The sequence below is a fragment of the Anomaloglossus baeobatrachus genome, chromosome 8 (genome assembly GCF_048569485.1).
Source record: "Anomaloglossus baeobatrachus isolate aAnoBae1 chromosome 8, aAnoBae1.hap1, whole genome shotgun sequence".
Taxonomy (NCBI): domain Eukaryota; kingdom Metazoa; phylum Chordata; class Amphibia; order Anura; family Aromobatidae; genus Anomaloglossus; species Anomaloglossus baeobatrachus.
Window position 1 is genome coordinate 56,102,838 of NC_134360.1, and position 134,168 is coordinate 56,237,005.

Sequence of the window (134,168 nt, forward strand, 5' to 3'; positions counted from 1 at the left end):
TTAGTGACCACAGGGGGCTGTTGTCTCACATGTAGTGGGGTCATTCTTGTTAATAACCACAGGGGGCTGTTGTCTCACATGTAGTGGGGTCATTCCTATTAGTGACCACAGGGGGCCGCTATCTCACATGTAGTGGGGTCATTCTTGTTAATGACCACAGGGGGCTGTTGTCTCACATGTAGTGGGGTCATTCCTATTAGTGACCACAGGGGGCCGCTATCTCACATGTAGTGGGGTCATTCTTGTTAATGACCACAGGGGGCTGTTGTCTCACATGTAGTGGGGTCATTCCTATTAGTGACCACAGGGGGCCGCTGTCTCACATGTAGTGGGGTCTTTCCTAATAGTGACCACAGGGGGCCGCTATCTCACATTTAGTGGGGTCATTCCTATTAGTGACCACAGGGGTGCGTTATCTCACATGTAGTGGGGTCATTCCTATTAGTGACCACAGGGGGCCGCTGTCTCACATGTAGTGGGGTCATTCCTATTAGTGACCACAGGGGGCCGCTGTCTCACATGTAGTGAGGTCATTCTTATTATTGGCCACAGGGGGCCGCTGTCTCACATGTAGTGGGGTCATTCCTATTAGTGACCACAGGGGGCCGCTGTCTCACATGTAGTGGGCTCATTCCTATTAGTGACCACAGGGGGCCGCTGTCTCACATGTAGTGGGGTCATTCCTAATAGTGACCACAGGGGGCCGCTATCTCACATTTAGTGGGGTCATTCCTATTAGTGACCACAGGGGGGCGTTATCTCACATGTAATGGGGTCATTCCTATTAGTGACCACAGGGGGCCGCTGTCTCACATGTAGTGGGGCCATTCTTATTAGTGACCACAGGGGGCCGCTGTCTCACATGTAGTGGGGTCATTCTTATTAGTGACCATAGGGGGCCGCTGTCTCACATGTAGTGGGGTCATTCTTAATAGTGACCACAGGGGGCCGCTGTCTCACATGTAGTGGGGTCATTCCTATTAGTGACCACAGGGGGCCGCTGTCTCACATGTAGCGAGGTCATTCTTAATAGTGACCACAGGGGGCCGCTGTCTCACATGTAGTGGGGTCATTCTTATTAGTGACCACAGGGGGCCGCTATCTCACATATAGTGGGGTCATTCCTATTAGTGACCACAGGGGGCCGCTATCTCACATATAGTGGGGTCATTCCTATTAGTGACCACAGGGGGCCGCTGTCTCACATGTAGTGGGGTCATTCTTATTAGTGACCACAGGGTGCCGCTGTCTCACATGTAGTGGGGTCATTCTTATTAGTGACCACAGGGGGCCGCTGTCTCACATGTAGTGGGGTCATTCCTATTAGTGACCACAGGGGGCCGCTGTCTCAAATGTAGTGGGGTCATTCTTATTAGTGACCACAGGGGGCCGCTGTCTCACATGTAGTGGGGTCATTCTTATTAGTGACCACAGGGGGCCGCTGTCTCACATGTAGTGGGGTCATTCTTATTAGTGACCATAGGGGGCCGCTGTCTCACATGTAGTGGGGTCATTCTTATTAGTGACCCCAGGGGGCCGCTGTCTCACATATAGTGGGGTCATTCCTATTAGTGACCACAGGGGGCCGCTGTCTCACATGTAGTGGGGTCATTCTTATTAGTGACCACAGGGGGCCGCTGTCTCACATGTAGTGGGGTCATTCTTATTAGTGACCACAGGGGGCCGCTGTCTCACATGTAGTGGGGTCATTCCTACTAGGGACCACAGGGGGCCGCTGTCTCACATGTAGTGGGGTCATTCCTATTAGTGACCACAGGGGGCCGCTATCTCACATGTAGTGGGGTCATTCTTATTAGTGACCACAGGGGGCCGCTGTCTCACATGTAGTGAGGTCATTCTTATTAGTGACCACAGGGGGCCGCTGTCTCACATGTAGTGGGGTCATTCCTATTAGTGACCACAGGGGGCCGCTATCTCACATGTAGTGGGGTCATTCCTATTAGTGACCACAGGGGGCCGCTGTCTCACATGTAGTGAGGTCATTCTTATTATTGGCCACAGGGGGCCGCTGTCTCACATGTAGTGGGGTCATTCCTATTAGTGACAACAGGGGGCCGCTGTCTCACATGTAGTGGGGTCATTCTTATTAGTGACCACAGGGGGCCGCTATCTTACATGTAGTGGGGTCATTCTTATTAGTGACCACAGGGGGCCGCTGTCTCACATGTAGTGGGGTCATTCTTATTAGTGACCATAGGGGGCCGCTATCTCACATGTAGTGGGGTCATTCTTATTAGTGACCATAGGGGGCCGCTGTCTCACATGTAGTGAGGTCATTCTTATTATTGGCCACAGGGGGCCGCTGTCTCACATATAGTGGGGTCATTCCTATTAGTGACCACAGGGGGCCGCTGTCTCCCATGTAGTGAGGTCATTCCTATTAGTGACCACAAGGGGCTGCTGTCTCACATGTAGTGAGGTCATTCTTGTTAATAACCACAGGGGGCTGTTGTCTCACATGTAGTGGGGTCATTCCTATTAGTGACCACAGGGGGCCGCTGTCTCACATATAGTGGGGTCATTCCTATTAGTGACCACAGGGGGCCGCTGTCTCCCATGTAGTGAGGTCATTCCTATTAGTGACCACAGGGGGCTGTTGTCTCACATGTAGTGGGGTCATTCTTGTTAATAACCACAGGGGGCTGTTGTCTCACATGTAGTGGGGTCATTCCTATTAGTGACCACAGGGGGCCGCTATCTCACATGTAGTGAGGTCATTCTTGTTAATGACCACAGGGGGCTGTTGTCTCACATGTAGTGGGGTCATTCCTATTAGTGACCACAGGGGGCCGCTATCTCACATGTAGTGGGGTCATTCTTGTTAATGACCACAGGGGGCTGTTGTCTCACATGTAGTGGGGTCATTCCTATTAGTGACCACAGGGGGCCGCTATCTCACATGTAGTGGGGTCATTCTTGTTAATGACCACAGGGGGCTGTTGTCTCACATGTAGTGGGGTCATTCCTATTAGTGACCACAGGGGGCCGCTGTCTCACATGTAGTGGGGTCTTTCCTAATAGTGACCACAGGGGGCCGCTATCTCACATTTAGTGGGGTCATTCCTATTAGTGACCACAGGGGTGCGTTATCTCACATGTAGTGGGGTCATTCCTATTAGTGACCACAGGGGGCCGCTGTCTCACATGTAGTGGGGTCATTCCTATTAGTGACCACAGGGGGCCGCTGTCTCACATGTAGTGGGCTCATTCCTATTAGTGACCACAGGGGGCCGCTGTCTCACATGTAGTGAGGTCATTCTTATTATTGGCCACAGGGGGCCGCTGTCTCACATGTAGTGGGGTCATTCCTATTAGTGACCACAGGGGGTCGCTGTCTCACATGTAGTGGGGTCATTCCTATTAGTGACCACAGGGGGCCGCTGTCTCACATGTAGTGGGCTCATTCCTATTAGTGACCACAGGGGGCCGCTGTCTCACATGTAGTGGGGTCATTCCTAATAGTGACCACAGGGGGCCGCTATCTCACATTTAGTGGGGTCATTCCTATTAGTGACCACAGGGGGGCGTTATCTCACATGTAATGGGGTCATTCCTATTAGTGACCACAGGGGGCCGCTGTCTCACATGTAGTGGGGCCATTCTTATTAGTGACCACAGGGGGCCGCTGTCTCACATGTAGTGGGGTCATTCTTATTAGTGACCATAGGGGGCCGCTGTCTCACATGTAGTGGGGTCATTCTTAATAGTGACCACAGGGGGCCGCTGTCTCACATGTAGTGGGGTCATTCCTATTAGTGACCACAGGGGGCCGCTGTCTCACATGTAGCGAGGTCATTCTTAATAGTGACCACAGGGGGCCGCTGTCTCACATGTAGTGGGGTCATTCTTATTAGTGACCACAGGGGGCCGCTATCTCACATATAGTGGGGTCATTCCTATTAGTGACCACAGGGGGCCGCTATCTCACATATAGTGGGGTCATTCCTATTAGTGACCACAGGGGGCCGCTGTCTCACATGTAGTGGGGTCATTCTTATTAGTGACCACAGGGTGCCGCTGTCTCACATGTAGTGGGGTCATTCTTATTAGTGACCACAGGGGGCCGCTGTCTCACATGTAGTGGGGTCATTCCTATTAGTGACCACAGGGGGCCGCTGTCTCAAATGTAGTGGGGTCATTCTTATTAGTGACCACAGGGGGCCGCTGTCTCACATGTAGTGGGGTCATTCTTATTAGTGACCACAGGGGGCCGCTGTCTCACATGTAGTGGGGTCATTCCTTCTAGGGACCACAGGGGGCCGCTGTCTCACATGTAGTGGGGTCATTCCTATTAGTGACCACAGGGGGCCGCTATCTCACATGTAGTGGGGTCATTCTTATTAGTGACCACAGGGGGCCGCTGTCTCACATGTAGTGGGGTCATTCTTATTAGTGACCATAGGGGGCCGCTATCTCACATGTAGTGGGGTCATTCTTATTAGTGACCATAGGGGGCCGCTGTCTCACATGTAGTGAGGTCATTCTTATTATTGGCCACAGGGGGCCGCTGTCTCACATATAGTGGGGTCATTCCTATTAGTGACCACAGGGGGCTGCTGTCTCACATGTAGTGAGGTCATTCTTGTTAATAACCACAGGGGGCTGTTGTCTCACATGTAGTGGGGTCATTCCTATTAGTGACCACAGGGGGCCGCTGTCTCACATGTAGTGGGGTCATTCTTGTTAATAACCACAGGGGGCTGTTGTCTCACATGTAGTGGGGTCATTCCTATTAGTGACCACAGGGGGCCGCTATCTCACATGTAGTGGGGTCATTCTTGTTAATGACCACAGGGGGCTGTTGTCTCACATGTAGTGGGGTCATTCCTATTAGTGACCACAGGGGGCCGCTATCTCACATGTAGTGGGGTCATTCTTGTTAATGACCACAGGGGGCTGTTGTCTCACATGTAGTGGGGTCATTCCTATTAGTGACCACAGGGGGCCGCTATCTCACATGTAGTGGGGTCATTCTTGTTAATGACCACAGGGGGCTGTTGTCTCACATGTAGTGGGGTCATTCCTATTAGTGACCACAGGGGGCCGCTGTCTCACATGTAGTGGGGTCTTTCCTAATAGTGACCACAGGGGGCCGCTATCTCACATTTAGTGGGGTCATTCCTATTAGTGACCACAGGGGTGCGTTATCTCACATGTAGTGGGGTCATTCCTATTAGTGACCACAGGGGGCCGCTGTCTCACATGTAGTGGGGTCATTCCTATTAGTGACCACAGGGGGCCGCTGTCTCACATGTAGTGAGGTCATTCTTATTATTGGCCACAGGGGGCCGCTGTCTCACATGTAGTGGGGTCATTCCTATTAGTGACCACAGGGGGCCGCTGTCTCACATGTAGTGGGCTCATTCCTATTAGTGACCACAGGGGGCCGCTGTCTCACATGTAGTGGGGTCATTCCTAATAGTGACCACAGGGGGCCGCTATCTCACATTTAGTGGGGTCATTCCTATTAGTGACCACAGGGGGGCGTTATCTCACATGTAATGGGGTCATTCCTATTAGTGACCACAGGGGGCCGCTGTCTCACATGTAGTGGGGCCATTCTTATTAGTGACCACAGGGGGCCGCTGTCTCACATGTAGTGGGGTCATTCTTATTAGTGACCATAGGGGGCCGCTGTCTCACATGTAGTGGGGTCATTCTTAATAGTGACCACAGGGGGCCGCTGTCTCACATGTAGTGGGGTCATTCCTATTAGTGACCACAGGGGGCCGCTGTCTCACATGTAGCGAGGTCATTCTTAATAGTGACCACAGGGGGCCGCTGTCTCACATGTAGTGGGGTCATTCTTATTAGTGACCACAGGGGGCCGCTATCTCACATATAGTGGGGTCATTCCTATTAGTGACCACAGGGGGCCGCTGTCTCACATGTAGTGGGGTCATTCTTATTAGTGACCACAGGGTGCCGCTGTCTCACATGTAGTGGGGTCATTCCTATTAGTGACCACAGGGGGCCGCTGTCTCAAATGTAGTGGGGTCATTCTTATTAGTGACCACAGGGGGCCGCTGTCTCACATGTAGTGGGGTCATTCTTATTAGTGACCACAGGGGGCCGCTGTCTCACATGTAGTGGGGTCATTCCTTCTAGGGACCACAGGGGGCCGCTGTCTCACATGTAGTGGGGTCATTCCTATTAGTGACCACAGGGGGCCGCTATTTCACATGTAGTGGGGTCATTCTTATTAGTGACCACAGGGGGCCGCTGTCTCACATGTAGTGAGGTCATTCTTATTAGTGACCACAGGGGGCCGCTGTCTCGCATGTAGTGGGGTCATTCCTATTAGTGACCACAGGGGGCCGCTATCTCACATGTAGTGGGGTCATTCCTATTAGTGACCACAGGGGGCCGCTGTCTCACATGTAGTGAGGTCATTCTTATTATTGGCCACAGGGGGCCGCTGTCTCACATGTAGTGGGGTCATTCCTATTAGTGACCACAGGGGGCCGCTGTCTCACATGTAGTGGGGTCATTCTTATTATTGGCCACAGGGGGCCGCTGTCTCACATGTAGTGGGGTCATTCCTATTAGTGACCACAGGGGGCCGCTGTCTCACATGTAGTGAGGTCATTCTTATTATTGGCCACAGGGGGCCGCTGTCTCACATGTAGTGGGGTCATTCTTATTAGTGACCACAGGGTGCCGCTGTCTCACATGTAGTGGGGTCATTCTTATTATTGGCCACAGGGGGCCGCTGTCTCACATGTAGTGGGGTCATTCCTATTAGTGACCACAGGGGGCCGCTGTCTCACATGTAGTGAGGTCATTCTTATTAGTGACCACAGGGGGCCGCTGTCTCACATGTAGTGGGGTCATTCTTATTAGTGACCACAGGGTGCCGCTGTCTCACATGTAGTGGGGTCATTCTTATTAGTGACCACAGGGGGCCGCTGTCTCACATGTAGTGGGGTCATTCCTATTAGTGACCACAGGGGGCCGCTGTCTCAAATGTAGTGGGGTCATTCTTATTAGTGACCACAGGGGGCCGCTGTCTCACATGTAGTGGGGTCATTCTTATTAGTGACCACAGGGGGCCGCTGTCTCACATGTAGTGGGGTCATTCCTTCTAGGGACCACAGGGGGCCGCTGTCTCACATGTAGTGGGGTCATTCCTATTAGTGACCACAGGGGGCCGCTATCTCACATGTAGTGGGGTCATTCTTATTAGTGACCACAGGGGGCCGCTGTCTCACATGTAGTGGGGTCATTCTTATTAGTGACCATAGGGGGCCGCTATCTCACATGTAGTGGGGTCATTCTTATTAGTGACCATAGGGGGCCGCTGTCTCACATGTAGTGAGGTCATTCTTATTATTGGCCACAGGGGGCCGCTGTCTCACATATAGTGGGGTCATTCCTATTAGTGACCACAGGGGGCTGCTGTCTCACATGTAGTGAGGTCATTCTTGTTAATAACCACAGGGGGCTGTTGTCTCACATGTAGTGGGGTCATTCCTATTAGTGACCACAGGGGGCCGCTGTCTCACATGTAGTGGGGTCATTCTTGTTAATAACCACAGGGGGCTGTTGTCTCACATGTAGTGGGGTCATTCCTATTAGTGACCACAGGGGGCCGCTATCTCACATGTAGTGGGGTCATTCTTGTTAATGACCACAGGGGGCTGTTGTCTCACATGTAGTGGGGTCATTCCTATTAGTGACCACAGGGGGCCGCTATCTCACATGTAGTGGGGTCATTCTTGTTAATGACCACAGGGGGCTGTTGTCTCACATGTAGTGGGGTCATTCCTATTAGTGACCACAGGGGGCCGCTATCTCACATGTAGTGGGGTCATTCTTGTTAATGACCACAGGGGGCTGTTGTCTCACATGTAGTGGGGTCATTCCTATTAGTGACCACAGGGGGCCGCTGTCTCACATGTAGTGGGGTCTTTCCTAATAGTGACCACAGGGGGCCGCTATCTCACATTTAGTGGGGTCATTCCTATTAGTGACCACAGGGGTGCGTTATCTCACATGTAGTGGGGTCATTCCTATTAGTGACCACAGGGGGCCGCTGTCTCACATGTAGTGGGGTCATTCCTATTAGTGACCACAGGGGGCCGCTGTCTCACATGTAGTGAGGTCATTCTTATTATTGGCCACAGGGGGCCGCTGTCTCACATGTAGTGGGGTCATTCCTATTAGTGACCACAGGGGGCCGCTGTCTCACATGTAGTGGGCTCATTCCTATTAGTGACCACAGGGGGCCGCTGTCTCACATGTAGTGGGGTCATTCCTAATAGTGACCACAGGGGGCCGCTATCTCACATTTAGTGGGGTCATTCCTATTAGTGACCACAGGGGGGCGTTATCTCACATGTAATGGGGTCATTCCTATTAGTGACCACAGGGGGCCGCTGTCTCACATGTAGTGGGGCCATTCTTATTAGTGACCACAGGGGGCCGCTGTCTCACATGTAGTGGGGTCATTCTTATTAGTGACCATAGGGGGCCGCTGTCTCACATGTAGTGGGGTCATTCTTAATAGTGACCACAGGGGGCCGCTGTCTCACATGTAGTGGGGTCATTCCTATTAGTGACCACAGGGGGCCGCTGTCTCACATGTAGCGAGGTCATTCTTAATAGTGACCACAGGGGGCCGCTGTCTCACATGTAGTGGGGTCATTCTTATTAGTGACCACAGGGGGCCGCTATCTCACATATAGTGGGGTCATTCCTATTAGTGACCACAGGGGGCCGCTGTCTCACATGTAGTGGGGTCATTCTTATTAGTGACCACAGGGTGCCGCTGTCTCACATGTAGTGGGGTCATTCCTATTAGTGACCACAGGGGGCCGCTGTCTCAAATGTAGTGGGGTCATTCTTATTAGTGACCACAGGGGGCCGCTGTCTCACATGTAGTGGGGTCATTCTTATTAGTGACCACAGGGGGCCGCTGTCTCACATGTAGTGGGGTCATTCCTTCTAGGGACCACAGGGGGCCGCTGTCTCACATGTAGTGGGGTCATTCCTATTAGTGACCACAGGGGGCCGCTATTTCACATGTAGTGGGGTCATTCTTATTAGTGACCACAGGGGGCCGCTGTCTCACATGTAGTGAGGTCATTCTTATTAGTGACCACAGGGGGCCGCTGTCTCGCATGTAGTGGGGTCATTCCTATTAGTGACCACAGGGGGCCGCTATCTCACATGTAGTGGGGTCATTCCTATTAGTGACCACAGGGGGCCGCTGTCTCACATGTAGTGAGGTCATTCTTATTATTGGCCACAGGGGGCCGCTGTCTCACATGTAGTGGGGTCATTCCTATTAGTGACCACAGGGGGCCGCTGTCTCACATGTAGTGGGGTCATTCTTATTATTGGCCACAGGGGGCCGCTGTCTCACATGTAGTGGGGTCATTCCTATTAGTGACCACAGGGGGCCGCTGTCTCACATGTAGTGAGGTCATTCTTATTATTGGCCACAGGGGGCCGCTGTCTCACATGTAGTGGGGTCATTCTTATTAGTGGTCACAGGGGGCCGCTGTCTCACATGTAGTGAGGTCATTCTTATTATTGGCCACAGGGGGCCGCTGTCTCACATGTAGTGGGGTCATTCCTATTAGTGACCACAGGGGGCCGCTGTCTCACATGTAGTGAGGTCATTCTTATTATTGGCCACAGGGGGCCGCTGTCTCACATGTAGTGGGGTCATTCTTATTAGTGGTCACAGGGGGCCGCTGTCTCACATGTAGTGAGGTCATTCTTATTATTGGCCACAGGGGGCCGCTGTCTCACATGTAGTGGGGTCATTCCTATTAGTGACCACAGGGGGCCGCTGTCTCACATGTAGTGAGGTCATTCTTATTATTGGCCACAGGGGGCCGCTGTCTCACATGTAGTGGGGTCATTCTTATTAGTGGTCACAGGGGGCCGCTGTCTCACATGTAGCGGGGTCATTCCTATTAGTGACCACAGGGGGCCGCTGTCTCACATGTAGTGAGGTCATTCTTATTATTGGCCACAGGGGGCCGCTGTCTCACATGTAGTGGGGTCATTCTTATTAGTGACCACAGGGGGCCGCTGTCTCACATGTAGCGGGGTCATTCCTATTAGTTACCACAGGGGGCCGCTGTCTCACATGTAGTGGGGTCATTCCTATTAGTGACCACAGGGGGCCGCTATCTCACATGTAGTGGGGTCATTCCTATTAGTGACCACAGGGGGCCGCTGTCTCACATGTAGCGGGGTCATTCCTATTAGTGACCACAGGGGGTCGCTGTCTCACATGTAGTGGGGTCATTCCTATTAGTTACCACAGGGGGCCGCTGTCTCACATGTAGCGGGGTCATTCTTATTAGTGACCACAGGGGGCCGCTGTCTCACATGTAGTGGGGTCATTCTTATTAGTGACCACAGGGGGCCGCTGTCTCACATGTAGTGGGGTCACCTATTAGTTACCACAGGGGGCCGCTGTCTCACATGTAGTGGGGTCATTCCTATTAGTGACCACAGGGGGCGGCTGTCTCCCTGGTAGTGAGCTGATTATTAGGAGCCGCTGTCTCCCGGGTAGCGATGTAATTTCTATTAGAGGCCACTAGGAGCCGCTGTCTTGCTGTTATAACTACGCTGTTGAGTTGCATTCCCTGTGCCGGCCGCTAGGAGCCGCTGTATCTCAGTATGCTAATGAGGAGAGGCTCCAGATTTGGGGGCGTGTCCGGTCGTCCACCGTCTGTGTGACTTGGTATCTCCCTGGTTACGCGGCGTCCTGTTGCCTGGAGACGACGGGAGCAGGTACCGTGATTTTTGCGCCGGTTCTATAAATACTTTATATGACGCTGTACCGGACCCGCAGCTGTGACAGCACAGCCGAGGAGACTAAAAGTCCCAGCGCACCAGTGTAGTCCTCCTGGGATTGCTGGGAAATGTAGTTCCCCAGCACACAGCGGGGCGGTATCTGTGGAGAGCTGGGCCCTGTGCGGTGTCTGTGGCCCCGGCTGTCCTGTGTTATGATCCTATATAGCAGAAGTCCCCCACCTCTCCCTGCTTTACACTGCAGCTCTGCTCCATTAGGGCTCAGCTGTGATCAGTGACTCCACCTCGTTGTCTATTGGAGACTGTGGTGGTCTGATCCCCATCCCCTGCTGTTACCACTGAGGCTCAGCAGCTGCTCTGTGCCTTCCCCATGCTTTACACTGCAGCTCTGCTCTAGGAGGAGGGGCTTGTGCAGATAATCTCTGCATTTTGTTATTATCCAGATTTCCTACTCCCCATTCATCCTCTTGTCAGACAAGACCAATCCTCTGTGAGTGGAAACCACAAGAAATCTCTCTGGTGTCTGCATCCTCCAGGGGGCGCTGCACAAATAAGGGTCTGAGCGTGGGAAAGAAGGGTATTTTGCAGGGAGAAGCAATATTCTGCAGGGAGGGGCGATGTGCTGAAGAGAGGAGTGATGTTCTGCGGGGAGGAGTGATGTTCTGCAGGGAAGGAGAATGTTCTGTTGGAGGAGCGATAATCTGCAGGGAGGGGTGAAGAGGCGATGTTCTGCTGGAGAAGCAATGTTCTACAGGGAGGTGCAATGTTCTGCATGGAAGGGTGATGTTCTGCAAGGAAGAGCATTGTTCTGCAGGGAGGGAGCATGTTCTGTAGGGAGGGGCGATGTTCTGATGAAGGAGCAATGTTCTGCAGGGAGGGGTGGCGAGGCAGTGTTCTGCTGGCGTAGCGATGTTCTGCAGGGAGGGGCAAGGTTCTGCAGGGAGGGGCGATATTCTGCATGGAGGAGCGATAATGTTCTGCTGGAAGAGTGATGTTCTGCAGGGAGGGGTGGAGAGGCGATGTTCTGCTGGAGGAGCAATGTTCTACAGGGAGGTGCGATGTTCTGCACGGAGGGGCGATGTTCTGCAGTGACGGATGATTTTCAGCAGGGAGGAGCGATGTTCTGCAGGGAAGGGTGATGTTCTGCAGGGAGGGGTAATACTCTGCAGGGAGAGGTGATATTCTTCTGGACTAGCGATGTTCTTCAGGGAAGAGTGATGTTCTGCTGGAGGAGTGATGTTCTCCTGGAAGAGCGATGTTCTGCTGGAGGAACGATGTTCTTCAAGGAGGGATGATCAGCCGGAGAAGCGATGCTCTGCAGAGAGGGGTGGAGAGGTGATGTTCTGCTTTAGGAGCAATGTTCTGCAGTGAGGCGTGACGTTCTGCAGGGAGGAGCGATGTTCTCCAGGGAGGGGCGGCGTTCTGTAGAGTGGGGCGACGTTCTGCAGGGAAGGATGATGTTCAACCTGGGAGAGCAATGTTCTGCAGGAAGGGGTAATGCTCTGCAGCGAGGGGTGATGTTCTGGAGCTCTGTCTGTGCTATAGCGTTTTCCCTCGTTTTTTGGATGTTTTTGTCTTCTCTGTAGAGCGGAGATGGAGCAGATGAAGGCAGATAACTCTCATCCTCCGAGGAGTCACGTCCATGCTGGGAAATCACCGCGTCCTCGGTCTCTTGTGCCGGAATCGCCCATTGGGAACAGCGCAGTCCCCCCACGGAAATACCCGGTGATCAGACAGAGGGGCTTCTACTCCGATATCCTGACCTACAGCGCCGCCCCGCTGGTGAAAGTGAGTGCATCAGGCGTCACACGACAGGCAGCTGCGTCCTTCACTGAGGGGACATCACAGGCTGCGGCCAACATGTCATATGTCCTCCCCCCAGGGGGCTCCGTCCCCACCGTCCTCATCTGTTGCTGCACCTTCAGCCGCCATTTCCCTTATTGCAGGATGTTAATGCCGGGCCGACTGTGCAGCCGGATCTCCTCAGACAAGCGGACGAGGAGCGCAATACCCCAAAAGGTGAGCAGAGCAATCACAATCACAGGCAGTGAAACCACCGCAGTAGGATCCACCAATCACAATAGTTGATGTCACAGCTCACCTCCTCCTTCTCCTGTACAGTCATGACCGAAAGTGTTGGCACTTTTGAAATTGTACCAGAAAATGAAGTATTTCTCCCAGAAAATGATCTTAATTACACCTGTTTTGTTATACACATGGTTATTTCCTTTGTGCATATTAGAACAACACAAAAAATTAAGGAAAAAAAGGCACATTGGACATAATTTCACACAGAACCCTAAAAATGGGCCGAACAATATCGTGGGTAAAAAAATTTGGATTCAAGCATTTGATGCTGGTTCAAACTCCCCTGTGCCAAGTAACAGCCGTGGGCAATATGAAAATCACACCTGAAACCAGATACAAAGAGGAGAAGTTGAATCAATCTTTGCAATGTGTGTCTGTGTGCCCACTAAGCATGGAGAACAGAAAGAGGAGAAGAGAACTGTCCCAGGACTTGAGAGCTAAAATTGTTGAAAAATATCAACAATCTCAAGGTCAAAAGTCCATCTTTAAAGATCTTGATGTTCCTTTGTCCACGGTGCATAACATATTGAAGAAGCTTACAATCCATGGCACTGTATCTGATCTCCCTGGACTTGGATGGCAGAGAAAAGTTAATTAAAGGTTGCAATGCAGGATATTTTGGATGGTGGATAAGAAGCCCCAATCCAGTTCCAAAGCAATTCAAGCCATCCTTCAGGCTCAGGGGGCTATCCATTGATATGTGAATGAAATGAAACGCTATGACAGAGACCCCAGGAGTACCTCACTGCTGACACAGAGACATAAAAAAGCTAGACTGTAGTTTGCCAAAATGTACGTGAGTAACCAAAATCCTTCTGGAAAACAGTCTTGTGGACAGATGAGACCAAGACAGAGCTTCTTGGTAAAGCACATCATTCTACTGTTTACTGAAAACGGAATGAGGCCTACAAAGAAAGGATCACAGTACCTACAGTCAAATATGGTGGAGGTTCAAATATATTTTGGGGTTGTTTTGCTGCCTCTGGTACTGGAGGCCTTGACTGTGTGCAAGGAATCATGAAATCTGAAAAGTACTAAAGGATTTTGGGTGGCAATGTAGTGCTCAGTGTCAGAAAGCTGGGGTGGCGTCTTAGTTCATGGGTTTTCAGCAGGACAATGACTCAAAACAGACTTCAAGAAGCCCCCAGCAATGGATGGAAACAAAGCGCTGGAGAGTTCTAGTGGCAGCAATGAGTCCGGATCTAAATCCCATTAACCCCTGTGGAGAGATCTTAAAATTGCTGTTAGGACGGAGAAGAGAAGAGAAGACGCCTTCAAATATGAGACCTGGAGCAGTTTATAAAGAAGAGTCCAAAATTTCAGCTAAGAGTTGTAAGAAGCTTGTGGACAGTTAGGCTATGTGCGCACGTCGCGTAAAAACATGCAGTTACGCTGCGCTTTGTAGCGCAGCGTAACTGCATGCGTCCTGCGTCCCCTGCACAGTCTATGGAGATTATGCAGGGGCCGTGCGCACGTGGCGTTTAAGAGCGCAGCGCTTCGGCTACTGCCGAAGCGCTGCGCAAAAAGAAGTGACATGTCACTTCTTTCCTGCGCTTTGCCGGCAGCTCCTGCTCTGTCTATGGCAGGAGCTGCAGGCAGAGCGCATGGAATCGGCGCTCACTACGGACATTTCTGCAGCGATCTAAAGCGCACATGTGCTCTTCAGATCGCTGCAGAAATTTCTGCAGGGCTTGTACGCAACGTGCGCACATAGCCTTAGGAAGCGATTGATTGTAGATATTTATTCCAAAGGCTGTGCAACCAAATATTGAGTTGAAGGGGACAATTTTGTCTTTACCATTTTGGGGTTTTGTGTAAAATTATGTCCAATTTGCCTTTTTATCTCTGTTTTTATGTTGTACAAATACACACAAAGGAAATAACCATGTGTATAAAAAAAAACCATGTAATTACAATAATTTCCTGGGAGAAATACTTCATTATCTGGATCAGTTTCAAAGGTGCCAACACTTTCAGCCATGACTGTATATACAGTAGGTAACACAGGATCCAGCATCCACAATAGGTGATGTCACAGCTCACCCCCTCCACCTCCTGTACAATGACACATATCACCTTACTGAGTCTTCTCACAGTGATTGCCGTCTTTTCTCCATGTCACTACTATACAAAAAATGTAATGGAAGCATCATTAGCAGCTGAAGAGCTGAACTACGTATAACGGCTTCCCACTGGACCCGAGGTTTATGTCACCATATTACAGTCTGTCTTACGTATTATTACAGAATCGCCCGCTCAGTACATGGGGTGTAGCACCGTCTCGTGGGCTCAGGGTCAGTACATGGGGTGCAGCACCGTCTCGTGGGCTCAGGCTCAGTACATGGGGTGCAGCACCGTCTTGTGGGCTCAGGCTCAGTATATGGGGTGCAGCACCATCTCGTGGGCTCAGGCTCAGTACATGGGGTGCAGCACCATCTCGTGGGCTCAGGCTCAGTACATGGGGTGCAGCACCTTCTCATGGGCTCAGGCTCAGTACATGGGGTGTAGCACTGTCTTGTGGGCTCAGGCTCAGTACATGGGGTGCAGCACCTTCTCATGGGCTCAGGCTCAGTACATGGGGTGCAGCACCGTCTCGTGGGCTCAGGCTCAGTACATGGGGTGCAGCACCGTCTTGTGGGCTCTGGGATCAGTACATGGGGTGCAGCACCGTCTTGTGGGCTCTAGGCTCAGTACATGGGGTGCAGCACCGTCTCTTGGGCTCAGGCTCAGTATATGAGGTGCAGCACCGTCTTGTGGGCTCTGGGCTCAGTACATGGGGTGCAGCACCGTCTCGTGGGCTCAGGGCTCAGTAATTGGGGTGCAGCACCGTCTCGTGGGCTCAGGCTCAGTATATGAGGTGCAGCACCGCCTTGTGTGCTCAGGTTCAGTACATGGGGTGCAGCACCGTCTTGTGGGTTCTGGGCTCAGTGTATGGGGTGCAGCACCATCTCGTGGGCTGAGGCTCAGTACATGGGGTGTAGCACCATCTCGTGGGCTCAGGCTCAGTACATGGGGTGCAGCACCATCTCGTGGGCTCAGGCTCAGTACATGGGGTGTAGCACCATCTCGTGGGCTCAGGCTCAGTACATGGGGTGCAGCACCTTCTCATGGGCTCAGGCTCAGTACATGGGGTGCAGCACCGTCTCGTGGGCTCAGGCTCAGTACATGGGGTGCAGCACCGTCTTGTGGGCTCTGGGATCAGTACATGGGGTGCAGCACCGTCTTGTGGGCTCTAGGCTCAGTACATGGGGTGCAGCACCGTCTCTTGGGCTCAGGCTCAGTATATGAGGTGCAGCACCGTCTTGTGGGCTCTGGGCTCAGTACATGGGGTGCAGCACCGTCTCGTGGGCTCAGGGCTCAGTAAATGGGGTGCAGCACCGTCTTGTGGGCTCAGGCTTAGTACATGGGGTGCAGCACCGCCTTGTGGGCTCTAGGCTCAGTACATGGGGTGCAGCACGGTCTCTTGGGCTCAGGCTCAGTATATGAGGTGCAGCACCGTCTCGTGGGCTCAGGGTCAGTACATGGGGTGCAGCACCGTCTTGTGGGCTCAGGCTCAGTACATGGGGTGCAGCACCGTCTCGTGGGCTCTGGGTCAGTACATGGCGTGCAGCACCGTCTTGTGGGCTCAGGCTCAGTATATGGGGTGCAGCACCATCTCGTGGGCTCAGGCTCAGTACATGGGGTGCAGCACCATCTCGTGGGCTCAGGCTCAGTACATGGGGTGCAGCACCTTCTCATGGGCTCAGGGTCAGTACATGGGGTGCAGCACCTTCTCATGGGCTCAGGCTCAGTACATGGGGTGCAGCACCGTCTCGTGGGCTCAGGCTCAGTACATGGGGTGCAGCACCGTCTTGTGGGTTCTGGGCTCAGTAAATGGGGTGCAGCACCGTCTTGTGGGCTCTAGGCTCAGTTCATGGGGTGCAGCACCGTCTCGTGGGCTCAGGCTCAGTATATGAGGTGCAGCACCGCCTTGTGTGCTCAGGTTCAGTACATGGGGTGCAGCACCGTCTCTTGGGCTCAGGCTCAGTATATGAGGTGCAGCACCGTCTTGTGGGCTCTAGGCTCAGTACATGGGGTGCAGCACCGCCTTGTGTGCTCAGGCTCAGTACATGGGGTGCAGCACCGTCTCTTGGGCTCAGGCTCAGTATATGAGGTGCAGCACCGTCTTGTGGGCTCTGGGCTCAGTACAAGGGGTGCAGCACCGTCTCGTGGGCTCAGGGTCAGTACATGGGGTGCAGCACCGTCTTGTGGGCTCTAGGCTCAGTACATGGGGTGCAGCACCGTCTTGTGGGCTCAGGCTCAGTGTATGGGGTGCAGCACCATCTCGTGGGCTCAGGCTCAGTACATGGGGTGTAGCACCATCTCGTGGGCTCAGGCTCAGTACATGGGGTGCAGCACCATCTCGTGGGCTCAGGCTCAGTACATGGGGTGTAGCACCATCTCGTGGGCTCAGGCTCAGTACATGGGGTGCAGCACCTTCTCATGGGCTCAGGCTCAGTACATGGGGTGCAGCACCGTCTCGTGGGCTCAGGCTCAGTACATGGGGTGCAGCACCTTCTCATGGGCTCAGGCTCAGTACATGGGGTGCAGCACCATCTCGTGGGCTCAGGCTCAGTACATGGGGTGCAGCACCATCTCGTGGGCTCAGGCTCAGTACATGGGGTGTAGCACTGTCTCGTGGGCTCAGGCTCAGTACATGGGGTGCAGCACCTTCTCATGGGCTCAGGCTCAGTACATGGGGTGCAGCACCGTCTCGTGGGCTCAGGCTCAGTATATGAGGTGCAGCACCGTCTCGTGGGCTCAGGCTCAATACATGGGGTGTAGCACTGTCTCGTGGGCTCAGGCTCAGTACATGGGGTGTAGCACCGTCTCTTGGGCTCAGGCTCAATACATGGGGTGTAGCACTGTCTCGTGGGCTCCAGGCTCAGTACATGGGGTGTAGCACTGTCTCATGGGCTCAGGCTCAATACATGGGGTGTAGCACTGTCTCGTGGGCTCAGGCTCAGTACATGGGGTGCAGCACCGTCTCATGGGCTCAGGCTCAGTATATGAGGTGCAGCACCTTCTCATGGGCTCAGGCTTAGTACATGGGGTGCAGCACCGTCGCGTGGGCTCAGGCTCAGTACATGGGGTGCAGCACCGTCTCGTGGGCTCAGGCTCAGTACATGGGGTGCAGCACCGTCTCGTGGGCTCAGGCTCAGTACATGGGGTGCAGCACCGTCTCGTGGGCTCAGGCTCAGTACATGGGGTGCAGCACCGTCTCGTGGGCTCAGGCTCAGTACATGGGGTGCAGCACCGTCTCGTGGGCTCAGGCTCAGTACATGGGGTGCAGCACCGTCTCGTGGGCTCAGGCTCAGTACATGGGGTGCAGCACCGTCTCTTGGGCTCAGGCTCAGTATATGAGGTGCAGCACCTTCTCATGGGCTCAGGCTCAGTACATGAGGTGCAGCACCGTCTCGTGGGCTCTGGGCACCGCTCTCCGCAGCCCTTGTCTCCATATAGTAATATTGTCTCTCCTCTTCTGTAGTGAGCAGCTTCGTGGCCCCGTCTGATTTCCGGCCCATCCTGGACAAGCAGGTCTGTGGCCCCACAACAGAGGTGCTAGCAAAATCCGACTTCTCCAAGAGAGGCTATGAGCCGAAAGTACAGCTGCCCTTCACCGTGCCACCCGGGCAGTGCCCACGGAAGATTGAGCTGGAGAGGTAATGACATTGCACACGGTGGACTAGACCCTCATCCAGACCTCACACAGCTGGGGGTTTGTTACAGTCGTATCCAGCACAGATTATACTCTGAACAGCAGCAATACCTCTCACCTGTGCTGATACTTTGTTGCAATGTATCAGTGCAGGTAACGGGTCAGTCTTGAGTGCAGGTTGATGAATCACTGGATGCATTTGTAACGAACCCTCAGCTGTGAGAAGTTTAGCAAGGTGGTGGTTTATCCACAATGTATTATAATCCCCAATATTCTCCGTCCTCAGGAGACGACGGGAGTATCTCAACCTGAATATATCTCAGCTCCTCACAAATGAAGGTGTAGACTCCAATCTGCTGGTGCCCCGGAGCGATGGCCTCCCGCACAGCCAAAATCACAGCGGGCAGCTCCTCCCTACATATCTACCTCTGGAGGTAACTCACAAGGCGATAATGCTGGCCACTATGGCCGTGAGGGGCAAACAAACCGACCAGACAGGTGCCCAGGGCCGTGCCCCGTACGGAGAAGTACAAAGCCCTGAGAAGGATCATACTCACAATTCATGATGCTGTGCTCACGACGGCTACTTACTGTACAGGAGGCGAAATGTGCAGCGCAGACTACAGATTACATGCTGTGATATTCTGTCTACAGGTGTTTGATAATGAAGAGTTTGATATTCGGATCCCGAGTGATTGGCTCAGTCTAGGGTATGATGAGGGGTCGAATGTGCAAAAACCTGTGCCAGGACAAGCGCTTCTCCCTGTGGATGATGTCCTGGGCCACGGCAAGTACTAATCCTGAGTTACATCCTGTATTATACTCCAGAGCTGCACTCACTATTCTGCTGGTGCAGTCACTGTGTACATACATTACATTACTTCTCCTGTACTTATCCGGAGTTACATCTTGTATTATACTCCAGAGCTGCACTCCCTATTCTGCTGGTGCAGTCACTGTGTACATACATTACATTACTTCTCCTGTACTTATCCGGAGTTACATCCTGTATTATACTCCAGAGCTGCACTCCCTATTCTGCTGGTGCAGTCACTGTGTACATACATTACATTACTTCTCCTGTACTTATCCGGAGTTACATCCTGTATTTTACTCCAGAGCTGCACTCACTATTCTGCCGGTGCATTCACTGTGTACATACATTACATTACTTCTCCTGTACTTATCCGGAGTTACATCCTGTATTATACTCCAGAGCTGCACTCACTATTCTGCTGGTGCAGTCACTGTGTGCATACATTACATTACTTATCCTGCACTGATCCTGAGTTTTATCCTGTATTATACTCCAGAGCTGCACTCACTATTCTGCTGGTGCAGTCACTGTGTACATAGATTAGATTACTTATCCTGTACAGATCCTGAGTTATATACTGTATTATACTCCAGAGCTGCACTCACTATTCTGCTGGTGCAGTCACTGTGTGCATACACTACATTACTTATAGTGTACTGATCTGGAGTTACATCTTGTATTATACTCCAGAGCTGCACTCACTATTCTGCTGGTGCAGTCACTGTGTACATACACTACATTACTTATAGTGTACTGATCTGGAGTTACATCTTGTATAAGGCTATGTGTCCACGCTGCGGAAAATGCACGGATTTTGCCGCGGATTTCTCGCGGAAAAGCCACAGATTTCCCGAAAATCTGCAGCAGCGGCACTTCCCAGCCATTTCTATGCCTTTTTGGAAATGCTGTGCCCATGCTGCGGATTTTTCCGCGGCGGATTTGGTGCGGATTTTGATCCGGAAAAATCTGCAACATGTCAATTATTGTTGCGGATTTTGATCCTGATTTTGGCTTCAGAATTGGGAAAAAAAAAAATCTGCACCAAAATCCGCGGCAATTCCGCGGTAAATCCGCGGCAAATCCGCACCTTTGAAAAGGTGCGGATTTTGCGGGAAAGCCGCGGATTTTCATGCAGAAAAATCCGCAGCAACATTCTACCGTGGACACATAGCCTTATACTCCAGAGCTGCACTCACTATTCTGCTGGTGCAGTCACTGTGTACAAACATTACTTATCCTGTATTATACTCCAGAGCTGCACTCACTACTCTGCACCTTCAGAGCTGAAATCTCTTGTTCAGCTTCTGCACAGTTTGCTCTTGTGATCTTCATTCTCGGACGTGTTGTCTTTGCCCCGGGCTCTGTATGATCCTGATGATGCATAACTTACTAAGTGCCCCCTGTCTATGTATGATCTCCGCTGTTGGGTGTGATTGTCCATGGCGTTGATGATGGGCAGATTACTTCCTCCAGTGCCAGATTATCAGGATTTCTGACCCATCAGGGGCTGCACTGACAGATATTACTGTGATAGTGACCATTTTTCGGCATTTATTTTCTTTCTCCACAGAAGATCCGCAGACTCCACAGTTGGAGTATAAATGGTGTAACGTCGGCGTCTTGGATTACGACGAACAGAAGAAGCTCTACTTAGTCCATAAGTCCACGGGCTCCCGGCTCCTGGCCACAGCAGACAGCAGGGGGCCACAGACAGGTGCTGGGGGAATTATCTTGGAAATGCTGAAAAATTAAAGGACTTGTCCAGGAATTTACTGGGTGTTGAACCCTCACTGTTCTGATATTGAGGACCTAAGTCCTGGACAACCCCTCATTCACATTGTGTAGGGCAGATTTTGATCATTTCTTCTTTATTCCTGTTTTTAGTAGGGGCGCCCCTGGTGGCCGCTTTCCAGTACTGGGTTCCCCGGATCAGACTGCTGTTTTGCGCAGAGAATCCGCATGTGTTTACACAGAGGATTGTAGCAGCCGACCAGCTACGAAGGAAGACGGAAGCCTTACTCTTGTACAACCTGTATGTGGACTGTATGCCGGCGGCCGGGAATCGTACGGTCACTGCGGAGAGTCTGACCAGTATGAAGCAGCGACTGCTGAGCACAGCGCGCCTGAAGAAGGACGATAAGTACGAAGGTCACCATATACTGGGGGAGAGAGTGCGGTCCTATACTCGTTGTTGTCATATAGTGTAGGGTTAGGTAGCCCCATATACCATGTGACCATATAGTATAGGTTTAAGTAGCCCTATTTACTATGTGACCATATAGTTTAGGGTTAGGTAGCCCCATATACCATGTGACCATAAAGTGTGAGACTAGATAGCCCCATATACCATAATTATTTGACCATGTCGTGTAGGTAGCCCCATATACCATGTGACCATGTAGTATAGGGTTAAATAGCCCTATATACTATGTGACCATATAGTGTAGGGTTAGGTAGCTCCATATTCCATGTGACCATAAAGTGGGAGACTAGATAGCCCCATATATTATTTGACCATGTTGTGTAGGGTTAGGTAGGCTCATATACCATGGGATCATATAGTATAGGGTTAGGTAGCTCCATATATCATGTGACCGTATAGTGTACGGTTAGGCAGTTCAATATTCCATGTAACCATATAGTATAGAGTTAGATAACCCCATATACCATGTGATCATATAGTGTAGGGTTAGGTAGCCCCATATACCATGTGATCATATAGTGTAGGGTTAGGTAGCCCCATATACCATGTGATCATATATGTAGGGTTAGGTAGCCCCATATACCATGTGATCATATAGTGTAGGGTTAGGTAGCCCCATATACCATGTGATCATATAGTGTAGGGTTAGGTAGCCCCATATACCATGTGATCATATAGTGTAGGGTTAGGTAGACCCATATACAGAATATCAGAAAAGTTAGTACACCTCATATTTATGTTTTCATGGGACCATTGAAGATCTGACCCTTTGATACAATGTACAGTGTCAGTGTGCAGCTTGTGTAACAGTGTAAATTTAGTGTCCTCTAAATAACTCAGCACATAGCCCTTAATGTCTAAACCAACTAAATGCTACTGTCTAAATGCTGGCAACAAAAGTAAGTACACCCCTAAATGAAAATGGCTGAATTGTGCCCAATTATCCATTGTCCCTCCTCAGTGTCGTGTGACTCATTAGTGTTACAAGGTCTCAGGTGTGAATGGGGATCAGTGTGTTACATTTGGTGTTATCTCGCACACACTCTCTCATACTGGTCACTGGAAGTTCAACATGGCTCCTCATGGCAAAGAATTCGCTGAGGATCTAAAAAACAAAATTGTTGCTCTACATAAAGATGGCGGAGGCTATAAGAAGATTGTCACCACCCTGACACTGAGCTGCAAACTAGTGGCCAAGACCATACAGCGGTTTTACAAGACAGGTTCCACGCAGAACAGGCCTCGCCATGGTCGACCAAAGAAGTTGAGTGCATGTGCTCGGCGTCATATCCAGTGGTCGTCTTTTCAAAACTAGACGTATGAGTGCTGCCAGCATTGCTGCAGAGGTTACAGAGGTGGGGGGGTCCGCCTGTCAGTGCTCAGACCATACGCTGCACACTGCATCATGCTGGTCTACATGGCTGTTGTTCCACAAGGAAGCCTCTTCTAAAGATGATGCACAAGAAACCCTGCAAACAGTTTGTTGAAGACAAGCAGACTAAGGACATGGTTTACTGGTGCCATGTCCTGTGGTCTGATGAAACTTATTTGATTCAGATGGTGTCACGCGTGTGTGGTGACAACCAGGTGAGGAGTACAAAAACAAGTGTATCCTGCCCACAGTCAGGCATGGTGGTGGGAGTGTCATGGTTTGAGACAACATGAGTGATGCCGGCAGTGAGGACCTACAGTTCATTGAGGGAACCATGAATGCCAACATGTACAGTGAAATACTGAAGCAGTGCATGATCCCTCCCTTCTGAAACTGGACCGCAGGGCAGAATTCCAACATGTTTAAAGACCCCAAAAGCCTCCAAGACGACCACTACCTTGTTAAAGTATCTGTGGGTAAAGGTGCTGCACTGGCCAAGTGTCTCCAGACCTAAACCCTATTGACCATCTGTGGGGCCTCCTCAAATGGAAGGAGGAGCGCGAGGTCTCTAACATCCACCAGATCCATTATGTTGTCATGGAGGATGGAAGAGGATCCAGCGACTCCTGTGAAGCTCTAGTGAACTCCATACCCAAGAGGGTTAGGGCAGTGCTTGAAAATTATAGTGGCCACACAAAATATTCACAAAATATTGACACAATTTGGCTATTTTCACTTAGGGGTGTACTCACTTTTCTTTCCAGCGGTTTAGACATTAAAGGCTGTGTGTTCAGTTTTTTAGAGAGCACCACATTTACACTGTTATACGAGCTGCACACTGACACTGTACACTGTATCACAGGGTCAGATCTTCAGTATTGCCCCATGAAAAGATAGAATAAAATATTTATAAACATGGGAGGGGTGTACTCACTTTTGTGATATACTGCAACATGTGGCTCAGAACCGCGGTAAGAGTCCTGTTATCCGACACCAGTTAGTCCGACTAGTCCTGAGTCCATACAGTTATGAGAGTGACTGCTGACCCATTGCACCATATTGCGGTCATGATCAGTGTGGCGGTACATGTTGTGTTATTTCCCCAGCGTTCATCTTCAGTTGGAACAGCTGGAAATGGAGATCGGCCTGGACTACGAACGCACCATGAACAAGCTCGTTTTCGACCACCTCGTCTCTTCCAAACCTCACAAGTTTTCTTACGTCACTCTCCCAGACAAGGCTGAGGACAAGACCCCGAGCCAAGGTAGAGGATCACAGGGCTCTGCCGGCCCAGAACCTCACGTGTGCGACTTTCTTGTGCACTTTTGCCCATATTTATCATTTATTTTTTTGGTCTTGTGATATTCTTTCCACCTTTTACACCACATCGTTCATAATGATACACTCGAAGTTTATAGATTACGCACAAAATTGACACATTGTTACAAAGTCTCAGCTCCGTTCAGAGACCTGCGCTATCGCTGTGTTTAGCCCACGGAGGATGGTTGTAAACTAATACATTGTAACAACCCTTCAGCTGTGAAATGCACCAGGTCTGTACAGGTTTTTCAGCTTTTGGCACCAGTCACATCCATTTCTCTTCTTCATCTCAGGACTAATTGATATTCCCAAATATCCATTCATCAAAAACCGGGCGGCGTTCACATTCACCACCCTCCTGACCAGGTCCGAGGTCATCACCTCCCTCTGTAAAGTGCGAACCGAATGCAACAAGGCGTCTTCCATGTCTCTGTTTCATTCCACCCTGACCAAGTGCGTGCGTCTGGAGGAGTTCGAGCAGACGCAGTCTCAGGCCTTCTCCCAGGTAAAGTCTTCTCTATATATTCTTCATCATCACACACACAGCACCGATCCAGCTCGACATCATGTCCTACCCTCTAGTCACAGCCAGAGCTGCCGTCACAATACTAATAGCTGTGACTTGTGCACTAAACCACAATGCACTGCAGTGCAATCGAGATGCGTGCAGACACTGAACCTGCAGCAGGATCTAGATGCTATTAGCTCTTGCTCTACCTCAATGCAGGGTTTGCTGTCAGTGAATGGTGTATTCATTGTTTATACCCAAAGCTGAGAATCCGACTTTTAGGTACAGGTTTTGCTACAGCGTATCTGATCCGTTCATCCCAAAAAAAACCACAGCAATGTGGGCAAGATGTAGTGAGTGCAGGACTCCAGCTGCTGAATCCTTAACAATGAAATTGTCACACCAGGTACAGGGAACTACCCAGCGAAAGGGAAGGGAGACTCTGTGTCTAGGGAAGGGGGCGATGGTGACCCCTGACCAAGCCTACCACTGGTTCCCTCACTACCCTAGATAGGTTCTGTACCTATGCACCAGGCAGGCTACCTTGCCCTAGGCTGACCCTGATCTGAGACCTAAGTAGGGAACGGATGGGATGAGCTCTTCGTCAACTCCACTAGGAGCTAAACCCACTAGGACACACAGGGATAACAAACAAAGGAAAAAATACAAAAAGAAATAAAGTTACTCCGGATGATTGCAAGCCGACTGCTTGCACTCAGGATCTGTAGGGCGTTAGCCCTATCACAAGCACAGACCAGAATGAACAGGAGTGCTGATGGAAACTCCTGAAAGGGTGAGGAACTCCGCAGGGTCCTAAAAGGAAAGGGATGAACTCCAAGCAGAGGAGATACATAAGATACCAAACACACAAAGCAGGAATAATAGATAGGGAGCAGTTTGTGTAGCCAAACGCTGTGACCTTCTATAGCCAGACACCACAGGACTGTCTGTCACCCGTGACACACCTGTGACAGAAATGTTCCATTATTTCACAAAAGGAGATCTTAAAAACAGTAACAAAAAGTCATAATCAAACTTTATATAAGGAGAACTGAACCATCCCTTTAAGATGTTTCATCTAGAATTTTTCACTAAATATGTATAAATAGGTGGAGTCGAGAGGCCCCCAAGAGTCATCATCAATAGACTGTGCTTTTGAATGTCCTTTTTTCTCTTTGTCTAGGTCCAGTTGTTCCTGAAGGACAGCTGGGTTAGCACCCTGAAGAACGCCGTGCGCAGCAGCCTGAGAGAAGTGGGGAAAGGCTGGTACGACCTGAGCGAGTGTAACTGGGAGGTGTACGGCATGTCCAAGCTGCGGCAACTCATGGAGCTCATCAAGTTTAACCTGCAGGACTCTCTGCGCTTCCTGGTACAAGACTCCATCGTCAGCTTCACCCAGTTCATACTAGATGCCTGTTATAGCGTCTTATCATGTCTTGAGGAGATGGACTGGGGGGGAGACCTCATTAACAGCCCATACAAGTAAGACTCCATGTACCACAGCTACGTGTCTACTTATAGTGTGCATTACTTATCCTGCATTATACTCCGGAGCTGCACTCACTATTCTGCTGGTGCAGTCACTGTGTCCATACATTACATTACTGATCATGTCTTATACTCCAGAGCTGCACTCACTATTCTGCTGTTGCAGTCACTGTGTACATAGATTACATTACTGATCCTTTACTAGTCTTGAGTTACATCCTGTATTATACTCCAGAGCTGCACTCACTATTCTGCTGGTGCAGACACTGTGTACATAGATTACATTAATGATCCTGTACTGGTCCTGAGTTACATCCTGTATTATACTCCGGAGCTGCACTCACTATTCTGCTGGTGCAGTCACTGTGTACATACATTACATTACTTATCCTGTACGTATCCTGAGTTACACCCTGTATTATACTCCAGAGCTGCTCTCACTATTCTGCTGGTGGAGTCACTGTGTATATACATTACCATTATATTACTGATCCTGAGTTACTTTCTGTATTATACTCCAGAGCTGCACTCACTAATCTGCTGGTGCAGTCACTGTGTATATACATTACATTACTTATCCTGTACTTATCCTGAGTTACCTATCCTCCAGAGCTGCACTCACTATTCTGCTGATGGTTTGATCTCTTTATATTTGGCAACTTCTGCCAGATGTTATGTATTTTTGTTACATTTTTTTTTCCTTCCATTGAAGACCTCGGAAGAATCCGATATTTCTCCTGGACCTGGTGCTGGACGGCTCTGGGGCACACTTCAGCACTCCGCTGGAGAACTTTGAGACTTCGCTCATGACTTTGTTTGATAAAGGGATCCTGGCAACTCACAGCGTCCCCCAACTAGAGAAAGTGAGTGCAATGCGAAGGAAGGGTGTGAGGCCAGATGTATTAAAGGCAGAATAATTAGGTTGTCATTGCCCTTCCCCTGTACCTGACAACCTGACCGTATATCCTATGTGACAGGTTGTCAGATCCGCCCCCTGTTGATGACATCACTGATATGATGACATGTGATCAGACATGAGACCACATTGCCACCAGCTCCTCATCTATTACTACTGACAACCAGTCTATATATCTTATGTTAGGGTTGTCAGCCCCGTCCTCATTTAATGACATTCCTGACATCCTCTTTGCTGTCTACACTACTACAAATGAGTCTCAAATTGTTGCTCCTTACATTTGCCCCCCTTAAGTTTGTGTTGGAGGACCTCTTTGTCAGCGGCACTCCGCTGCTGGAGTCTGTCGGCCTGCACGAGCCCGCGGTGGAGGAGCTGCGCAGCAACATCCGCACGGCCATATGTAAAGCGCTGATACCACTGAGAGCCTACACAAAGCAATACGAGAAATACCTGGAGCTCAACAACACAGAGGTGGAGACGTACATGAGGTGAGGGCAGAGGCGGGCCGCTCAGAGATGGGGGTCACTTACTTTATGGCTGATGCGGAGTTATGTCCGTACTATTCTTCTTCATGTCTGATTAGCGAATACAGAACCACATTATGGGTTTTTCCACAGAACCCTCCAAGCAAAGAACCCGACAGCGGCAGAAGTGAGACAGGCGGCCGAGGAGCATCTTCTGGAGAAAGAGCGGCTGGACCATGCTCTGCCCAACTCCATCATCATCGGCCCCTTCCAGATCAGTATAGAGGGGGTGAAGCAGAATATGTCTCGGAAGAGAAAGGCTCTTTGTAACGCCCTGCTGGAGCTACTGGCTAAGAACGTGCACAAGGAGGTGGAGGAGGTAAAGGCCATTTATATGCTGAGCTGTGTTGCAGTTAGCTCTCAGGCTCATATCTGGTTATATACCTTTGCTGGCTCCTTCCTTGCTTTGTTTTATTGCATTAAGGGTGCAGAACTCTTTTTTTTTTCCTGCTTCTGTTTTTCCTTTTCCCAGATTTCGGAGCAGTTCCGAGCCATCAGTCGCAAACTATACGAGAAGCCAAACAGCGTGGAGGAGCTGACCGAGCTCCGAGAGTGGATGAAGGGGGTACCCGAGGAGATGAAGACCCTAGAGGTAAAAGATTTACAAATATCATCCGATCCTGTCCTGTACCCCGCAGAGTTTATCATTAAAGGGGCTGGAGATATATTGACGATTTGCCACCATCATACAGCTGCAGAAACAGAAGGGCGGCTGATGGACTCTCCTTACAGTAGACAGTCGGACTCCTCTTAGAGAAGGCAGAGCTGGTTTATTAACATCTCTGCATTCCTGATCGCTGTATACATCTTGCTGAATCTGAGCAGTGTATGTATGTGTATGTCAGGAAAATGTCTTAGGAATCACATGATCACGGAATGCTGGGAATCTGGAGAAGCTGTGGGGGAAATTTCCTGCAAAAATACATTTTACTGTAGAAATAACCTTATTTAGGGGAAGCGCCATTGGAAAACTAAAAAAAGCCTCCACCAGTCTAATCTGCCTGTCACGCTCACAGCCAAGGATGAGGCAGCGAGCAAGAATAGTGGACCCTCTAGACCACAGGGGAACCTAGGGTCTGCCCTTTTAGGGGGAGGGGCTTGATTACGCACCCACTGCAAGGCGAATACCAGGTGCTACTCCCAAGGCAGGGACCATGGCTGTGGCAGCTGACCCTCAGGAAGGGACAGACACAAGAGTAGACAGGGTTGGGTCTCAAGTGTAGACTAGGACCACGAGGGTAGCAGAGGCAGATGGCACGGTCAGGGCAGACAGACAAAGTCTCTAGCGATGAGGCTGGGACCTCCGGAGTGTCCAATGCAGAGGGTACGGCCGGGAAGGACAGGCACAGTCTCTGGTGTGGCAGGGGCCACCTGAATGGCTGAGGGACAGATGGGCATGGATACTGGCAGCAACCGGACAGGACAGACACGTGGACCTGACAACTAGCTAGCTGGAGTACTGGACACTGACTAACTAAACTAGGGCGTTCATCAGGCAACTCCGCTAGTGGGAGCTTGCCCTAAATTACCTCTCAGCAATAGGCTGGGAGGCACTTCCTGGGCGTAGCATGCTGGCCCTGTAAGAGAGGGGCAGTGGCGTGCGCGCACTCCTTAGGAGTGTTCCCGGAGATGCTGTGATGCGTGCACAGTCTCTGGGAGGCAGGGGAGGAGAAACCACGTGAAGGAGAGGCAGGGACATCGGGCAGTCTGCAGGGACCCAGCCGTGGCAGTGAGTCAGAGCGTGTCCCTGCAGGAAGGCAAGGCGTGCAGGGACACAGTGTTACACTCCAGCTCCACCCAATACAAAATAGTGTATACAGTATATAGAAAAATAATTGTAACAGAAAGGAGAACGCGATCTAAAACCTGACACGTTGCCATCCAGGATATTTTTAATCAATATTTACAAAAAAATGAAAACCCAAATATAAAAGAAGACTTAAAAATGCAAGGAAAAAAAACTAATTGGTTAATTACGTGTATACAAAGAGCGGACAGCAACCTGAGAAATCCAATTATTCAGGTGTAATGTGCATTTCTTTGTCGCTCCATTGGGAGACCCAGACAATTGGGTGTATAGCTTATGCCTCCGGAGGCCACACAAAGTATTACACTAAAAGTGTAAAGCCCCTCCCCTTCTGCCTATACACCCCCCGTGCATCACGGGCTCCTCAGTTTTTATGCTTTGTGCGAAGGAGGCTGACATCCACGCATAGCTCCACAGCTTAGTCAGCAGCAGCTGCTGACTAGGTCGGATGGAAGAAAAGAGGGCCATAACAGGGCCCCCAGCATGCTCCCTTCTCACCCCACTTTGTCGGCGGTGTTGTTAAGGTTGAGGTACCCATTGCGGGTACACAGGCAGGAGCCACATGCTGTTTTCCTTCCCCATCCCTTATGGGCTCTGGGTGAAGTGGGATCCGAATCGGTCTCCAGGCACGGGGACCGTGCTCCCTCCGCAGCCCCTGGGGAATCTGCTGGATAGGAGCCGGGTATCGTCAGGGACAAGGCCCTGCTACTGTGAGGTACTCTGTGTCCCCGTGGGGACCGCGCATGGAGCGCTTGTGCCATACACATTGCAGCACTGCTGGGTGTGTTAGTGCGCCGGGGACTACCGCGCGGCCGCGCTTATTGCCGGCCACGCTTATAACTTTAGTCCCCGGCTTCTGCGGCCTAGTATCGCATATGCCCGCCCACAGGCCTGCCAGTCAGGGGAAGGGCGGGACGCTGCACAGATCGTCAGCGCTGAGGGCTGGAGCATACATTAGTATCCTCCTCCCCCCTCACTCAGTACACTGGGGCACTAGATTCCCGCACTTTCTTGGGCACGCCCACGGTCCCCTTCTCCCCACAGAACGCCGGCAGCCATTCCTGTCAGCGATTCAGACGCTGGAGAGGAGAGACAACACAGGGAGACCCAGGCAGGGAATCTGGTGATCACACAACCGCTCTGAGCGGTCGGTAAGCAGCACCTGTGGTGCTGGCCCCACTGAGTGCCGAAGTGTATATATATATATATATATAGGCTTATAGGCTATACATTTGCACTGTACGGTCGCTCTGTTGATTTTTGGCTATATACCCTCCTGGATTGTTCTCAGAGGAGACAACAGCATGTCGTCCGCAAAAAGCAAGGGTGCCAAAGCACAGGCGTACTTTGCAACCTGTACCTCATGTGCAGCTATACTACCGGCAGGTTCCACTGACCCTCATTGTGTGCAATGCTCGGCCCCTGTGGCACTTACTCAGCCGGAGCCTCTGCTACTGGTGGCCCAGGTGGAACCACCTGCTACCACTGTCCAGGTGACAGGGACGGAGTTTGCAGCTTTTGCTGACAAACTGTCTGAGAGTATGGATAAATGGTCTGCTAAAATACTAGAAGCCTTACAGTCCAGACCGGTGATTCAGGCCCCGGGCACTGTTCAATCTTTGACCCCAGGTCCCCCTCAATTGGAACAGCAAAGTGCCCCTGGGGTGACCCATAGGTCCCAGGGTGAGGTCTCTGACACGGACCGCAGTCCCAGGCCCCCTAAGCAGGCTCGCTGGGAAATTCCCTCCACCTCATCACACTGTTCAGGGTCTCAGCAGGAGGACTCTCTGGAGGATGAAGCGGAGGTAACAGATCAGGATTCTGATCCTGAAGCCGCTCTCAACCTAGATACACCTGAAGGTGACGCCGTAGTGAATGACCTTATAGCGACCATCAATCAGGTGTTGGATATTTCTCCCCCAGCTCCTACAATTGAGGAGTCAGCTTCTCAGGAGAAATTCCGTTTCAGGTTTCCCAAGCGTACATTGAGTACGTTTCTGGATCACTCTGACTTCAGAGAGGCAGTCCAGAAAAACCGAGATTGTCCAGACAAGCGTTTTTCCAAGCGCCTTAAGGATACACGTTATCCTTTCCCCCCTGATGTTGTCAAGGGCTGGACTCAGTGTCCTAAGGTGGATCCTCCAATCTCCAGACTGGCGGCTAGATCCATAGTTGCAGTGGAAGATGGGGCTTCGCTCAAAGATGCCACTGACAGACAGATGGAACTATGGTTGAAATCCATCTATGAAGCTATCGGCGCGTCTTTTGCTCCAGCATTCGCAGCCGTATGGGCACTCCAAGCTATCTCAGCTTGTCAGGCGCAGATTAATACAGTCACACGTACATCTGCCCCGCAAGTGGTGTCCTTAACCTCTCAGGCGTCGGCGTTTGCGTCCTACGCCATTAATGCTATCCTGGACTCTGCGAGCCGTACGGCGGTAGCATCCGCCAATTCGGTGGTAGTCCGCAGGGCCATGTGGCTACGTGAATGGAAGGCAGACTCTGCTTCCAAAAAGTTCCTAACCGGTTTGCCATTGTCTGGCGACCGCTTGTTTGGTGAGCGATTGGATGAAATCATTAAACAATCCAAGGGAAAGGACTTATCCTTACCCCAGTCCAAACCAAACAGACCTCAGCCACGGAAGGTACAATCGAGGTTTCGGTCCTTTCGGACCGCGGGCAGGTCTCAATTCTCCTCGTCCAAAAGGCCTCAGAAAGATCAGAGGAACTCCGATTCATGGCGGTCTAAGTCATGTCCTAAAAAGACCGCCGGAGGAACCGCTCCCAAAGCGGCCTCCTCATGACTTTCGGCCTCCTCAAACCGCATCCTCGATCGGTGGCAGGCTCTCCCGCTTTTGCGACGCCTGGCTGCCACAGGTAAAAGACCGATGGGTGAGAGACATTCTATCTCAAGGTTACAGGATAGAGTTCAGCTCTCGTCCTCCGACTCGTTTCTTCAGAACATCTCCGCCCCCCGAGAGAGCCGATGCTCTTCTGCAGGCGGCGTGCACTCTGAAGGCGGAAGGAGTGGTGATCCCTGTTCCTCTTCAGCAACGGGGTCACGGTTTTTACTCCAACTTGTTCGTGGTGCCAAAAAAGGACGGATCCTTCCGTCCTGTTCTGGACCTAAAACTGCTCAACAAACACGTAAAAACCAGGCGGTTCCGGATGGAATCGCTCCGCTCCGTCATCGCCTCAATGTCCCAAGGAGATTTCCTAGCATCAATCGACATCAAAGATGCTTATCTCCACGTACCGATTGCACCAGAGCATCAGCGCTTCCTGCGTTTCGCCATAGGGGACGAACACCTTCAGTTCGTGGCACTGCCTTTCGGCCTGGCGACAGCCCCACGGGTCTTCACCAAGGTTATGGCAACAGTGGTGGCAATCCTACACTCTCAGGGACACTCGGTGATCCCTTACTTAGACGATCTGCTTGTCAAGGCACCCTCTCAAGGGGCATGCCAACACAGCCTGAACATTGCTCTGGAGACTCTCCAGAGTTTCGGGTGGATCATCAATTTTCCAAAGTCAAATCTGACACCGGCCCAATCACTGACATATCTTGGCATGGAGTTTCATACTCTCTCAGCGATAGTGAAGCTTCCGCTGGACAAACAGCGTTCACTACAGACAGGGGTGCAATCTCTCCTTCAAGGCCAGTCACACCCCCTGAGGCGCCTCATGCACTTCCTAGGGAAGATGGTAGCAGCAATGGAGGCAGTTCCTTTTGCGCAGTTTCATCTGCGCCCACTTCAATGGGACATTGTCCGCAAATGGGACAGGAAGTCGACGTCCCTCGACAGGAACGTCTCCCTTTCGTGGGCAGCCAAGGCTTCCCTTCAGTGGTGGCTTCTCCCCACTTCTCTGTCGAAGGGGAAATCCTTCCTGCCCCCACCCTGGGCGGTGGTCACGACGGACACGAGCCTGTCAGGGTGGGGAGCGGTCTTTCTCCACCACAGGGCTCAGGGTACTTGGACTCAGACAGAGTCCTCCCTTCAGATCAATGTTCTGGAGATAAGGGCAGTGTATCTTGCCCTAAAGGCGTTCCAGCCGTGGCTGGAAGGCAAACAGATCCGAATTCAGTCGGACAACTCCACAGCGGTGGCATACATCAACCACCAAGGCGGGACACGCAGTCGGCAAGCCTTCCAGGAAGTCCGGCGGATTCTGCTGTGGGTGGAAGCCACAGCCTCCACCATATCCGCAGTTCACATCCCGGGCGTAGAAAACTGGGAAGCAGACTTTCTCAGTCGCCAGGGCATGGACGCAGGGGAATGGTCCCTTCACCCGGACGTGTTTCAGGAGATCTGTTGCCGCTGGGGCATGCCGGACGTCGACCTAATGGCGTCCCGGCACAACAACAAGGTCCCGACATTCATGGCACGGTCTCAAGATCACAGAGCTCTGGCGGCAGACGCCTTAGTTCAGGATTGGTCGCAGTTTCAACTCCCTTAAGTGTTTCCTCCTCTGGCACTGTTGCCCAGAGTGTTACGCAAGATCAGGGCCGACTGCCGCCGCGCCATCCTCGTCGCTCCAGACTGGCCGAGGAGGTCGTGGTACCCGGATCTGTGGCATCTCACGGTCGGCCAACCGTGGGCACTACCAGACCGACCAGACTTGCTGTCTCAAGGGCCGTTTTTCCATCTGAATTCTGCGGCCCTCAACCTGACTGTGTGGCCATTGAGTCCTGGATCCTAGCGTCTTCAGGGTTATCCCAAGAGGTCATTGCCACTATGAGACAGGCTAGGAAACCAACGTCCGCCAAGATCTACCACAGGACGTGGAAGATATTCCTGTCGTGGTGCTCTGCTCAGGGTTTTTCTCCCTGGCGATTTGCCTTGCCCACTTTTCTGTCCTTCCTTCAATCCGGATTGGAAAAGGGTTTGTCGCTCGGCTCCCTTAAGGGACAAGTCTCAGCGCTCTCTGTGTTTTTCCAGAAGTGCCTAGCCAGACTTCCACAGGTACGCACGTTCCTGCAGGGGGTTTGTCACATCGTCCCTCCTTACAAGCGTCCGTTAGAACCCTGGGATCTGAACAGGGTGCTGATGGCTCTTCAGAAACCACCGTTCGAGCCAATGAGGGATATTTCTCTCTCACGCCTTTCGCAGAAAGTGGTCTTCCTAGTAGCAGTCACTTCACTTCGGAGAGTGTCTGAGCTAGCAGCGTTGTCGTGCAAAGCCCCTTTCCTGGTGTTTCACCAGGACAAGGTGGTTCTGCATCCGGTTCCGGAATTTCTCCCTAAGGTGGTATCCCCCTTTCATCTCAATCAGGATATCTCCTTACCCTCTTTTTGTCCTCATCCAGTTCACCAATGTGAAAAGGATTTGCACTTGTTAGATCTGGTGAGAGCACTCAGATTCTACATTTCTCGTACGGCGCCCCTGCGCCGCTCGGATGCACTCTTTGTCCTTGTCGCTGGCCAGCGTAAAGGGTCACAAGCTTCCAAATCAACCCTGGCTCGGTGGATCAAGGAACCAATTCTCGAAGCTTATCGTTCCTCGGGGCTTCCGGTTCCCTCAGGGCTGAAGGCCCATTCTACCAGGGCCGTGGGGGCGTCCTGGGCCTTGCGGCACCAGGCTACGGCTCAGCAGGTGTGTCAGGCGGCTACCTGGTCGAGCCTGCACACTTTCACGAAACACTATCAGGTGCATACCTATGCTTCGGCAGATGCCAGCCTAGGTAGGCGAGTCCTTCAGGCGGCGGTTGCCCACCTGTAGGACGGAGCCGTTTACGGCTCTATTTTGAGGTATTATTTTACCCACCCAGGGACTGCTTTTGGACGTCCCAATTGTCTGGGTCTCCCAATGGAGCGACAAAGAAGAAGGGAATTTTGTTTACTTACCGTAAATTCCTTTTCTTCTAGCTCCAATTGGGAGACCCAGCACCCGCCCCTGTTTTTTTGTGTACACATGTTGTTCATGCTGAATGGTTTCAGTTCTCCGATATTCCTTCGGATTGAATTTACTTTAAACCAATTTATAATTTTTTCCTCCTTCTTGCTTTTGCACCAAAACTGAGGAGCTCGTGATGCACGGGGGGTGTATAGGCAGAAGGGGAGGGGCTTTACACTTTTAGTGTAATACTTTGTGTGGCCTCCGGAGGCATAAGCTATACACCCAATTGTCTGGGTCTCCCAATTGGAGCTAGAAGAAAAGGAATTTACGGTAAGTAAACAAAATTCCCTTCTTTTGTTTCCATCTTTAGGAACATATAGCAAAAATTCTTGGAGATTACGAGGTGATTGACGACTTCTTCTTCAGCTTGTCCCAGGATGACTTCAGTGCTAAGTGAGTGTCTCCTTTATGATAAGGCATATGGAAAGGATACAACTCCTGTACTGAACTCCTCATATTCCTCCATCAATAGGTGGGCCGTCATCGCCTGGCCTCAGAAGATACTCACAACTATGGAAACCATCCGAGAGCAGCACCTGGAAGATGAGGAGAGGTTCCGCAAAATCCAAGTCATGGACCAGAACAATTTCTTGGAGAAACTGGACAGCTTACAGGTTGGCACATTCCCCAATGGAAGTAATGAAACCTATGATGTGATATGTGATGGAGTTACCAGAAATCATCAATACATGGATTCTGGGTTGACGGAAGGGGGATCAAGACCATCAGAATATCGGCCGGCTCTGTCATTATACTGTGATCTGATCCTGCGATTGGATCACCACTGTGGAGGAGAGCGAGGGATTAACTCTCTATCTCCTGCATTATCAGCTGATGTGATTATCGCTCTGCACTCCAGTGTCATCCGAGTGCAGTGCAATGTTTGACTCGCACCCATAGATTTGTATGGGTGCGAGTGAATACAGATCAGATTACACCCACAGCATGCTGCAACAGTTTTTTCGGTCCGATTAGGGCTGAGACAAAAAAAATCGCAGATGGAAGTGGCCCCATAGAGTAACATTTTTTAGCAATTTTTTATTGCATTCCACTCGGCCTGTTTTACGCGCTGTGTGTCCTTGGCCATATTCTATCGATAAAATATTTTTCAGAATTTCTCTTTAATCTTTTGTTCCTAGATGGTGGTCGCCGGATTCTCCACCCACGTCGATATAAATCGCGCCCACGAAATTGCCAACGAGGTCCGAAGGGTTCACAAGCAACTTAAAGAGTCCCAGCAGCAGGCTCAGCTCTACAACAACAGGGAGAGGCTCTTCGGCCTCCCGGTCACCAACGTAAGTTCTCTTCATCATCCTATAATGTCATTAAAAGCTCCACCCACATAAGGGTCACATATTTTATAGTAATTGGCCCCATTTTTCTTGTCTGACAGTATGACAAGCTTTTAAGACTGGTTAAAGACTTCCAGCCCTTCCGAGACTTATGGACCACCGTCTCGGACTGGATGCGATGGTACGAGAGCTGGATGAACGACCCGCTTTCTACCATCGATGCGGAGCAGCTGGAAAAGAATGTAATGGAGTCATATAAAACCATGCACAAATGCATCAAGCATTTCCGAGACATTCCAGGTGGGATCATGTGTATGACATGTATGTGCGTCCTCCTTTATGGTAGTGCCCAGCTCCTCTGTTACGGTACCTGCATTGTTTTATTTTCTACCAGGAACATTTCGGCTCACCCAAAGACATTGTGTCAGGGAAGTTTCTAGTGAATGATATGGCTGTATAGCTGCTCTTCCGCTGAGTAAATCGATACCTTTCTTATAGAAATCTTTCAATCCACTGCTGAGAAATATGATGTTGAAGTTATATGCTTTCCTCCTCATCACTCAACTCCCCCACCTGACATATCCATCAATGTCAATGGCTGCTCCCTTTCCCCAGTCCCACGTGCTCGCTGCCTGGGAGTAATCCTAGACTCTGATCTCTCCTTCAAGCCACACATCCAAGCCCTCTTCACCTCCTGCTGCCTCCAACGCAAAAATATTTCCCGGATCCGTACATTCCTTTCCCAAGAAGCTACAAAAACCCTAGTACATGCCCTTATTATCTCCCGCCTGGATTATTGCAACCTCCTGCTCTGTGGCCTCTCTTCTAACAGTCTCGCACCCCTACAATCTATTCTAAACTATGCTGCCCGGCTAATCCACCTGTCCCCCGCTACTCCCCGACCTCTCCTCTCTGCCAATCCCTTCACTGGCTTCCCATTGCCCAACGACTCCAGTTCAAAACCCTAACCATGACCTACAAAGCCATTCACAACCTGTCTCCTCCCTACATCTCTGACCTAGTCTCCCGGTACTTACCTGCACGTAACCTTCGATCCTCACAAGATCTCCTTCTCTACTCCCCTCTCATCTCCTCTTCCCACCATCGCATCCAAGATTTCTCCCGTGCCTCCCCCATACTCTGGAATGCTCTGCCACAACACACCAGACTCTCGCCTACCTTGACAAGCTTCAAAAGAAACCTGAAGACCCACCTCTTCCGACAAGCCTACAACCTGCCGTAAGCCTCAGTCTGATATAGTGCCGCACAACCAGCTCTATCCTCACCTACTGTATCCTCACCTATCCCTTGTAGACTGTGAGCCCTCACGGGCAGAGACCTTTATCCTTCTGTACCTGTCTGTGCCTTGTATTGTTTATGATTATTGTACTTGTCCCTATTATGTGTACCCCTTTCACATGTAAAGCGCCATGGAATTGATGGCGCTATAATAATAAATAATAATAATAATATGCAAATGACACTCAAGTGCATTGGGGCGTATCACGGGGCGTATCACAGGACTTCAAGCTCTTCATCCCTTACTCCTTATTTCCCTGCTTGTCGCCTCCATCCAGTGTTTGACTGACAGGTTGTTCCATCCTCTGCTATCTGCCGCCCCTCACTGAGATCTTGCACAAGCACCAGACTGACCTGTCAATCAAACACAAGGCACGCATCGGCAGGCAATAAGTAGCAAGGACCTGAGAGCTCAAAGTGCTGTGTCACACCCCAATGCACTTGCATATAACTTCTCAACAATGAAAAATGGGATTTTACACCAAAGGAATCAATTTGCTCAGTGTAAGAGCATTTATACAGCTATTTCTTCTAGTTTTAGGTATGCTCTTTAAAAGATGGTTCTCAAGTTTCATCCTCAAGAGTGACAATTGACAGCTCAGTAACTAAAAAGGACAGTTGCACTCTGAAATGTTAAAGCATGCAAACAATGAATGTATGAATATAGATATGCATTACGTCCTTAGGAAAAATGGAGATATATAGCATGCAAAAATGGCCAGATCAATATCTGCCCAGTAGCCGCGTCAAGGCATATTTCGTATACTGGGAACCTACACTAAACTGAAGCCTCTATCTGGGTTCCTAACCTCCATTTGTATGGGCAGGTAGGAATCTGCTATTAGAGAATAAAATCACCATTGGTTAATGGGGGAGGGGTGCACAGTCAGAGCATATGACTCCTTAATCTAGACAAAAAAAGACTGACGGCACTCCCAAAATGCAGCCTGAACAGGTGCAAAACTGAACATGACATATAATAACAAAAAAAGACAGTTGCACTCTGAAATGCTAACAATAAATGTAAGAATATAGATATGCATTACTGCTTAAGGAAATCTAGGAAAAATTGAGATATTTAGTATACAAAAATGGCCATTTCTATGTCTGTCCAGTAGCCACATCCAGGCATATCAAAGACCAGCAGCATAGTTGTGGCACTGGGCCAAACTGTGTGTTTTCCAGGGCTGCAGCTGCATCGGAAAAGTGCAGAGACACTAAAGCTGTGCAGATCTTGCACTCCAGCACTCGGCCACGGGTTAGATCAGTACTTAAAAGTGCTATTAAAAGCAGCTTGTAAGCACTTCACATTCTCGGCCATCACTGCTAGATTGCAGTGGTGGCCAGTAACCTAGACAATGAGCTGGAAACAATAGAATTAAAAATCCCTACATACTTGAGAATTGGGATGATTTTACTAAGACATAAATTAAGGTTGTTATTACAAGCACTCTGCAATTTTACCATTAGTGATGTTGAGACAAACCCCAGATTGGTTTCACTCCCGTAGTCTTCTCTAATAGTTTCCTTCCTTCTGCAGCGTGCCAGGAGGTGGCTCAGGACATTAAAGGGCGCATAGAAGAATTTAAGCCCTACATCCCGTTAGTACAAGGACTACGTAACCCGGGGATGAGGAACCGTCACTGGGAGATTTTATCCGAACAGATAAAGATTAGCATCAAACCCAAGTCCAACCTCACCTTCACCAGATGCCTGGAGATGAAGCTCCAAGACCACATTGAGAGCATCGCCAAAGTGGCCGAGATCGCCGGGAAGGAGTTCTCCATCGAGCAGGTGATCGGATCTTCCTGGTATTTGTTCTCTGTATACATCGCACCATATCTAACATGACGTTCTCTTCAGGCTCTGGATAAGATGGAGGGAGAATGGTCTTCAGTGTTCTTCAACATCCTGCCTTATAAAGAGACAGGGACGTTTATACTGAAGAGTCCGGAAGAAGCGTCTCAGCTGTTAGACGACCACATTGTCATGACCCAGAGCATGTCCTTTTCGCCCTACAAGAAGCCTTTCGAAGATCGTATCAGCCTTTGGGAGAGCAAACTCCGACTGACGCAGGTGACGCAGCCATTCATATATGAGATGTAATGATGGGAGGCTAGTGACATCACCAAGCCTGGTACAGTGACATCACATAAAACGTGGTGCAAGCAAACAATCGGCAGTCAGATATGAGGGTTTTACTACATTAGTGGGCTCTTACCACATTGCACATGTTCAGCTGCCGCTTGGTTTGTCCGTCTTTGAAAGAATTGTGTCCAAGAGATTAAGCCTCTCCTGTCCATTCCCTGCAGGACGTCTTGGAGGAATGGCTCACCTGCCAGCGCTCCTGGCTCTACCTGGAACCCATATTCAGCTCAGACGACATCAACCGACAACTGCCGGTGGAAAGTAAGCGATACCAGACCATGGAGAGGACCTGGAGGAAAATCATGCGCAACGCAGAAGAGAATAAGCAGGTATGAGGGTGAGAAGGGCCAAAACCATGGGCTAAAATGGAGTCACCAGGGACCAACTGTGTGGAGACGTGGTCTGGTAACTACCGTGTTTTTTGCAAAAATAAGCCCCCACAAAAATAAGCCATTGCAGGGATTTTCAGCACTTTTGGAGCAAGGCTTAAGGGTGCTTTACACGCTGCGACATCGCTACCGATATATCGTCGGGGTCACGTCGTTAGTGACGCACATCCGACGCCGGTAGCGACATCGCAGCGTGTGACACCAAGGAACGACGATCAACGATCGCAAAATCGTTCAAAAAAGGTGATCGTTGACACGTCGCTCCTTTCCTTAATATCGTTTGCTGCCACCAGTACGATGTTGTTCGTCGTTCCTATGGCAGCACACATCGCTATGTGTGACACCGCAGGAACGACGAACATCTCCTTACTGCGTCCACCGGCAATGCGGAAGGAAGGAGGTGGGCGGGATGTTACGTCCCTCTCATCTCCACCCCTCCGCTTCTATTGGCCAGCCGCTTATTGACACCGCAGTGACGATGCTATGACGCCGAACGCACCTCCCCCTTGAGGGAGGGATTGTTCGGCGGTCACAGCGACGTTGCTGACAAGGTATGTGCGTGTGACGCTGCCGTAGCGATAATGTTCGCTATGGCAGTGAGCACCAAATGTCGCACGAACGACGGGGGTGGGTGCTATCACGCTCGACATCGCTAGCAATCGCTAGCGATGTCGCAGCGTGTAAAGCACCCTTTAAATAGAAGCCCTACCCCGAAAATAAGCCCTAGTCGCGATTCAATAATCAAGTGTCCATGCAGGTAAAAAAATGAAAGATACTGCAGGACACTTCATTATAGACAGCGGACACCTCTCAATCACACTCACAGGACGCCGAGCGGGGGGCCCTGCAGTGGATCGCACACCCACAAAAATCAGATCTCACACCCTCACACATCAGATCGCACACACACTCGCGTATCAGATCATGCAAACACACTCACCACATCCAGCAATACCGATTTCTTTTTCGCTCCTAATTGGGAGACCCAGACAGTGTGACAGTGGGTGTATAGCTACTGCCCTCTGGAGGCCGCACAAAGAACTACACTTAAAAGTGTAAGGCCCCTCCCCTTCTGGCTATACACCCTCCCGTAGGAGTACAGATTCCTCAGTTTTAGCTTTGTGCGCAAGGAGGTCAGACACGCACGCATAGCTCCATTGTTTTTAGTCAGCAGCAGCTGCTGACTATGTCGGATGGAAGAAAAGAGGACACATATAGTGTCCCCAGCATGCTCCCTTCTCACCCCACTGTATGTCGGAGGTGTTTGTAAGGTTGAGGTACCCATTGCGGGTACGGCGGCAGGAGCCCACATGCTGATTCCTTCCCCATCCCTTTTTACAGGGCTCTGGGTGAAGTGGGATTTACCGGTCTCCAGGCACTGAGACCGTGCTCCATCTACAGCCCCTGGAGAAGATGCTGGATGGAGCGGAGTACATCAGGGACATGGCCCTGCTTCCTCAAGGTACTCTGTGTCCCCGTGCATTTGGCGCTCACACCGCAGCATGCTGGGTGTTGTAGTGCGCCGGGGGACATCAGCGCTACGGCGCTTGTGCCAGGCCTCATTCAGCTTCGCTGAAGCAGGCACACTTCTAGGAATCGGTCGCGCCGGCCGCTGGGACTGCGGCGCGGCTGGCACTTGTGGTGCGCCGGGGACTTCAGCGCGGCCCGCGCTTTTACGGCGGCCGCGCTGATAACTCGAGTCCCCGGCTTTTGCGGCCTGCTTCCGTTCGTTCCCGCCCCCGGACCTGCCAGTCAGGAGAGGGGCGGGACGCTGGCCACGTCTAGGAATCGGTCATGCCGGCCGCTGGGACTGCGGCGCGGCTGGCACTTGTGGTGCGCCGGGGACTTCAGCGCGGCCCGCGCTTTTACGGCGGCCGCGCTGATAACTCGAGTCCCCGGCTTTTGCGGCCTGCTTCCGTTCGTTCCCGCCCCCAGACCTGCCAGTCAGGAGAGGGGCGGGACGCTGGCCAGTGCATCAGCGCTGAGGGCTGGAGTCGTTTTTACATACTCCAGCCCTCACAATCGGCACAGAGGGGACACTGTTTCCCGCACTTTTGTTTGGGAACTCCCACGGACCGCCCCTCTCCACAGACGCCGGCAGCCATTCCTGCTGACACGCTGAGCTGCAGAGGGGAGCCGGGGAGACCCAGACAAGGAATCTGCAGCCTCTTACCCGCTATTCAGCGGGCGGTAAGCAGCCCTCAGGGCTCACCCCCTCTTGTGCCAGTATTATTCTTAGTATTTTGTTTCTACAAATACTTTGTATTGCATAGCGCTGGTCGCCCTTTGGCTATAGACTCTCTCACATTGCAGAGAGCCAGCAGCATGTCGTCCGTAAAACGCAAGGGTGCCAAGGCACAGACATTATATGCCTCCTGCACCGCTTGTGGGACTTTTCTACCGGCAGGCTCCACGGACCCCCATTGTGTGCAGTGCTCGGCCCCTGCGGCGCTTGCACAGTCGGGACCTCTGCTGGACGTGTCCCAGGGTGTACCACCTGTGAATGCTGTCCAGGTGACAGGAACTGAGTTTGCAGCTTTTGCTGACAGAATGTCTCTCACTATGTCACAAATTCTTGACACATTGCGAGCTAGGCCTGTACTTCAGGCCACGGACACTGTGCAATCATTGCCCCCTGGTCCCCCTCAGCTCCAAGCTCCGGGACGGGCATATACACCTCAGGGTGAAGACTCTGACTCGGACGATGGCCCCGGGCAGCCTAAGCGGGCTCGCTATGACGGGCCTTCACATTCATCTCAATGGTCAGGATCCCAGCGAGATGAATCTATGGGTGATGAGGCGGACGTAACTGATCAGGATTCTGATCCTGGGACCGCTCTCAATCTAGATACACCAGATGGTGACGCCATAGTTAATGATCTTATATTTAACATCAATAAGATGTTAAATATTTCCCCACCAGCTCCTCTTGTGGAGGAGTCAGCTTCGCAGCACGAGAGAATCCATTTCAGATACCCTAAGCGTACTTTAAGCACTTTTCTGGACCACGCTGACTTTAGAGACGCAATCCAGAAACCCCACGCTTATCCTGAAAGGCGTTTTCCTAAACGGCTTAAAGATACACGCTATCCTTTTCCCCCTGAGGTGGTCAAGGGTTGGACCCAGTGTCCAAAAGTGGATCCTCCAATTTCCAGGCTTGCAGCTAGATCCTTGGTTGCAGTTGAAGATGGAGCGGCACTTAAAGATGCCACTGACAGGCAGATGGAGCTCTGGCTGAAATCCATCTATGAAGCGATTGGAGCGTCATTAGCGCCTTCTTTTGCGGCCGTATGGGCACTCCAAGCTATCTCAGCCGGGCTTGCGCGAGTTGACTCCGTCACACGTGCATGTGCCCCGCAGGTAGCACCATTGACCTCGCAAATGGCGGCATTCGCGTCGTACGCGATTAATGCTGTTCTTGACGCTACAAGCCGCACGGCAGTGGCGTCAGCCAACTCCGTTGTTTTGCGTAGGGCCCTGTGGTTGAGACATTGGAAAGCAGATTCTCATTCCAAGAAGTGCTTAACCAATTTGCCTTTTTCTCGTGACCGATTGTTTGGAGAGCGTTTGGATGAAATCATCAAACACTCCAAGGGTAAGGACTCATCCTTACCGCAACACAGACAAAACAGACCCCAACAGAGGAAGGGTCAGTCTGGTTATCGGTCCTTTCGAGGACCGGGCAGGTCCCAATTCGCCTCGTCAAAAAAGACTCAAAAAGACCAGAGACGCTCAGATTCTTGGAGGTCTCAGTCACGCCCAAAAAGGACAGCCGGAGGAACCGTTGCCAAGACGGCGTCCTCCTGACTTGCGGTCTCCGATTCCCACACCCGCGGTCGGTGGGAGGCTTTCCCACTTTGGCGACATCTGGCTGTCACACGTCAAAGACCGTTGGGTGAGGGATATTCTGTCTCACGGGTACAGGATAGAGTTCAGTTCTCGTCCGCCAACTCGTTTCTTCAGAACTTCTCCACCACCAGACCGAGCCGATGCTCTGTTGCAGGCGGTGGCCGCTCTAAAGGCGGAAGGAGTGGTGACCTCCGTCCCGCTTCAGGAACAAGGTCACGGTTTTTACTCCAATCTGTTTGTGGTCCCAAAAAAGGACGGATCGTATCGGCCCGTCCTGGATCTAAAGTTGCTCAACAGACACGTAAAAGTCAGGAGGTTCCGGATGGAATCCCTACGCTCCGTCATAGCCTCAATGTCTCAAGGAGATTTTCTAGCATCAATAGATATCAAGGATGCGTATCTCCACGTGCCGATCGCACCAGAGCATCAGCGTTTCCTACGCTTCGTCATACACGACGAACACCTACAGTTCGTAGCGTTACCTTTCGGTCTGGCAACAGCCCCCCGGGTCTTCACCAAGGTCATGGCAGCAGTAGTAGCTGTTCTGCACTCGCAGGGTCACTCGGTCATCCCGTATCTAGACGACCTGCTTATAAAGGCACCCTCTCAAGAGGCATGCCAACACAGTCTGAAGGTGGCACTAGACACTCTCCAGAGTTTCGGGTGGATTATCAACTTTCCAAAGTCTCATCTAACCCCGACCCAATCTCTGACTTATCTTGGCATGGAGTTTCATACTCTATCAGCGATAGTGAAGCTTCCACTGGACAAGCAGTGCTCGCTACGGACTGGAGTGCAATCTCTCCTTCAGAGCCAGTCGCACTCACTGAGGCGCCTCATGCATTTCCTAGGAAAGATGGTAGCAGCAATGGAGGCAGTCCCGTTCGCGCAGTTTCATCTGCGCCCTCTACAATGGGACATTCTACGCCAATGGGACGGGAAATCGACGTCCCTCGACAGGACTGTCTCCCTCTCTCAGACTGCCAAGGACTCTCTGCGTTGGTGGCTTCTCCCCACCTCATTGTCACAGGGAAAGTCGTTCCTTCCCCCGTCCTGGGCAGTGGTCACGACGGATGCGAGCCTATCAGGGTGGGGAGCGGTGTATCTCCACCACAGGGCTCAGGGGATGTGGACTCTGGAAGAGTCCACCCTGCAGATCAATGTTCTGGAAATCAGAGCAATCTATCTTGCCCTGCGAGCCTTCCAACAATGGCTGGAAGGCAAGCAGATTCGGATTCAGTCGGACAATTCTACGGCGGTGGCGTACATCAACCACCAAGGGGGAACACGCAGTCGCCAAGCTTTTCAAGAAGTCCAACGGATTTTGACGTGGGTGGAAAGCAGAGCGTCCACCATATCCGCAGTTCACATCCCAGGCGTGGAAAACTGGGAAGCAGACTTTCTCAGTCGCCAGGGCATGGACGCAGGAGAATGGTCCCTTCACCCGGACGTGTTTCAGCAGATCTGTTGCCGCTGGGGGACGCCGGACGTCGATCTGATGGCGTCACGGCACAACAACAAGGTCCCAGTTTTCATGGCACGGTCTCACGATCACCGAGCACTGGCGGCAGACGCCTTGGTTCAGGATTGGTCGCAATTCCGACTCCCCTATGTGTTCCCACCTCTAGCATTGTTACCCAGAGTTCTCCGGAAAATCAGGTCCGACTGCCATCGAGCCATACTCGTCGCTCCAGATTGGCCAAGAAGGTCGTGGTACCCGGATCTGTGGCATCTCACGGTAGGCCAACCGTGGACACTTCCAGACCGTCCAGATTTGCTGTCTCAAGGGCCGTTTTTCCATCTGAATTCTGCGGCCCTGAACCTGACTGTGTGGCCATTGAGTCCTGGATCCTAGCGGCCTCAGGTTTATCCCATAAAGTTGTTGCCACAATGAGACAGGCTAGAAAACCATCCTCAGCTAAGATCTATCACAGAACGTGGAAGATTTTCTTAGCGTGGTGCTTGGCTCAAGGGTTTTCTCCCTGGCCATTTGCATTGCCAATTTTTCTTTCCTTCCTGCAGTCTGGGTTGGAAAAAGGTTTGTCGCTTAGCTCTCTTAAGGGTCAAGTCTCCGCGCTATCCGTATTCTTTCAGAAGCGCTTGGCACAGCTTTCTAAAGTACGCACGTTTCTCCAAGGAGTTTGTCATATCGTTCCTCCTTACAGACGGCCATTGGAACCCTGGGATCTGAACAAGGTTCTCATTGCTCTCCAGAAGCCGCCTTTCGAGCCTTTGAAAGAGGTTCTCCTTTCTCGGCTTTCACAAAAGGTAGTTTTTCTTGTGGCGGTCACGTCTCTTCGAAGAGTGTCCGAGCTAGCGGCGTTATCTTGCAAATCTCCCTTCCTGGTGTTTCACCAAGACAAGGTAGTACTGCGTCCAATTCCAGAGTTTTCTCCCAAGGTGGTTTCTTCCTTTCATCTCAATCAGGATATCACTTTACCATCTTTGTGTCCGCATCCAGTTCACCAATTTGAAAAGGGTTTACATCTGTTGGACCTGGTGAGAGCACTCAGGATTTACATTTCTCGCACGGCGGCTCTACGCCGTTCTGATGCGCTCTTTGTCCTAGTCGCTGGTCAGCATAAGGGATCGCAAGCTTCCAAATCCACCCTGGCGCGGTGGATCAAGGAACCAATTCTTCACACATACCGTTCTGCTGGGCTTCCGATTCCATCTGGACTGAAGGCCCATTCTACCAGAGCCGTGGGTGCGTCCTGGGCATTACGGCATCAGGCTACGGCTCAGCAAGTGTGCCAGGCGGCTACCTGGTCGAGTCTGCACACGTTTACCAAACACTATCAAGTGCATACCTACGCTTCGGCAGATGCCAGCCTAGGTAGACAGGTCCTTCAGGCGGCGGTGGCCCACCTGTAGGAGGAGGCTGTCTGACAGCCCGTTCATGTGGTATCTTTTTACCCACCCAGGGACTGCTTTTGGACGTCCCACTGTCTGGGTCTCCCAATTAGGAGCGAAAAAGAAGAAGGGAATTTTGTTTACTTACCGTAAATTCCTTTTCTTCTAGCTCCAATTGGGAGACCCAGCACCCGCCCTATTTGTTCTTAGGGTTTCGTTTTTCGGGTGCACATGTTGTTCATGTTGTTTCTTAAGTTCTCCGATCGTGTTATCGGATTGAATTTGTTTTTGAAACTGTTATTGGCTTTCCTCCTTCTTGCTTTGGTACTAAAACTGAGGAATCTGTACTCCTACGGGAGGGTGTATAGCCAGAAGGGGAGGGGCCTTACACTTTTAAGTGTAGTTCTTTGTGCGGCCTCCAGAGGGCAGTAGCTATACACCCACTGTCACACTGTCTGGGTCTCCCAATTGGAGCTAGAAGAAAAGGAATTTACGGTAAGTAAACAAAATTCCCTTCTTCTTCTGTCCGGCAGAGAATCTTGAGACACAGTGTGGTGGAACGCATAGAGCACAATGATAAGTTTCACCGCCGGGTCCTCAATGTGTTCCACTGCACTGCGTCCCATCTTTCCCTTGCTGGCCAGAAGCACTCGGTATTGCCGGATGTGGTAAGTGTGTTTGTGCGATCTCATTTATGATTGTGTATGCGTTCTGATGTGTGTGTGTGTGTGTGTATATGTGTGTGTGTATGTGTGCGCGCGATCTGATGTGTGTGTGTGCGCGCGCGTGCGTGTGTGTGCACGATCTGATGTGTGTGTGTGTGTGTGTGTGTGCGCGCGATCTGATGTGTGTGTGTGTGTGTGTGTGTGCGATCTGATGTGTGTGAGTGTGTCAGCCAGAATCAGGGGATGCAGCATGGAGCATACCTGCTGGGAGCGCCCGCTCAAGATCACAGGAGAACCTGGGAGCCAAGCAGTCGTCCGGGGTCTGGTAAGTATGAGCCTCCTGGGAAGGGAGGGGTCTGCTTTTTTTTTGAGGGGGGTAATCTTACCCCAGACCATGTTTCTCCAAGAACAAGACCTACCCTAAAAATAAGCCCTACTGTATAAGACAGCGTCTTATTTTTGGAGAAACATGATAGTGAGAAGCTACTTTTCTCCTAGGTCATTTCCTTGTGCCCAGATCCTCGCCTCCTGGAAAGTCTTAGAGAATGCAACAAACTGCTGGAACTGGTGCAGAAAGGTCTCAGTGAATACTTGGAGACCAAAAGAGGAGCTTTCCCCAGGTAAGAAGATCCTAGTGGTGAAGACCTGAGCACAATGCTGAGTACTGGGTCTTCATACTGATCCCCTGAGCATTAAACTCAACCCTGTGCAGTAATTGGCACAGACATAATGCATATTTGTGATCCTGCCACCAAGCAGACGTTTCATAAGTCACGGCGGCTTTCCACTCCATCATTAGAAATGTTAGACCCTAGCCTGTGCTAAGTGCCTAACATCTTGAGTACTGTGATGAGTACATGTGTATGCTGCTGTGTACTTGAGCATTTCACATGACACCAGCAAGTCTCACCCTGGTGTGAGCTGGAGGGTGAAGCTGAGATCTGCGCCTCTTTCAGGTTCTACTTTCTTTCCGATGATGAACTCCTGGAGATACTGTCCCAAACCAAGGATCCCACCGCCGTGCAGCCGCACCTACGCAAATGCTTTGAGAACATTGCCCGGGTGAGATCATGGGGCTACAATCGGGATCGGTTACTTATTCATTGTTGCTGCAAATGAACATTTCTTCATTAATTCTCCCATGTCAGGTCGTACCCATTGAGGTTAAGCATTCTTGCTTCTTCTTTCCAGTTGCTGTTTCAGCCAGATCTACAGATCACCCACATGTACTCAGCTGAGGGCGAGGAGGTGCAGCTGTCCAAACCGATCTACCCAACGGGCAATGTGGAGGACTGGTTACTGGAGGTGGAGAAGGTTATGAAGGCCAGCGTACGGGATTACATAGAGAGATCCATAAAGGCCTATCCGGAGGTAAACCTCGTCAGAGCTCCAGTTGTCTTATGTCTCTATGTCGAATTTGGACGTCTTCACAGCTTCTTATTTCCAGATTCCTCGTTCAGAGTGGGTGCTGAACTGGCCAGGTCAGGTCACCATAGCCGGATGTCAGACATTTTGGACTAAGGAAGTGTCTGAAGCTCTTGAGGCCAGGGATCTGTCCACCAGGCTGTTCCCACAGCTGGAGGCTCAGGTCAGTGTGCTGGTCTACAGTGGTCTCAGGCTTGTTGAGTCTTATCATTGGAGTTGAAGATATTCTAGGGGAGAATTGGCGCAATATGCAGATGGTCTACGATTCCAGCGCCACCTTCCACTACGTACCGGCACCATCTGTCTGGGTTCACCCCCTTTCCCCTGCATTCACCGATCTCTCTTGATTGTGATTCAATACTTTGATCCTTAGGAGTGACACACAGACACCTAATGTTCAGTGTCCATCTCTTCCTGTAGCTCAGTGACCTTGTCGCCTTAGTCCGCGGTAAGTTATCTCGCATGCAACGTTCCATCCTCTCTGCCCTCATCGTGATCGAGGTCCATGCCAAAGATGTAGCCGCTCGCCTGATTGAGGAGGACGTTAACAGCGTCAATGATTTTGAGTGGATATCCCAACTCCGGTATGGTCACAGCTAGAAAAATATAAATATGGTGGAGCCATGCTATAGCCAATGACTCCACAACATATGGTTACAATCCTTCCTGTAACTTGCAGGTATTACTGGAGCCGGGATGACCTGTATGTTAGAGCGGTCAATGCAGAGTTCCTCTATGGGTATGAATACCTCGGGAACACAGGACGTCTGGTCATAACTCCGCTGACGGACAGGTACGTTTTCCCCATGATACGAGAGAAATGGGAGTGACAAAGGGCAGAACAATAAGTGGTGTCTCAATGTTATTGTAGGTGTTATCTGACACTCACAGGAGCCCTCCATTTAAAGTTTGGGGGTGCCCCTGCTGGACCCGCTGGCACAGGGAAGACAGAGACTACTAAAGACCTGGGGAAAGCTCTCGCAATCCAGACTGTTGTGTTCAATTGCTCCGACCAACTGGACTTCATGGCCATGGGCAAATTCTTCAAAGGACTAGCCAGGTGTGTGATGAAGACCCGATATTCGCTGCTCACTGTAGGACATGGACGGTTTTATGTTACGGGTTTTCTCACATACTTCTGTCCATCTCTTTTTAGCTCCGGAGCCTGGGCCTGCTTTGACGAATTCAATCGGATTGATATTGAGGTGTTGTCCGTGGTCGCCCAGCAGATTACCACAATCCAGAAGGCTCAGCAGCAACGGGTAAGGAAAGGGGCCAAAGTGGTGTCCGACCTGACGGTGTCCAGCCGTTCAACACTACAACTCCCAGCATGGAGCATGCTAGAAGTTATAGTTTTAAAGAAGCAGGACAGGTGCAATTCGGGAATCACTTACCGTGGGCAATGTCTGCACCCCACTGGTCGTCACTGCAGTTCATTCACATGTCATCATCTCCTCAGGTGGATCGCTTCACGTTCGAAGGTGTGGAGATCCCGTTAGTGTCAACCTGCGCTGTGTTCATTACCATGAATCCTGGCTATGCTGGGCGTACCGAGTTACCAGATAACCTGAAGGTAACTGCACTCTTACCAGTATCCCCAGTACAGGGGTTTTATATCATGGCAAAGTCTATAGACGTGTTATCAGTACCAGTCTATGGAGCTGTCACCAGTATCCCCAGTACCTGTCTGTGGAGGTGTCACCAGTATTCCCAGTACCAGGCTGTGGAGGTGTCTCCAGTATCCCCAGTACTCGGCTGTGGAGGTGTCTCCAGTATCCCCAGTACCAGTTTGTGGAGGTGTCTCCAGTATCCCCAGTACCAGTCTGTGGAGGTGTCTCCAGTATCCCCAGTACCAGGCTGTGGAGGTGTCTCCAGTATCCCCAGTACTCGGCTGTGGAGGTGTCTCCAGTATCCCCAGTACTCGGCTATGGAGGTGTCTCCAGTATCCTCAGTACCAGTCAGTGGAGGTGTCTCCAGTATCCCCAGTACTCATGTATGGAGGTGTTACCAATATCCCCAGTACCAGTCTGTTTATGTATCACCAGTATCCCCAATACCAGTCTGTGGTGGTGTCACCAGTATCTTCATTACCCGTCTATAAAACTGTCTCCAGTATCCCCAGTACCAGTCTGTGGAGGTGTCTCCAGTATCCCCAGTACCAGTCTGTGGAGGTGTCTCCAGTATCCCCAGTACCAGTCTGTGGAGGTGTCTCCAGTATCCCTAGTACCAGGCTGTGGAGGTGTCTCCAGTATCCCCAGTACTCGGCTGTGGAGGTGTCTCCAGTATCCCCAGTACTCGGCTGTGGAGGTGTCTCCAGTATCCCCAGTACTCGGCTGTGGAGGTGTCTCCAGTATCCCCAGTACCAGGCTGTGGAGGTGTCTCCAGTATCCCCAGTACCAGTCTGTGGAGGTGTATCCAGTATCCCCAGTGCCAGGCTGTGGAGGTGTCTCCAGTATCCACAGTACCAGGCTGTGGAAGTGTCTCCAGTATCCCCAGTACCCGGCTGTGGAGGTGTCTCCAGTATCCCCAGTACTCGGCTGTGGAGGTGTCTCCAGTATCCCCAGTACTCGGCTGTGGAGGTGTCTCCAGTATCCCCAGTACTCGGCTGTGGAGGTGTCTCCAGTATCCCCAGTACTCGGCTGTGGAGGTGTCTCCAGTATCCCCAGTACTCGCCTGTGGAGGTGTCTCCTCTCCAGTATCCCCAGTACCAGGCTGTGGAAGTGTCTCCAGTATCCCCAGTACTCGGCTGTGGAGGTGTCTCCAGTATCCCCAGTACCAGTCTGTGAAGGTGTCTCCAGTATCCCCAGTACTCGGCTGTGGAGGTGTCTCCAGTATCCCCAGTACTCGGCTGTGGAGGTGTCTCCAGTATCCCCAGTACCAGTCTATGGAGGTGTCTCCAGTATCCCCAGTACCAGTCTGTGGAGGTGTCTCCAGTATCCCCAGTACCAGTCTGTGGAGGTGTCTCCAGTATCCCCAGTACCAGTCTGTGGAGGTGTCTCCAGTATCCCCAGTACCAGGCTGTGGAGGTGTCTCCAGTATCCCCAGTACCAGTCTGTGGAGGTGTATCCAGTATCCCCAGTACCAGGCTGTGGAGGTGTCTCCAGTATCCCCAGTACCAGGCTGTGGAAGTGTCTCCAGTATCCCCAGTACTCGGCTGTGGAGGTGTCTCCAGTATCCCCAGTACTCGGCTGTGGAGGTGTCTCCAGTATCCCCAGTACTCGGCTGTGGAGGTGTCTCCAGTATCCCCAGTACCAGGCTGTGGAAGTGTCTCCAGTATCCCCAGTACTCGGCTGTGGAGGTGTCTCCAGTATCCCCAGTACTCGGCTGTGGAGGTGTCTCCAGTATCCCCAGTACTCGGCTGTGGAGGTGTCTCCAGTATCCCCAGTACCAGTCTGTGGAGGTGTCTCCAGTATCCCCAGTACCAGGCTGTGGAGGTGTCTCCAGTATCCCCAGTACTCGGCTGTGGAGGTGTCTCCAGTATCCCCAGTACCAGTCTGTGGAGGTGTCTCCAGTATCCCCAGTACTCGGCTGTGGAGGTGTCTCCAGTATCCCCAGTACTCGGCTGTGGAGGTGTCTCCAGTATCCCCAGTACTCGGCTGTGGAGGTGTCTCCAGTATCCCCAGTACTCGGCTGTGGAGGTGTCTCCAGTATCCCCAGTACCAGGCTGTGGAGGTGTCTCCAGTATCCCCAGTACTCGGCTGTGGAGGTGTCTCCAGTATCCCCAGTACCAGTCTGTGGAGGTGTCTCCAGTATCCCCAGTACCAGGCTGTGGAGGTGTCTCCAGTATCCCCAGTACTCGGCTGTGGAGGTGTCTCCAGTATCCCCAGTACCAGTCTGTGGAGGTGTCTCCAGTATCCCCAGTACTCGGCTGTGGAGGTGTCTCCAGTATCCCCAGTACTCGGCTGTGGAGGTGTCTCCAGTATCCCCAGTACTCGGCTGTGGAGGTGTCTCCAGTATCCCCAGTACCAGGCTGTGGAGGTGTCTCCAGTATCCCCAGTACTCGGCTGTGGAGGTGTCTCCAGTATCCCCAGTACTCGGCTATGGAGGTGTCTCCAGTATCCCCAGTACTCGGCTGTGGAGGTGTCTCCAGTATCCCCAGTACTCGGCTGTGGAGGTGTCTCCAGTATCCCCAGTACTCGGCTGTGGAGGTGTCTCCAGTATCCCCAGTACTCGGCTGTGGAGGTGTCTCCAGTATCCCCAGTACTCGGCTGTGGAGGTGTCTCCAGTATCCCCAGTACTCGGCTGTGGAGGTGTCTCCAGTATCCCCAGTACTCGGCTATGGAGGTGTCTCCAGTATCCCCAGTACTCGGCTGTGGAGGTGTCTCCAGTATCCCCAGTACTCGGCTGTGGAGGTGTCTCCAGTATCCCCAGTACTCATGTATAGAGACGTTACCAATATCCCCAGTACCAGTCAGTGTAGGTGTCTCCAGTTCACCCTGCTATATTTTTCTCCCCGCAGGCGCTCTTCCGCCCCGTGGCGATGATGGTGCCGGATTACGCCATGATTGCTGAGATCTCGTTATATTCTTTCGGATTCAACAACGCCAAGGTTTTAGCAAAGAAAATAACGACGACATTCAAGCTTTCCTCCGAGCAGCTGAGCTCTCAGGTGACACGTCATGCTGCGCCCCTCCATGCTGCGCCCCTGGGGTGGGTCGGCCACTCAGGACCTAATGTGGCCACTGTCCAGTTTTTAATGTAAAAGTATAATGAGAAGACCTAACACTTCTCACAGCTGAGGGTTTGTTACAGTTGTATCCAGCTTAGTCAAACCTGAATTGCAGACTGCTACAGTGTAACAAACCCTCAGCACAGGAGAGAGGTTTGTGCTACTGTTGGGATTAACTAACAGAGGATTGTATAGACCAGAGATATTTGGAACAGACACATGAATCTCAAAAGGGTTTTATGCCTTAGACTATAAATAACAGTTTCCATTCACTGACAGCAACTAAAAAGTGAAGGATTAAAGTACAAAAATCACTAGGAAGTTGCAGAACTTTCCATTACAAAGGCATGGACCCCAGTCCTATATATTTGGTGAGGGACACATACCGCCCCCTGGTGTTCAATGATGACACTTTCTCCCGTCTTTTGATCTTTCCGCTTTTCTTTGTCGCTCCATTGGGAGACCCAGACAATTGGGTGTATAGCTACTGCCTCCGGAGGCCACACAAAGTATTACACTCAAAAGTGTAAACCCCTCCCCTCTGCTATACACCCTCCCGTGCATCACGGGCTCCTCAGTTTTATGCTTTGTGCGAAGGAGGCTGACATCCACGCATAGCTCCACATCTTAGTCAGCAGCAGCTGCTGACTATGTCGGATGGAAGAAAAGAGGGCCCATAGCAGGGCCCCCAGCATGCTCCCTTCTCACCCCACTCTGGTCGGCGGTGTTGTTAAGGTTGAGGTACCCATTGCGGGTACATAGGCAGGAGCCACATGCTGTTTTCCTTCCCCATCCCTTTAGGGCTCTGGGTGAAGTGGGATCCTAATCGGTCTCCAGGCACTGGGACCGTGCTCCCTCCGCAGCCCCTGGGAAATCTGCTGGACAGGAGCCGGGTATCGTCAGGGACAAGGCCCTGCTACTGTGAGGTACTCTGTGTCCCCGTGGGGACCGCGCATGGAGCGCTTGTGCCATACACACTGCAGCACTGCTGGGTGTGTTAGTGCGCCGGGGACTACCGCGCCGACCGTGCTTATTTGCCGGCCGCGCTTATAACTTTAGTCCCCGGCTTTTGCGGCCTAGTTTCGCTTATTCCCGCCCATAGGCCTGCCAGTCAGGGGAAGGGCGGGACGCTGCACAGGACGGCAGCACTGAGGGCTGGAGCATACTCTGTATCCTCCTCCCCCCTCACTCAGCACAGTGGGGCACTAGATTCCCGCACTTTCTAGGGCACGCCCACGGCCCCCTCCTCCCCACAGAACGCCGGCAGCCATTACTGTCAGCACTTCTGACGCTGGAGAGGAGAGACAACATCAGGGGGCCCGGGCACGGATTCTGGTGATCACACAACCACTGTGAGCGGTCGGTAAGCAGCACCTGAGGTGCTGGCCCCACTGAGTGCCGAAGTGTACATATATATATATATATGCTTGTTGTATGGTCGCACTGTTGTTTTTTGGCTACTCCTAGAGAAGCCTTACAGTCCAGCCCTGGGCACTGTTCAATCATTATACCACCCCCGGACCTGCCAGTCAGGAGGAAGGGCGGGACAGTCGGGCTGACGCCGACAGTGAGGGCCGGAGCACACTTCGCTGTCCTCCGCCCCCCTCACTAATCACGCTACGGAACTGATCCCCTCAAGGACTCAGTGTCCCCTTGGGGACGGTGCAGAGAGCAGCTTCGCCTCAGACTTGGCGACTACCGCGCCGACCGCGCCTGCTTGCCGGCCGCGGTCTGTAACTTTAGTTTCCGGCTTTTGCGGCCTAGCGACTTAAACTCTCGTCCCTGGCCCTGCCAGTCAGGGGGAAGGGCGGGACGGTCAGTCGGAGGCTAGCAGTGACGGCTGGAGCACACTTGGCTGTCCTCCGCCTCCCTCACGTTTCGCTCAGGGCACCAGATTCCTGCACTTTTGGGGTTACGCCCACGGCTCCCCCCTCCACTGTACACGCCGACAGCCATGTTTTCAGCAGCACATACTGCTTCAGGGTCGGTACACCAGGGGGCTTCTTCTCGATGCTGGGCCCCCTAGAGTGATGAACTGTATATGGGATACACTGTATATATGGCTATATAATGTTTGAATGCAGTTTCACTGGTTGAGCTTCGCCGGCGTTCCCTGTCCAGGCGGCAGGGACAGAGTTACAGCTTTGCTGAGAAACTCTCTGGGTCATTTTCACTATCCATGTCTCAGGCTATGGACAAATGGTCGGCTAAGAGACTAGGAGTTTGCAGTCCAGACCGGCCCCTTACACAGGACCCGGGCACTGCGGGATCGCCCCAGGCCTCCCTCGGTCTGCGACGAAGCGTGTTCCTGGGGTGGCCTCTAGTTAGTACGTGGTAAACTCCAGCACGAACCGCAGTCCCAGTCCGGCTAAGCAGCCTTGCTTGGAATCTTCCCCGACTTCTAGGGTCTCAGCTTGAGGACCCTCTAGAGGATGGGGCGGAGGTCGCAACCCAGGACTCTGTCCGGACGTGGCTCTCAAGGCTTCACAGATTCTGTCCAGAAGCACACCTTCCCGGACAAGCGTTTTACTGAACGCCTTATAACACACGTTGTCCCTTTCCCTCTGACGTTGTTAAGGTTTCGGCTCAGTGTCATAAGGTGCCCGCCAGTCTCGGACTGGCGGCTAGATCAGTAGTAGCAGTGGCTGGCGGGTCCACGCTCAAGAATGCCACGGACAGACAGATAGAACTCCTAATGGGATCCATCTATGAAGCCATAGGCGCGTCCGTTGCCCCAGCCTTTGCAGGGGTGGGCACTCCAGGCTATCTCAATCAATGCGGTCATCCTGTGCTTCGCAATTAGCGTCTTTGACGTCTCAGGCGGTGGTATTTTTATCCTCCGCCGTGCACAGAGAACCTTTTCTGCATGGCGGTCCAGGTCAGGGGAGTGGTCCCCACATGTCCAAGACCGATGTAGGAGACATTCTGTCTTACGGTCACAGGATAGAGCTCAGTTCTCGTCCTCCGACTCGTTGATTCACAGCATCTCCGTCCCCCGAGCGAGCCGATGCACGTTTCCAGTCGGTGAACACTCCGAAGGCAGGAGGAGTTGCGATCCTCGTTCCCCTTCAAGAACGTAGTCGCGGCTTTTTACTCCAGCTTGTTCGTGGTACCAGATAGGACGGATCACTCCGCCCCGTTCTGGACTTCACACGGCTCAACGGACGGAGAACCTGACGGTTCCGGATGGAATCTCTCCGCTTGCCATCACCTTTGATGGCCCAAGGAGGTTTCCTAGCATCAATCGACATCAGGGATGCTTATTTCCACGTGCCGATTGTACCAGAATATCAGCGCTTCCTGCGCTTCGCCATAGGGAACGAACACCTTCAGTTCGTGGCACTAACTTTCGGCCTGGTGACAGCCCTACGGGCCTTCACCAAGGTCATGACAACGGTGGTAGCGGTCCTACTCTCTCAGGCAATCTGCTGGTCAAGGCCCCCTCTCGGATGGCATGCCAACACAGACTGAACATTGCTCTAGAGACTCTCCAGAGATTCGGGTGGTTCATCAATTTTTCCTAAACTCAAAATTGGCACCGGCCCAATCACTGACATATCTCGGCATGGAGTTTCATACTCTCTCAGCGATAGTGAAGCTTCCGCTGGACAAACAGCGTTCACTACAGACAGGGGTGCAATCGTTCCTTCGAGCCCAGTCACACCCGTGAGGCGCCTCATGCACTTCCTAGAGAAGTTGGTGGCAGCAATAGAGGCAGCTCCGTTTGCGCAGATTCATCTGCGCCCACTTTAATGGGACTTTCTCCGCAAATGGGACAGCAATTCGACGTCCCTCGACAAGAACGTTGCTCCTTCTCGGGCAGCCATGGCCTCCCTTCAGTGGTGGCTTCTTCCCACTCTTGTCGAAGGAAAAATCCTTCCTGCCCACATCCTGGGCTGTGGTCACGGCGGACGCGAGTCTGTCAGGGAGTCTTCCTCCAAAACAGGGCTCAGGGTACATGGACTCAGCAGAGTCCTCCCTCCAGATCAATGTTCTGGAGAGAAGGGCAGTGTTCTAGCCCTAATAGCGTTCCAGCCATGGCTGGAAGGCAGGCAGATCCGAATTCAGTCGGACAACGCCACGGCGGTGGCATACATCAACCACCAAGGCGGCACAAGCAGTCGGCAAGCCTTCCAGCAAGTCCGGCGGATTCTGCTGTGGGTGGAAGCCACAGCCTCCACCATCTCCGCAGTTCACATCCCGGGCGTAGAAAACTGGGAAGCAGACTTTCTCAGTCGCCAGGGCATGGACGCAGGGGAATGGTCTCTTCGACCGGACGTGTTTCAAGAGATTGTTGCCGCTGGGGGAAGCCGGACGTCGACCTATTGGCGTCCCGGCACATCAACAAGGTCCCGGCCTTCATGGCACGTTCTCAAGATCACAGAGCTCTGGCGGCAGACGCATTCTGAATTCTGCGGCCCTCAACCTGACTGCGTAGCCATTGAGTACTGGATCCTAGCGTCTTCAGGGTTATCTCAAGAGGTCATTGCCACTATGAGACAGGCCAAGCAACCAACGTCCGCCAAAGATGTACCACAGGACGTGGAAGATCTTCTTATCCTGGTGCTCTGATCAGAGTTTTACTCTCTGGCCATTCGCCTTGCCCACTTCTGTCCTTCCTTCAATCCGGAATGGAGAAGGGGTTGTCTCTCGGTTCCCTTAAGGGACAAGTTTCGGCGCTTTCTGTGTTTGTGTTTCAAAAGCGTCTAGCCAAACTCCCTCAGGTACGCTCGTTCCTGCAGGGGGTTTGCCACATAGTCCCTCCTTACAAGCGTCGGCGAGAACCCTGGGATCGGAACAGGGTGATACCGGCTCTTCAGAATCCACCCTTCGAGCCAATGAGGGATATTCTCTTTCACGCCTTTCGCAGCGGGTGGTCTTCCTAGTGGCAGTCACGTCACTCCGCAGAGTGTCTGACATAGCAGCGCTGTCATGTAAAGTCCCCCTTCCTGGTGTTTCACCAGGACAAGCTGGTTCTGCGTTCGGTTCTGGAATTTCTCCCGAAGGTGGTATCCTCTGTTCATCTCAATCAGGATACCTTCTTACCTTCTTTTTGTCTCATCCGGTTCACCAACGTGGAAAGGATTTGCACTTGTTAGGTCTGGTGAGAGCACTCAGACTCTACATTTCTTGTACGGCGCCCCTGCGCCGCTCGGATGCACTCTTGTCCTTGTCGCTGACCAGCGTAAAGGGTCGCAAGCTCCCAAGTCAACTTGGCTCGGTGGATCAAGGAACCAATTCTCGAAGCCTACCGTTCCGCTGGGCTTCCGGTTCCTTCAAGGCTGAAGGCCATTCTCCCAGAGCCGTGGGTGCGTCCTGGGCGTTGCTGCACCAGGCTACGGCTCAGCAGGGGTGTCAGGCGACTACCTGGTTGAGTCTGCACGCCTTCACGGAGCACTATCTAGTGCATACCTACGCTCGGCAGATGCCAGCTTAGGTAGGCGAGTCCTTCAGGCGGCGGTTGCCCACCTGTAGGAAGGGGCCGTTTTACGGCTATATTACGAGGTATTCTTTACCCACCCAGGGACTGCTTTTGGACGTCCCAATTGTCTAGGTCTCCCAATGGAGCGACAAAGAAGAAGGGAATTTTGTTTACTTACCGTAAATTCCTTTTCTTCTAGCTCCAATTGGGAGACCCAGCACCCGCCCCTGTTCCCTTCGGGCTGTTTGTTCTTTTGTGTACACATGTTGTTCAGATTGAATTGTTCTTGGTCATGGTTTCAGTTCTCCGAACATCCTTCGGATTGAATTTACCTTAGACCAATTTATAAGTTTCCTCCTTCCTGCTTTTGCACCAAAACTGAGGAGCCCGTGATGCACGGGAGGGTGTATAGCAGAGGGGAGGGGTTTACACTTTTGAGTGTAATACTTTGTGTGGCCTCCGGAGGCAGTAGCTATACACCCAATTGTCTGGGTCTCCCAATTGGAGCTAGAAGAAAAGGAATTTACGGTAAGTAAACAAAATTCCCTTCTTTTTGCTGAATTAGCCATCATTTTCCATCTGTGATCACTGACACGCCTGCGTTCCTTCCCAGGATCACTACGATTTTGGGATGAGAGCTGTGAAGACGGTGATTTCTGCTGCCGGAAACTTGAAGAGAGAAAATCCCACCATGAACGAGGTGATGCCAGAATTTTCCATGGGTCTGGAGACTGTTTCCGATCAGATTTCCTCCCCTCTTACATGTAGAAAGGCTGATAATGATGCTGATGATGCAAATCTGGATGATCGATCATCCATGAGCAGGACAGTAGTGATGTTTATGGCAGCCTGTAATCTGTGAATGCTGTGATTATTGCAGGATACAAGCTGCCATAGACATCATATGCGCTCAGCACCATGGCTGTGGCAGTGCAGACATCGCCCATGTGTTCCCCTCACCTCCTGTCACGCTGGGTATGGGGAGAGACACCCAAGACTCCTGGGAATAAGGGAGGCTGAAACAGAAAGAGGGGAGGGTGACCAGGGGCTCCTGCGCTGACCCTAACACTGGGGGGCCCTGCGCTTGCCCTCAAACCACAGGTAACTACATGGGTTAGGAGGTGTGGCCCGCCAACGTGCCCCTGTCTCCTAGCCAGACCCTAGGACTAAATCCCACCACCCACCAATCCACGGATGGAAAAACAAACACAAAAATAAACAGCAAAAGGGGAAAAAGGAAAAACAACAACTTATCTTTGAGAGGGAATCTTCAGAATAATCAGCCACAGTAGTCTGAAGTCACATGCACTCCTGAGCAAGCAACTTCTCCAAGTGCTGAGTATAACCCGCCCTGGAGGAGTGAGGGGCTCCACGTTATAAAGGCCCTTAATTACCAGCTGGAGGAAAGGCTCCTCCAACCTGGCAAGGAAACAGAAAAAAAACCTAAATCAAGCCCTTAAAGGGACAGCGTCCATTGATGTCTGGACAATCGCCGGGCCCTTCTGCACCTGGTCCCAGCAGCAGCACCTGAAGGTCCAGACACATCCATGACACCTCCAGTTTCTTTCTTCTGACACATTATTATGTTTGGGTCCGTACAGGAGCTCATCTGCCTCCGAGCCATCCGTGATGTCAACGTCCCCAAGTTCCTGCAGGATGACCTGAAACTCTTCAGTGGGATTGTGTCTGATCTCTTCCCCAGGATAGAGGAGGAACCCATAGATTACGGCATCCTGGAAGAGGCTATTCGTAAGACTTGCTCTCTGAGAAACCTCAAAGACGTGGACGGTAAGAAGACATGTAGTGTTTGTGTGCTGGTCCTTACTCCCAAGTATCCTATAAAGTCCTTGAAGAATAAGGATAGGTGATATATTGCCCTCTGTGATTGACCTCAGCCTCCGCTCTTAGGCTGGTTTCAGACGTCCGTATTTTAGGTACGTGTGACATACGTTTTTAACACGGATGTCACACGTACCCATATTATTCTCTGATGTGCCTCACATGTCCGTGTTTGCATACAGACCGTGTGACCTTTCTTGACCTCGCACGCACACACGCAGGCATCTCCGGCAGCACGGATGTCACACGGATCACACACTGATGTGATCCGTGTGACATCAGTGTAAAACATACCGGAGAAAATATGGGTCTTTTTAATAAAAATATTTTCTATATTTACCCCTCTCCAGCGATTCTGTCTCCGGCTCTGCTGCCTCCCGCTCCTTATCGCCGCTCATTATACTCACTGAATATTCAGTTCCCTGTGGAGCTGGAAGCGGGGACAGTGCTGGGGACTTCAGTGCCGGGGACCGCATCACTGGGTGAGTTTACAGCAGATTGTGTGTGTGTGTGTGTTTGTGTGTGTGTATGTGGTGAGAACCTAGAAGCCGGAACATTGCGGGGACAGCATCGAGGACTCATCACAGTTCCCTATGAACTCTGATGAACCCGTGAACTTGTAGCGCGGGTGTCGCCGGGGTCATCAGGATGTCATGAGAGTTCATTGGGAACTCCGATGACCTCCTGGATGTCACTGTGCTTTGTGAATACTCACCTGTCCCCGCGGTGCTGTCCTCGGCGGTGCTGTACCCAGCACTGTCCCCACGATGCTCCGGCTTCCTGAGTGCGGTGAATAATCGATGAATATAATGAGCTGCAGTCAGGAGCGGGAGGCAGCAGAGATGGAGACAGCAGGTAAATATGAAAAATCTTTTTATTTCACAGACCCGTGTTTTCTCCGGTACTTGTCACATGCAAGCAAACACGGATGTCACACGTGTGACCATAACTATGCGTGTGATTGGTACCTGATTAAACACGGACGTCTGAAACCAGCCTTACACTGATGCATTTGCCTGCGAGCTTGTTGATAATCTTGCTGTTTTCTGACATCAGGATTTGTGACCAAGTGCATCCAGCTGTACGAGACCACCGTGGTGCGTCATGGCCTTATGCTGGTGGGACCTACCGGTTCAGGGAAGTCAGAGGTGCGTGACGTTTTTGTTACCAATATCTGACCCTACACAGCGATGACAGAGGGAATGATGGTCAGTTCTGTCTCTACAGTGCTTTAAGGTTCTGGCGGCCGCTATGTCCTCTCTTAAGGGTCTCCCCTCTGTCAGCGGAGGGACCTACGAGACCGTTCACTACTACATCCTAAATCCCAAGTCCATCACCATGGGTCAGTTGTACGGAGAGTTCGATCTTCTCACCCACGAATGGTAAACCACTGCATTAATTCTGGCTGCCTAGAGACGTCTCTGTCCAGATGTCCTGTTACTTTGGGATTTTTCCTCACTTTGTAGGACGGACGGGATCCTGTCATCACTCATTCGAGGAGGCGCCTCGTCTTCAGATCCGGACAAGAAGTGGTACATGTTCGATGGCCCCGTAGACGCAGTTTGGATTGAGAATATGAACACGGTCCTGGATGACAATAAGAAGCTTTGTCTGAGCTCAGGCGAGATCATAAAGCTGACAGAGGTGACCCCAAAACACTAATATTCTATTAGTGAGTGCCAACATCGCCCTTTGGCTCAACTGAATTGTCTTCTCCTTCTTCAGGCCATGACAATGATGTTTGAGGTCCAGGATTTGGCCGTTGCGTCTCCGGCCACTGTTTCCCGCTGTGGCATGGTGTACCTAGAACCCAGTATCCTTGGACTTGACCCTTTCACCGAATGTTGGCTCCGCCATATTCCCTCTGTGATGACGCCGTATGTGCAGCAGCTGGAGTCGTTATTCTCACGGTTCCTGCAGGTATAAACCATAGATGTCCGCCATGCGACGTCACACTAAGATGTTGCATAATCTGAACATCATCGGCACATTTTGCCTTTTTCTGTTTCTACTCTTGTCTGAGCTGCAGTGTAAAGCATGGGAGAAGATAGATCGAGGGTACAGTACAGTTAAGATGGAGTCATAGATCAGAACTGCAGTGTAAAGTATCTGCCTCGTCACTGTATAAGTGATTTGATGATATTCCTTCTCTCGCCCTTAGGATGCCATCCAGTTTGTGCATCGCTCAGTCAAGGAAGTGATCACCTCCACCTCCAGTAACCTGGTGATGAGCCTTCTGAAACTGCTGGAGTGCTTCTTCCAACCTTTCATTCCTAGAGAGGTAGATCCCATCACCCATTAGGGACTATTCCCAGTCGGGGAGAACGTCCATATCACATCCTACGTAATGTTGCAGTCACCTCCAGAGCTGCAGTCACAGTTCTGACAGTTAAATGGCTGAAAGGACGGTGTCCTGTGCCCTACACCCGAACCTCCTGAACATTTGTTCTGTTTTCCCAGGGACAGAAGAAGATCCCCCAGGAAAAGCTGGATCGTATTGGGGAGCTGGTGGAAAGCTGGGTCATGTTCTCTCTTATTTGGAGCGTGGGAATCACTGGGGACTCGGATGGACGCTTGCTGTTTAGCAAATTTCTAAGGGATAAAATGGCATCTGAGAAGGTACGACATGTGGCATGTGTGACCGGCATCTTCCACCGATGAGACCGGAGTCAGGGGAGAGGGTGTCTCATGTGTGTGACCCCACTCTACTGGATGCTGAGTCCTTTGAGACTGAAAAACTACAACTCCTAGCATGCTCTGAGAATATTGTGACATGCTGGGACTAGTAGGGTCACCGCAGCTGGTAATCTGCATCACAGCCTCGATTTGTAGGATAAGTAGACTCATAGACACATATCACAGGGCCAGTTTGGACCGCTCTCTACACTACATCCCACTCAATCTGCGGCTGTATTAAAATCAATGGAGCTGGGAACAGATCTGTTATTATAGACTCCTATTATGGACAGAGAAAGAGACACACAAAGAGACCCACACACAAAGAGACACACACACAGAAAGAGAGACACACACACACACACACAGAAAGAAACACACACAGAAAGACCCCCACACACATAAGGAGACATTCACACATAAAGAGACATACACACATAAAGAGACACACACAGAAAGAGACATACACACAGAAAGAGACACACACCCAGAGACACACACACAGAAAGAAACACACACAGAAAGACCCCCACATACATAAAGAGACATACACACATAAAGAGACATACACACATAAAGAGAGACACACAGAAAGAGACACACACAGAAAGAGACACATAAAGAGAAGACCCACACACAGAAAGAGACACACACATAAAGAGACATACACACATAAAGAGACATACACACATAAAGAGACATATACACATAAAGAGACACACACAGAAAGAGACACACACAGAAAGAGACACATAAAGAAACCCACACACAGAAAGAGACACACACATAAAGAGACATACATACAGAAAGAGACACACACACAGAAATAGACACACAGACAGAAAGAGACCCACGCAAAAAAGAAACACACACACACAGACAGAGACACATACAGAGAAAGAGTCTATTGACTATATCTCTGCTTTTATCCTCAGGTGACTATTCTGTTCCCAGAAGACGGTCTGGTCTATGATTACATGCTGGATGATGCCGGGATCAGCCGCATCGCCGATGATGAGGAGGACGACGCACAGAGGCAGGTGAGACGTCCATGCCCCATGTGTATCGCCACCAGTGGCATCGCCTTATATTCCACCCATTTACAGGTATTTTTCTCATTGAGGTGCGCTGGGTGAATTGGATGGAGTCCGCCGCTGCTTTCTCCATTGCTCCTGACACAAGCTATGCGGACATCATCGTGCCCACCCTGGACACCGTGCGAATGTCACATCTTCTTGGGATGCTACTGAGCAACAAGAGGCTGGTGAGGGTGTAGAGGCCATCATATCGCCACTGCAGGAATGACGGCCATTGTGTCTGGACCTCATATGTGACCTGTCCGGTATTTTGTCTGCAGGTTCTGTGTGTGGGTCCTACAGGGACCGGGAAGACCCTGACCATCTCTGACAAGCTGCTAAAGAACATGCCCCAGGAATACATCAGCCACTTCCTCATGTTTTCTGCAAGGACCTCCGCTAATCAAACCCAAGACCTGATCGACAGCAAACTGGACAAAAGGCAAAAAACATAATGGGGTGGGAGAGGGGAGACATCTTTAGCATACACCCCAAAATCCACAGCACCAGATCGTTAATCCTGTCCATCATCTGTACCGGGATGGAGCAGGATTGTGCAGAAAGGCTTGGGGGTCATTCATCTGCACTTTTGTAATTACAGGAGGAAGGGGGTGTTCGGACCACCGCTGGGGCGCTACTTTATCTTCTTCATCGATGACATGAACATGCCCGCCCTGGAGACGTACGGAGCACAGCCTCCTATAGAGCTACTGAGACAGTGGATGGATCACGGGGGATGGTACGACCGCAAGCAAATAGGTAAGAGGCAGTCATATATGTCACCGACATGTAGAGGAAGTGAGCAAAAACCGAGGACACCCGCCTCAAGAACGCATGATGGAGCCAGTGTAGTGGGAAAGATCTCCCAACACAAGTTAATATAATTTTTTGAACTTTGGTAGGGGTCTTCAAGAAATTAGTGGACATAAATTTTCTGTGCGCCATGGGACCCCCTGGAGGAGGCAGGAATCCGGTGTCACCTCGTCTCACACGTCACTTCAACTACTTGTGCTTTTCTGAGATGGCAGACACCAGCAAGAGCCGGATCTTCTCCACCATTCTGGGAAGTTGGATGGGTGAGTGACCGAGGACGAGATGAGGGATGGCTGGAGAATTGGCTGTGAGATATTGTATCTCTATTGGACACTACAGATGCCAGTGGTTTGGAATATCATATTATAACAGCGCTGCCGGACTACCGGACCTTTAATAGAATGATCTGTCCACCAGGCTGAGCCTTTATCATTAAAAGTTACTACCAATTAAAGGGGTAGTTGACAATTTGCAGATTGATTGGGACCTCGACTGATACAGAGAACAAGACACGGATATCTAATATATAAAGCTGAGTGTGTGTGTGTGTGTGTGTGTGTGTGTGTGTGTGTGTGTGTGTGTGTGTGTGTGTGTGTGTGTGAATTTGTGTTTGTCTGTGTGTGTGTGTGTGTGTGAATTTGTGTGTGTGTGTGTGTGTGTGTGTGTGTGTGTGTGTGTGTGTGTCCACTAAAGGAATCCGCACCGTCGCATTTACAATCACCAAATTTTGCGCGGACACCTCATTTGACTCATGGAACATCATAGACTATGTTTTGAGGGGAGAATTTAAACCCGCACTTTACAGTTATTTACCAAAAAACTGCTTACATTAAAGTCAATGGAGCTGGGAACAGATCTGTTATTATTGACTCCTATTATGGACAGAAAAAGAGACACACAAAGAGACCACCACGCACACAAAGAGACATACACACACATAAAAAGACACACACACAGAAAGAAACATACACACAGAAAGACACACACACAGATACACACACATACAGAAAGAGTCATGCATACAGAAAGAGACACACACACAGAAAGAGACACTGAGAAAGACACATATACAGAAAGAGACACTCAGAAAGAGACATATACAGAATGAGATATGCACACACAGAAACTGGATTCGTGAGGTAATATATTGGCTGTTTTGACAGTTACCATGGATATTTATCAGGTGGCCTATAGCAACCAATCACAGGTATGCTTCTATTTTGTTACAGGTCAAGGACCTCTGATTGGTTGCTATAGATTATTAAGCACATTCTTAGTATAAAACAGCTTATGTGTGAGGTAATATGATTTCAGTGATGAGAAGGAGAGTGGGAATGACACATAGTTACTATCTCGGGCAACGCCAGTTTCTACAGCTAGTGTCACATAAGAGTGGAGGTGAAGCATCCAAGTCATTGCTCCATTCATTCTATATGATACCGCCAGAAATATCCAAGGTTCCATCAGTCCCATGTAAATTAAAGCAACAGCGTTGCACATGTGCTGCCGTCACTCCGTTCCACCAGGGCATTTTTATTCTCTGGATTGATCTGCATTTTACCACCTAACCTTAGATAACTGATGCTCCTGGTGACATAAGACACCGCCAGCAATATCTGGCAGCAGCTTACTCTCTCCACTGAAAACACATGCACGCTCTGCCGGTAGCACATATGTACAGGGCTGGTCAGGTGAGATAAATAATGGCTATTGCTGGCCCTAAGGTTCATTTAGATAATTGTTTTGCCAATAAATCTGCTTTTCTTTCTACGTATGAACTCGGAGCTTTAAAAGATAGAATAATAGTGTAAGTTTTATTTCATCAGCGCTCGTCTGTGGCCCTGTTCATGAGTTGGAAGAGAACAATAGTCACTATGATGGTTCTGTCCCCACTCAGCTTGTGTATTGTCGGCCGCACGTCCTGGTGCACGGGGTGATGTGCTGCGACAACAATGATAATCAACCCGATCAACCAACATACGAGCCATTTGCAGATTTGTCTGTTGATCGGTGGTATGTTATCGAGGCGATTATCAGATCTATTATCTGATTTATAGGATTAACGCAATCGATAATGTCTGTAATTTTACAGCTTTGTGCAGTTTATAGGCCAATGTGCAGGTCACTGAGTATTTCCCATTTTCTAGCTGGATTACTTGGAGACAGAACTTACAAGGAAGCAGTCAGTAAGTGAGAAGAAGGAATTGTGTTCTTGACAGACAGGTCAGATGATACCGTATGTGAAGGCAGCAAATAGACAGAGCTTGTGCGGTTTCTATGTCCGTGCCGTCCTCGTTCTGAATGTGTCCAGTCCTCCCTCATTTCCCCATGTTGTGGCTCGATGAGTCTCTCAGGGTGAACCTCCATCTGTATCATTTGCCTTTCTTTCCGTCCTTGTAGCAGGGGCCCCGGCGGTCCGGCACCTCTCAGAGCAGCTGGTGGAGGCGACCATTAAAGTGTACAACACAATCACATCACAGCTGCTCCCCACCCCTGCAAAGTCTCACTACACCTTCAATCTGCGGGACCTATCCAAGGTTTTCCAAGGAATATTGATGGCTGAACCAGCAAAGATGGAGGTGAGGGTCCTTGGGGAGGTACCACGTGTCGGTTGTCAGGCGATTCATCCAGTATTTGTGGTACTGGAGTTACATCCCTTGCCCTCAATGTCTCCTCTTCTCCTTTGTAGGACAAGATCTGCCTACTAAAGTTGTGGTACCATGAATCGTGCCGGGTTTTCCAGGATCGGCTAGTGAACGATGAGGACCGAAGATGGTTTGATGACCTCATGAAGGGAAGGATGCAGGAATTTGGAGCCACCTTCGAGGAGGTGATACCACAGCAGCCAGTGCTGTTTGGGGACTTCATGGCCTCTGGAACGGAGTCCAAATACTATCAGCTCATTGAGGACCGGGAAAAGGTATGAAAAAGGCCCCAAACCATAAAATGGGGATTGTGTGTGCCCTACCATCTTATGTTGGGGACACAGAGTGGTGATATGTTGGGGACACAGAGTGGTGGTATGTTGGGGACACAGAGTGGTGGTGCCCGAGAATATGCTGCTCTCATAAAGTCGCTTCCAGCCTCCGGTGCCTTATTTCTACTCCACAGAACATCAGTGGCGAACAATCATGTTGTAAGCACCATGTTACGTCATATCTTGTTCTTCAATCCGATTGGTTGGGAAAGAGCTAAATGTCCAAAATATCACAAAAGTCTATCAAGAAACTTTTCACGAGCCGATAATTTGTGTCTTTTAGCTATTTTGTTTAGAAGGTGCCAACCCAGCACAAGATTCCGACCCTCATTGTCCACTTTTAACGTCTGTTCCCAAGTAGTCAGCTCTTTTTTTTGCATCAGCTCCTTCATGTCATGGCGGATTACATGGAAGATTATAATCAGGTCAACACAGCAAAGATGAAGCTGGTTCTTTTCCTGGATGCCATTCAGCATATTTGCCGGATCAGTCGTGTCCTGCGCCAACCACTTGGCAATGCCCTACTGCTCGGTGTTGGAGGAAGTGGGAGACAGTCCCTTACCAGACTGGCCAGTCACATGTAAGGACCAGTTGAGGACTTTGTCCTGATTTACCCACATCACATTATCCTGACACTTTGCCTTCATACAATCCAGGGCAGAATATGAATGTTTCCAGATCGAATTGTCCAAAAACTATGGAATCCCAGAGTGGAGAGAAGATATAAAGGGAATTCTGCTGAAAGCCGGGCTGCAGAACACTCCCATTACTTTTCTCTTCACCGACACCCAGGTTGGCCACTATCATCTTTTAGATGGGATCTTAAGATTCATTTTGCTGCAGTTTTCCAATACTTTCCTCTATAATATAATCCTTTATCTTTAAGATCAAGAATGAATCTTTCCTTGAAGACATCAACAACATTCTGAATTCAGGGGATGTCCCAAATCTGTACGGACCTGAGGAGCAGGATCAGATTGTCACAGTCATGAAACCAGTGGTGCAAGACATGGGGCAGCAGCCAACCAAAGCCAATCTAATGGCGGCCTACACAAGACGGGTGAGGGGCAACATCCACACGGTCCTGTGCATGAGGTATGTGTCCCTGATACCTCCCTGAACAATATGAGCATTGATGGGCGTCTCATCATTGCTCCTCTCTCACAGTCCGATAGGGGAGGTCTTCCGCTCACGTCTGAGGCAGTTTCCATCTTTAGTCACCTGCTGCACTATTGATTGGTTTGACGAGTGGCCAGCAGAAGCCTTACAGTCAGTGGCCTCTTCATTCCTGATGGATATTCCAGAGCTCGAGTCCAGAGAGTCTGTGGTCCAAGGCATGGTAGGTTGGTGACTCCAGACATTCTCTACCCTTCTGTCTGGATATCAGCGTCTCGTAGACACAGTCCATAATCCTGTACAATGTCCGTCTGCAGATCCAGATGTGCGTTGAGATGCATCAGTCTGTGGCTGTCACGTCCAAGCAATACCTAGCAGAGCTCTCCCGGCATAACTACATCACACCCAAGAGTTACCTGGAGCTGCTGGGTATATATTCCAGTCTGATCGGTAAAAAACTGATGGAGATCAAGACTGCCAAGGAAAGGATGAAGAGCGGGCTAGATAAGGTGAGGACGAGGGATCCCATAGATGAAGAATCTACATGGGCCACTATCAAATTCCACCTCCTATTAATCTTCATCCTTTCTCGCATAATGCATTTTTTCATTCTACAATGATCTCTAAGGGGTTTTTGCCAACGCTGTGTTTTATCAGTTTACACTGACACTGATTGGACTCATTTCCCAAGATTTTATATTGGCCACATATCATTTATAGCTGCAGATAAGCTGTGCTCCATGAGAACTAAACCCTCCTGTAGTGCCACCTTTTGGAAATGACAAACCCGTAATTTGTATAAACTATAAATAATATATAGATATTCACATAGCTCCAACATGAAAGAAATGTGCCGTAAAGACCAGAATAAATATAAAGAAGATTTTATTAAAGCGCACCAATCACCAGGATTTTCCTATATAACCTTAAACCAGTACTATACTGGCACTATCAGGCTGATTCTATGCATACCTTTAGTTGTCAGCTAGGATGTATAGATTTTGAAACACAAGCAAGTAAAGTTTGTAATATAAGCAGCTTTTTGATTGGCCGCAGCTGCCGATCAGCTGATGGCTGGGGGGGTATGATAGTGATTCCCACCCCTTGCCTGTTGTTCCTTCCCTTATCTGTTATTTATTCTAATTATATTATAGAATTGTTTTACTAAGTGACTAGAAGGACCTGTGCTGATTTCATACCCGTGTGACCAGAAGGGGGGGCCTCAGCCAACAGAAATATTGTGTTGCTTCCTGGTATCAGCTATGTTGGCTGAGGACCCACCCCTTCTGGTCACATGAGTATGACATCAGCACAGGTCCTTCTAGCCACTTAGTAAAATGATTCTATAATAGAAATAGCATAAATAACAGATAGGGGGAGGAACAACAGGCAGGGGGTGGGAATCAGTATCAAAACCCACCCCAGCTATCAGCTGATCAGCAGCTGCTGCCAATCAAAAAGCTGCTCATTTTACAAACTTTACTTGCTTGTGTTTCAAAACCTAAACATCCGAGCTGACAATTAAAGGCATGTATGGAATCAGCCTGATAGTGCCAGAATAGCACTGGCTTTAGGTTATATAGGAAAATCATGGGGAGTGGTGCGCTTTAAGTTATTTAAAATTACAGAAAAAGAGGAAAAAGAAATACAGTATCACAAATGGCCACAAGGTGGCACTGCTCACAAGATACAGGGACAATTCAAAGTTATCATCATTGCTGAATTAAGCTGTGTTGCTGCTAATTGCAAAAAGTTACCGCCTTATAATAATAATGTCAAATAGAAAGTGTCATCACAAATAAAGTGTATAGTGCATAAAGTGAAGATGACAGTAAAGGCAGCAAAACCACAATATTCATGTTATGGTTCAATTATCCAGTACTAACCAATAAAAAAGTGAATCCGTGCATATTATGGCAGCAAAACAATTCTAAAGTGCATAGATGAATCTTATGAATCTTATTTGTGGCATTGCTCCCTGACACAGGTAATATGTACCACGAGGAGCACAAATAGTGGAGCGGTGCATGGGACATTGTTGACTCAACACTTTTGGCCATAACTGTATATATCCATCTAAAGAGAAATATTAGCATCGTGATAGAAAACATATTTAAAGTGACAGTGCACAAAAGTATTCTAAATTGACAGCATCCATAAAAAAGCATAGCGCAAACATCATATCACAGTATTATGGATGACATTAATATAATTATATGGTCATATATCTCTGGAATAATATACAAAAGTTATACAAAAAATAAAAAAATCAATTTGATACCATAAAAAATAATTGATTGTAGATCCAGATTCCGCTATAGAAAAAATAAATGGATGATGTCCATTACTAAAATAAAATAAAAGAAAAAAAATGTCAGAATATAACCCTATGTCACGCTAGGTATGGGGAAGTATCAAGCAAAAGGGAAGGGGGAAATCCTGTGTCTAGGGAAGGGGGAGATGGTGACCCCTGACGAAACCTACCGCTGGCCCCTGGCTGACCTGACCACCCTAGATAGGTTCCAGACCTATGCTCTGAGCAGGATACCTGACCCTGACTGATCCTGAAATAGGCTAGGTAGGGATGAGCACTAGTCAGCCCCACTAAGCTCTAAAGAACACACAGGGGAAAGTTAACAACTTATCTCCAGATGACTCAGGGAGGGGAACTACAACAACAACAACAAAGTTTCTCCAGATGAATCCAAGCAGACTGCTTGCACTGAAGACTTGTTAGGGTATTAGACCTATCACCAACACAGTGTAAGGCTGGTTTCAGACGTCCGTGTTTTAGGTACGTGTGACATCCGTTTTTACCACAGATGTCACACGTACCCATGTTACCCTATTGTGTACTCACACGGCCATGTTTTCACACGGACCGTGTGGCCCGGCTATTTCACACGGAGACGTGTTCGTTTTTCTCCGGCAGCACGGGTGTCACACAGACCGCACACTGATGTGATCCATGTGACATCAGTGTGATATGTACCGGAGAAAATACGGTTTTTAAATAAAAAGATTTTCTATATTTACCTGTATCCAGTGATGCTGTCTCCGGCTCTGCTGCCTCCCGCTCCTGACCCCCGCTCATTATTTTCATTGATTATTCACTGCCGTGAGCAGCTGGAAGCAGGAGCATCGCGGTGACAGTGCTGGAGACAGCACCGCCGAGGACAGTATGGCTGGGGACATCGCTAGTGACAGGTGAGTATCCTGCCAGCAGTGTGTGTGCAGAGACATCCAGGAGGTCATCGGATTTCCCAATGAACTCTGATGACCTCCTGATGACATCCCTGCGACAACTGCGCTACAGCGAGTGTCACGATGGTAACTTCCAGGGGTTCATGAGAGTTCATTGGGAACTCCGATGACCCCCTGGATGGCACTGCACAAACTGCTGTATACTCACCTGTCCCCGGCGAAGTCCCCGGCAGTGCTGTCCTTTTCGGTGCTGTTCGGCGCTGTCTCTGCGATGCTTACGGCTTCCAAATCCAAATTCTCTCTTATTATTGCTCTGATTTTCTCAGCTTCTTCACACGGCTGAAGATGTGGCCAAGATGCAAGAGGAATTGGAGATTATGCGGCCATTGCTGGAGGAGGCGGCACAAGACACTGTCACCACGATGCAGAAAATTCAGGTAAAACAATATGGGGCGCCTTTTCGTTTCTCATGGCATTTTTTTTACTTTAGCTGCCATCTCGCTATAAGCAGGAACTTTCTTGTAGGAAGACACCGTAGTAGCTGAAGCCACCAGGGCCTCTGTGCAGGTAGAGGAAGCGAAGGCCACAGAGAAGGCCGGCAAAGCCCAGGAGATTGCAGATGACGCCCAGAAGGACTTGGACGAGGCTCTGCCGGCCCTGGACGCCGCTCTCGCCAGTCTGAAGTCTCTAAATAGGAATGATGTCACTGAGGTGGGTGGAGCTAGGTATTCGTGTGCGCCCGTGTCGGTGGGATGAGACGCACACGTGCGGATGACAAGTCCCCATGTAATGGTTCGAAGCAGAAAAGTGCATTAAATCAGTATTTGGTTCCTCCTCCATCAGGTCCGGGCCATGCAGCGCCCCCCAGTGGGAGTAAAACTTGTGATTGAAGCCGTGTGCATAATGAAAGGCATCAAACCAAAGAAAGTGGCCGGAGAGAAAGCTGGAAGCAAAGTAGACGACTACTGGGAGCCGGGGAAAGGTCTTCTGCAAGACCCCAGCAAGTTCCTGGAGGGGCTGTTCAAATTTGACAAGGTAAAACTCAGTCAATTATTAAAAAAAGGATGAAGAACAAAATTCCTGATCTCACACCTCCTCTGTTGTCAGGATAATATCCCGGATTCCGTTATCAAAGCCATACACCCCTACATTGATAATGAGGAGTTTCAGCCGGCAGCCATCGCCAGGGTATCAAAGGCTTGTACCTCCATCTGCCAGTGGGTTCGGGCCATGCATAAATATCACTTTGTGGCACGAGGTGTGGAACCCAAAAGAGTAAGTACATAGAGCCCATGGGCTATAGCAGTTGTATCCTTAATATGGGGCGATGATCGATCTGCTCTTACTATCAAGAATCCTTAACAGCTCTGAAGATTAAAGGTAAATCCTTATGAGACAGAAAAATCTGATAGAAATTCTCCAGCTGATCTCACCACAAATCCTCTGCAGAATTTGTACAAGTAACCCGTCTCTTTTCCTGAATATTTGTAGAGGAATAACCTCTCAACATTAAAATGTGTGAAATCTGCAGAAATGACTGCTGAACCGCAGATGAGTGTCATTTCCGAGAAATTCCACGGATGTTGGATAATATATGTTATACCTGTATTATACTGTGGATTTTCACATGTAGATCCACATAGAATATCTGAAGCTTTTACTGCCCCTTTGGACAATTCATTAGTCTCCAGCATTGGAAGGATTCTCTACAGTAACAGCAGAAACAGCAAACAACAGATTCACAAAGGGTGGTGGTGAACAAATGGCAGCCGTCCTTTTCTGATCTCATTACACCAAAGTCTATATTCATCTATACAAGGCGTCTAACTGTAATGTACGGTAGTTGGAGGCATTACCACATATATGACTGTTTTCTACAGCAAGCGCTAAAAGAAGCACAGGAAGATTTAGCCGAGACCCAGAAAATCCTGGACGAAGCTAAAGCTCGACTGAACGAGGTGGAGGAGGGGATTGCAACTTTACAGGCAAAGTACCGAGACTGTGTGTCCAAGAAGGAAGAGCTGGAACAGAAATGTGACCAATGTGAACAGAAGCTGATCCGCGCCGATAAGGTAGATGACACCAGTGCACTCTGCCACATACATCTGCATAGATCATGGGTATATGTGCCATCCTTCATCCACGTGACTGTTTCCCTTCTTGTAGTTGATCCCGTCTCTCATCCATGTGATGGTTTCACTTCTCATAGTTGATCCCATCTCTTAGTCATCCAATGGTTCCTTTCCCATAGTTGATCCTTTCTCTCATCCATCTGATGGTTTCCCTTCTCTTAGTTGATCCCGTCTTTGATCTATCTGATGGTTCCTTTCTCTTAGGGGTACTTTGCACGTTGCGACATCGCTACTGCGATCTCATCAGGGTCAAATCGAAAGTGACGCACATCCGGCGCCGGTAACGACGTGTAAAGCATAGAAGCACCGATAAACGATCGCAAAAGCGTCGTAAATCGGTGATCTGTGTAGTGTCGGACATTTCCATAATGTCGCACCAATAGGAGATACGATGTTGTTCCTCGTTCCTGCAGCAGCACACATCGCTGTGTATGAAGCCGCAGGAGCGAGGAACATCTCCTTACCTGCGTCCCGCCTGCAATGAGGAAGGAAGGAGGTGAGCGTACTGTTTACGTCCCGCTCATCTCCGCCCCTCCGCTTCTATTGGCTGCCTGCCGTGTGACGCCACACGACCCGCCCCCTTAGGAAGGAGGCGGGTCGCCGGCCAGAGCGACGCCGCAGGGCAGGTGATTGCGTGTGAAGCTGCCGTAGAGATAATGTTCGCGCTACGGCAGCTATCACAAGATATCGCAGCTGCGACGGGGGCGGGGACTATCGCACTCGGCATCACTACAATCGGCTAGCGATGTCGCATCGTGCAAAGTACCCCTTAGTTGATTCCATCTGACGGTTTCCTTTCTTATAGTTGATCCCATCTCTCATCCATCTAACTCTTTCCCGTTCTCATAGTGGATCCCATCTCTTGTCCATCTGACTGTTTCCCTTCTCGCAGTTGATCCCATCTCTCATCAATCTTACGGTTTCCCTTCTCACAATTGATCCCCATCTCTCATCTGTCTGACTGTTTCCCTTCTCGCAGTTGATCCCCATCTTTTATCCATCTGACTGTTTCCCTTGTCATAGTTGATCCCGTCTCTCATCCATCTGATGGTTTGCCTTCTCATAGTTGATCCCATCTCTTAGTCATCCAATGGTTCCTCTCTTGTAGTTGATCTTTTCTCTCATCCATCTGACGGTTTCCCTTCTCATAGTTGATCCTTTCTCTCATACATCTGACAGTTTCCTTTGTCATAGTTGATCCCCATTTCTCATTCTTCTGATGGTTCTTTTCTCTTAGTTGATCCCATCTCTTATTTATCTGATGGTTCCTTTTCATAGTTGATCCCATCTCTCATCCAGCTGACGGTTTCTTTTCATACAGTTGATCACTGGCTTGGCTGATGAGCGGCAGCGTTGGCAAGATACGGTATTAAATCTGGAGGAATTGCTGGTGAATGTCACTGGGGACCTGCTGCTTTGTGCCGGCTTCCTGGCGTATCTAGGACCATTCACGGTGAGGATATGGTATAATCTCGCTGTTGTCTTTAATACTGTGCACTTCATTGATTATATGTCCTCCATCTCCCCAGGGACAATACCGGACTTCTCTGTTTGAGCAGTGGACTAGGAGGCTAAGGGATCTGGAGGTGCCATGTACACAGGAGCCATCGCTCATCAGTACCCTGGGGGACCCTGTGAAAATCCGCTCCTGGCAGGTGAGATGCTGATGTTGCTGTTTTCCTGAAAAAGTTTGTCCAGATGATTCCTGACTCTTCTAATTCAGCTCCAGAGCTATCAGGATTTCTCATTTTCTCATAAATTCCCTCCACCATTGCTCATTTCAGATTGCAGGACTCCCGAACGACACGTTGTCTGTGGAGAACGGAGTGATAACTCAGTATTCACAGCGCTGGTCCCATTTCATCGACCCCCAAGGTCAGGCCAACAGGTGGATCAAGAACTTGGTGAGTTGTCCCGTGTACACAGTGGCAAACGTGGAAATCAGCCAGTGATCATAGTCCGCAGCACGTGGTATGGATTCATGCACTTCATCACACTTTTACGACTCCACAGGAGAAAGACAATGGCTTGGACGTGGTGAAGCTCAGCGACCGCGACTTTCTACGCAGCTTAGAAAACGCCATCCGCTTTGGGAAGCCGTTCCTGCTGGAGAATGTAGGAGAAGAGCTGGATCCTGCGCTGGAGCCCGTGCTGCTCAAACAGGTGAATTGCAGGGAGATTCATCCAGAAAAGGCGGCACAAGACTGGCTCAAACTGTGCCAAAACCTCTGCCGTCCACGCCAGGGAGAACACAGCGAGATACTGCAGCACTTCGAACCCTTATCGTGGGCACAAGCAGCTGCGGTCTCCTATGGAGGAGACTCGCGGCACCGCAAGTCAAGTCCCGCCGCATCTAGGACGCAGCAGGTCCTGATCGTAGGCATGTATCCTTTGACTTGCTGACTGTGGCTATCACATGACCACCGGTTGGCTACATACAACCCAGACGCCGTGGTTTAATGGCCTATGTATACAGGCCAATGAATGATTTGTGCACAGAGAGTATCATTGTCCGGCGCAGCAGATATCAGTTACAACGAATGATGTGCTGCTGATAATGATGCTCAAAAAAACTGATTAGATGGGACGATAATTGGGACAAGCGTTCCTACTAAAGGCCACTTTACACGCTGCGATCTCACTAGCGAGATTGCTAGTGAGCGTACCCGCCCCCGTCGTTTGTGCGTCACGGGCAAATCGCTGCCCGTGGCGCACAATATCGTTAGGCCCCGTCACACATACTTACCTGTCCTGCGACGTCGCTGTGGCCGGCGATCTGCCTCCTTTCTAAGGGGGCAGTTCGTGCGACGTAACAGCGACGTCACACGGCCGGCGGCCAATAGAAGCGGGGGGGCGGAGAGCAGCCGAAGGAAAGACACGCCCACCTCGTTGCCGGCTTCCGCAGGTAAGCTGTTGTTCGTCGTTCCTGGGGTGTCACACGTAGCGATGTGTGCTGCGTCAGGAACGACCAACAACCTGCGTTCAAAAGCAGCAACGATAATCAGGAATAGAACAACGTGTCAACTATCAACGATAAGGTGAGTATTTTTGATCATTAGCGATTGCTCGTATGTTTCACACGCAACGATGTCGCTAACGAGGCCGGATGTGCGTCACGAATTCCGTGACCCCCAACAACGTCTCGTTAGCGATGTCGCTGCGTGTAAAGCGGCCTTTAGGCTCGTTCCTCCATTGTCATCCCATTACCATCATATATAATGTGTCTGATTTGTGTCTCTCTCGCCCGTTTATCTTCTGATCCATCCTGCACATCACAGACGTACAAGCAGCAGGGGAGCACCGTCCTACGTCTGGGCGATGCCGTCATCCCATATCATGATGATTTCAGGATGTACATCACAACCAAACTGCCGAACCCCCATTATCCACCAGAAATCTGCACCAAAGTCACGCTCATCAACTTCACTCTTTCACCCAGGTAAAGGGTGTTTACTAAAATATCCAAACTGAGGGGTGGAAAAAGTGTCACCAGTGAAATATGCCCAGGAGTGGTAGGCTCTCATAGATCAGCCTGACATAAGGAGAGAATTCTGATGAGGTTTGATCACTGATTGAGTTTCCGCTCTCCTGACTCCATCCCTGGGCATCTCCTTCTAGCGGCCTGGAGGACCAACTTCTCGGACAAGTTGTGGCTGAAGAACGTCCAGATTTGGAAGAAGCCAAGAATCAGTTAATTCTGTCTAATGCTAAAATGCGTCAGGAGCTAAAGGAAATTGAGGACCAGATCCTGATGCGTCTCAGCTCCTCGCAGGGAAACCCGGTGGATGATGTGGATCTGATCAAAGTGCTGGAGGCCTCAAAAGTGAAAGCTGGAGAGATCAAGGTGAGCATCAGCAGATCGGGGGGATCTGTCTTATCACCAGCCATCAGTTGATGATTTATTCTGTGAATTTCTCCCTTTCACCTAGGCGAAAGTTGTGGTGGCGGAGCAGACCGAAAGAGACATTGATATCACGCGGCGGCAGTATGTGCCCGTGGCTGTGAGGACGCAGATCCTGTTCTTCTGTGTTTCGGACCTCTCCAATGTGGACCCCATGTATCAGTACTCGCTGGAGTGGTTCCTGAATATATTCTCTGCGGCTATTGCCAATTCTGAAAGATCAGGTAATCCACCCTCATTAATATCTGAACTCTCTTGCCAACATGGCTGCATTCACTGGCCAAGCTCAGATCTGCTGTGCCCACATTCAGTGGTGGAAAGTCCCCTATACCCTTGCGGCCATGGCACCCTTTGGTGTTTTGTGACTTCTCGGCCTCACCAGGTCACCTCGTAGCTTATCTCTTTGCATGTTCTGTATATTTATCAGTGGCTCCCATGACTCTGACCCATAATTGTCATGTTCTCCTTCAGAAACGGTGGAGAAAAGAATCGACAACATCAACACGTTCTTCACCTTCAGCCTCTACAGCAACGTCTGCCGAAGTCTCTTCGAAAAGCATAAACTGATGTTCTCCTTCCTGGTGTGCGTGCGGATCCTCATGAACGAAGGGCTCATCAATATGGTGAGGGCGCGATACTCAATGTCAGGGTGCTGCAGAGGAAGGGAACTAGGCGTAGAGCAACAACATGGGCAGCCAATCCTAGGTCCGAAGAGTGAAGATAGCCACTATAAATCATGAATGTGATAAGTTGCCTCGGCTGCACCTTAAAGCCTCAGTCATATCAGTGCTTGTTAGAGAATTTTCGGCATTTGTAGCCCAGCTGAACATGCGCCACCTCTTTGGGGACAGTAACACATCAGTGGTCACGTTTGTGGTCCTCACTATTATCTTAGCGTGTCCTCAGAGGCTATAGAGAAGTCCTCACCATGTAATTACTGACATTCTGATACTTTTTGTTCATTATTATATAATGTATACAGGATGAATGGCGCTTCTTACTGTCTGGCGGCACAGCACCCACACTGGCTGACAACCCCTGTGCGGAATGGCTGGCCGAGCGAGCGTGGCGGGACATCCAGGCCTTGAATATGCTCAGCAACTTCAGTAGCATCAAAGAGCAGATCCTTCAGCACCATGAGGAATACAGACGGATCTGTGACAGCGCCGAGCCGCAGCGGTGAGCACGATCGCCATGCTTTATGTGACGTCCATAGTGGTAAAATGACCGGGCCTGGCCAGTCCTTGTGACTAGAGAAGGGCGGGCTCGCAGAAAACCTGGACCGGCAGGTCCCTGCTAATTTTTTTTTTAAAAAAATCCTGTTCTGGTCGAGAATTCGGTACCCATATAAGTCTATGGGAGCCAGAATCCGGCGATTAAAAATGTTGGTGGAAGGGATAGGAGCACAAGCAGTGTACTTACCGAAGCTCCGTGTCATGGCGGGCCGCTGCTTCCAGGTCGCGCATTCACTTCCAGAGCTGCGTGTGTCTAAATCGTGCACTAAAAATAAAGGTAGATGCTAGAATGTACGGGCTCCTTCCAGGTGGGACGTAATTTGTCACGTGATGGGAGAGCGTGTTCAAAATGCAGCCCAGTTTAGAATAAATATTCTTTCTTTGTCGCTCCTTATTGGGAGACCCAGACAATTGGGTGTATAGCTTATGCCTCCGGAGGCCACACAAAGTATTACACTAAAAGTGTAAAGCCCCTCCCCTTCAGCCTATACACCCCCCGTACTGGTACGGGCTCATCAGTTTTTATGCTTTGTGCGAAGGAGGTCAGACATGCACGCATAGCTCCACAGCTTAGTCAGCAGCAGCTGCTGACGATGTCGGATGGAAGAAAAGAGGGCCCATAACAGGGCCCCCAGCATGCTCCCTTCTCACCCCACTCTTGTCGGCGGTGTTGTTAAGGTTGAGGTATCCATTGCGGGTACGGAGGCTGGAGCCCACATGCTGCTTTCCTTCCCCATCCCTCAATTAGGGCTCTGGGTGAAGTGGGATCCTTTCGGTCTCCAGGCACAGGAGACCGTGCTCCATCCACAGCTCCTGAGGACCATGCTGGATAGGAGCCGAGTATCGTTCAGGGACATGGCCCTGCTACTTTGAGGTACTCTGTGTCCCCGTGGGGACCGCGCACAGCAACACTCCAGCATTGCTGGATGTGCTAGTGCACCGGGGACAGCGGCGCTGACTGCGTTTGTGCCATTACACACTTCAGCGTCGCTGAGTGTGTTCGTGTAGGGGGACTGCCGCGCTGACCGCCGCTGCCATGGTTATCACTACGGCGCGGCTGGGACTGTTAGTGCGCCGGGGACTTCCGCGCCGACCGCGCTTATACGGCGGCCGCGCTTATAACTCGAGTCCCCGGCTTTTGCGGCCTAGTCTCGTTTTCTTCCCGCCCCCAGCCCTGCCAGTCAGGGGAAGGGCGGGACGCTGTACAGGACGGCAGCACTGAGGGCTGGAGCAGGCTTTGCATACTCCACCCCCTCACTCTGCACAGTGGGGCACCAGTTCCCGCACTTTTCTGGGTCACGCCCACGGCTCCCTCCTCTCCTCAGGACGCCGGCAGCCATTCCTCTCAGCTCTGCTAACGCTGGAGAGGAGAGACAAGCTCAGGGAGACCCAGGCAGGATTTCTGGTGCCCACACAACCGCTTTGCGCAGGCGGTAAGCAGCACCTGTGGTGCTGGCCCCACTAGTGCAGAAGTGTACTTATAGATTACATGATTATAGACTATACTTTACACTGTATGGTGCACTGTTGATTTTTGTCTATATACCCTCCTGTATTGCTCAGAGGAGACAACAGCATGTCGTCCACAAATAGCAAGGGTGCCAAAGCACATACTTACTATGCTGCCTGTGCAGCATGTACGGCTATACTGCCGGCAGGTTCCACTGACCCTCATTGTGTGCAATGCTCGGCCCCTGTGGCACTTACTCAGCCGGAGCCTCTGCTAAGGGCGGCCCAGGGAGAACCACCTGTTAACACTGTCCAGGTGACAGGGACGGAGTTTGCAGTTTTTACTGAAAGACTTTCTGAGACTATGGCTAAGATATTAGAAGCCTTGCAGTCCAGGCCGGCATCTCAAGCCAGGGGCACTGTGGAATCATTGCCCCCTGGTCCCCCTCAGTTGGAACAGCAATGTCCTCCCGGGGTGTCTCATGGATCCCAGGGTGAGGTCTCTGACACGGACCGCAGCCCCAGACCGATTAAGCGAGCTCGCTATGATATCCCCTCGACATCATCACAATGTTCAGGGTCTCAGCGAGAGGACTCTCTGTATGATGAAGCGGAGGTAGCTGATCAGGATTCTGATCCTGAAGCCGCTCTCAACCTTGATACTCCTGATGGGGACGCCATAGTGAATGATCTTATTGCGTCCATCAATGGAATGTTGGATATTTCTCCCTCAGCTCCTCCAGTGGAGGAGTCAGCTTCTCAGCAGGAGAAATTCCGTTTCAGGTTTCCCAAGCGTACAAAGAGTATGTTTCTGGACCACTCTGACTTCAGAGAGGCAGTCCAGAAAAACCGAGCTTGTCCAGATAAGCGTTTTTCCAAGCGCCTTAAGGATACACGTTACCCTTTCCCCCCTGACGTGGTCAAGGGCTGGACTCAGTGTCCCAAGGTGGATCCTCCAATCTCCAGACTTGCGGCTAGATCCATAGTTGCAGTGGAAGATGGAGCTTCACTCAAGGATGCCACTGACAGACAGATGGAGCTCTGGTTGAAATCCATCTATGAAGCTATCGGCGCGTCTTTTGCTCCAGCATTCGCAGCCGTATGGGCACTCCAAGCTATCTCAGCTGGTCAGGCGCAAATCGACGCACTCACACGTACGTCTGCGCCGCAGGTGGCGTCTATAACCTCTCAAACGTCGGCATTTGCGTCCTACGCTATTAATGCTGTCCTGGACTCTGCGAGCCGTACGGCGGTTGCAGCCGACAATTCCGTGGCAATACGCAGGGCCTTGTGGCTGCGGGAATGGAAGGCAGATTCGGCTTCCAAAAAGTGCTTAACTGGATTGCCATTTTCTGGCGACCGTTTGTTTGGTGAGAGATTGGATGAAATCATCAAACAATCCAAGGGAAAGGAAACATCCTTAGCCCAGGCCAAACCAAAAACACCCCAACAGAGGAGGGGACAGTCGAGGTTTCGGTCCTTTCGGGGTGCGGGCAGGTCCCAATTCTCCCACTTTTGCGACACCTGGCTGCCACAAGTAAAAGACCGTTGGGTGAGAGACATTTTGTCTCACGGTTACAGGATAGAGTTCAGCTCTCGTCCTCCGACTCGATTCTTCAGAACATCTCCGCCTCCCGAGCGAGCCGAGGCTCTTCTGCAGGCGGTGGGCATTCTGAAGGCAGAAGGAGTGGTGGTCCCGGTTACTCTTCAGCAACAGGGCCACGGTTTCTACTCCAACCTGTTTGTGGTTCCAAAGAAGGACGGGTCCTTCCGTCCTGTTTTGGACCTAAAACTGCTCAACAAACACGTAAGGACCAGGCGGTTCCGGATGGAATCCCTCCGCTCCGTCATCGCCTCAATGTCCCAAGGAGATTTCCTAGCATCAATCGATATCAAGGATGCTTATCTCCACGTACCAATTGCTCCAGAGCATCAGCGCTTCTTGCGCTTCGCCATAGGAGACGAACACCTTCAGTTCGCGGCACTGCCGTTCGGCCTGGCGACAGCCCCAAGGGTTTTCACCAAGGTCATGGCTACAGTAGTTGCGGTCCTCCACTCTCAGGGTCACTCAGTGATACCTTACTTAGACGATCTGCTGGTCAAGGCACCCTCTCAAGAGGCATGCCAACACAGCCTCAACGTTACTCTGGAGATTCTCCAGAGTTTCGGGTGGATCATCAATTTTCCAAAGTCAAATCTGACACCGGTCCAATCGCTGACATATCTTGGCATGGAGTTTCATACTCTTCCAGCAATAGTGAAGCTTCCGCTGGACAAACAGCGTTCACTACAGACAGGGGTGCAATCTCTCCTTCAAGGTCGGTCACACCCCTTGAGGCGCCTCATGCACTTCCTGGGGAAGATGGTGGCAGCAATGGAAGCAGTCCCTTTCGCGCAGTTTCACCTGCGTCCACTTCAATGGGACATCCTACGCAAGTGGGACAGGATGCCGACGTCCCTAGACAGGAACGTTTCCCTCTCTCAGGCAACCAAAGCTTCCCTTCGGTGGTGGCTTCTTCCCACTTCATTATCGAAGGGGAAATCCTTCCTACCCCCATCCTGGGCGGTGGTCACGACGGACGCGAGTCTGTCAGGGTGGGGAGCAGTTTTTCTCCACCACAGGGCTCAGGGTACGTGGACTCAGCAAGAGTCCTCACTTCAGATCAATGTTCTGGAGATCAGGGCAGTGTATCTTGCCCTAAAAGCGTTCCAGCAGTGGCTGGAAGGCAAGCAGATCCGAATTCAGTCGGACAACTCCACAGCGGTGGCTTACATCAACCACCAAGGTGGGACACGCAGTCGGCAAGCCTTCCAGGAAGTCCGGCGGATTCTGCTGTGGGTGGAAGCCACAGCATCCACCATATCCGCAGTTCACATCCCGGGCGTAGAAAACTGGGAAGCAGACTTTCTCAGTCGCCAGGGCATGGACGCAGGGGAATGGTCCCTTCACCCGGACGTGTTTCAGGAGATCTGTTGCCGCTGGGGGATGCCGGACGTCGACCTAATGGCGTCACGGCACAACAACAAGGTCCCAACATTCATGGCTCGATCTCAAGATCACAGAGCTCTGGCGGCAGACGCCTTAGTTCAGGATTGGTCGCAGTTTCGGCTTCCTTATGTGTTTCCTCCTCTGGCACTGTTGCCCAGAGTGTTACGCAAGATCAGGGCCGACTGCCGCCGCGTCATCCTCGTCGCTCCAGACTGGCCGAGGAGGTCGTGGTACCCGGATCTGTGGCATCTCACGGTCGGCCAACCGTGGGCACTGCCAGACCGACCAGATTTGCTGTCTCAAGGGCCGTTTTTCCATCTGAATTCTGCGCCCTCAACCTGACTGTGTGGCCATTGAGTCCTGGATCCTAGCGTCTTCAGGATTATCTCAAGAGGTCATTGCCACTATGAGACAGGCTAGGAAACCTACGTCCGCCAAGATCTACATTTCTCGAACGGCGCCCCTGCGCCGCTCGGATGCACTCTTTGTCCTTGTCGCTGGTCAGCGTAAAGGGACACAAGCTTCCAAGTCAACCCTGGCTCGGTGGATCAAGGAACCAATTCTCGAAGCTTACCGTTCCTCGGGGCTTCCGGTTCCCTCAGGACTGAAGGCCCATTCTACCAGGGCCGTGGGAGCGTCCTGGGCCTTGCGACACCAGGCTACGGCTCAGCAGGTGTGTCAGGCAGCTACCTGGTCGAGCCTGCACACTTTCACGAAGCACTATCAGGTGCATACCTATGCTTCGGCAGATGCCAGCCTAGGTAGGCGAGTCCTTCAGGCGGCAGTTGCCCACCTGTAGGACGGAGCCGTTACGGCTCTATTATGAGGTATTATTTACCCACCCAGGGACTGCTTTTGGACGTCCCAATTGTCTGGGTCTCCCAATAAGGAGCGACAAAGAAGAAGGGAATTTCTTCGGCGCTCCATTGGGAGACCCAGACGATTGGGTGTATAGCTACTGCCTCCGGAGGCCACACAAAGCATTACACTAAAAAGTGTAAGGCCCCTCCCCTTCTGGCTATACACCCCCAGTGGGATCACTGGCTCACCAGTTTTCTGCTTTGTGCGAAGGAGGTCAGACATCCACGTATAGCTCCACTGTTTAGTCAGCAGCAGCTGCTGACTATGTCGGATGGAAGAAAAGTGGGCCCATATGGGGTCCCCAGCATGCTCCCTTCTCACCCCACTTGCAGTTTGTAAGGTTGAGGTACCCATTGCGGGTACGGAGGCTGGAGCCCACATGCTGTTTTCCTTCCCCATCCCCCCTCAGGGCTCTGGGTGAAGTGGGATCTTACAGGTCTCCAGGCACTGAGACCGGGCTCCATCCACAGACCCAGAGAACCTGCTGGATATGGAGCTGAGTATCGTCAGGGACAGGCCCTGCTACATTAAGGTACTCTGTGTCCCCGGGCAAGCGCGCACACACACACCAGCATTGCTGGGAGTGTTAGTGCGCCGGGGGCAACAGCGCAGAGCGCTCGTGCTATTAGTCACTACAGCTTTGCTGAGTGACTTTATGTATTGGGAACTGCCGCGCCGGCCGTTGCTGGGTGTTTTTTACACTGTGGCGCGGCTGGGACTTGTGGTGCGCCGGGGACTTCCGCGCTAGCCGTGCACATGGACGGCCGCGCTTATTACTCGAGTCCCCGGCTTTGCGGCCTAGTTTTCGTTTCGTTCCCGCCTCCAGCCCTGCCAGTCAGGGGAGAGGCGGGACGCTGTACAGACAGTCAGCGCCGAGGGCTGGAGTCTGCTTTGCATTCTCCAGCCCCCTTCACTGGACACAGTGGGACGCCAGTTTCCCGCTCTTGTCTGGGGCACGCCCACGGCCCGCCCCTCGTCACACGAGCTGGAGAAGGACGCCGGCAGCCATTCCTGCACGCCGTCCGAGCTGGGGAACGGAGACATGCTCTGGGCAACCAACACAGGGCTCTGGCGACCACACACCCGCGTTATAGGCGGGCGGTAAGCAGCACCTGAAGTGCTGACCCCACTAAATACCGAAGTGTCCATTTGTATTTTATGCTTGTATGCTATACACTGCACTGTAGGTCGCTATCTTTGGCTATATGCCCTTCTAGATGGCGAGATAACAGCAGCAAAAACGCAAGGGTGCTAAGGCACAGGTTTTCTAGGCTGCTTGTATTGCATGGCTGAAGTGTTCATTTGTACTTATGCTTGTATGCTATACATTGCACTGTACGGTCGCTACTCTTGGCTATATTCTCCTAGAGGGCTGGACAACTGCAGCAAAAAAGCATGGGTGCCAAGGCACAGGCTTTATAGGCTGCTTGTACTGCATGTGCTGAAGTGTTCATTTGTATATATGCTTGTATGCTATACATTGCACTGTACGGTCGCTACTCTGGGCTATATTCTCCTAGATGGCTGGACAACAGCAGCAAAAAAGCAAGGGTGCCAAGGCACAGGCTTTCTATGCTGCTTGTATTGCATGTGCTGAAGGGTTTATGCTTGTATGTTGTACATTGCATGGATGACTAGAATACAGCAGCAAAAAAGCAACACAGGCTTTCTATGCTGCTTTTCCTGCATACTGTTCCACCGGCAGGTTTCACTGACCCCCATTGTGGGCAATGCTCCCCTGTAGCACTTGGTCAGCCGGGGTCTCTACTAGAAGTGGCCGAAGAAACCACCTGTGAACCCTGTCCAGGGACAGGGACGGAGATTGTCATGGGATGGAGACTTTGCACTCCAGACAGGCCATGGGCAATCTTGATTAATGCTCCCTGGCCACCCTCATTTGGAACGTACTCAGTACTCCGGGGGGGTCCCAGGCATTCCAGGGTGAAGGCTCTGACACGGACGGCAGTCCCAGACAGCCTAAGCTAGCTCGCTGGGTACGACACTGGGCTTCATCACTGGTCAAGGTCCCAGCAGGACGACTCTCTGTATGATGAGGCAGACGTAGCTGATCAGGGCTTTGGTCCTGACACCGCTCTCAATCCGGATACACCGGATGGTGACGCCATAGTGAATGATCTTATAGCGTCCATCAATGGAATGTTGCATATTTCTCCCTCAGCTCCCCCAGTGGAGGAGTCAGCTTCACAGCAGGAGAAATCCTTTTTCAGTACTCATGCGTAGATGGAGTACTTTTTCTGACCACGCTGACTTCAGAGACGCAGTTCAGAAACACCACGCTTACCAGATAAACGTTTTCTCCAAACGTATTAAGGATGCACGTTATCCCTTTACCCTGATGTGGTACAGCCCTGGACCCAGGGTCCAAAGGTGGATCCCCCAATCTCCAGGCTTGCGGCTAGATCCATAGTTGCAGGGGAGATGGGAATTCACTTAAAGATGCCATTGACAGACAGATAGACCTCTGGTTGAAATCTGTCTGTGAAGCTATCAGCGTGTCGGTTGCTCCGGCATTCGCAGCCGTATGGGCACCCTAACCTATTTCAGCTGGTCTTGCGCAGCTGGTCTTGAGCACATGTACATCTGTGCCGCAGGTGGTGTCCTTAACCTCGCAATGTCTGCATGTCTGCATTGCGACTTACCCTAGTAATACTGTCCTGGGGGGACAGTCGAGGTTGGGCCTTCCCAGGCTCGGGCAAGTCCCAATTGTACTCGTCTAAAAGGGCTCAAAAGGCTCAGAGGGGCTCAGATTCCGGCCGGGCTCATTCACGCCCAAGGAAGGCAGCAGGAGGAACCGCTGCCAAGGCGATCTCCTCATGTATTTCAGCTCTCTCTCCCCGCATCCGCGGTTGGTGGCAGAATCTCCCGCTTCTGGGTACATTTAGCTGCCACAGGTCACAGACCGGTGGGTGAGAGACATTGTGTCTCACGTGTACAGGATAGAGCTCTGTTCTCGTCCTCCGGCTCGATTCTTCAGAAATCCCCCCCCCCCCCACCGAGCCGATGCTCTTCTGCAGGCAGAAGGAGTGGTAATCCCTGTTCCTCTTCAGGAACAAGACACGTTTTTTTCCTCCAATCTTATTGGGGTGCCAAAAAAGGGTGGCTTTTTCCGTTCCGTTCTGGACCTAAAACTGCTCACCAAGCACGTGAAGGCCAGGCGGTTCCGGATGTAACCCTCCGCTCCGTCATTGCCTCAATGTCTCAAGGAGATTTTCCTAGCATCAATAGACATCAGGATGCTTATCTCCTCGTGCCGATTGCTCCAGAGCACCAGCGTTTGCTACGTTTCGTTATTGAAGACGAGCATCTTCAGTGCGTAGCCCTGCCCTTCGGTCTGGCGACAGCCCTACGGGTTTTCACCAAGTTCAGGGCAGCAGTGGGAGCAGTCCTGCACTCTCAGGGTCACTCTGTGATCCTTACTGGACGATCCACTTGTCAAGGCACCCTCTCAAGAGGCATGCCGACACAGCCTGAACGTGGCGCTGGAGACTCTCCAGAGTTTCGGGTGGATCATCAACTTTTCAAGGTTACATCGGGCACCGACCCAATCGCTGACATATCTGGGCATGGAGTTTCACACTCCCTCAGCGATAGTGAAGCTTCCGCTGGATAAGCAGCGTTCACTACAGACGGGGGTGCAGTCTCTCCTTCAAGGCAAGTCACACCCCTTAAGACGCCTCATGCAGAGGCAGTCACTTTCGCGCAGTTTCACTGCGTCCGCTTCAATGGGACATGCTTTGCCAATGGGTTGGGGAGTCGACGTCCCTAGAAAGGAACGTTTCCCTTCTCAGACGGTCAAGGACTCTCTCCAGAGGAGTCCATCCTTCAGATCAATGTTCTGGAAATCTGGGCAGTGCATCTTGCCCTGCAAGCCTTCCAGCAGTGGCTGGAAGGAAAACAGATCCGACTTCAGTCGGACAATTCCACAGCGGTGGCAGACATCGCCCACCAAGGCGGAACACGCATCGCCAAGCCTACCAGGCAATCCGGCGGATTCTGATGTGGGTGGGGGACAGAGCATCCACCATATCCGCAGTTCACATCCCGGGCGTAGAAAATTGGGAAGCAGACTTCCTCAGTCGCCTGGGCATGGACGCAGGGGAATGGCCTCTGCACCCAGTATGGTGTCAGGAAATCTGTAGCCGCTGGAGGATGCCGGACGTCGACCTAATGGCGTCTCGGCACAACAACAAGGTCCCGATTTTCATGGCGCGGTCTCACGAGCAAAGAGCTCTGGCGGCAGGCGCCCTAGTTCAGGATTGGTCGCAGTTCCAGCTACCCTATGTGTTTCCTACTCTGGCACTGTTGCCCAGAGTGCTACGCAAGCTCAGCTCCGCTTGCCGCCGCGCCATCCTCGTCGTCCCAGACTGACCGAGGAGGTCGTGGTCCCGGATCTGTGGCATCTCACGGTCGGCCAACCGTGGGCACTCTCAGACCGGCCAGACTTACTGTCCCAAGGGCCGTTCTTTCCACTGAATTCTACGGCCCTGATCCGGACTGTGTGGCCATCGAGTCCGAGATCCTAGCGTCTTCAGGATTATCTCAAGACGTCATTGCCACCATGAGACGGGCTAGGAAGCCGACGTCTGCCAAAATCTCCCACAAGACGTGGAAGTTATTCTTATCTTGGTGCTCTGCTTAGGGAGTGTCTCCCTGGCCATTTGCATTGTCTCCTTTTTCCCCCTTCCTGCATCTGGATTGGGAAAAGGTTTGTCGCTCGGCTCCCTTAAAGGACAAGTCGCAGCGCTGTCGGTATTCTTTCAGAAGCGCCTAGTACGACTTCCTCAGGTACGCACGTTCCTGCAGGGGGATTATCACATTGTCCCTCCGTACAAGAGGCCGTCAGACCCATGGGATCTGCACAGGGTAGTAATTGCTCTCTAGGAGCCGCCCTTCGAGCCTCTGAGGGTTGTTTTCACTTTCTCGACTTTCACAGAAAGTGGCCTTTCTGGTAGCGGTCACGTCTCTTCGGAGAGTGTCAGAACTAGCAGCGCGGTCATCCAGAGCTCCCTTCCTGGTGTTCACCAAGATAAGGTAGTGCTGCGTCCGATCCCAGAGTTTCTCCCTAAGGTGGTATCCCCTTTTTATCACAATCAGGATATCTCCTTACCTTCCTTTTCTCCATTTCATCGATATGTAATGGCTTTGCATTGTTGGATCTGGTGTAGAGCACCCAGAATCTACATTCCCGCACGGCGCTCCTGCGCCGCTCGGATGCACTCTTTGTCCTTGTCACTGGTCAGCGCAAGGGATCGCAGGCTGCAACATCCACCCTGGCTCAATGGATCAAGGAACCAATCCTTGAAGCCTACCGTTCTACTGGGCTTCCGGTTTCATCAGGGCTGAAGGCCCATTCTACCAGAGCCGTGGGTGCGTCCTGGGCATTACGGCACCAGGCTACGGCTCAACAGGTGTGCCAGGCAGCTACCTGGTCGAGTCTGCACACTTTCACCAAACATTATCAGGTGCATACCTATGCTTCGGCGGACGCCAGCCTAGGTAGAAGAGTCCTGCAGGCGGCAGTTGCCTCCCCGTAGGGGAAGGCTGTCTTGCAGCTCTAACATGAGGTATTTCTTTACCCACCCAGGGACAGCTTTTGGACGTCCCAATCGTCTGGGTCTCCCAATGGAGCGCCGAAGAAGAAGGGAATTTTGTTACTTACCGTAAATTCCTTTTCTTCTAGCTCCTATTGGGAGACCCAGCACCCGCCCTGTTGTCCTTCGGGATTTTTGGTTGTTGTCGGGTACACATGTTGTTCATGTTGAATGGTTTTCAGTTCTCCGATGTTACTTCGGAGTGAATTTGTTTAAACCAGTTATTGGCTTTCCTCCTTCTTGCTTTTGCACTAAAACTGGTGAGCCAGTGATCCCACTGGGGGTGTATAGCCAGAAGGGGAGGGGCCTTACACTTTTTAGTGTAATGCTTTGTGTGGCCTCCGGAGGCAGTAGCTATACACCCAATCGTCTGGGTCTCCCAATAGGAGCTAGAAGAAAAGGAATTTACGGTAAGTAACAAAATTCCCTTCTTTGTTTACTTACCGTAAATTCCTTTTCTTCTAGCTCCAATTGGGAGACCCAGCACCCGCCCCTGTTTTTGTATAACACATGTTGTTCATGTTAAATGGTTTCAGTTCTCCGATATTCCTTCGGATTGAATTTACTTTAAACCAGTTTATAATTTTTTCCTCCTTCGGGCTTTTGCACCAAAACTGATGAGCCCGTACCAGTACGGGGGGTGTATAGGCTGAAGGGGAGGGGCTTTACACTTTTAGTGTAATACTTTGTGTGGCCACCGGAGGCATAAGCTATACACCCAATTGTCTGGGTCTCCCAATTGGAGCTAGAAGAAAAGGAATTTACGGTAAGTAAACAAAATTCCCTTCTTTTCTAAGTCCACGTGGGCATGGAGTTATATACAATAGAAGCGTGGGTCTGGGGGTAAGACTCCTAGATGGGGGGGAAAGGATGAGCAGACATATGCGCCCAAGATAATGTGTCCTCCTCTGCTCTTCCTGAGCTGCATGCTGCATTTGGCTCAGGATGAACTGCGCCCACCATAATGTGTCCTCCTCTGCTCATCCTGAGCATCCTGCTTCATGATTCATGAAGTAGGAAGCTCAGGATAAGCTGCGCCCACGATGTTTCCTCCTCTGCTCATCCGGGGCCCCCTGCTTCATGAATCATGATACTGACCCACAGGCAGCGCCTGTCATTGGTTGCTGGGAGACGCTGTCACACAGGCTGGGGGCATGTCTGACTGCAACCAATCACAGACGCCAGGATGGCCGGTGGGTGGGGAAAGCAGTGCATATGTATGAGCAATGATGACCGGCCCAGGGAGGACACAGGAGCAGTGTACAGCCGTGCGGGAGCAGTTTACAGCTGCGCCGGATCCTCAGTAAGTATGAAGCGCTCTATTCATACTTTTCTTCATTTTTTCTTTATTTTTAATTTCTTGAGTGCCATATCCGGATTAAACACTCAGAATCCCAGGCCCGAGTCCAGCATGGCACACGGGCATCTTTGAAACCGCGCAGATCTGAACTTCTACAGTCCGGGTCCGCCCATCACTACTTGTGACCTGTACTCTGATGATTTTTAGGGAGGTTCTTCCTGGTGAATTGGACCAGAAATTAGATTCCTTCCAAAAGCTGCTGATTCTTCGATGTCTACGGGGTGACAAAGTGACTAATGCCATGCAGGACTACGTCTGCCAGCAACTGGGCCAGAGGTTCATTGAGCCCCAGGTCAGTGGGGGCGGGCGGCCCGTATGGATGTGATGGAAGACATTTTCCGGCACTGGATTTGTCATTTTCATACTTGATTCTAGACTTCGGACCTGGGAGCCGTGTACCGCGAGTCGTCACCGGTGACTCCGCTGATCTTCATCTTATCACCCGGCACCGACCCGGCTGCAGATCTCTACAAATTTGCCGAGGAAATGAGATTTTCCAAGAAGCTAACTGCGATATCCCTGGGTCAGGGCCAGGTGTGTACCCTACTCATAGCCATGTACCTACCATCTTACCTTCCTGGAGGTCCCAGCTCTTGTCAGCAGATTTCCATTTCTCTGTCTCCAGGGTCCTCGGGCTGAAGCCATGATGCGTAATGCCATGGAACGGGGGAAGTGGGTGTTTTTCCAAAATTGCCACCTTGCCCCAAGTTGGATGCCCTCATTAGAAAGATTAATCGAGAGTATAGACCCAGACAAGGTAGGTACTCCTGCCCCATCTCCTCTCCCACATTTTGTGATGCCCCCTTGTCATGACTTCTTGTTCCTTTAGGTTCACCGGGACTTTAGGCTTTGGCTCACCAGTATGCCCAGTAACCAGTTCCCAGTGTCCATCCTGCAGAACGGCTCTAAACTCACCATTGAACCTCCCCGCGGTGTGAAAGCAAATCTCCTGCGTACCTACCTGAGTCTGAGCGACGTGGAGCTTAATGACTGCAGGAAGGTGGGTATCCTGCCCTGCTCAGAGTACCCCCATATGTGTCCTGCGCTCTTGTAGTGCCTTGTCTATAGTCGTGAACCACAGATTTTAGTAAGATCTGCCATATAAGTTCCAACTACGGAATAGATATTCATGATGCCGATGATGATTTTTACAAGTTTCTTCTCATTTTTTGTACCCGTTTCTTTCCTCAGGCTCCTGAGTACAAGGCGCTGCTTCTATCTCTCTGCCTTTTCCATGGGAGCATTCTTGAAAGACGAAAGTTTGGACCATTAGGGTTCAATATCCCCTATGAATTTACAGACGGAGATCTCCGAATTTGCATTTCTCAGCTGAAAATGTTCCTGGAGGAATACACAGACGTCCCCTACAAGGTGCGGCCATGCAGGAGTCTATGACGCCTGTAAGCGGTGCCATAGATTCAGTAGTGCAGGTGACGTTCTGTGCTTCTCCGGCAGGTCCTACGTTACACAGCCGGCGAGATCAATTATGGCGGCCGCGTTACAGACGACTGGGATAGACGCTGCCTCCTGAACATACTGCAGGACTTTTATCAGCCTCCGGTTCTAGAAGAAGGTCACAAGTTCTCCGAGTCTGGGGTGTATCATCAGATCAGCCCGGCCTACGACCTGAATGTGAGGATCCTTACTGCCTGTTTCTACAGATGATGCTCCAGACGTAGACCTGTCCAAAACCTTTTAAAGGGGTACTTCAGGGACTCCATGTAGAATTGTCCTGAAGGCTTTGTATGCAGTAGGGCATAGCCAGGACCATAGGGAGGTGCACAGAAAACGTTGGTGCTCGAGTTGTGACCCTGTTCCTCCTCCTCTTTGGCTCCTCTCTCAGGGTTACCTGCAGTACATCCGCTCTCTTCCTCTCAATGATATGACAGAATTATTCGGACTCCATGAAAACGCAAACATCACCTTTGCGCAGAATGAAAGCTTCACCCTTTTAGGATCTCTGGTGACCCTGCAGCCACGGACACAGAGTACAGGGGGGAGCCGCGATGAGGCAAGTACCACCATCACCCTCGCACACAAAGTGACTCGCGGGCTGGAGGGTTAACATCAGTGCTCGTTTCTGTAGATGGTGGAAGAAATCGCTGAAGGCATTCTGAAGAAGATTCCTCAGCTCATCTCGGTGCAGGATGTCATGGCCAAGTATCCGGTCATGTACCAGGAGTCCATGAACACCGTGCTGGTACAAGAAGTCATACGGTGAGGGCCGGCAGAGCGGCAAAGTCCACTGCAGCTGAGTAATGCAGACATGACATTAGTTCCTTTCCCCTCAGGTATAACCGGCTCCTGGGTGTCCTCTTCCAGACACTGAGAGATCTGCTGAAGGCCATGAAGGGCCAAGTGGTCATGTCCTCACAGCTGGAGCTCATGGCGAACAGTCTATATAACAACTCAGTGCCAGAACTCTGGAGAGGGAAGGTGAGTGTCCGGCTACTATCTACAGCCTCCAGGGCCAACCATCATGTCACCTCTCATATCTATAGTCTCTCGAAGGGCCGAACACCATGTCACATATATCTATAGCCCCCCCTCAGGCCAGACATCATGTCACATATCATATTTATAGTCCACCCAGGGCCGGACATCATGTCATATCTCATATCTATAGTCCCCTCAGGGCCGGACATCATGTCATATCTCATATCTATAGTCCCCCCAGGGCCGGACATCATGTGACATCTCCTATCTATAGTTCCTCCAAGGGCCGGACACCATGTCACATATTATATCTATAGACCTCCCCTAGGGTCGGACATCATGTGACATCTATAGTTCCCCCAAGGGCCGAACACCATGTCACATATATCTATAGCCCCCCCTCAGGCCAGACATCATGTCACATATCATATTTATAGTCCACCCATGGCCGGACATCATGTCACATCTCCTATCTATAATTCCCCCAAGGGCCGGACACCATGTCACATATCAAATCTATAGCCCCCCCCCCCAGTATCCCCCGACCCAGGGCTGGATATTATGTCACATCCCCTATCTATAGTTCCCCTCAGGGCCGGATGCCATGTCACATATCATATCCATAGCCCCCCCCTGGGCCGGACACCATGTCATATATAATATGCATAGTACCCCCTAGGGCCAGACATCATGTGACTATCTATAGTTCCCCCCAAGGGTCGGACACCATGTCACATATATCTATAGCCCCCGGGGCATTACATCAGGTCACATATGTATAAGGCTCGGTCCTAGACTGGCCCTGGTTCATGCTGCTCTTGTTTTAGGCTTATCCATCCTTGAAGCCGTTGGCCTCCTGGGTCATAGATCTCCTCCAAAGAATGGATTTTATTCAGAAATGGATTGCAAACGGGATCCCTGCCGCTTTCTGGATCAGTGGACTATTTTTCCCGCAGGCGTTCCTCACTGGGACTTTGCAGAATTTTGCAAGAAAACACGTGATTTCCATTGATACAATCTCCTTTGATTTTAAGGTAAGACTGACACCCGCTGTTACCTGAACCTGCAGTGTATACAGGGATTTTTCAACCACTTCAAAAATAATCTTCTAAAGTCACCAAAAAAACAAAAAGTTTTTTTTTAGAACAGTTTTGTATGAACCCGCGGTCTGTGATGCTGTAGTGTAGATTTATTTATATCTGGTGTAGCGGTTAGTTTCTTTTTGTGGCTCATTTCTACACGAAAAACTGTATCAAAATCGCAACAAAATAAGCGTGCAATATATACACAAAAAACACAGCAAAGAATGGACCTGATGCTTTTAAAGATGAAGATGGTTTGTTTGCTTTGCAGGGCAGATTGAGGACATATATGCAGCAGTCCAGAATGGACGCCCCCTTTGTGTATTTACACGACTTTGTATCCACTCCAGGTCCTCAGTGAGACAGCGGCAGATCTGCGAGAGCGCCCCTCGGAGGGATGCTACATCTATGGTTTATATCTGGAAGGAGCCTGCTGGGACAAGACCACAATGGAGCTTACAGAGTCCAGACCCAAAGAACTTTACACGGAGATGGCCGTCATCTGGCTCCTGCCTGTGGCTGACCGCCGGCCGCCCATCTCCGGAACGTACCTGTGCCCCATTTACAAGACGCTGACGAGGGCAGGTAAAGGAACAGTAGAAAGGTCGCCTCTTGTTAGGCCGTTCTTGTGTGCTAGTAAAATGCAAGATAAGGACGATGCAGATAATTTGCATCAGTCAGCCCATCAAACATCGGATATGTACCATGTTTTTCCAAAAATAAGATAGCTATACTTTATTTTTGCCCCATAAAAAGCGCTAGGGCTTATTCTTGGGGAAACATGGTTGGGGGTAAGTATAACCCCCCCCCTCAAAAAAAGCAGAACCCCCTTCCCAGGAGCCTCGTACTTAACAAACCCCGGACATCTGCGTGGCTCCCAGGTCCTCCTGTGATCTTCGGTGGGAGCTCCCAGCCGGTTTGCTGCACGCCATCCTCCCCAGCTTCTGGCCGACAAATTCACATACATCAGATCGCACACACACTCACCACATCCAGGGATATTTATTACTTCCAGCCAGCCGGGAAAGATGGGACGCAGTGCAATGGAGTGCAAGGACCTGCGGTGGAATGCATGGAGGACTTGGTGGTGGAACGCATCGATGCATTCCATAGCACTGTGTCCCAGGATTTTCTGCTGGCCAGAAACAATTGGTATCGCTGGATGTGGTGTGTGTGTGTGTGTGTGTGTGTGTGTGTGTGTGTGTGTGTGTGTGTGTGTGTGTGTGTGTGTGTGTGTGTGTGTGTGTGCACGATCACTGCAGGTCCTCCCGTTCAGGGACCGGTGAGTATGATTGCGGGGTCTTCTGTCTACTTCCTTCTCTCTTTTGGGAGTTTCTGCTTTCTATAATGAAGTGTCCTGCAGTATATTTAACGTTTATAGCTGCATGGACACTTAATTATTGAACCGCAACTAGGGCTTATTTTTGGCATAGGGCTTATTTAAGGCTTACACAGAAAATGCTGAAAATTCCTGCTAGGGCTTATTTTTGGAAATTCGTGAAAGAAGGGAATTTTGTTTACTTACCGTAAATTCCTTTTCTTCTAGCTCCAATTGGGAGACCCAGACAATTGGGTGTATAGCTTCTGCCTCCGGAGGCCACACAAAGTATTACACTTAAAAGTGTAAAGCCCCTCCCCTTCTGCCTATACACCCCCCGTGCATCACGGGCTCCTCAGTTTTGGTGCAAAAGCAAGAAGGAGGAAAAGTTATAAATTGGTTTAAAGTAAATTCAATCCGAAGGAATTTCGGAGAACTGAAACCATTCAACATGAACAACATGTGTACACAAAGAACAACAGCCCGAAGGGCACAGGGGCGGGTGCTGGGTCTCCCAATTGGAGCTAGAAGAAAAGGAATTTACGGTAAGTAAACAAAATTCCCTTCTTCTTTGTCGCTCCATTGGGAGACCCAGACAATTGGGACGTCCAAAAGCAGTCCCTGGGTGGGTAAAATAATACCTCGTAATAGAGCCGTAAAACGGCCCTTTCCTACAGGTGGGCAACCGCCGCCTGAAGGACTTGCCTACCTAGGCTGGCATCCGCCGAAGCATAGGTATGCACCTGATAGTGTTTCGTGAAAGTGTGCAGGCTCGACCAGGTAGCCGCCTGACACACCTGCTGAGCCGTAGCCTGGTGCCGCAAAGCCCAGGACGCACCCACGGCTCTGGTAGAATGGGCTTTCAGCCCTGAGGGAACCGGAAGCCCAGAAGATCGGTAAGCTTCGAGAATTGGTTCCTTGATCCACCGAGCCAGGGTTGATTTGGAAGCCTGTGACCCTTTACGCTGGCCAGCGACAAGGACAAAGAGTGCATCCGAGCGGCGCAGGGGCGCCGTACGAGAAATGTAGAGTCTGAGTGCTCTCACCAGATCTAACAAGTGCAAGTCCTTTTCAGACTGGTGAACTGGATGAGGACAAAAAGAGGGTAAGGAGATATCCTGATTGAGATGAAAGGGGGATACCACCTTAGGGAGAAATTCTGGAACCGGACGCAGAACCACCTTGTCCTGGTGAAACACCAGGAAAGGGGCTTTGCATGACAGCGCCGCTAGCTCAGACACTCTCCGAAGTGATGTGACTGCTACCAGGAAGACCACTTTCTGCGAAAGGCGTGAGAGAGAAATATCCCTCATTGGCTCGAAAGGTGGTTTCTGAAGAGCCATCAGCACCCTGTTCAGATCCCAGGGTTCTAACGGCCGCTTGTAAGGAGGGACTATGTGACAAACCCCCTGCAGGAACGTGCGTACCTTTGGAAGTCTGGCCAGGCACTTCTGAAAAAACACAGAGAGCGCTGAGACTTGTCCCTTAAGAGAGCCGAGCGACAACCCTTTTTTCAATCCTGATTGAAGGAAGGAAAGAAAAGTGGGCAAGGCAAATGGCCAGGGAGAAAAACCCTGATCAGAGCACCAAGATAGGAATATCCTCCACGTCCTGTGGTAGATCTTGGCGGACGTTGGTTTCCTAGCCTGTCTCATAGTGGCAATGACCTCTTGAGATAAGCCTGAAGACGCTAGGATCCAGGACTCAATGGCCACACAGTCAGGTTGAGGGCCGCAGAATTCAGATGGAAAAACGGCCCTTGAGACAGCAAGTCTGGTCGGTCTGGTAGTGCCCACGGTTGGCCCACCGTGAGATGCCACAGATCCGGGTACCACGACCTCCTCGGCCAGTCTGGAGCGACGAGTATGGCGCGGCGGCAGTCGGACCTGATCTTGCGTAACACTCTGGGCAACAGTGCCAGAGGAGGAAACACATAAGGGAGTTGAAACTGCGACCAATCCTGAACTAAGGCGTCTGCCGCCAGAGCTCTGTGATCTTGAGACCGTGCCATGAATGTTGGGACCTTGTTGTTGTGCCGGGACGCCATTAGGTCGACGTCCGGCATCCCCCAGCGGCAACAGATCTCCTGAAACACGTCCGGGTGAAGGGACCATTCCCCTGCGTCCATGCCCTGGCGACTGAGAAAGTCTGCTTCCCAGTTTTCTACGCCCGGGATGTGAACTGCGGATATGGTGGAGGCCGTGGCTTCCACCCACATCAGAATCCGCCGGACTTCCTGGAAGGCTTGCCGACTGCGTGTTCCCCCTTGGTGGTTGATGTATGCCACCGCTGTGGAGTTGTCCGACTGAATTCGGATCTGCTTGCCTTCCAGCCACGGCTGGAACGCCTTTAGGGCAAGATACACTGCCCTTATCTCCAGAACATTGATCTGAAGGGAGGACTCTGTCGGAGTCCAGGTTCCCTGAGCCCTGTGGTGGAGAAAGACCGCTCCCCACCCTGACAGGCTCGCGTCCGTCGTGACCACAGCCCATGATGGGGGAAGGAAGGATTTCCCCTTCGACAGAGAATTGGGGAGAAGCCACCACTGAAGGGAAGCCTTGGCTGCCCGTGAAAGGGAGACGTTCCTGTCGAGGGACGTCGACTTCCCGTCCCATTTGCGGAGAATGTCCCATTGAAGTGGACGAAGATGAAACTGCGCAAAAGGAACTGCCTCCATTGCTGCTACCATCTTCCCTAGGAAGTGCATGAGGCGCCTCATGGGGTGTGACTGGCCTTGAAGGAGAGATTGCACCCCTGTCTGTAGTGAACGCTGTTTGTCCAGCGGAAGCTTCACTATCGCTGAGAGAGTATGAAACTCCATGCCAAGATATGTCAGTGATTGGGCCGGTGTCAGATTTGACTTTGGAAAATTGATGATCCACCCGAAACTCTGGAGAGTCTCCAGAGCAATGTTCAGGCTGTGTTGTCATGCCACTTGAGAGGGTGCCTTGACCAGCAGATCGTCTAAGTAAGGGATCACCGAGTGTCCCTGAGAGTGTAGGACTGCTACCACTGCTGCCATGACCTTGGTGAAGACCCGTGGGGCTGTCGCCAGGCCGAAAGGCAGTGCCACGAACTGAAGGTGTTAGTCTCCTATGGCGAAACGCAGGAAGCGCTGATGCTCTGGTGCAATCGGTACGTGGAGATAAACATCTTTGGTGTCGATTGATGCCAGGAAGTCTCCTTGGGACATTGAGGCGATGACGGAGCGGAGCGATTCCATCCGGAACCGCCTGGTTTTTACGTGTTTGTTGAGCAGTTTTAGGTCCAGAACAGGACGGAAGGATCCGTCCTTTTTCGGTACCACAAACAAGTTGGAGTAAAAACCGTGACCCTGTTGCTGAAGAGGAACAGTGATCACCACTCCTTCCGCCTTCAGAGTGCACACCGCCTGAAGAAGAGCATCGGCTCTCTCGGGGGGCGGAGATGTTCTGAAAAATCGAGTCGGAGGACGAGAGCTGAACTCTATCCTGTAACCGTGGTATAGAATGTCTCTCACCCATCGGTCTTTTACCTGTGGCAGCCAGGCGTCGCAAAAGCGGGAAAGCCTGCCACCGACCGAGGATGCGGTGTGAGGATGCCGAGAGTCATGAGGAGGCCGCCTTGGGAGCGGTTCCTCCGGCGGTCTTTTTAGGACGTGACTTAGACCGCCATGAATCGGAGTTCCTCTGATCCTTTTGAGGCCTTTTGGACAAGGAGAACTGAGACCTTCCCGCGGGCCGAAAGGACCGAAACCTCGATTGTACCTTCCGTGGTTGAGGTCTGTTTGGTTTGGACTGGGGTAAGGATGAGTCCTTTCCCTTGGATTGTTTAATGATTTCATCCAATCGCTCACCAAACAGGCGGTCGCCAGAAAATGGCAAACCGGTTAAGAACTTTTTGGAAGCGGAGTCTGCCTTCCATTCACGTAGCCACATGGCCCTGCGGACTGCCACCGAATTGGCGGATGCTACCGCCGTACGGCTCGTAGAGTCCAGGACAGCATTAATGGCGTAGGACGCAAACGCCGACGCCTGAGAGGTTAAGGACACCACTTGCGGAGCAGATGTACGTGTGACTGCATTAATCTGCGCATGACAAGCTGAGATAGCTTGGAGTGCCCAGACGGCTGCGAATGCTGGAGCAAAAGACGCGCCGATAGCTTCATAGATGGATTTCAACCATAGCTCCATCTGTCTGTCAGTGGCATCCTTGAGTGAAGCCCCATCTTCCACTGCAACTATGGATCTAGCCGCCAGTCTGGAGACAGGAGGATCCACCTTAGGACACTGAGCCCAGCCCTTGACAACGTCAGGGGGGGAAGGGATAACGTGTATCCTTAAGGCGCTTGGAAAAACGCTTATCTGGACAAGCTCGGTGTTTCTGGACTGCCTCTCTGAAGTCAGAGTGATCCAGAAACATACTCAATGTACGCTTGGGAGACCTGAAACGGAATTTCTCCTGCTGAGAAGCTGACTCCTCAATTGTAGGAGCTGGTGGAGAAATATCCAACACCTGATTGATGGTTGCGATAAGGTCATTCACTATGGCGTCACCATCAGGTGTATCCAGGTTGAGAGCGGTCTCAGGATCAGAATCCTGATCTGCTACCTCCGCTTCATCATCCAGAGAGTCCTCCTGCTGAGACCCTGAATAGTGTGATGAAGTCGAGTGAATTTCCCAGCGAGCCCGCTTAGGCGGCCTGGGACTGCGGTCCATGTCAGAGACCTCACCCCGGGATCCATGGGTCACCCCAGGAGCACTTTGCTGCTCCAATTGAGGGGGGCCTGAGGTCAATGATTGAACAGTGCCTGGGGCCTGAGTCACCGGTCTGGACTGTAAGGCTTCAAGTATCCTAGCAGACCATTTATCCATACTCTCAGACAGTTTGTCAGCAAATACTGCAAACTCCGTCCCTGTTACCTGGACAGTGGTAGCAGGTGGTTCCACCTGGGCCACCAGTAGCAGAGGCTCCGGCTGAGTAAGTGCCACAGGGGCCGAGCATTGCACACAATGAGGGTCAGTGGAACCTGCCGGTAGTATAGCCGCACATGAAGTACAAGTTGCAAAGTAAGCCTGTGCTTTGGCACCCTTGCTTTTCTTCGGCGCTCCATTGGGAGACCCAGACGATTGGGTGTATAGCTACTGCCTCCGGAGGCCACACAAAGTATTACACTAAAAAGTGTAAGGCCCCTCCCCTTCTGCCTATACACCCCCCGTGGGATCACGGGCTGCTTCAGTTTTATGCTTTGTGCGAAGGAGGTCAGACATCCACGCATAGCTCCACTGTTTTAGTCAGCAGCAGCTGCTGACTATGTCGGATGGAAGAAAAGAGGGCCCATACTAGGGCCCCCAGCATGCTCCCTTCTCACCCCACTTTTGTCGGCGGTGTTTGTTAAGGTTGAGGTACCCATTGCGGGTACGGAGGCTGGAGCCCACATGCTGTTTTCCTTCCCCATCCCCCTGAAGGGCTCTGGTGAAGTGGGATCTTACCGGCCTCCAGGCTCTGAGGCCGGGCTCCATCCACAGACCCGGAGATCCTGCTGGAATGGAGCGGAGTATCGTCAGGGACAGGCCCTGCAACGTTAAGGTACTCTGTGTCCCCGTACAGTCTATGCACAGACACTCTCCAGCGTTGCTGGGTGTGTTAGTGCGCCGGGGACAGTAGCGCTGCACGCTTGGGCTTTACTCACTGCAGCTTAGCTGAGTGAGTTTATGTGTCGGGAACTACCGCGCCAGCCGCTGCTGGAGCTGCGGCGCGGCTGAGACTTGTGGTGCGCCGGGGACTTTCGCGCTGCCGCGCTTTTACGACGGCAGCGCTTATAAATCTAGTCCCCGGCTTTTGCGGCCTAGTTACGTTTCGTTCCCGCCCCCAACCCTGCCAGTCAGGGAAGGGGCGAGACGCTGTACAATGATCAGCGCCGAGGGCTGGAGTCTTATTTACATACTCCAGCCCTCTCACTGGGCACAGGGGGACGCCAGTTTCCCGCTCTTGTCTGGGGCACGCCCACGGCCCGCCCCTCTTCACAGGACGCCGGCAGCCATTCCTGCAGGCAATCTAAGCTGGAGAACGGACACAGGCCCAGCAAAGGGATTCTGGCGACCACTTACCCGCTTATGCGGGCGGTAAGCAGCACCTTGGTGCTGACCCCACTATTGCCACAGTGTTTTTTTGTGTACTTTATCCTTGTACTTATATTTGCAAGACCATACACAGACACACGCCAGCATTGCTGGGCGTGTTAGTGCGCCGAGGACAACAGCGCTGCGCGCTTGGACTATACTCACTGCAGCTTAGCTGAGTGAGTTTATCTGTGGGAAACTGCCGCGCTGGAGGCTGCGGCGCGGCTGAGACTTGTGGCTGTACGGTCGCTTCTTGGCGATATACCCCTAGATAGCTCTGAGGAGACAACAGCATGTCGTCAGCATAGAGCAAGGGGGCCAAGGCACAGGCTTTCTATGCTGTCTGTACCGTACGTGAGGCTGTTTTACCGGCAGGTTCCACTAACCCCTAATGGGTAGAGTCTCTGCTAGTGGTGGCCCAGAGAGGGCCACCTGTGAAACTGTCCAGAGGACAGAGTTTGCAGTTTTTTTGCTGATAAAATGTCTTGGACTATGAACAAAATTCTAGCAACTTTGCAGTCCAGGGCGGTGACTCAGACCAAGGGCATTGTTGAATCAAGGCTCCCCGGTCTCCCTCAGTTGGAACTAATCCGTGCTCCAAGGGGGTCCCATACATCCCAGACTGAAGGCTCTGACACGGACGACAGTCCCAGACAGCCTAAGCGAGCTCGCTGGAAGAGACCCTCGACTTCACACACTGGTCAGGGTCTCAGCGAGAGGATTCTCTGTATGATGAGGTAGCTGGTCAGGTTTCTGATCCTGAGACCGCTTTCATTCTGGATGCTCCTAATGGGACGCCATGGTGAATGATCTCATCAATACATCAATACACTGGTGAATATTTCTCCCTCAGCCCCTCCAGTGGAGGAGGCAGCTTCAGCAGGAGAAATTCCATTTCAGGTATCCCAAGCGTAAATTCAGTACTTTTTGGGCCTCTCTGACTCAGAGGAGCAGTCCAGAAACACTACGCTTATCCAGACAAGCTTTTCTCCGCCGCGCCATCCTCCATAGTTGCTGTGGAAGATGGGACTTCACTTAAAGATGCCATTGACAGACAGATGGACCTCTGGTTGAAATCTGTCTGTGAAGCTATCGGCGTGTCGTTTGCTCCGGCATTCGCAGCCGTATGGGCACTCCAAGCTATTTCAGCTGGTCTTGCGCAGATAGACACTGTCACACGTACATCTGTGCCGCAGGTGGCGTCCTTAACCTCGCATGCATTGCGACTTACGCTATTCATGCTGTCCTGGACTCTACGAGCCGTACGCCGGTGGCATACGCCAACTCCGTGGTTTTGCGCAGACCCTTGGGGTTAAGGGAATGGAAGGCAGCTCCTGCTTCCAAAAAGGGCTTAACCAGTTTGCCATTATCTGGTGACAGACTGTTGGCTGAGCGATTGGATGAAATCATTAAACAGGCCAAGGGTAAGGATTCTTCCTTACACCAGCCCAGATCAAACAAAACCCAAGGAAGGACAGTCGACGTTTCGGTCCTTTCCAGGCTCGGCCTGGTCCCAATTTTCCTAGTCCAAAAGGACTCAAAAGGCTCAGAGGGGCTCAGACTCCTGGCGGGCTCAATCACGCCCAAAGAAGGCAGCCGGAGGAACCGCTACCAAGGCGGTTTCCTCATGACTTTCAGCCCTCTCTCTCCGCATCCGCGGTCTGTGGCAGACTCTCCCGCTTCGGCGGCATTTAGCTGCCACAGGTCAAAGACCGGTGGGTGAGAGACATTTTGTCTCACGTGTACAGGATAGAGTTTTGTTCTCGTCCTCCGGCTCGATTCTTCAGAACTTCCCCACCTCTCGACCGAGCCGATGCTCTTCTGCAGGCAGAAGGAGTGATAATCCCTGTTCCTCTTCAGGAACAAGGTCACGGTTTTTACTCCAATCTGGTTGTGGTGCCAAAAAAGGACGGCTCTTCCGTTCCGTTCTAGACCTAAAACTGCTCAAAAAGCAGTGTAAACCAGGCGGTTCCGGATGGAATCCCTCCGCTCCGTCATTGCCTCAAGGTCTCAAGGAGATTTCCTAGCATCAAGAGACATCAGGATGCTTATCTCCACGTGCCGATTGCTCCAGAGCACCAGCGTTTGCTGCGATTCGTTATAGAAAACGAGCATCTTCAGTTCGTAGACCTGCCCTTAGGTCTGGCGACAGCCCCACGGGTTTTCACCAAGGTCACGGCAGCAGTGGTAGCAGTCCTGCACTCTCAGGGTCACTCTGTGATCCCTTACTTGGACGATCTACTTGTCAACGCACCCTCTCAAGAGGCATGCCAACGCAGCCTGAACGTTGCGCTGGAGACTCTCCAGAGTTTCGGGTGGATCATCAACTTTTCAAAGTTAAATCTGACACCGACCCAATCACTGACATATCTTGGCATAGAGTTCTATACTCTCTCAGCGATAGTGAAGCTTCCGCTGGACAAACAGCGTTCACTACAGACGGGGGTGCAGGCTCTCCTTCGAGGCCAGTCACACCCCTTAAGACGCCTCATGCACTTCCTAGCGAAGATGGTAGCAGCAATGGAGGCAGTCCCTTTCGCGCAGTTTCATCTGCGTCCACTTCAATGGGACATTCTCCGCCAAAGCGATGGGAAGTCGACGTCCCTAGACAGGAACGTCTCCCTTTCTCAGACGGTCAAGGACTCTCTTCAGTGGTGACTTCTTCCCACCTCATTGTCAAAAGGAAGGTCCTTCCTACCCCCATCCTGGACGGTGGTCACGACAGACGTGAGTCTGTCAGGGTGGAGAATAGTCTTTCTCCACCACAGGGCTCAGGGTACGTGGACTCAGCAGGAGTCCACCCTTCAGATCAATGTTCTGGAAATCTAAGCAGTGTATCTTGCCCTGCAAGCCTTCCAGCAGTGGCTGGAATGCAAACAGATCCGAGTTCAGTCGGACAACTCCACAGCGGTAGCATACATCAACCACCAAGGCAGAATACGCAGTCGGCAAGCCTCCCAAGAAGTCCGGCGGACTCTGATGTGGGTGGAAGACAGAGCATCCACCATATCCGCAGTTCACATCCCGGGCGTAGAAAACTGGGAAGCAGACTTCCTCAGTCGCCAGGGTATGGACGCAGGGGAATGGTCTCTGCACCCGAACGGGTTTCAGGAAATCTGGGGCCTTCGGGGGAGGCCGGACGTCGACCTAATGGCGTCTAGGCACAACACCAAGGTCACGAGTTTCATGGTGTGGTCTTACGATCAACGAGCTCTGGCGGCAGGCGCCTTAGTTCAGGATGGGTCGCAGTTCCAGCTACCCTATGTGTTTCCCCCTCTGGCACTGTTGCCCAGAGTGCTACGCAAGATCAGCTCCGATTGCCGCCGCGCCATCCTCGTCGCCCCAGACTGGCAGAGGAGGTCGTGGTACCCGGATCTGTGGCATCTCACAGTCGGCCAGCCGTGGGCACTACCAGACCGGCCAAACTTACTGTCCCAAGGGCCGTTTTCCATCTGAATCCTACGGCCCTGAACCTGACTGGGTGGCCATTGAGTCCTGGATCCTAGCGTCTTCAGGATTATCTCATGACGTCATTGCCACCATGTGACGGGCTAGGAAGCCGACGTCTGCCAAGGTCTACCACTGGACGTGGAAGATATTCTTACCTTAGGGCTCTGCTCAGGGAGTGTCTCCCTGGCCATTTGCATTGCCTACTTTTCTTTCCTTCCTGCAATCGGGTTGGGAAACAGGTTTGTTGCTCGGCTCCCTTAAAGGACAAGTTCCAGCGCTGTCTGTATTCTTTCAGAAGCGCCTAGCACGACTTCCTCAGGTACGCACGTTCCTGCAGGGGGTTTGTCACATTGTCCCTCCGTACTGAGGCCGTTAGACCCATGGGATCTGAACAGGGTACTAATTGCTCTCCAGAAGCCGCCCTTCGAGCCTCTGAGGGATGTTTCACTTTCTCGACTTTCACAGAAAGTGGCCTTTCTGGTAGCGGTCACGTCTCTTCGGAGAGTGTCCGAGCTAGCAGCGCGGTCATCCAAAGCTCCCTTCCTGGTGTTTCACCAAGACAAGGTAGTGCTGCGCCCGATTCCGGAGTTTCTCCCTAAGGTGGTATCCCCTTTTCATCACAATCAGGATATCTCCTTACCTTCCTTTTGTTCTTATCCATTTCATCGATATGAAATGGATTTGCATTGTTGGATCTGGTGAAGAGCACTCAGAATCTACATTTCCCGCACGGCGCCCCTGCGCCGATCGGATGCACTCTTTGTCCTTGTCACTGGTCAGCGCAAGGGGTCACAGGCTACCAAATCCACCCTGGCTCGATGGATCAAGGAACCAATCCTTGAAGCCTACCGTTCTGCTGGGCTTCCGGTTCCATCAGGGCTGAAGGCCCATTCTACCAGAGCCGTGGGTGCGTCCTGGGCATTACGGCACCAGGCTACGGCTCAGCAGGTGTGCCAGGCGGCTACCTGGGCGAGTCTGCACACCTTCACCAAGCGTTATCAGGTGCATGCCTACGCTTAGGCGGATGCCAGCCTAAGTAGAAGAGTCCTGCAGGCGGCGGTTGCCTCCATGTAGGGAAGGGCTGTTTTTACAGTCCAAACTTGAGGTATTAATTTACCCACCCAGGGACTGCTTTTGGACGTCCCAATCGTCTGGGTCTCCCAATGGAGCGCCGAAGAAGAAGGGAATTTTGTTACTTACCGTAAATTCCTTTTCTTCTAGCTCCAATTGGGAGACCCAGCACCCGCCCCTGTTCCTTCGGGATTTTTGGTTGTTCGGGTACACATGTTGTTCATGTTGAATGGTTTCAGTTCTCCGATGTTCCTTCGGATTGAATTTGTTTAACCAGTTATTGGCTTTCCTCCTTCTTGCTTTTGCACTAAAACTGAAGCAGCCCGTGATCCCACGGGGGGTGTATAGGCAGAAGGGGAGGGGCCTTACACTTTTTAGTGTAATACTTTGTGTGGCCTCCGGAGGCAGTAGCTATACACCCAATCGTCTGGGTCTCCCAATTGGAGCTAGAAGAAGAAGGGAATTTTGTTACTTACCGTAAATTCCTTTTCTTCTAGCTCTTATTGGGAGACCCAGACGATTGGGTGTATAGCTACTGCCTCCGGAGGCCACACAAAGCATTACACTAAAAAGTGTAAGGCCCCTCCCCTTCTGGCTATACACCCCCCGTGGGATCACGGGCTGCTCAGTTTTAGTGCTAAAGCAAGAAGGAGGAAAGCCAATAACTGGTTTAAACAAATTCACTCCGAGTAACATCGGAGAACTGAAAACCGTTCAACATGAACAACATGTGTACCCGCAAACAAACCAAAAATCCCGAAGGACAACAGGGCGGGTGCTGGGTCTCCCAATAAGAGCTAGAAGAAAAGGAATTTACGGTAAGTAACAAAATTCCCTTCTTCTTCGGCGCTCTATTGGGAGACCCAGACGATTGGGACGTCCAAAAGCAGTCCCTGGGTGGGTAACAAAATACCTCAAGTTAGAGCTGCAAGACAGCCCTCCTCTACGAGGAGGCCACTGCCGCCTGCAGGACTCTTCTACCTAGGCTGGCGTCCGCCGAAGCATAGGTATGCACCTGATAATGTTTGGTGAAAGTGTGCAAACTCGACCAGGTAGCTGCCTGGCACACTTGTTGAGCCGAAGCCTGGTGTCGTAATGCCCAGGACGCACCCACGGCTCTGGTTGAATGGGCCTTCAGCCCTGAAGGAACCGGAAGCCCCGCAGAACGGTAGGCTTCCAGAATTGGTTCTTTGATCCATCGAGCCAGGGTGGCTTTAGAAGCCTGCGACCCCTTGCGCTGGCCAGCGACAAGGACAAAGAGTGCATCAGAGCGGCGCAGGGGCGCCGTGCGGGAAATGTAGATTCTGAGTGCTCTCACCAGATCTAACAAATGTAAATCCTTTTCATACCGGTGAACCGGATGAGGACAAAAGGAAGGTAAGGAGATATCCTGATTAATATGAAACGAGGATACTACCTTAGGGAGAAACTCCTGAATGGGGCGCAGCACTACCTTGTCCTGGTGGACCACCAGGAAGGGAGCCTTGGATGACAGCGCTGCTAGCTCAGACACTCTCCGAAGAGACGTGATCGCTACCAGAAAGGCCACTTTCCGTGATAGTCGAGAGAGTGAAACATCCGTCAGAGACTCGAAAGGCGGCTTCTGGAGAGCAACTAGTACCCTGTTCAGATCCCATGGATCCAACGGCCGCTCGTACGGGGGGACGATATGACAAACCCACTGCAGGAACGTGCGTACCTGCGGACGTCGTGCTAGACGCTTCTGAAAAACACCAATAGCGCCGAGACTTGCCCTGTAAGGGAGCCGAGCGACAAGCCCTTTTCCAACCCAGATTGCAGGAAGGAAAGAAAAGTAGGCAATGCCAATGGCCAGGGGGACACTCCTTGTACAGAGCACCAGTAAAAGAAAATCTTCCACTTTCATGGTAGATCTTAGCAGACGTGGGCTTCATAGCCTGTCTCATGGTGGCAACGACCCCTTGGGATAATCCTGAGGACACTAGGATCTTGGACGCAATGGCCACACAGTAGGTTCAGGGCCGTAGAATTCAGATGGAAAAAACGGCCCTTGGGACAGTAAGTCTGGCCGGTCTGGTAGTGCCCACGGTTGACCGACCGTGAGATGCCCGTCGCCAGAGCTCTTTGATCGTCATGAAAACCGGGACCTTGCTGTTGTGCCGATTCGTGAAACCCGTCCGGGTGCAGAGACCATTCTCCTGTGTCCACGCCCTGGTGACTGAGGAAGTCTGCTTCCCAGTTTTCTACGCCCGGGATGTGAACTGCGGATATGGTGTATGCTCTGTCTTCCACCCCTAGCAGAATCCGGCGGACTTCCTGGGAGGCTCGCCGACTGCGTAGTCCGCCTTGGTGGTTGATGTATGCCACCGCTGTGGATTGTCCGACTGAATTCGGATCTGTTTGCCTTCCAGCCACTGCAGGAAGTCTTGCAGGGCAATATACACTGCCCAGAGCTCCAGACAATTGATCTGAAGAGTGGACTCCTCTGAAGAGAGTCCTTGATCGTCTGAGAAAGGGGGACGTTCCTGTGTAGGGACATCGACTTCCCCTCCCATTAGCGAAGAATGTTCTATTGAAGTGGACGCAGATGAAACTGCGTGAAAGGGACTGCCTCTGGATGAGGTGTCTCCTTGAAGGAGAGACTGCACCCCCGTCTGTAGTGACCGCTGTTTGTCCAGTGGAAGCTTCACCATCGCTGAGAGAGTGTGAAACCCCAAGCTAAGATATGCCAGCGATTGGGTTTAACTTTGAAAAGTTGAGGACCCACCCGAAACTCTGGGAAGTCTCCAGCGCCATGTTCAGGCTGTGTTGGCATGCCTCTTAAAAGAGTGCCTTGACAAGTAGATGGTCTAAGTAAGGGATCACAGGGTGACCCTGAGAGTGCGGGAGTGGTCCCACTGCTGCCATGAACTTGGTGAAAACCCGTGGGTCTGTCGCCAGACCGAAGGGTAGGGCTACGAACCGAAGATGCTCGTCTTCAATAACGAATCGTAGCAAACGCCGGTGCTCTGGAGCAATCGGCACGTGGAGATAAGCATCCTGATGTCTATTGATGCTAGGAAATCTCCTTGAGACATTGAGGCAATGACGGAGCGGAGGGATTCCATCCGGAACCGCCTGGTTTTCACGTGCTTGTTGAGCAGTTTAAGGTCCAGAACGGAACGGAAGGAGTCGTCCTATTTTGTCACCCCGACCAGATCGGAGTAAAAAGTGTCTCTCGTTCCTGAGGAGGAACCGGGATTACGACTCCTACTGCCTGCAGAAGAGCCTCGGCTCGGCCGGTGAGGAAGTTTTTGCGACAAACTGTCTCTCACCCACCGGCCATTGACCTGTGGCAGTTAAATGTCGCTAAAGCGGGGGAGTCTGCCACCGACCGCGGACGCGGAGAGAGAGGGCTGAAAGTCATGAGGAAACCGCCTTGGTAGCGGTTCCTCCGGCTGCCTTCTCCGGGCGTGATTGAGCCCGCCAGGAACCTGCGCCCCTCTGAGCCTTTTGAGTCCTGTTGGATGAGGGCAATTGGGACGTGCCCGAGCCTGGGAAGGACCGAAACCTCGACTGTCCCTTCTCCTAATGGGTCTTGTTTGATAGCTGGGGTAAGGAAGAATCCGTACCGTTGGACAGTTGAATGATTTAATCCAACCGCTCACGAAACAGTCTGTCACCAGATAAAGGCAATCTGGTTAAGCACTTTTGTGGAAGCAGCATCTGCTCCAATCCCTTAACACTAGGAGCGTAACAACACGGAGTTGGCGGACGCCACTGACGTACGGCTCGTAGAGTCCAGGACAGCATAAACAGCTTGAGTCGCAATGCCGACATTGCGAGGTGAAGGACGCTACTGCGGCCAAGATGTACATGTGACCGCGTCCCTCTGCGCAATACTAGCTGAAATATCTTGGAGTGCCTCTATGGCTGCGAATGCCGGGGCAACCGACCCGCCGATAGCTTCATAGACAGATTGCAACCAGAGGGCTATCTGTCTGACAATGGCATCTTTAAGTGAAGTCCCATCTTCCACTGCAACTATAGATCTAGCCGCAAGCCTGGAGATTGGGGGATCCACCCTTGGAGCGCTTGAGCACGTCAGGGGGGAAGAGACAACGCGTATCCTCAATACGGTTGGAGAAACGCTTATCGGGATAAGCGTGGTGTTCCTGGACTGCTTCTCTGGAGTCAGAGTGACCAGAAAAGTACTCAATATACGCTTGAGATACCGAAATAGGGATTTCTTCTGCTGTGAAGCTGACCCCTCCACTGGAGGAGTTGAGGGAGAAATACCCAACCTTCCATTGATGGACGCTATAAGATTATTCACTATAGCGTCACCATCCGGTGTATCCGGATTGAGAGCGGTCTCAGGATCAGAGTCCTGAACAGCTACGTCTGCATCATCATACAGAGAGTACTGTGATGAAGTCGAGGGCCGTTCTTAGGGAGCTCGCTTAGGCCGTCTGGGACTGTCGTCCGTGTCAGAGCCTGCACCCTGGGATGCATGGGACCCTCCTGGAGCCATGATTTGTTTCGAAATCAGGGTGGCCAGGGGCATTGAATCAACATTGCCCAAGGTCTGTCTGGACTGCAAAGTCTGTAAGATGTTAGTCATAGTCACAGACAATATATCAGCGGAAACTGCAACTCCGTCCCTGTCCCTGGACAGGGATCACAGGTGGTTCTTTTGGCCACCTGTAGCAGAGACCCCGTTGAGTAATTGCACACACTGGGGGTCCTGGAACAGTATCGCATGCAGTACAAGCAGCATAGAAAGCCTGTGCCTTGGCACCCATGCTTTTTTTTTTTTTTTTTTTTTTTTTTTTTTTGCTGTTGCTGTCTAGCCATCTAGGAGCATTAGCCAAGAATAGCGACCGTACAGTGCAATGTATAGCATACAAGCATGAAGTACAATAAACACTTCAGCACATGCAGTACAAGGAGCATAGAAAGCCTGTGCCTTGGCACCTTTGCTTTTCTGCTGCCGTTGTCTAGTTATTCAGGAGCATTAGCCAAGAAAAGCGACATACAGTGAATGTATAGCATACAAGCATGAAAATAACCACTGCAGCACATGCAATCCAAGCAGCATTGAAAGCTTGTGCCTTAGCACCCTTGCTTTTCTGCTGCTGTTGTCTAGTCATCAAGGAGCATTAGCCAAGAATAGCGACATGCAGTGAATGTACAAGCATGAAAATAAACTCTGCAGTACATGCAATCCAAGCAGCATTGAAAGCTTGTGCCTTAGCACCATTGCTGTTTGCTGCCGCTGTCTAGCCATCTAGGCGGGTAGACAGCCAAGAATAGCCCTTACAGTGCAATGTAAAGCATACAAGCATAAGGGACACATGACACTGCAGCACATGCAAGACAAGCAGCATATAGAGTCTGTGCTTTAGCACCCCTGATCTTTTGCTGCTGTTTCTAGGTCTGCATCCTGAATAGCGACCGTACAAAAGTACACGTGCCCGAGACAAGAGCGGGAACCCGGCGCCCACTGTGTCTAGTGAAGGGGGCTGGAGAATGCAAATAAGGCTCCAGCCCTCGGCGCTGCTATAGAACAGCGTCTCTCCCTTTCCCTGAGTGACAGGGTGGGGGCGGGAACGAAGCGGCGCTAGGCCGCAAAAGCCGGGGACTAAAGTTAGAAGCGCCGCCGCCGGAAAAGCGCGGTCGGCGCGTCCCCGGCGCACTACAAGTCGCAGCTGCGCCGCCGCTCCAGGGGCGGTCGGCGCGGCGGTCCCCACACGTAAAGTCCCCCAGTAATCTGCAGGGACTATAAGCCCAGCGCACAGCGCTACAGTCCCCGGCGCACTAGCACACCCAGCAAGCCTGGAGTGTGCGTGGCCTGCCATACGGGGACACAGAGTACCTGAAAGTTGCAGGGCCTTGTCCCTGAACGGCACTCCCGCTCCACATCCAGCAGGTTCTATGGGTCTGTGGATGGAGCCCGGCCTCAGGGCTTGGTGGCCGGAAAGATCCCACTTCCTCAGAGCCCCTCAGGGGGATGGGGAAGGAAAACAGCATGTGGGCTCCAGCCTCCGTACCAGCAATAGGTACCTCAACCTTACAAACCGCAAGTGGGGTGAGAAGGGAGCATGCTGGGGGCCCTAGTATGGGCCCTCTTTTCTTCCATCCGATATAGTCAGCAGCTACTGCTGACTAAACAGTGGAGCTTATGCATGGATGTGTGCCTCCTTCGCACAAAGCTTGAAAACTGAGCAGCCCGTGATCCCACGGGGGGTGTATAGCCAGAAGGGGAGGGGCCTTACACTTTTTAGTGTAATGCTTTGTGTGGCCTCCGGAGGCAGTAGCTATACACCCAATCGTCTGGGTCTCCCAATAGAGCGCCGAAGAAAAGGAATTTACGGTAAGTAACAAAATTCCCTTCTTTGCGGACGACATGCTGTTGTCTCCTCTGAGTACAATCCAGGAGGGTATATAGCCAAAAATCAACAGTGCGACCGTACAGTGTAAATGTATAGCATATAAGCATATATATATATGTACACTCCGGCACTCAGTGGGGCCAGCACCTCAGGTGCTGCTTACCGACCGCTAAAAAGCGGTTGTGTGATCACCAGATTCCCTGCCTGAGCCTCCCAGAGCCTGTTGTCTCTCCTCTCCAGCGTTAGAAGTGCTGACAGGAATGGCTGCCGGCGTTCTGTGGGGAGGAGGGGGCCGTGGGCGTGCTCTAGAAAGTGCGGGAATCTGGAGCCCCACTGTGCTGAATGAGGGGGAAGGAGGATACAGAGTATGCTCCAGCCCTCAGCGCTGACGTCCTGTACAGCGTCCCGCCCTTCCCCTGACTGACAGGCCTGGGGGCGGGAATATGCGATACTAGGCCGCAAAAGCCGGGGACTAAAGTTATAAGCGCGGCCGGCATATAAGCGCGGCCGGCGCGGTAGTCCCCGGCGCACTAACACACCCAGCAGTGCTGCAGTGTATATGGCACAAGCGCTCCATGCGCGGTCCCCACGGGGACACAGAGTACCTCAAAGTAGCAGGGCCTTGTCCCTGACGATACCCGGCTCCTGTCCAGCAGATTCCCCAGGGGCTGCGGAGGGAGCACGGTCCCCTGTGCCTGGAGACCGATTAGGATCCCACTTCACCCAGAGCCCATTAAGGGATGGGGAAGGAAAACAGCATGTGGCTCCTGCCTATGTACCCGCAATGGGTACCTCAACCTTAACAACACCGCCGACTAGAGTGGGGTGAGAAGGGAGCATGCTGGGGGCCCTGTTAGGGGCCCTCTTTTCTTCCATCCGACATAGTCAGCAGCTGCTGCTGACTAAGATGTGGAGCTATGCGTGGATGTCAGCCTCCTTCGCACAAAGCATAAAAACTGAGGAGCCCGTGATGCACGGGGGGTGTATAGGCAGAAGGGGAGGGGCTTTACACTTTTAAGTGTAATACTTTGTGTGGCCTCCGGAGGCAGAAGCTATACACCCAATTGTCTGGGTCTCCCAATGGAGCGACAAAGAAATTTTTTTTTTTTAAATATGATAAGATTTATATTTAATTTTGTATACACACATTTACCTGTGTATACATTTATTTTTCATTAATACATGGAGGTCCAGTCATACGTGTTATTATTTAGCACGCATTTTTCATGATCTTAACATATTGTCTTATGCCACCATAAACCCACTTACGTCCTCAATAAATCTACTAATACTTTCTATGTTTTTTTATCTCAGTGTTTCGTTATTTTCTCATAGTGATCATGGATTCTTCTTCTTCCTAGGAACTCTCTCCACCACCGGACACTCCACTAATTACGTCATTGCCGTGGAGCTTCCCACCCACAAGCCCCAGTCCCACTGGATAAAGCGCGGCGTGGCCCTCATCTGTGCCCTGGATTACTGATGACAGTCTGTCCTGCAATTGTAACGAAACTCCAGCTCGTCTGAGTCTAATCAGTGCAGAAGCTCCGGTGTCTCCAACTAGTTTATATGCTCTGCTGTATAAAGCGTCACCAGTGACCGCCATGCTTGTGGTTGTCATTCCTGCGCAAACTGCACAGATGCTGTGGGTAGTAGTAACTATGAGCATTTCTAGCCAGATACAGAGGCATTTCCTAATGCTGGTGGTTGTGATCTGTTACAATGTGTCAGTGCAGGCAGGTGACTGCAAAATATTGTGTGTGCTACTGTACATACATAAATAACAAACCATTTTTTTTAGCGCCTATATCTTCATATGGATCGCACCTTGATGACATTTCACAACATCAAAGATGCTCTTTTCTTCAGCGCTCTATTGGGAGACCCAGACGATTGGGGTATAGCTACTGCCCTCTGGAGGCCACACAAAGCACTACATTAAAAGTGCAAGGCCCCTCCCCCTCTGGCTATACCCCCCCCCCCGTGGTATCACGGGTTCTCCAGTTTTAGCTTTGTGTGCGAAGGAGGTCAGACATTCCATGCATAGCTCCACAGATTTTAGTCAGCAGTAGCTGCTGACTATTTCGGATGGAAGAAAAGAGGACACATATAGTGTCCCCAGCATGCTCCCTTCTCACCCCTGGATGGTGTTGTAAGGTTGAGGTACCTATTGCTGGTACAGGGCTGGAGCCTGACATGCTGTTTTCCTTCCACATCCCCTGGTAGGGCTCTGTGGAAGTGGGATCCTGCCGGCCTCTCAGCTCTGACGCCGGGCTCCATCCACAGACCCATTAGAACCTGATGGAGACGGAGCAGGAGTACGATCAGGGACAGGCCCTGCATCATACAGGTACTCTGTGTCCCCGGCAGGCACAGACACACTCCGGGCTGGCTGGGTGTTGTAGTGCGCCGGGGACCGCAACGTTGGAGTTAGTGTCCCTACAGATTACTGGGGGATTTTTTGTGTATGGGAACGCAGCGCCGACCCCCTCTGGACCGGGCGGCGCTGCTGTGACTTGTGGTGCGCCGGGGATCCGCCGTCCGCGCTTTTACGGCGGCGGCGGTTATAAATTGAGTCCCCGGCTTTTTGGGCCTAGGACGCCGGCAGCTCCGATTCGTTCCCGCCCCCACCCTGTCATTCAGGGTAGGGGAGAGACGCTGTTCGCTAGCAGCGACGAGGGCTGGAGCCTGATTTACATGCTCCAGCCCTCACACTAGGCACAGAGGGAAGCAGGCTTCCCGCTCTTAGCCAGGAACGCCCAGGGCCCGCCCCCCTTCTCTCTCAGGACGCCGGCAGCCATTACATGCAGTCTGGCTGGAGGAAGGACGCAAGGCTCTGGGAGACCTGGACTAGGGGCTATCTGGCGACCACACACCCGCTTTTTAAGCGGGCGGTAAGCGATTTTTCTGTGCTGGTCCCTCTAGTGCCTCACGGTGTATCGGTGTACTGTGTAGGATATAGAGATATTGTATTTCTTGCACTGTGAGGTCGCTTCTGGCTGCATCTCCCAGATCCCTCTGTGGAAGCAACAACATGCCATCCTCAAAACGCAAGGCTGCCAAGGCTAGGGCTGTGTATACTGCGTGTGCTGCATGTGGGGCTAATCTACCAGCAGGCTCCGATGACCCCCATTGTGTGCAATGCTCCGACCCGGTGCTGCTTCGCCAGCCGGAGTCAGGAGAGGTAGTGACCCAGGCTGAGACGCTTGTAAGTTCTGCCCCGGTGACAGGGACAGACTTTGCAGTTTTTGCTGATAATATGTCTGTGTCTATGGCAAAAATCCTTGAAACCTTGCAATCTATGCATGGGGCTCAGTCTTTGGGCACGGCGAGGCCTCTGTCCTCAGGTCCCCCTCACTTGGAATTAATCCAGCCCACAGGGGGGTCCCCGGCTTCACAGGCCGAGGATTATGACTCAGATGATAGCCCCAGCCACCCTAAGCGAGCTCGCTGGGAAAGACCCTCGACGTCATCACACTGCTCAGGGTCTCAGCGCAATCAGTCTCCCTGTGATGTGTCTGATGAGAGTGATCAGGAATCCATTCCTGGAACCCCTCTCAACCTGGATACCCCTGATGGGGATGCCATGGTAAACGACCTTATCTCAGCCATCAATAGGCTGTTGGATATTTCTCCCCCAGCCCCTTCAGCAGAATAGGCGGCTGCGGAGCAGGAGAAGTTTCGTTTCCTTTATCCCAAGCGTAAATTGAGTGCTTTGTTGGATCACGCTGACTTCAGAGAATCAATCCAGAAGCACGACGCTCACCCAGAAAGGCGTTTCTCTAAACGATCTAAAGATACGCGTTTCCCTTTCCCCCCTGAGGTGGTCAAGCGCTGGACACAGTGTCCAAAGGTAGACCCCCCGATTTCCAAACTCGCAGCTAGGTCCATAGTTGCAGTGGAGGATGGCGCTTCACTTAAAGATGCCAATGACAGACAGATGGACCTTTGGTTAAAATCTGTCTATGAAGCTATCGGCGCGTCGTTTGCTCCGGCATTCGCAGCCGTATGGGCACTCCAGGCTATTTCAGCTGGCTTAGCAAAAGTGGATGCTATCATACATCCAGCAGTGCCGCAAGTGGCGCACCTTACCACGCAGATGTCGGCGTTTGCGTCTTACGCTATCAATGCGGTCCTAGAATCTACCAGTCGCACCTCAATGGCGTCCGCCAATTCGGTAGTTTTGCGCAGAGCCTTGTGGTTAAAGGACTGGAAAGCAGATGCTGGTTCCAAAAAATGTTTAACCAGTTTGCCTTTATCTAGAGATAGACTGTTTGGCGAGCCATTGGCTGATATCATTAAGCAGTCCAAGGGTAAAGACTCCTCTTTACCACAACCCAGAACAACCAAACCTCAGCAGAAAAAGTGGCAGCAGAGGTTTCAGTCCTTTCGAGGTTCGGGCAAGACACCGTTTACCTCGTCCAAAGGGACTCAGAGGACGCAAAGAAACTCAGATTCGTGGCGGGCTCACACGCGCCCCAAGAAAGCAAATGGAGGTACCACTTCCAAAGCGGCTACCTCATGACTTCCAGCCCCCTCCCTCCGCATCGCCGGTCGGGGGCAGGCTCTCCCGCTTTTCCGGCATTTGGATGTCACAGGTCAAAGACCGGTGGGTGACGGACATTTTGTCTCGCGGGTACAGAATCGAGTTCAATTCTCGTCCTCCAGCTCGGTTCTTCAGAACCTCCCCACATCCAGACCGAGCAGATGCTCTGCTGCAGGCGGTGGACTCCCTAAGAGCGGAAGGAGTGGTGATCCCAGTCCCTCCTCAGGAACAAGGGCAAGGGTTTTACTCCAATCTCTTTGTGGTTCCAAAAAAGGACGGCTCGTTCCGTCCTGTTCTGGACCTAAAACGGCTCAACAAACATGTGCACGCCAGGAAGTTCCGGATGGAAACCCTGCGTTCTGTCATTGCCTCAATGTCCAGAGGAGACTTCCTTGCCTCAATAGACATCAAAGATGCTTATCTCCACGTGCCAATTGCTACAGAACATCAACGTTTTCTACGTTTTGTGATAGGAGACGACCATTTTCAGTTCGTAGCTCTGCCATTTGGTCTGGCGACAGCCCCACGGGTCTTCACCAAGGTCATGGCGGCGGTGGTAGCAGTCTTGCACTCTCAGGGACACTCGGTGATCCCTTACCTAGACGATTTATTGGTCAAAGCTCCCTCTCAAGAGGCATGTCAGCGCAGCCTGAATGCTACGCTGGAGACCCTACAGTCTTTCGGATGGATCATCAACTTTCCAAAGTCGATCCTATCACCGACTCAATCACTAACGTATCTTGGCATGGAGTTTCATACTCTAGCAGCGATAGTGAAGCTTCCGCTGAACAAGCAGCGGTCACTACAGACAGGGGTGCAATCTCTTCTGCAGGGCCAGTTGCATCCCTTGCGGCGCCTCATGCATTTCCTAGGGAAGATGGTGGCAGCCATGGAAGCAGTTCCCTTTGCGCAGTTTCATCTGCGCCCACTTCAATGGGACATTCTCCGCCAATGGGACGGGAAGTCAACGTCCCTGGACAGGAAAGTCTCGCTTTCCCAGACGGCCAAGGACTCCCTACAATGGTGGCTCCTTCCCACCTCATTGTCTCAGGGAAGATCCTTCCTGCCCCCATCCTGGGCAGTAGTCACGACAGATGCGAGTCTGTCAAGGTGGGGAGCAGTATTTCTCCACCACAGGGCTCAGGGGACGTGGACTCCGCAGGAGTCCACCCTTCAGATCAATGTTCTGGAGATCAGAGCAGTGTATCTTGCTCTACTGGCCTTCCAACAGTGGCTGGAAGGAAAGCAGATCCGAATCCAATCGGACAACTCCACAGCGGTGGCATACATCAACCACCAAGGAGGGACGCGCAGTCGGCAAGCCTTCCAAGAAGTCCGGCGCATTCTAATGTGGGTGGAGGACAGAGCATCCACCATATCCGCGGTTCACATCCCAGGCGTAGAAAACTGGGAAGCAGACTTCCTCAGTCGCCAGGGCATGGACGCAGGGGAATGGTCCCTTCACCCGGACGTGTTTCAGGAAATCTGTCGCCGCTGGGGAGTGCCGGACGTCGACCTAATGGCATCCCGGCACAACAACAAGGTCCCGGCATTCATGGCGAGGTCGCGCGATCAAAGAGCTCTGGCGGCAGACGCCTTGGTTCAAGATTGGTCGCAGTTTCAGCTCCCATACGTGTTTCCGCCTCTGGCGCTCTTGCCCAGAGTGCTACGCAAGATCAGATCCGAGTGCAGCCGCATCATACTCGTCGCTCCAGACTGGCCGAGGAGGTCGTGGTATCCGGATCTGTGGCATCTCACGATCGGTCGACCGTGGTCACTGCCAGACCGACCAGACTTACTGTCCCAAGGGCCGTTTTTCCATCAGAATTCTGCGGCCCTGAACCTGACTGTGTGGCCATTGAGTCCTGGATCCTAGCATCTGCAGGATTATCTCAAGGAGTCGTTGCCACAATGAGACAAGCTAGAAAGTCGAATTCGGCTAAGATCTACCACAGAACGTGGAAGATTTTCTTATCCTGGTGCTCTGCTCAGGGAGTGTCGCCCTGGCCATTTGCATTGCCCAAGTTTCTTTCCTTCCTGCAATCGGGGTTAGAAAAGGGCTTGTCGCTCAGCTCCCTTAAAGGGCAAGTTTCGGCACTATCCGTGTTTTTTCAGAAGCGTCTAGCACGTCTTTCTAAGGTGCGCACGTTCCTGCAGGGGGTCTGTCATATTGTGCCCCCGTACAAGCGGCCGTTAGATCCATGGGATCTGAACAGGGTACTAGTTGCTCTCCAGAAGCCGCCCTTCGAGCCTCTGAAGGAAGTTTCCTTTTCTCGGCTGTCACAGAAAGTGGCGTTTCTTGTTGCGATCACATCGCTTCGGCGAGTGTCTGAGCTGGCAGCTCTGTCATCCAAGGCTCCCTTCCTGGTGTTCCACCAGGACAAGGTAGTGCTGCGCCCTATTCCGGAGTTTCTCCCTAAGGTCGTATCCTCTTTTCATCTTAATCAGGATATATCCTTGCCTTCTTTTTGTCCTCATCCGGTTCACCGGTATGAAAAGGACTTACGTTTGCTAGATCTGGTGAGAGCACTCAGAATCTACATTTCCCGCACGGCGCCCATGCGCCGTGCCGATGCACTTTTTGTCCTTGTCGCTGGTCCGCGCAAGGGGTTGCAGGCTTCTAAAGCCACCCTGGCTCGATGGATCAAAGAACCAATTCTAGAGGCCTACCGTTCTGCGGGGCTTCCGGTTCCTTCAGGGCTAAAAGCCCACTCAACCAGAGCCGTGGGTGCGTCCTGGGCATTACGTCACCAGGCTTCGGCTCAACAGGTGTGCCAGGCAGCTACCTGGTCCAGTCTGCACACTTTCACCAAGCATTATCAGGTGCATACCTATGCTTCGGCGGATGCCAGCTTAGGTAGAAGAGTCCTGCAGGCGGCAGTGACACCCCCGTAGGGGAGGGCTGTTTTGCAGCTCTAACATGAGGTATTTCTTTACCCACCCAGGGACAGCTTTTGGACGTCCCAATCGTCTGGGTCTCCCAATAGAGCGCTGAAGAAGAAGGGAATTTTGTTACTTACCGTAAATTCCTTTTCTTCTAGCTCTTATTGGGAGACCCAGCACCCGCCCTGTTGTCCTTCGGGATGTTTTTTTGTTGTTTGCGGGTACACATGTTGTTCATGTTGAACGGTTTTTCAGTTCTCCGATGTTATTCGGAGTTAATTTGTTTAAACCAGTTATTGGCTTCCTCCTTCTTGCTTTGGCACTAAAACTGGAGAACCCGTGATACCACGGGGGGGGTATAGCCAGAGGGGGAGGGGCCTTGCACTTTTAATGTAGTGCTTTGTGTGGCCTCCAGAGGGCAGTAGCTATACCCCAATCGTCTGGGTCTCCCAATAAGAGCTAGAAGAAAAGGAATTTACGGTAAGTAACAAAATTCCCTTCTTCTTCTCATGCTTCTTTGTGCCCTTTTTTTTTTTTTTTTAGGGGTAAACGGTCACATGACCTTTTAAAGGAAACCTGTTAGCAGATTTGGGGCCTATAAGCTGCGGCCACCACCAGTGGGCTCTTATATACAGCGTTCTAACATGCTGTATATAAGAGCCCAGGCCGCTTTGTAGAACGTAGAAATTACTTTATAATACTCACCTAAACGGTTGCTGCGGTGGAGTTGGGTCATATGGGTGCCTCCATTCTCCGTTGCCGGCACCTCCTCTGTCGGCCATCTTCGTCCTCCTTCTGAAGCCTGTGTGCATGACGCGTCCTACGTCATACACACTCGCCGGTCCCACGCAGGCGCACTATAATACTTTGATCTGCCCTGAGTAGGACCTCAATGCTGGTGCGTGTGCACGATGTAGGACGCTTCATGTCATGCACCCCGGCTTCAGAAGGAGGAAGACAAAGATGGCCAAAAGAGGAGGCACCATTGAACGGAGATGCCCATGACCCAACTCCACCGCACCGCCCCTTAGGTGAGTATTATAAAGGGATGTTTATGTTCCACACAGCGGCCTGGGCTCTTATATACAGCATTATAACATGCTCTATACAAGAGCCCACTAGTGGTGGCCGCAGCTTATAGTCGCCAAATCTGGTGACAGGTTCCCTTTAAAATGTCACAAAATAGTCTGTAAATACAAAAAGATCAAATTAGGTGGATCCAGTACTTGGATCAACAGTGCAAAAGAAGGGAATTTTGGTTACTTACCGTAAATTCCTTTTCTTCTAGCTCCTATTGGGAGACCCAGACAATTGGGTGTATAGCTTCTACCTCCGGAGGCCACACAAAGTATTACACTTTAAAAAGTGTAACCCCCTCCCCTCTGCCTATACACCCTCCCGTGCATCACGGGCTCCTCAGTTTTGGTGCAAAAGCAGGAAGGAGGAAACTTATAAATTGGTCTAGGGTAAATTCAATCCGAAGGATGTTCGGAGAACTGAAAACCATGAACCAAAAGAACAATTCAACATGAACAACATGTGTACACAAAAGAACAAACAGCCCGAAGGGCACAGGGGCGGGTGCTGGGTCTCCCAATAGGAGCTAGAAGAAAAGGAATTTACGGTAAGTAAACAAAATTCCCTTCTTCTTTGTCGCTCCATTGGGAGACCCAGACAATTGGGACGTCCAAAAGCAGTCCCTGGGTGGGTAAAAGAATACCTCGATAAAAAAGAGCCGAAAACGACCCCCTCTTACAGGTGGGCAACCGCCGCCTGAAGGACTCGCCTACCTAGACTGGCGTCTGCAGAAGCATAGGTATGCACTTGATAGTGTTTCGTGAAAGTGTGCAGACTAGACCACGTAGCTGCCTGACACACCTGCTGAGCCGTAGCCCGGTGCCGCAATGCCCAGGATGCACCCACGGCTCTGGTAGAATGGGCTTTCAGCCCCAAAGGAAGCGAAAGCCCAGAAGAACGGTAGGCTTCAAGAATCGGTTCCTTGATCCACCGAGCCAAGGTTGACTTGGAAGCCTGCGAACCCTTACGCTGGCCAGCGACAAGGACAAAGCGTGCATCTGAACGGCGCACGGGCGCCGTGCGAGACACGTAGAGCCGGAGTGCTCTCACCAGATCTAATGAGTACAAATCCTTTTCACATTGGTGAATTGGATTAGGGCAAAATGAAGGTAAGGAGATATCCTGATTGAGATGAAAAGGAGATACCACCTTAGGGAGAAATTCCGGAACAGGACGCAGAACCACCTTATCCTGGTGAAAAACCAGGAAGGGGGCTTTGCATGACAGCGCTGCCAGCTCCGACACTCTACGGAGCGATGTAACTGCCACTAGAAATGCCACCTTCTGCGAAAGACGTGATAAAGAGACATCCCGCAGCAGCTCGAAGAAGGGAATTTTGTTACTTACCGTAAATTCCTTTTCTTCTAGCTCCTATTGGGAGACCCAGACGATTGGGTGTATAGCACTGCCTCCGGAGGCCACACAAAGCATTACACTAAAAAGTGTAAGGCCCCTCCCCTTCTGGCTATACACCCCCAGTGGGATCACTGGCTCACCAGTTTTAGTGCAAAAGCAAGAAGGAGGAAAGCCAATAACTGGTTTAAACAAATTCACTCCGAAGTAACGTCGGAGAACTGAAAACCGTTCAACATGAACAACATGTGTACCCGAAAAACAACCAAAAATCCCGAAGGACAACAGGGCGGGTGCTGGGTCTCCCAATAGGAGCTAGAAGAAAAGGAATTTACGGTAAGTAACAAAATTCCCTTCTTCTTCGGCGCTCCATTGGGAGACCCAGACGATTGGGACGTCCAAAAGCTGTCCCTGGGTGGGTAAAGAAATACCTCATGTTAGAGCTGCAAAGACAGCCCTCCCCTACGGGGAGGCAACTGCCGCCTGCAGGACTCTTCTACCTAGGCTGGCGTCCGCCGAAGCATAGGTATGCACCTGATAATGTTTGGTGAAAGTGTGCAGACTCGACCAGGTAGCTGCCTGGCACACCTGTTGAGCCGTAGCCTGGTGTCGTAATACCCAGGACGCACCCACGGCTCTGGCAGAATGGGCCTTCAGCCCTGATGGAACCGGAAGCCCAGCAGAACGGTAGGCTTCAAGAATTGGTTCTTTGATCCATCGAGCCAGGGTGGCTTTTGAAGCCTGCGACCCCTTGCGCTTACCAGCGACAAGGACAAAGAGTGCATCCGAGCGGCGCAGGGGCGCCGTGCGGGAAATGTAGATTCTGAGTGCTCTCAACAGATCCAACAAATGTAGATCCTTTTCATACCGATGAACTGCATGCGGATAAAAGGAAGGCAAGGAGATATCCTGATTAAGGTGAAAAGAGGATACCACCTTAGGGAGAAACTCCTGAATGGGGCGCAGCACTACCTTGTCCTGGTGGAACACCAGGAAAGGAGCTTTGGATGACAGCGCTGCTAGTTCAGACACTCTCCGAAGAGACGTGACCGCTACCAGAAATGCCACTTTCTGTGAGAGTCGAGAAAGTGACACATCCCTCAGGGGCTCGAAAGGCGGCTTCTGGAGAGCAACAAGGACCTTGTTTAGATCCCACGGATCTAACGGCCTCCTGTACGGAGGTACGATATGACACACCCCCTGCAGGAACGTGCGCACCTTAGAAAGTCGCGCTAGACGCTTCTGAAAAAACACGGATAGTGCCGAGACTTGCCCTTTAAGGGAGCCGAGCGACAAGCCCTTTTCCAACCCAGATTGCAGGAAGGAAAGAAAGACAGGTAACGCGAATGGCCAGGGGGATACTCCTTGTGCAGAGCACCAGGATAAGAATATCTTCCACGTTCTGTGGTAGATCTTAGCAGACGTGGGCTTCCTAGCCTGTCTCATGGTGGCAACGACCCCTTGGGATAATCCTGAAGACGCTAGGATCCAGGACTCAATGGCCACACAGTCAGGTTCAGGGCCGCAGAATTCCGATGGAAAAACGGCCCTTGGGACAGTAAGTCTGGTCGGTCTGGTAGTGCCCACGGTTGGCCGACCGTGAGATGCCACAGATCCGGGTACCACGACCTCCTCGGCCAGTCTGGGGCGACGAGTATGACGCGGCCGCAATCGGATCTGATCTTGCGTAACACTCTGGGCAAGAGTGCCAGAGGTGGAAACACATAAGGGAGCCGGAACTGCGACCAATCTTGCACTAAGGCGTCTGCCGCTAGAGCTCTTTGATCGCGAGACCGCGCTATGAAGGTCGGGACCTTGTTGTTGTGCCGAGACGCCATTAGGTCGACGTCCGGCACCCGCCAGCGGCGGCAGATTTCCTGAAACACGTCCGGGTGAAGGGACCATTCCCCTGCGTCCATGCCCTGGCGACTGAGGAAGTCTGCTTCCCAGTTTTCTACGCCCAGGATGTGAACTGCGGATATGGTGGATGCTCTTTCCTCCACCCACATCAGAATCCGCCTGACTTCCTGGAAGGCTTGCCGACTGCGTGTCCCTCCTTGGTGGTTGATGTATGCCACCGCTGTGGAGTTGTCCGACTGAATTCGGATCTGCTTTCCTTCCAGCCACTGCTGGAAGGCTAATAGGGCAAGATACACTGCCCTGATTTCCAGAACATTGATCTGAAGGGTGGACTCCTGCTGAGTCCACGACCCTTGAGCCCTGTGGTGGAGAAAAACTGCTCCCCACCCTGACAGACTCGCGTCTGTCGTGACCACTGCCCAGGATGGGGGCAGGAATGATCTTCCCTGTGATAATGAGGTGGGAAGAAGCCACCATTGCAGAGAGTCCTTGGTCATCTGAGAAAGGGAGACTGTCCTGTCTAGGGAAGTTGTCTTCCCGTCCCATTGGCGGAGAATGTCCCAATGAAGTGGGCGCAGATGAAACTGCGCGAACGGGACTGCCTCCATTGCTGCCACCATCTTCCCTAGGAAGTGCATGAGGCGCCTTAAGGGGTGCGACTGACCCTGAAGGAGAGACTGCACCCCTGTCTGTAGGGACCGCTGCTTGTCCAGCGGAAGCTTCACTATCGCTGAGAGAGTATGAAACTCCATGCCAAGATACGTTAGTGATTGAGTCGGTGCCAGGTTTGACTTTGAAAAGTTGATGATCCACCCGAAAGTCTGGAGAGTCTCCAGCGCAACATTCAGGCTGTGTTGGCATGCCTCTTGAGAGGGTGCTTTGACAAGTAGATCGTCTAAGTAAGGAATCACCGAATGTCCCTGAGAATGCAAGACTGCTACCGCTGCCGCCATGACCTTGGTGAAAACCCGTGGGGCTGTCGCCAGACCAAATGGCAGAGCTACGAACTGGAGATGGTCGTCTCCTATCATGAAACGTAAAAAAACGTTGGTGCTCTGTAGCAATCGGCACGTGGAGATAAGCATCTTTGATGTCTATTGATGCAAGGAAATCTCCTTGAGACATTGAGGCAATGACGGAGCGGAGGGATTCCATCCGGAACCGCCTGGTGTTCACATGCTTGTTGAGCAGCTTTAGGTCCAGAACAGGACGGAACGAGCCGTCCTTTTTTGGAACCACGAAGAGATTGGAGTAAAAACCTTGTCCTTGTTCCTGCAGAGGAACAGGGATCACCACTCCTTCTGCTCTTAGTGAGCACACCGCCTGCAGAAGGGCATTTGCTCGGTCGGGATGTGGGGAGGTTCTGAAGAACCGAGGCGGAGGATGAGAACTGAATTCTATCCTGTACCCGTGAGACAAAATGTCTGCTACCCACCGGTCTTTGACCTGTGGCAGCCAAATGTCGCAGAAGCGGGAGAGCCTGCCACCGACCGAGGATGCGGAGGGATGAGGCCGAAAGTCATGAGGCAGCCGCCTTGGAAGCGGTTCCTCCGGTTGCTTTCTTGGGGCGTGAATGAGCCCGCCAGGAATCTGAGCTCCTTTGCTCCTTCTGAGTCGCTTTGGACGAGGAGAATTGGGTCTTGCTGGAGCCTCGAAAGGACCGAAACCTCGACTGCCACTTCCTCTGTTGAGGTTTGCTCGATCTGGGCTGGGGTAAGGAGGAGTCCTTACCCTTGGACTGTTTAATGATCTCAGCCAATTGCTCACCAAACAGTCTGTCTCCAGATAGTGGCAAGCTGGTTAAACATTTCTTGGAAGCAGAATCTGCTTTCCATTCCTTTAACCACAAGGCTCTGCGCAAAACCACAGAGTTGGCAGACGCCATTGAGGTACGGCTCGTAGAGTCCAGGACAGCGTTGATAGCATAAGTCGCAAACGCAGACATTTGCGAGGTTAGGGACGCTACTCGCGGCACTGCTGGACGTATGATAGAGTCCACCTGTGCCAGGCCAGCTGAAATAGCTTGGAGTGCCCACACGGCCGCGAATGCTGGAGCAAACGACGCGCCGATAGCTTCATAGACAGACTTTAACCAAAGGTCCATCTGTCTGTCATTGGCATCTTTAAGTGAAGCCCCATCTTCCACTGCAACTATGGATCTAGCCGCAAGCCTGGAGATTGGGGGGTCCACCTTTGGACACTGGGTCCAGCGTTTGACCACGTCAGGGGGAAAGGGATAACGTGTATCCTTAAGACGTTTGGAGAAACGCTTATCTGGATAAGCATGATGTTTCTGGACTGATTCTCTGAAGTCAGAGTGGTCCAGAAAAGTACTCAATTTACGCTTAGGATACCGAAAATGGAACTTCTCCTGCTGTGCAGCTGCCTCCTCTGCTGAAGGGGCTGGGGGAGAAATATCCAACAGTCTATTGATGGCCGCTATAAGGTCATTTACCATAGCGTCACCATCAGGGGTATCTAGATTGAGAGCGGTGTCAGGATTAGATTCCTGATCACCCACCTCTGTCTCCTCATACAGAGCCTCGTCTCGCTGAGACCCTGACCAGTGTGATGACGGCGAGGGTCTTTCCCAGCGAGCCCGCTTAGGCTGCCTGGGACTGTCATCCGAGTCAGAGTCTTCAGCCTGTGATGCCTGGGACCCCCTTGAAGTACGGATTAGTTCCAACTGAGGGGGACCGGGGAGCATAGACACAGCAGTGTCCATGGTCTGAAAAACTGGCCTGGACTGCAAGGTTTCCAGGATTTTTGTCATAGTCACAGACATCTTATCAGCAAAAACTGCAAATTCTGTCCCCGTCACCGGGGCAGGGTTCACAGGCGTCTCTGCCTGGGCCACTACTACCATAGACTCTGGCTGTCGAAGTGGCACAGGGATTGAACATTGCACACAATGGGGGTCATTGGAACCTGCCGGTAGATTAGCCCCACATGCGGCACAAGCAGTGCATACCGCCTGTGCCTTGGCACCCTTGCGTTTTGCGGATGACATGTTGTTGTCTCCTCAGAGCAATGAGGGTATAAGCCAAGAAGCGACTGTACAGTGCAATATAAATATATATGGTACAGGGAAAAAATGCACCAAATAACACTGTGGCACTAGTGGGGCCAGCACTTATGTGCAGCTTACCGCCCGCCTAAACGCGGGTGTGTGGTCGCCAGAGTCCCTTGTCTGAGTCCCCCAGAGCCTGTGTCCGTTCTCCAGCCAGACTGCATGCAGGAATGGCTGCCGGCGTCCTGTGGAGAGGGGCGGGCCCTGGGCGTGTTGAGACCAAGAGCGGGAAACTTGCGTCCCCACTGTGCCCAGTGAGAGGGCTGGAGTATGTAAATAAGACTCCAGCCCTCGGCGCTGGCTATAGAACAGCGTCTCTCCCTTTCCCTGATTGACAGGGTGGGGGCGGGAACGAAGCAGAGCTAGGCCGCAAAAGCCGGGGACTAGATTTATGAGCGCTGCCGCCGTAAAAGCGCGGGCAGCGCGAGTCCCCGGCGCACCACAAGTCCCAGCGGCGCCGCCGCTCCCGGAGTGGCCGGCGCGGTAGTTCCCAAGACATAAAATCACTCAGCTAAGCTGCAGTGACTCTAACCCGAGCGCGCAGCGCTAGTGCCCCCGGCGCACTAGCACACCCAGCAAGCCTGGAGTGTGCGTGGCCTGTCTGTGCGGGGACACAGAGTACCTGAACGTTGCAGGGCCTTGTCCCTGACTGTACTCAGCTCCTCCAGCAGGGTCTCTGGGTCTGTGGATGGAGCTCGGCCTCAGGGTTTGGGGGCCGGTAAGATCCCACTTCCACAGAGCCCCTCAGGGGGATGGGGAAGGAAAGCAGCATGTGGGCTCCAGCCTCCGTACCCGCAATGGGTACCTCAACCTTACAAACCGCAAGTGGGGTGAGAAGGGAGCATGCTGGGGGCCCTATATGGGCCCTCTTTTCTTCCATCCGATAGAGTCAGCAGCAACTGCTGACTAAACAGTGGAGCTATGCGTGGATGTCTGACCTCCTTCGCACAAAGCAGAAAACTGGTGAGCCAGTGATCCCACTGGGGGTGTATAGCCAGAAGGGGAGGGGCCTTACACTTTTTAGTGTAATGCTTTGTGTGGCCTCCGGAGGCAGTGCTATACACCCAATCGTCTGGGTCTCCCAATGGAGCGCCGAAGAAAGGTGGTTTCTGAAGAGCCGTTAGCACCCTGTTAAGGTCCCAGGATTCCAGCGGACGCTTATAAGGTGGGACTATGTGGCAAACTCCCTGCAGGAACGTGCGTACCTGCGGAAGCCTGGCTAGACGCTTTTGAAAAAATACGGATAGAGCCGATACTTGTCCCTTGAGAGAGCCGAGAGACAAACCCTTGTCCATTCCGGATTGGAGGAATGAAAGAAAAGTGGGTAAGGCAAAGGGCCAGGGAGTAAAACCATTATCAGAGCACCAGGATAAGAAGATCCTCCAAGACCTGTGATAGATCTTGGCGGACGTCGGTTTCCTGGCCTGTCTCATGGTGGCAATGACATCTTGAGATAACCCTGAGGACGCTAGGAGCCAGGACTCAATGGCCACACAGTCAGGTTGAGGGCCACAGAATTCAGATGGAAAAGAAGGGAATTTTGTTTACTTACCGTAAATTCCTTTTCTTCTAGCTCTAATTGGGAGACCCAGACAATTGGGTGTATAGGCTATGCCTCCGGAGGCCGCACAAAGTATTACACTCAAAAGTGTTAAGCCCCTCCCCTTCTGCCTATACACCCCCCGTGCTCCCACGGGCTCCTCAGTTTTGGTGCAAAAGCAAGAAGGAGGAAAAAGAATTATAAACTGGTTTAAAGTAACTTCAATCCGAAGGAATATCGGAGAACTGAAACCATTCAACATGAACAACATGTGTACACAAAAAAACAGGGGCGGGTGCTGGGTCTCCCAATTAGAGCTAGAAGAAAAGGAATTTACGGTAAGTAAACAAAATTCCCTTCTTCTTTGTCGCTCTATTGGGAGACCCAGACAATTGGGACTTCCAAAAGCAGTCCCTGGGTGGGTAAAATAATACCTCGTAAGAGAGCCGTAAAACGGCCTCTTCCTACAGGTGGGCAACCGCCGCCTGAAGGACTCGTCTACCTAGGCTGGCATCCGCCGAAGCATAGGTATGCACCTGATAGTGCTTCGTGAAAGTGTGCAGGCTCGACCAGGTAGCCGCCTGACACACCTGCTGAGCCGTAGCCTGGTGCCTCAAAGCCCAGGATGCGCCCACGGCTCTGGTAGAATGGGACTTCAGCCCTGAGGGAACCGGAAGCCCAGCCGAACGGTAAGCTTCGATAATTGGCTCCTTGATCCACCGAGCCAGGGTTGATTTGGAAGCCTGTGACCCTTTACGCTGGCCAGCGACAAGGACAAAGAGTGCATCCGAGCGGCGCAGGGGCGCCGTACGAGAAATGTAGAGTCTGAGTGCTCTCACCAGATCTAACAAGTGCAAATCCTTTTCACATTGGTGAACTGGATGAGGATAAAAAGAAGGTAAGGAGATATCCTAATTGAGATGAAAGGGGGATACCACCTTAGGGAGAAATTCCGGAACCGGACGCAGAACCACCTTGTCCTGGTGAAACACCAGGAAGGGAGCTTTGCATGACAGTGCAGCTAGCTCAGACACTCTGCGAAGTGAAGTGACTGCTACTAGAAAAACCACGTTCTGCGAAAGGCGTGAGAGAGAAATATCCCTCATTGGCTCGAATGGTGGTTTCTGAAGAACCATCAGCACCCTGTTCAGATCCCAGGGTTCTAACGGCCGCTTGTAAGGAGGGACGATGTGACAAACCCCCTGCAGGAACGTGCGTACCTGTGGAAGTCTGGCTAGGCGCTTCTGGAAAAACACAGAGAGCGCTGAGACTTGTCCCTTAAGGGAGCCGAGCGACAAACCCTTTTCCAGTCCAGATTGAAGGAAGGACAGAAAAGTGGGCAAGGCAAAAGGCCAGGGAGAAATACCCTGAGCAGAGCACCATGACAGGAAAATTTTCCACGTCCTGTGGTAGATCTTGGCGGACGTTGGTTTCCTAGCTTGTCTCATAGTGGCAATGACGTCTTGAGATAACCCTGAGGACGCTAGGATCCAGGACTCAATGGCCACACAGTCAGGTTGAGGGCCGCAGAATTCAGATGGAAAAACGGCCCTTGAGATAGCAAGTCTGGTCGGTCTGGTAGTGCCCACGGTTGGCCGACCGTGAGATGCCACAGATCCGGGTACCACGACCGCCTCGGCCAGTCTGGAGCGACGAGGATGACGCGGCGGCAGTCGGCCCTGATCTTGCGTAACACTCTGGGCAACAGTGCCAGCGGAGGAAACACATAAGGGAGCTGAAACTGCGACCAATCCTGAACTAAGGCGTCTGCCGCCAGAGCTCTGGGATCTTGAGACCGTGCCATGAACGCCGGTACCTTGTTGTTGTGCCGGGACGCCATGAGGTCGACGTCCGGCACCCCCCAGCGGCAACAGATCTCCTGAAACACGTCCGGGTGAAGGGACCATTCCCCTGCGTCCATGCCCTGGCGACTGAGAAAGTCTGCTTCCCAGTTTTCCATGCCTGGAATGTGAACTGCGGAGATGGTGGAGGCCGTGGCTTCCACCCACAGCAGAATCCGCCGGACTTCCTGGAAGGCTTGCCGACTGCGTGTGCCGCCTTGGTGGTTGATGTATGCCACCGCTGTGGAATTGTCTGACTGAATTCTGATCTGCTTGCCTTCCAGCCACTGCTGGAACGCTTTCAGGGCAAGATACACTGCCCGTATTTCCAGAACATTGATCTGAAGCGAGGACTCTTGCTGGGTCCACGTACCCTGAGCCCTGTGGTGGAGAAAAACCGCTCCCCACCCTGACAGACTCGCGTCCGTCGTGACCACCTCCCAGGATGGGGGTAGGAAGGATTTCCCTTTCGATAATGAAGTGGGAAGAAGCCACCACCGAAGGGAAGCTTTGGTCGCCTGCGAGAGGGAGACGTTCCTGTCGAGGGACGTCGACTTCCTGTCCCATTTGCGTAGGATGTCCCATTGAAGAGGACGCAGGTGAAACTGCGCGAAAGGAACTGCCTCCATTGCTGCCACCATCTTCCCCAGGAAGTGCATGAGGCGCCTCAAGGTGTGTGACCGACCTTGAAGGAGAGATTGTACCCCTGTCTGTAGTGACCGCTGCTTGATCAGCGGAAGCTTCACTATCGCTGAGAGGGTATGAAACTCCATGCCAAGGTATGTCAGCGATTGGGCCGGTGTCAGATTTGACTTTGGAAAATTGATGATCCACCCGAAACTCTGGAGAGTCTCCAGGGTAGCGTCGAGGCTGAGTTGGCATGCCTCTAGAGAGGGTGCCTTGATCAACAGATCGTCCAAGTACGGGATCACCGAGTGACCCTGAGAGTGGAGGACCGCTACTACAGTAGCCATAACCTTGGTGAAAACCCGTGGGGCTGTTGCCAGGCCGAACGGCAGTGCCACGAACTGCAGGTGTTCGTTCCCTATGGCGAAGCGCAAGAAGCGCTGGTGCTCTGGAGCAACCGGTACGTGGAGATAAGCATCTTTGATATCGATCGATGCAAGGAAATCTCCCTGGGAAATTGAGGCGATGACGGAGCGGAGGGATTCCATCCGGAACCGCCTGGTCTTTACGTGTTTGTTGAGAAGTTTCAGGTCCAGGACAGGTCGGAAAGACCCGTCCTTCTTTGGGACCACAAACAAGTTGGAGTAAAAACCGTGGCCCTGTTGCTGAAGAGGAACAGGGACCACCACTCCTTCTGTCTTCAGAATGCCCAGCGCCTGCAGCAGAGCCTCGGCTCGTTCGGGAGGCGGGGATGACCTGAAGAATCGAGTCGGGGGACGAGAGGTGAACTCTATCTTGTAACCGTGAGACAGAATGTCTCTCACCCAACGGTCTTTTACCCGTGGCAGCCAGGTGTCGCAAAAGCGGGAGAGC

The 134,168-nt window shown here is 51.6% G+C and overlaps 1 protein-coding gene across 1 annotated transcript; it reads left to right on the top strand.

Moving 5' to 3' along the window:
• Window positions 1-10,713: 10,713 nt before the first annotated feature.
• On the top strand, window positions 10,714-116,251 carry DNAH1 (dynein axonemal heavy chain 1). The gene is made up of 79 exons (XM_075321632.1): window positions 10,714-10,776; window positions 12,384-12,585; window positions 12,744-12,816; window positions 18,413-18,587; window positions 18,870-19,017; window positions 19,238-19,370; window positions 20,971-21,114; window positions 21,285-21,540; window positions 24,082-24,239; window positions 24,589-24,800; window positions 25,987-26,285; window positions 27,004-27,154; window positions 27,502-27,695; window positions 27,825-28,050; window positions 28,204-28,323; window positions 35,746-35,828; window positions 35,908-36,049; window positions 36,575-36,730; window positions 36,829-37,027; window positions 39,567-39,820; window positions 39,890-40,102; window positions 40,339-40,503; window positions 48,429-48,550; window positions 48,887-48,992; window positions 49,122-49,301; window positions 49,378-49,518; window positions 49,776-49,939; window positions 50,035-50,148; window positions 50,227-50,415; window positions 50,512-50,617; window positions 50,815-50,928; window positions 53,815-53,964; window positions 60,060-60,146; window positions 61,048-61,234; window positions 62,342-62,433; window positions 62,513-62,667; window positions 62,752-62,929; window positions 63,011-63,205; window positions 63,447-63,566; window positions 63,746-63,904; window positions 64,897-65,001; window positions 65,085-65,225; window positions 65,319-65,479; window positions 65,639-65,796; window positions 65,940-66,113; window positions 67,998-68,036; window positions 68,251-68,429; window positions 68,540-68,770; window positions 69,211-69,407; window positions 69,484-69,619; window positions 69,714-69,922; window positions 69,995-70,166; window positions 70,261-70,452; window positions 73,474-73,584; window positions 73,673-73,858; window positions 73,991-74,182; window positions 74,255-74,422; window positions 75,028-75,219; window positions 76,601-76,732; window positions 76,809-76,934; window positions 77,064-77,183; window positions 77,293-77,442; window positions 78,558-78,718; window positions 78,898-79,123; window positions 79,209-79,404; window positions 79,652-79,803; window positions 80,163-80,359; window positions 92,834-92,978; window positions 93,062-93,220; window positions 93,312-93,443; window positions 93,516-93,686; window positions 93,878-94,057; window positions 94,142-94,318; window positions 94,530-94,697; window positions 94,773-94,903; window positions 94,978-95,122; window positions 95,950-96,156; window positions 96,555-96,789; window positions 115,860-116,251. Exons 2-79 carry the CDS (start codon window positions 12,391-12,393, stop codon window positions 115,979-115,981), a joined length of 12,630 nt encoding a protein of 4,209 aa, XP_075177747.1. The 5' UTR covers window positions 10,714-10,776; window positions 12,384-12,390; the 3' UTR covers window positions 115,982-116,251.
• Window positions 116,252-134,168: the final 17,917 nt, after the last annotated feature.

Bases quoted from the DNA above. Each gene is read 5' to 3' on its own strand.
- DNAH1 (XM_075321632.1), top strand. From the start codon at position 12,391: ATGGAGCAGATGAAGGCAGATAACTCTCATCCTCCGAGGAGTCACGTC. The intron at 49,302-49,377 runs GTAAACCTCGTC...TCTTATTTCCAG, and splicing joins CCATAAAGGCCTATCCGGAG to ATTCCTCGTTCAGAGTGGGT. The intron at 92,979-93,061 runs GTCAGTGGGGGC...ACTTGATTCTAG, and splicing joins AGAGGTTCATTGAGCCCCAG to ACTTCGGACCTGGGAGCCGT.